This window comes from Heloderma suspectum, chromosome 5, assembly GCF_057233095.1.
Source record: "Heloderma suspectum isolate Gila_16-S chromosome 5, 16-S_ref, whole genome shotgun sequence".
Classification (NCBI taxonomy): domain Eukaryota; kingdom Metazoa; phylum Chordata; class Lepidosauria; order Squamata; family Helodermatidae; genus Heloderma; species Heloderma suspectum.
The window spans coordinates 227,155,277-227,298,079 of NC_139462.1; the positions used below are offsets into that span (position 1 = coordinate 227,155,277).

Consider the following 142,803-nt stretch of genomic DNA (forward strand, 5'->3'; position numbering starts at 1 on the left):
TCTACTAAATCTAGTCCCTTAAATCTATTCTTCACCTCCACTGCATATTCATTAGGAATATTCGTGAGCTCATATCTAACTGATCTGTGGGTCTTCCCTATTCTCTTTAGTCTGATTCTAAATTGTGCAATAAGAAGTTCGTGATCTGAACTACAATCAGCTCCAGGTCTTGTTTTTACTGACTGCATAGATGTCCACCACCTTTGGCTACAAAGGACGTAGTCAATCTGATTTCGGTGTCAACCGCCTGGTGAAGTCCATGTATACAGTCATCTCTTAGGTTGTTGGAAGAGAGTGTTTGTTATGCACAGTGAGTTGTCTTGACAAAATTCTATCAGCCTATGTCCTGCTTCATTTTGTTCTCCCAGACCATGCTTGCCTGTAATTCCAGGTGTTGTTTGACTACCCACCTTAGCATTCCAGTCTCCTGTAATTAAAATAACATCTTTTTTTGGCGTACTATCCAGTAGGTGCTGCAGATCCTCATAGAACTGATCTACTTCTGCTTCTTCAGCATCTGTGGTTGGGGTGTATATTTGGATCACTGTGATGTTAAATGGCTTACCCTGAATTCAAATTGAGATCATTCTGTCACGGCCCATTCCAGTCCATTTCAGTTCACTGACACCCAAAATGTCTATATTTAATCTTGACATCTCCCTAGTAACCACATCCAATTTGCCCTGGCTCATAGATCTTACATTCCAGGTTCCTATGGTGTGTTGATCATCGGATTTGTCGTTCACCACCAGCACCATCGGCTGCTAGCCATCCTTTCAGCTTTGAGCTAGCTGCGCCATCACATCTGGGGCTAGTTGAACTTATCCTCTGTTCCTCCCCAGTAGCATTTTGACCATCTTCTGACCTGGGAGTTCCATCTTCCGATGGTATACCGACATATCTCTGGTTTATTTATTATTTATTTATTCATTTCATTTCTATACCGCCCAATAGCCGAAGCTCTCTGGGTGGTTCACAAAAATTAAAACCAAACAACACACAGTAAAACAATTTAAAATATAAAAAAAAGGTAAAGGTAAAGGTGTCCCCAACCAGTCGTGTCCGACTCTAGGGTGCGGTGCTCATCCCCGTTTCTAAGCCGAAGAGCCAGCGCTGTCCGAAGACGCTTCCGTGGTCATGTGGCCGGCATGACTGAACACCCAGGTGCACGGAACGCTGGTACCTTTCCCGCCGAGGCGGTACCTATTTATCTACTTGCAATTTCTTGCTTTCGAACTGCTAGGTTGGCAGAAGCTGGGACTGAAGACGGGAGCTCACTCCTTCACGCAGTACTTGGGTCTCGAACTGCTGACCTGCCGACCTTCCAGTCTGCAGTTCAGCGTCTTAACCACTAGAACATTAAAACCACAATATAACAATACAACCACAATAAAACCTAGCAGCAGTGCAGGAGTTTAAAATACAGATTTAAAACAGCAAAGCTAAAAATTTAGAAAGCTAAAATGCTAAAATGCCTGGGAAAATAAAAAGGTCTTCACCTGGCACCAAAAGGAATACAATGTAGGTGCCAGGTGAACTTCACTAGGGAGCTCATTCCAGAGCCGGGGTGCCACAGCAGAAAAAGCCGTCCTCCTAGTAGCTACCCGCCTCACTTCCTTTGGCAGGGGCTCATGGAGAAGGGCCGCTGACGATGATCTTAAGGTCCGGGCAGGCACATATGGGAGGAGGCGATCCTTCAGGTAACCTGGCCGCAAGCCGTTAAGGGCTTTAAATGTTAACACCAGCACTTTGAATCGGGCCCGGAAACGGACTGGCAGCCAGTGCAGCTGGAAAAGTACTGGGGTAATATGAGCTCGCAGGCCAGTCCCTGCTAACAATCTTGCTGCCCTATTTTGGACCAGCTGAAGTTTCCGGACCGTTTTCAAAGGCAGCCCCACGTATAACGCATTGCAGTAATCCAGACGAGAAGTTATCAGAGCATGGATAACTGTAGCTAGGCTATCTCTGTCCAGATAAGGGCGTAGTTGGTATACCAGCCTAAGCTGATAAAAAGTGCTCCGTGCCACTGAGTTCACCTGTGCCTCAAGTGACAGTTCTCGATCCAAGAGCACCCCCAAACTACGAACCTGATCCTTTAGGGGGAGTGCAACCCCCTCCAGAACAGGTTGAATATCACCAAGCTGGGCAGACGAACCACCCACTAACAGTACCTCCGTCTTGTCTGGATTGAGTTTCAGTTTTATTGGCCCTCATCCAGTCCATTACCGTGCCCAGGCACTGATTCGGAACAGCCACTGCCTCACCTGGTTTTGATGAGAAAGAGAGGTAGAGCTGGGTGTCATCTGCATATTGATGGCACCTCAGCCCACACCTCCAGATAACGTCTCCCAGAGGTTTCATGTAGATGTTAAACAGCATGGGGGATAAAATAGAGCCCTGTGGAACTCCATGGCACAATTGCCATGGCACAGAGCAATAATCCTCCAGCACCACCTTCTGGAATCGGCCATCCAAGTAGGAGTGGAACCACTGTAGTGCAGTGCCTCCAACTCCTAACCCAGACAACCTATCCAGAAGGATACCATGGTCGATGGTATCGAAAGCCGCTGAGAGGTCCAGGAGAATCAACAGGGTCGCGCCCCCCTGTCCCTCTCCTGGCAGAGGTCATCCCACCTGGCGACCAAGGCAGTTTCCATTCCAAAACCAGGCCTGAAGCCCGATTGAAATGGATCTAGATAATCCAGACTACTGGTTGTACTGATCCATTTAGTTTTCATGGCAAGAATACTGGGGTGGGTTGCCGTTTCCTTCCCCAGCGATCGTATTTAGTCTGTTTAGTTTAGTATTCTTTAGTAATACTTAGTTTAGTATTCTTTACTACGCCCCCCAAAAAGAAGTCCATTCGTCTGGTTCGTTAGAGATTTGGTTTTGCATCATCTCACAGAATTGCAACCAACGGGCTGGGTCGTCCTCCAGAAGACCATGTAACAGTCTTGGACGGTACGGCTTCAATTTCAATTTACGCATTAAGCGTTGCAAGGACGTTCTAGGTATGGATAGCTGTTTAGACACACGTTGTGTGGACTTTTTCAGACTGTTCACAAATGTCAGAGCGACTCTCATCTCATTTTCCTCTGTCATAGACATTGTAGGACGTCCAGATTTCAGTGCATTAGCTACTGCACCTGTTGCTTCAAATTTATCTCTTAGATGATAAATTGTCAGACACGTTGGTGGAGGAGTGTCAGATGCTTCTTGCCATGCTGTGTGCACCCGCTCGGCATTTTCAGTCTTCCAGTACTGCTTTAGAATCCACTTTCTTTGTTCTTGACTCAAGTTCGCTGCCATCATTCACAATATCAGTTTAAAAAACAACAACTAAACAACTGTATACATACTTAAGGGCCTCACTCCCCTCACTCTCTACACTTAACTGATTTAACTGTCACTCCCTGTCACTCACTCTTCCCAACTGTCATTCTGACTCCATCCACACATCTTCTACTCACACATTCTCTCCCCCTCCCATCAACATTCTAAACAACTGTATACCTACTTTTGGGCCACCTGGTATATAGTGGTTTGAGTGGTGGTGACATGGCTTTTCTAGGCTTTCTTTACAACAGAAGCACTACCTTAAATGAAGGCATCTGGACCCCCAGCAACAATTAATACCTGCATCGCTTTGAAAAAAGACAAATAAGCAAGTAGCAGCAGTGCCTTTATACATGTCAAAAAAGAAACCCCAGACGATTCCATGGAAAACACATGACTTTCACCCCATATTGGTCAGCAACACACAACTGTAATCTGATGTCTGGATTTGACCCAATGTCAATCTATGAAATGAATTAGTTTAGTTTTCATTACCATTTCCCCAGGCGATTCATGTCCCTTTGAGCTTCCAAATATTCAAGAGCTGGCAAGGAAATGTTTAGTTAACTCCTCTTCACCTTTTCAAGATATTTAATAAACAGCTGCCTGGAAGCTTTTTGCTCTTATCTGCCTGCTTGTTTAACAGTAAAGAGCTTTGTTGTAATCAAAAGCAGCATACGGCTTCATAATCAAAGTACTTTCCAAATTAATCTCCTCTAAAACATCAGCAGTCCTGTTAGGAGGAAGTGTTTAAAAATACTTTTTCTTTGTACTCAGTTTAAAGAAATCTACTTTGAGGTATCCTCTTTGTTTGTAAGACAAATATTGCTTTATCAACACCCACATTTAAGAACATAAGAACATGAGAAGAAGTCCTGCTGGGTCAGACCAAGGGTCCATCTAGTCCAGCATTCTGTTCACTCAGCGGCCAACCAACTGTTGACCAGGAACCCACAAGCAGGATACAAGTACAACAGTACCCTCCCATCCATGTTCCCCAGCAACTGGTGTACATAGGCAGACGGCCTCTGATACAAGAAGTAGCATGTAGCTGTTAAGCTGTAAGCCATTGATAGCCTCCTCCAGGAATTTGTCCAATTCCCTTTTCAAGCCATCCAAATTGATGGCCATCACTACATCTTGTGGAAGTGAATTCTATAGTGTGAAATACATGTGCTGGTGAAGTACATCCATGGGGAGAGCAATCGTATGGCCACTAGACAGTGTCTAGATGGCCATAGGATTTTTTGGTTTCTGGGAACCGAGCTCAGAGCCAGAAACCGTGCTCCCTGCCCACTCCCCCACTGCCTTGTAGGTGGCGCGGTTCTTCCCCATCTCCGTACTTGTAAACACTGCGCAGAGTGAGTGAAAAGGGGGCATTCCTGGGGGGGGAGGACCCGCAAAGGACCTTCCAATTCTGTTTTTCCAGCCCTGAGCAATGGGAGAGCTTGATGAGCTGCCACCATCAAGCCCTCAGTGGTGGCCACTCTCATTCCCCCAGTGGCCACCAGAAGGGTTTCTGAGGAACCATCTTGCTCTGTGTGGATGGGAGAAGCAGCAGCAGATTAAGCTTGAACTCATAAACAGGAAGTGAAAGAAGCGGAACACCAGAAGAGAAGAAAGAGAAGAGTTGCACTCCCCCTGAAGGAGCAGGTCTGTAGCTTGGGGGTCCTCCTGGAACCATCTTTGTCACTTGAGGCTCAGGTGGCCTCAGCGGCACGGAGTGCCTTCTACCAACTCCGGTAGGTGGCCCAGCTATGCCCCTATCTGGACAGAGATAACCTGGCTTCAGTTGTCTATGCTCTGGTAACCTCCAAGTTAGATTACTGCAATGCACTCTACGTGGGGCTGCCTTTGAAGACAGTTCAGAAGCTGCAGCTTGTGCAAAATGCGGTGGCCAGATTGCTAACAGGGACCAGATGTTCTGGACATATAAGACTGACTCTGGCCCGCCTGCACTGGCTGCTTATATGCTTTCGAGCTCAATTCAAGGTGCTGGTTTTAACCTATAAAGCCCTATACGGCTTCGGACCGCAATACCTGACGGCACGTCTCTCCCGAAATGAACCTACCCATACACTATGTTCAGTATCTAAGGCCCTCCTCTGAGTGCCTCCTCCAAGGGAAGCTTGGAAGGCAGCAACAAGGGAGAGGGTAGCCTCCCATCTGTAGAACAAGCTCCCTGATGAGGTCCACCTGGCACCAACATTATTATCTTTTGAGTGACAGGTTAAGATCTCTCTATTTCCCCAGGTACTGGGCAGCACATGATGAGTTTTAATCAGTCCTGGATGTGTCTTTAGTTATGATTGATAGGTCAGTGTTGTTTTTAGTTATATGTTGTTTGCGTATATTGTCTGTGTGCTTTTATGTACTTTTTTGTAAATGGCTTTTAAACTGTTAAATATTGTATTTAATGTTTTAACTTCTGTAAACCACTCAAAGAGCTTCGGCTATGGGACGGTATAGAAATATAATAAATAAATAAAATGAAAAGGAATAGGCCAGCTCAGAAGGCAAATAGATGCAATGCAAACCCAAGTACAAGCAGATCCAGGATGTGTATCCCATCAATCTGGGCAACTGAATCGACCAACACCGTCCCATTGTTGTTTTCCCCTCCCTCCCAATCCCTTGTGTCTCATGTTCCCCTCTACTCAACACTGGTTAGGCCTCATCTTGAGTACTGTGTTCAGGTCCACACTTTAAGAAGGATGCAGACAAACTGGAGTGGAGAGGGTTCAGAGGAGGGCAACGAAGATGATCAGGGGCCTGGAAACAAAGCCCTATGAGGAGAGACTGAAAGAACTGGGCATGTTTAGCCATGAGAAGAGAAGACTGAGGGGGGATAGGATAGTGCTCCTCAAGTCCTTGAAAGGTTGCCACAGAGAGGAAGGCCAGGATCTCTTCTCAATTGCCCCAGAGTGCAGGACACGGAAGAATGAGCTCAAGTTACAGGAAGCCAGATTCGGGCTGAACAACAGGAAAAACGTCTTGACTGTTAGAGCAATACAACAATGGAACTGATTACCTGGGGAGGCGGTGGGCTCTCCCACACTGGAGACATTCAAGATGAGGCTGGACAGCCATCTGTCAGGGATGCTTTGACTTAGATTGCTGCATTGAGCAGGGGGTTGGACTCAATGGTCTTATAGGCCCCTTCCAATCCTACTATTATATGATTCTATGCCTTTTAGGTTGTAAGCCTGAGGGTAGGGACTGTTGAATTATTGATTTTTGTGAGCCACTCGGGAAGCCTGTTTGGCTGAAAGCAGGATAAAAAAGCTTTAAATAAATAAATCCATGGTTAAACAGTTACATCTAAGGCTCCATTCTGCTAAGTGCAGCCTGCACAACCACTGTAGTGCACACAAATGAACACTAGCAGCAAGAACACTGGCATACACATTTTATTTTAAATTATTTGGCTTTCCACATCCTCTGGTAACTGGTCGGACAGATTAAATTCTTACCAGGTCAGTAACATTTTTCCAGCCAGGTAGCAACCGTACACCTTTAACACACATGCACACCAGACACATATTGTTTAAAAATTCAGTTTCTGTTTTTGTACTGCTGTTGTTGATATCAGACACTTATTTTCCTAGCTGCTGTATAGAGAAAAATATGGCATTGGCCCTACTTTTATTCATTCTTTTAGACTATTTCTATGCCACCCCGCAGTCAAAACTCTCAGCAGCATGCAGTAAAATAAAAACAAAACCAGTAAATATATAAAACACTACAAAGATAAAACTGCAGAAGCAGCAATTAAACCAGACTCATAACACTCAGCAAAACGAATATAATCATGATCAAAAATAGTTTAGATTACATGTGGAAATGATTGGGCAAATAAAAAAGTCTTAAATTGGAGCTGAAATGGGTAAGGCATTCCACAGATGAGGTGCTGCGAACAAAAAGGCCCTGCCGAACTATAGATAGCGGGGGACACCAAGGAAGGCCTCCAAAGATGACAGGCAAGATTTGGACAGGGCTATGTGGCAAAAGATGGTTCTACAGATACCTGGGTCCCAAGCTGTTTGGGGCTTTATAGTTAATCACCATTACTTGGGGTTATGCCACAAAAAGACTCGCAAACAGGGCAGTCGTTTAAGAACTGGCAAGATGTGATCCATATAGCTGGTCTCTGGTTAGTAATTTAGCAGCTACATTTTCTACTAACTTAAGTATCTAGGAAGCTTCCAAGGCAGTCCTGTGTATACTTTAGGAATATATCAGGACTTCATGTAGAGATGGTACCCGACAGTTTATGGCTGCAGTCCTATGCATGCTTACTTGGGAATGTCACATTGATTTTCAGCCAGACTTCTAAATAAATATGTAATAGATAGGACTGGGCTGTAACAACTTCAAGGCATCAAGAGAGGCAGTCGCTGTATAACTTTCCCTTTATGCTCTACATCCATCTTGGGGGGTTGGATTTAGGGATGTCAGAGTAATCTGTAACGGATTCAAATGACTTCGAATTTCTATGAATCTGAGCTGCAGATACTGCAGTGGATGGCTTTTCCCAAGTCACACAGATTCCACGGACTGGAGGACCGGCTGCTTACTTTCCGGAATTTTGCACAAATTTAGTAGTAGAAACATAATTTAAAAAAAACAAAAAACAACCCTACCAAAAAAGCACATTTCCCCCCTCAGGCTAAAGTGAAAATGCACAGGAGGGGGGATTTACGCATTTTGGGGGGATTTCTGGATTTTCAAAAGTGTTGTTGTTGTTGTTCAGTCGTTCAGTCGTGTCCGACTCTTCGTGACCCCATGAACCATAGCACGCCAGGCCTTCCTGTCCTGTGCTCTCTCCCGGAGCGTGCTCAAGTTTATTTTCAAAAGTGCATATTTGTGCAAATGTACATTTGCACAAGTGCGCATGAACACACGTTTGGGAAATTGAGAAAAACCCAATTCCATCAACGAGCAGTTGTTATTTGTTTATTGAAAGAGTTAGAAGTGCCATGCTGGATCAGAGCAAGGTTCTATCTAGTCCAGCAGCATATAGGATTGCAGCTGAAGCCTCCATTTCCCATCTTTCCCGCCCCCCACTCTTCCCTTCAGGTCACTATTTATTTATTTAATTGCATTTCTATAAGGTAAAAAAAAGGTAAAGGTGTCCCCAACCAGTCGTGTCCGACTCTAGGGTGCGGTGCTCATCCCCGTTTCTAAGCCGAAGAGCCAGCGCTGTCCGAAGACGCTTCCGTGGGCATGTGGCCGGCATGACTGAACACCGAGGTGCACGGAACACTGTTACCTTTCCCGCCGAGGCGGTACCTATTTATCTACTTGCAATTTCTTGCTTTCGAACTGCTAGGTTGGCAGGAGGACATTTCTATACTCCCTCCCGCTAGCCGAAGCTCTCTAACTAACATTGCAATCCTATACCCACTTACATGGGAGTAAGTCTAATTAAACGTAAGGGGCCTTAGTAGACACTATAGGACTTATTACATTTATTTCCCATGCTTTTTCTCTCAAGGAATGCAAGGCTGCTCACATGGTCCTCCTCCTCTCCTTGTTCTCCTCACAACAGCCCTGTGAGGAAGGTTAGGCTGAGAGTCACGTGACGGGCCTGAAGTCATCCAGTGAGCTTCATGGCCAAGCAGGGACTAGAACCCTAGAACTCGCCAGAGTCCACGTCCAACACTCCAGCCACTATGCCACGCTGGCTCTGAGCATACGGGATTGGGGTCACACTGTAAAGTGTGTTAGGGTGCAACCCTATCCATGTTTAGTCAGGAAAAAAGGCCTAGAATTCCCAGCATTCCCCAGTCAGCCATATTGGCTGGGGAATTCTGGGAATTGTTGGACCTTTTTCTGCCTGAACGTGCATAGGATTGCGCCCTTGAGTTCGGTGTTGGAAGTCTTAAACCGTTCACTTTCACATCTGCTCATTCGCTTATTATGGACTATGCGTGTGTAACTGTGGGCGACTATGTGCACATTTATAAAGCCGCGCCCCTTCTCCTCCAGAAGTCTGAGCCAACTGCCACATCCACAGAAAGGAGGGGAGGGAAAATGGGAGACGCGCGGCGGAGGGAGCGATTTGTTCTCGCGATATTACACTCTGACGAGCGCCTTGGTTTTTCTCCTCACAACCGTGCGCGCGCCCGAACGCTCTAAGGGCGGGACTCTCTGAAGGCGGAGGCACGAGCTCCTCCCCCCACCCCCTTCCTTCTCCCTAAGCAGGTCCTTGAGGAAACCGTGAGCGGCATGAAGGGAGAAGGGCGTGGCTTGTCGACGTCACCGCTCCTGCTGGGAGGCGCCGCAGAACCGTGGAGGGAAAGGGACGCGGACGCGCCCGCGCGCATTCCTGGGAAAGGGGCGGGGCCGCGCGTGCGGCCGGCGGGCCAATGGGAACGGGGCGTGAGACAAGCCGCGCCCGGAGGAGCGCGCGCCGGGTGGGCGGAGGAGCGCGCGCCGGGTGGGCGGGGCCGCGCGCGCCACCGGCTTCCTCCCTCAGCCTAGTCCGTTAATGGCGCCCGGCCTCGGCGGCTCGCGCTCCTCAGGCGGCCGCTCGGGTTTCTCGCGGGCCGGGGGGTGATGCGGAAAAGGCGGTAGGGCTCGGGGAGCGGGACGCGAAGCGCAGGTGTCGCCGCCGCGACGGCCAGGTGAGGAACCCGCCCTGAGTGCGCGGTGACGGCGGGCACCTGCGCCTACCCCTCCGGCTTCCCTCACCCCCCTAGGGCCGGGCGGGGTCGGCCTGCCGTCGCGGCGCCTTTGGGTGCAGCTGTGAGGGGAAGGGGCGCTGTCCCTCGTTGAGGCGGAGGCTCCCCGGCGCCCGTGCTTTCGCGGCCGCCCTGTGCGGAGACGGACCGCTGCGGCCCTCTGGCCGGCCGCAGTTCTCCCAAGGGCTCGGGCGTCAAGCGCGGCTGGGGGAAACCCCCGCTGGGCGCGATCCTGCGCGAGTTCAGATGGAAAGAAGGCCTACAGCTCCCAGCATGCCCCGGCCAGCCGTGCCTTTTTTGTAGGCCCTTTCCCCGTCTCCTCTCGCGTAGGATCGCACCCTTATCCGTGCCGTGGTTGGGCCTCGGACCCTCTGCGTGCAAAGCTGTGGGGTTTCGCGGGCGGGGTTGAGCCGCGATTCCTTCCCCCTTTTTTCCCGGTTACAAAGGGGCGTGGGGAGAGAGAGAGACGGACCCTTCTTCCCCGGCTGCGCAGGCTTGCCTGGGATTTGAACTTTGCCTTTGTACCGGGGACGGTGGCATCCGTAGCGTAGACCGAGAGTTCTGTATTAGTTTGATTATACCTGTTTCCCATGCGGAAGGTGCTGTGTCTTGATTATATTTTGTCCTCGGAACAAACCCCGTTCTCCTTACGGGTGTGGAGTTAGGACTGAGAAGTCATGGCTTGCTACCGTGTAGAAAACAATTCAGCCCTTTTATGTAGTTGAAGGTACAGTGTTCACACCTTCCTGTTAGCAAATAACAGAAGTTATAAGAGTAGGATCTCCACCTCCCCTCCTAAAACCCTTGAGGGGGGTTGGGTGCATGATGTTCCTTCACAGTTGTGAAAAGATGCGGGCTGAATGAAACCCATTGTTCTCTACCCTGCAGTCCTATAGTGCTAGTGTTGTCAGGGTCTCCCTTTTTCCACTTCTTATAGAGATGGGGGTGGGCTTCATATCCCATACATCCAATGAGCAGGGGCTATATACCCCATGTTCAAGTTTAAAATGGCTACAATTTTAGTATATCTTGCCTCTGCGTACTTTCCCCCCAATCTTCTGGCAAGAGATCCGAAGTATAAATAGATGTTTAATTCCCGCCAGACTCATGGGAAATACACGCTACTAATTATCATTGGCTACTTTCTCTTGTGGGTGGAGGATTGTGTCCAGCCACTGCACTCTACTCTCTCTTTATGGTGGCAGTGATCCCTTAGTTAGACTGGCATCCAAGCCACAATAAGTTGCCTTCTGCTTCTCTGCAAATGCATTTAGTATTGAACAGCTGTATTGAATCCTGTGTTGAATCCTGAAGTGCTTCTCTTTTTCCCAGGGTGGTGAGGAGGAGAAGCGCTAGGGCTTCCTGCTGCCATGGGAGCACAGGATCGGCCACAGTGCTTCTTTGACATAGAAATCAATCGAGAATCAGGTAAGACATGGGGGCTTTATGAGACTGCTGTTGAAAAGGTGCTTGATTCACTGCTTGTATTAAATCAAGCTTTTAAGGACATGCAGCCAACATGTTCCCTTAGAATAGATGTTAAGTATATGGCTGCAATATTTGTTACTGTGGATTATCTCTTCTCTTTGATACAGCACTGTAAAGATGTGATCGTCTTTGTTAATGTTTATTTATTTACAATATTTGTATACTGTTGTTGTTGTTCAGTTGTGTCTGACTCTTCGTGACCCCATGGACCATAGCATGCCAGGCCTTCCTGTCCTCCACTCTCTTCTGGAGTATGCTCAAGTTCATATTCATTGCATCGGTGATTCATTCATCTCATCTTCTGCCGTCCCCTTCTCCTTTTGCTTTCAATCTTTCCCAGCATCAGGGTCTTTTCCAGGGAGTTTTCTCTTCACATTAGGTGGCCAAAATATTTGAGCTTCAGCTTCAGTATCTGTCCTTCCAATGAGCAGTCAGGGTTGATTTCCTTTAGGATTGACTGATTTGACCTCCCTGCAGTCCAGGGGACTCGTAAGAGTCTTCTCCAGCACCACAGTTCGAAAGCATCAATTCTTCGGCACTCAGCCTTCCTCATAGTCCAGCTCTCATAGCCATACATTACTACTGGGAAAACCATAGCTTTGATTATGCGGACCTTTGTCGGCAAGGTGATGTCTGTGCTTCTTACTATGCTGTCAAGGTTTGCCATAGCTTTCCATATCTAAAACATGTTTAGCCATGTATAAGTGATGTTCATGTTCAAAATTGCTGCACTGTGCATATGTGGTGTCTTATGGTGTTGTAGTATTAATAAATAAACTGAGAAGTCATGATGGTGTAGTGAAAGCTTGCCTGTCCTGCGGAGAGATGAGAAAGCTCTGTGCAAATGAGTAGAAAATAAATAAAAACATATTGCCAGGCAAGGAAGGATTTCATTTAAAATTGGCTGGATGGGTCAGCTTCTAACATGTATATGTTAGGAATTCTTATTTCCAGCACACTGTAATGGAGCGGGAGGCTGTAACTGGGAGTTCTATTGAATCCCCCTCACCTATCTGAATGTGACAGCATGAGCAAATAATGAAAATTGACATATGTAATTTGCATGAGGTGTACTAATCTCTAGAGTATGACCTGTTTTGCACTTAACGGCTGCAAATTGCATGCTCAGTCCCTGGGTTGTTGTCTGTGATGTCCCAACCCAGAACAGTGGGTTTGTTGGGGGAGGAACAATGCACACTTGTAATCCATGGTTTGGGGTTATAAGTGTGGGTTGTTCCTCCCTCAACAACTCACGATGGGTTCGGATGTCACAGATAACGACCTATGGTCAGAGTTTCCCTGGGTTGTTCACCTCAGCTGGACCCGCTGAGAGCCAGCATACTTGCTCCCATTTCATTTGCAACAGTCCGTGGTTTGACAAACTATGGATTGCTGTGATGCGTGATCCAGACCGTATTCTCAGGTCAAGAGCTTTTTGTTAAAACCTGTATGTTTCGCTTTTCTAAATAAACTTACAATGTTTTACTGTGATAATTTTAGTGAGTTACAAACTGTCTATAATTTTAAACTGACACAAGAGCCTGGATGGGCTGCTTTGGTGGGATAAAAGAATTAAAATAAGTCACAAAATGTGGGTATCACTGGGTTTCAGTATACTCATAGGGCCAACTCCAAACACTCCAATTTCAGTAAAGCCTACTTAGTGCCTTGCAGATTATCAGACTTGATTGTTATAAGCATCTCTAAGAGGGTGGTCAGATGATCACAGGGGGAAAAGAAGACATTGTGGCTTCTCCCCCCACTCTGTGCGTGCGCCCCTTGTTCACATAATTACCTGTGCTGCAGCACAGGTTGGCGTATCATGTGAACCTGGCACACAGCACAGTGGGGGGTGGCTTCGTACCCATTCTACAGCCCCTACTGCATGTCATGGGTTGTAGGGTGGGTATGAAGCTATCCCCGCTGTACTGTGTGCTGGTCCAGATGGCACACCAACCCACACTGCAGCATGGGCAATTATGTAAACAGCATGAGCTGGGGGAGAAGCCGCGATGGCTCTCTCCCCACCCCACCCCACCCCACCCCATGAACATGTCCAAACCTGGACACTAAGTCAGAAGTATTTGAGCTTTTTTGTATGTAAACAGCCCCTCTGCGGATTACAAACTGCCCCCTTGTCTGACTCAGACAATAAAGAAATCAGGGCAAGAGGGATCCTTTATTTATGTATTTAAATTTATAAACTCTTCATCCACAAGGGATTGCAGGGTAGTGTACATAACATTATAAAAACAAATAAAATATGGTAATAACAATGAAATTACAAGATGAGGGGTATGAAAACTATTCAGCAAACAGACAAACAAATCATCCCCCCCCCCCCCCACCAAACAATTTATAATGCCTGGGCAAACTGGAATGTTTCGATTTGGTGCTAAAAACAAAGCAAGGGAGGCACCAATTATATCTTCCTTTGTTGTTGTTCAGTCGTGTCCGACTCTTCGTGACCCCATGGACCATAGCACGCCAGGCCTTCCTGTCCTCCGCTCTCTCCTGGAGTGTGCTCAAGTCCATATTCATTGCATCGGTGATGCTATCTAGCCATCTTATCCTCTGCCGTCCCCTTCTCCTTTTGCCTTCAGTCTTTCCCAGCATCAGGGTCTTTTCCAGAGAGTTTTCTCTTCGCATTAGGTGGCCAAAATATTTGAGCTTCAGCTTCAGTATCTGTCCTTCCAATGAGCACTCAGGGTTGATTTCCTTTAGGATGGACTGATTGGACCTCCTTGCAGTCCAGGGGACTCGTAAGTCTTCTCCAGCACCACAGTTCGAAAGCATCAATTCTTCGGCGCTCAGCCTTCCTTATAGTCCAGCTCCCACAGCCATACATTACTACTGGGAAAACCATAGCTTTGATTATGCGGACCTTTGTTGGCAAGGTGATGTCTCTGCTTCTTACTCTGCTGTCTAGGTTTGCCATAGCTTTCCTCCCAAGGAGCAAGCATCTTTTAATTTCATGGCTACAGTCACCGTCTGCGGTGATCTTGGAGCCCAAGAAAGTAAAATCTGTCACTGGTTCCATTTCTTCCCCTTCTATATGCCAGGAAGTGATGGGGCCAGATGCCATGATCTTAGTTTTTTTTAATGTTGAGTTTCAAACCAGCTTTTGCACTCTCCTCTTTCACCCTCAACAAGAGGCTTTTGAGATCCAATTTGCTTTCTGCCATTAGGGTGGTATCGTCTGCATATCGGAGGTTGTTGATAATTCTCCCGGCAATCTTAATTCCGACCTGTGATTCATCCAACCCGGCGTTTCTCATGATGTACTCTGCATATAAGTTAAATAAGCAGGGTGACAATACGCAGCCTTGTCGTACTCCTTTCCCAATTTTGAACCACTCGGTTGTTCCATGTCTGGTTCTTACTGTTGCTTCTTGACCCTCGTACAGGTTTCTCAGGAGACAGGTAAGGTGGTCTGGTACTCCCATCACTTTAAGAATTTGCCACAGTTTGTTGTGATCCACACAATCAAAGGCTTTAGCGTAGTCAATGAAGCAGAAATAGATGTTTTTCTGGAATTCTCTTGCTTTCTCCATGATGCAGCGAACATTGGCGATTTGATCTCTAGTTCCTCTGCCTCTTCGAAACCCAGCTTGTACTTCCGGTAGTTCTCGGTTCGCATACTGCTGAAGCCTAGCTTGTAGGATTTTAAGCATCACCTTGCTGGCATGTGAAATGAGCGCAATTGTGCGGTAGTTTGAACACTCTTTGGCGTTGCCCTTCTTTGGAATTGGAATGTAAACTGACCTTTTCCAGTCTTGTGGCCACTGTTGAGTGTTCCAGATTTGTTGGCATATTGAATGTAGCACTTTAACAGCATCATCTTTTAGGATTTTAAATAGCTCGGCTGGAATACTGTCATCTCCGCTAGCTTTGTTGTTACTAATGCTTCCTAAGGCCCACTTGACTTCACTCTCGAGGATGTCCGGCTCAAGTTCAGTGACTGCACACTCCTGGCTATCAGGGACATTCACATCTTTCCTGTATAGTTCTTCTGTGTATTCTTGCCACCTCTTCTTAATCTCATCTGCTTCTGTTAGGTCCCTGCCTTCTTTGTCCTTTATCATGCCCGTCTTTGCGCAAAACATTCCCTTGAGATCTCCAGTTTTCTTGACGAGATCTCTAGTCTTTCCCATTCTGTTGTTTTCCTCGATTTCTTTGCATTGTTCATTTAAGAAGGCCTTCTTGTCTCTCCTTGCTATTCTCTGGAACTCTGCATTCAGTTGGGTATATCTTCCCCTTTCTCCCTTGCTTTTCGCTTCCCTTGTTTCCTCAGCTACTTGTAAAGCCCCATCCGACAGCCACTTGGCTTTCTTGCATTTCTTTTTCTTTGCGATGGATTTCGTTGCTGCCTCCTGAACAATGTTATGGACCTCCGTCCATAGTTCCTCAGGCACTCTGTCTATCAGGTCTAATCCCTGAAATCTATTCCTCACCTCCACTGTATATTCATGAGGGATATTATTTAGGGCATACCTGAATGGTTTAGTGGTTTTCCCTACGTTCTTCAATTTAAGCTGAAATTTTGCAACAAGAAGCTCATGATCTGAGTCACAGTCAGCTGTGATTATCAGACATAATCAATCTGATTTCGATATTGACCATCTGGTGATGTCCATGTGTAGAGTCATCTCTTGTGCTGTTGGAAAAGGGTGTTTGCTATGATCAGCGTGTTCTCTTGGCAAAACTCTATTAGCTTTTGTCCTGCTTCATTTTGTACAGCAAGGCCATGCCTGCCTGTTATCCCGGTGATTTCTTGACTTCCTACTTTAGCATTCCAATCCCCTATGATGAAGAGGACATCTTTTTTTGGTGTTAGTTCTAGAAGGTGTTGTAGGTCTTCATAGAACCGATCGACCTCAGCTTCTTCGGCATCAGTGGTTGGGGCATAGACTTGAATTACTGTGATGTTGAATGGTTTGCCTTGGATTCGTACTGAGATCATTCTGTCGTTTTTAAGATTGTACCCCAGTACTGCTTTTCCCACCCTTTTGTTGACTATGAGTGCTACTCCATTTCTTCTAAGGGATTCTTGCCCACAGTAATAGATATGATAGTCACCTGAATTAAATTCGCCCATGCCTGTCCATTTGAGTTCGCTGATTCCCAAGATATCGATGTTCAATCTTGCCATCTCATGTCTGACCACCTCCAGCTTACCTTGATTCATTGATCTGACATTCCAGGTTCCTAAACAATATTGTTCTTTACAGCATCGGATTTTCTTTTCACCACCAGACACATCCACAGCTGAGTGTCCTTTCAGCTTTGGCCCAGCCGCTTCACTCTTTCTGGCGCTCCTTGGAAATACCCTCTGCTCTTCCCCAGTAGTATATTGGACACCTTCCGACCTGAGGGGCTCATCTTCCGGCGTCATCTCTTTTAGCCTTGTGATACGTTCCATGGGGTTTTCTTGGCAAGAATACTGGAGTGGGTTGCCATTTCCTTCTCCAGTGGACCACATTTTGTCAGAACTCTCTGCCATGACCTGTCCGTCTTGGGTGGCCCTGCATGGCATAGCTTATGGCTTCACTGAGTTACGCAAGCCCCTTCGCCACAACAAGGCAGTGATCCATGAAGGGGATATCTGCCTTAGGAGAACGTATTCCCAAGTCAAGAGACCACCACAGAGAAGCCCCTCTTTCTTGTAAATGTGTAGTGTATTTCTTTTACTGATAGTACTAGCAAAAGATCTTAGGCAGGAGCTATCTATGCTTCTTTGGCATGATCTTCTTTGCACTTCAGTGTTTTTATAGGCCTATTCTAATGCTTTCAGGTATATAGTTCTTCACATTTGGTTGTTTAATGAAGAGCTTATAGAAAGATTTGCACTGTGCTTTGCATTTCAGTAGGTTATTAATAGTACAGGGTGTATTTGTTTTTTTGTAAGACTAATAAAGGAATCATCTTGGCTGAAGAGCAAAAAGCATTTAGAGGTGCAAAGAAAGCTTTAATGACATACACTTGGCAGGAAATCTTCTAGTTAGAAGCAAAAGGGGCAGATTAGATTGTCCCTATCCCCTCCCTCTGGAATTGCCTGCAATAGAAAAGAAATGGATTGTTTTTGCATGTGAAATAGTCTCAAATTAGAAGTGCTTTAGGAGTAGTCTGTCACTCAGAAGTAAGCCCCATTAAATTCAGTTGGACTTACTTCCAGGTAAGTGCACGTAGGATTGCCGCCTTAGTAACAGTACCTTGAATCACCTGTGTATCACTGTAAGAAAAATGTAAGCTGTGAAAGATTACAGCTGAAGTGTGTGTTCTCATACTTCTGGCAAGTGGCCATAATGGCAAAATTGTATTATAGCAAATTATAGCAAAATGCTGAGAATTGTGGCAGAGTGCTAAAGGATTTGGATTTTGGAATTGCTGAAGAAATAAAAAATAGGTGCTGATAAGGTTTTTCTGGGTAAACATTAAGTGCTTCACAGTCATTCTACAAATTACTGTTTTAAGTCTGCTCTCAAAGTATGGAACATACCCAGATTTAGATGTAACCTTTTTTATTTAAAAAGGAAAAGAATAACTGTTTCAAATAAGTGATAAAGGGCCTCTCTGAAATCAGTCATATGACATCATAGTACATGTAATTCTCTCCCAGCTACCTTGACATTTATTTTAATCTTCAAAAGATTTCTGCTTCTTCTTTCCCCCACTTTATTTTTATGTGCTTCTCTCTGTGTGTCTGGTAGGGATTTTTTTAGTATTATCATTACATTAAAGACAGTTGTGTGCAATTTTTGCTCTGTAGTGGAGCGAGGGCTTGGGGGCAATGGGGAGAAGAATATTACAGGTGGCATAGCCAGAAATGTTGAGCAGTTGGGAGTGTGAGCTTAGAGCTGTGAGGATGGGAGTGAATTGCTGCAGAGTATACAGGAGAAGAAAGTGGGAAGGCTTTCAAGCATTCAGTGGAAGATACTGAGAAAAAGGTTATTGCTGGGTGAATAAGGAAGAGGCCCACATATCTGGTGGTGGTGAGGTTGAGATAAGAGATGGGCAACATCTAGACCTAATTCTCTCCAAGTGGGGGGAAATACCTTCTCCTTGACATGCTAGTTTTACATGTGAAGTGATGTTTGTTTGTTTTTGGTATGGAAAGCCCAGTATGATGTGGCATAACTCAAAACAGATTTACCACCTCATCTGATAATACTAAGCCTGAGTTGCTATCAGTTGGCCTTTTTCCTTCAGCTGCATTACTTTCTGCTTCTGGAAGTCATTTCTTTGAGGGATTTGTACCTTGGTTTTTACATTTGAGGTAGATAAAAATCTAACTTGACTAGTACATACACCTTACAAAATGGGTTTCTTGCACTTTCTATCACTCACTGACAGTGTTCATAGGTAAATGATTCAAACTATAAATCTTCCTTAGTGTCACTTGTGAAATTTTTTTTTAACAATCCTCTCTTTGCTGCCAGGAATTTGCAGAACTGGGTACAGAAAAAAGCATAGAATGAGTGTTAGCTATTGGCTGCTGTTAAGTGCAGCAGCACTGATACTGCCCACCCTCACTAGTCTACCTAAAGTTCCATTGCAGGGTAGGACTCTGCCTCTCTCTTTTTAATGCCATGATGCTTATTGGCAGGGACAAGGTGTTTATGGGGGGTGGGCAGCAAAGAATGGTAAGGACAGATGCTGAGTCTCTTCTCCTGTATCTTAGCTTGGCTTCACTCAAAGAATGTAGTAGGCCAGGCATAAGAGACTTGCTGTTTTTTCACGTCTAACATTCACTTAAGTACTTGTGCATGCAAGTTTACAAGCTTCAGGTAATGTGCAAATGATTGCTTTGCTGTTAAGCACAGATATGCCAAGAGGTCTTGAACACAAGAATGTACATAGCCTAAAACAGCCTTCTCCAACCTGGTGCCCTCCAGATGTTTTGAACTACAACTCCCAGCATTCATGATGATTGGCTATGTTGGATAGGGCTGATGGCAGCTGAAGTCCAAAACATGCGGAGGGCACTAGATTGGGGGAAGGCTGACCTAGAAAATAACTGGAGTAAGTGCTTGCCTGGACTCCTTTTCTGTCCCCTGGAAGTCCTAAATGAGTCTTGCTTGTGCTAAGGTGTAGCACATTGTTACTTGTATTCTTGAATCAGTATGAAGCTATACAAAACTACAAAAACGTCAGATTTGTACATAACCTAGTCACCTGAGGAAAATGGCCACCAAGCATATCTGCACACTCTGGCTGTACTTTTTCCCCTCTTGCCAGAGAAGAGACAAAATGTGAGTCCATTAAGTCCTTTGTATTTGCAGCAGTGTGTGTGTATACAAGAGTGAGTGGAGAAAGGTGGGAAAATATTCAGATATGTTTCAAATTTTAAGACAATTACAATTAAACTTAAACAACAAAAAGTTTATCTCCAATAACATATGGAAGTACAATCATTAAGAAAATGTAACTGCTTTGGCCCAGTTATTATGAAATTGAAAAGTAACCATATTTTAATTCTTATTCCAGTTGGTCGTATCATATTTCAACTTTTCTCTGATGTGTGTCCAAGGACTTGCAAAAACTTTCTCTGCCTATGTACAGGTAATTTGTTTTGTCATAATTGAAAATAATGAATTATTTGCTTGTAATGTGTGGCCTTGTAACTCAGTCATCCACATATTTTAGCTGAACTTTGGAGGCACTCAGAAGCTGAGTACAAGATCAGAGACAAGCCCTTGACTGTAACTTCCATTGGGTGCCAGTAGTATGCTAATCAGAATAAAAAAATATGCCCACCATTGGCAGGTGTGTTTGGACTTCTGTCATAAATGCTTTTGAGTTCCGTAATGTTCACAGGCCTGCCTTCAAAAGTATAGAACTGTATCTGTAAGGTGGTAGAATGTAAAGCTCTCTTGGATGTATTACAACCTTTGATTTTCTATACGTATTGGTGTGGGGAAGCAGACTCCTATGCTTTTTTTTATCTTTGCACCTTTGTCAGGTTTAGGAATGTGCCACAGGTAGTTCTGTGTGGTATTGGGTATTGGCTGTGGAAGTAGGTGGTTTACTGTACTACTGTGCTAGAGCAGAATGTGTAAAAATAATTTGTAAACGTTATTTATGCAGAGTTACATTTGACACTGGGCTTTTTTGGATGTTGTGCTTTTCCCCAGGATCATCCCCAAAGAGAGATCAGGAGCAGGCTTGGACTCTTGTGCCCTCTTTCCCTGCTTACATCCTTAGCTGAAAATCAAAGCCGACAGCCAAATAGGAGCTCCTATAGTTATTTGAACATAAGCTGTCTCGAGTCCAGGCGATTAATTTCTATTTAAACTCTCCTAATCTCTTTCTGGGGACAGCGCTGCAGGGAGAGAACATTGCCAAGTGATAGCAAAATGCTGTTGTGATCAATGGTAAGAAAATCGGCCACTCCTCATCTGCAGCGTTAAAGCTTTTGGGAAAAGATGAAGGGAGAATGAGCAAATATTGGTGCATACGGTTAAAAAAATGACAGTATTCTGTTAGTTTGAGAACTAATTTGCAGTGTTGTAATGCCTCACCATGTATTTCCATTCAACTTGAAAGCAAGGTTACTGCTTTGGAATTTTGAAGCTGGAGGTTTACATCTGTTTCCTTCCTGCAGGTGAAAAAGGAGTTGGGAAAACAACTGGAAAAAAGCTCTGCTACAAAGGTTCAACTTTCCACCGTGTGGTTAAAAACTTCATGATTCAAGGTGGAGACTTCAGTGAAGGTAGAGTTTAAGAGAGATCAGATTTTTCTCCCACTAAACACGCAGGGGATTTGCACTGTAATTAAAAGATTTTTTTTAATTATCAGTTACTGGCATATTAAAAGCAAATATTAAGATATTAACGAATATTATGCTAATTCTTGCAGTTCTTAAAATTTAAATTTGTAGCCCAGCCACAGATTCAGGGTGATTAAGGGCTTTGTATAAAACAAAATGGTTCCTAAATTGCCCACATAGCTCTCCGATTGTATATGAGTAACCACTAAAAACTCTTAATTTTGATACATTGCCTTATCAAAGGCTTGAACCTACTCACTATCTGTACTTAATGTCCTCTCAAACATTATTTTTTTAAGAGAAGTTCTATGTAGTTTTGAAATGTGACCCAGTTACCCGTTTTTCTTCCATAATGAATGTTGTATTGGAAGGATGGCAACCATATAAATAGTTTTGGAAATTGTCTTGTAAATTAAACAAATTGGCATGCCCTACAAAGCATCCATGTGCATACAAGTTTTAGCCAGGGTTTCTTCACACGATAAAATTACTGCATGAAAGCTGCTTATGTGTAAGATTGTGCCTGAATTTGTTTGTTTTTATCATGTGTCACCATCCTACATATGTGTAAATTGCTGCACATACATCCAGTGAATGGCACACGCAGGATCATCACATGTAGCACTCTGTGAGAAGGGTCACACAGATGTGTAGGATTTTTGTTAAGTGCAGTCATCTTAAGTGGCACTTAAAAATGTTCAGGTTTTGGGTGTAAATGTCCACTGCTGCTCCGCTCATGTAATCTGCACCTTGGTTACTGTTGCTTTCTTCATCCCTGCTACAAAATGCCTACCTTTATCCTGCGCTGAAGGCTTACTTGGAATGTAAGTTGAGCGTCCACAACTGTTGAGAGTTTGCTTAGAATTCATCATGTAGGGAGCAATTGCAAGGTGTGAAGGAAAAAGTACTTTTGAAGAAGTGGGCATTTTATTTTTTCATTGTTCTGTTTCAGAATCGCATGTAAATTTTCTACTGACACAAACCTGTCATCTTCACAGATGCACTGTCTTCTTTTGATATGCCTCACTCCCCTATTTCCCCAGCCCCTTAGAGAACAGGAAGAAGAAAAGATGACAAATAGGCACTAAAAAGAGTGTATTCCTTGCACACTTACTAATAATAGCATCTTTATTATGTTGTAAGCTGTGTGAAAACTGAGCTATACCATGAGGCTGAATTATAAACAATGCAATTTCAATTTAAATAAACTTTTAGTTAAGCTGGACCTGGTTATGAAGTGCTTTGCAAAAATCAGGAGTTCAGAATGAGGACTGTGTCCTCTTAATCGTACCGTGCCCAGTGACTTATCTGTCACTAGTTACTGACCATGTGAACAATTTGAGTTTTGTTAAATACATCTACCAAGGTTTAATATATATGTTTTTTAATACTAGGTAATGGAAAAGGAGGTGAATCTATGTATGGAGGATATTTTAAAGGTAAGATCTAATAGTTCTTGATCTGTTGCTTCAGTTTTGAGAGTTTTGATTCCTGATGCATTTAATGAGAAGGGCTACTTAGATCACCTTTGCATGAAAGTAATGTTGCATGGATATTTATGTGCATGAGTTTTAAATATGTATATTGTAATATTAGTGTTAATGGACAAAATTTATTGCGGCTAATATAGTGGTTAAACATGACTTCAGCATGGAGGCTAGGCAACTTGATTCATGACAACTCCTATCTTCCTGCCTAAAACTGTCAACATATTCTTTTGTTTATAGAGAATGTGGTCTTTTGCAAAATGAAAAGGTAAGAGACAAAAGCGCAACACAAATTCGAACTGTTCCCCTGCACCCTTCCTAATAAATATATGGACCACTGATAATGAATTTGTGGCTGGGTAAATGTAGCTTGCAGAGAAGCCTAAAGGTAGTTTGAGAGGTTCTAAGGTGGTCTCTTTGGACAAGGAAATAATTAGGATTCCAAATATTTATTTCTGAAAAGTCTAAATCTTCCCTTCCCCCATCCCTGCCCTTCCAAGGTTTGTATGTGTATTGAATTCTCAAAATATTTTTCAGCATGTACTTTTCATAGAAGCAATACATTTATGTATGTTATTTAATATACTTGTGAATTAATTCTTTCAAGAGTTTCATATTTATCAGCCATTGCTTTTAGAACAGATATTGATAAGTTCTTGTTGCAGTATTGGTTGCAAGCCTGTACTGAAAGTGGTTGGACGGAGTATGTTTTGTATTCATTTTTTAAAAAAATTGGGTGCATGATAAAAAAAAGTTACGTTTTAAGGCACTTAGGTGTCAGCAGATATTGGCCTTTAATAGTAGTCTGTTGACAAATCCTTACTCTAAAGGTTTTTTGGTTCTTTTTCTCTAAGATTTTATGATGGGTAAGTACAAATATTCTGGTATTTGTAGCTTTGCTGTCAAACAGTTCAGCCATAATTGTCATGACTTCGTTTACACATGAAAACTATTTTCCTGACTAAAATTAGTTTTGCTCAATACTTCTATACTTATAATCAAACTAATATTTTACTTTAAATGTTTTAACCTATTCAGACTGAAGCCAAAAGGGGGACGTGTGGCTTTCTCCTTTGTTTATTGGTAGTTTTTGCAATCTGTGAAAAAAATTGGCACTATAGGCCTAAGCAGATTGGTCACTGTTCAAGTGGCTTTGAAGAGTATGTGAATGAAAGAAGTAGTGTCCAGTTGTTTTCCCTCTTCCTGAAATACAGTATTTGAAACAGGTTCTAAAGAAAAGGACCCCAGTCCTTCTTTATCTTTTCAGCATTTTAGCATGCTGGTGATTGGAGGTCTATGGATGTACTGGGGATACTATAGCCCAGGATTATTGTTCCTCTACTTTCAATTGAGTACTACGGGGGAGCCTTCATGTAAGTCCTAGAATGCAGAAGGCTTACTCTTCAGACACACATACCATATTTTTTTTCTCAACGGAAAAATAGCTTTTTCCTACTGGCACTCTATCTTGGAGAGTGTATTCTATGAGATACCACCTTGTTCTTGCCCTCCCTTTTTCATAGTTAGTAGGATAGGGCTGAACACAGGGAGGGGGTCATAGTTCAGTGGTAGTGCACATAATTTGCATATACAGGATCCCAGTATCTCCAGCTGGAGAAAGGGATTTTGAGTAGCAGGGCTGATAAATCATCTGCCTGAAATCTTGAGCTGCTGCTTATCAGAGCAGGCAGAACTAGGCTAGATGGACAAGTGATGTGACTTAGTGAAGCAGACCACCCCAACCTGGTGCCCTCCAGATGTTTTGGACTAAAATTCCCAGGATTCCTGACCATTAGCCATGATGGCTGGGACTGATGGAAGCTGAAGTCCAAAACATCTGGAAAGCACCAGATTGAGAGACGCTGTAGTGAAGGCAATCTCTTAACAAATCATTTATTACTTTTAAAAATATATATAAAGCTATTATAATGCTTAACATCAACACTGTCGAGTATTCTTTAACGGATGTTACTGATTTGTTGATTGTATAAAACCTGCCTCCACTCTGATTGTGTAGATTACTATTTAAGTTTTCAAGTTTCCCTAGTGAACAGCTGGATAATTCTTCGTTGTTAGTTATTGAGCTTTTTGAAGTACTTAAGTTCAGAGAAACTGACTAACCTGTCTTTTCTTTTCTTTTTTGAAACAGATGAAAACTTTATTCTGAAACATGACAGAGCATTCCTTTTGTCAATGGCAAATAGAGGGAAACATACCAATGGTTCCCAGTTCTTCATGTAAGTAGATGTAATTTGAGAGTTAAGTTTTCTTAAACGGAGAAGCGCTGTTCATGAGAAAGATGGTATTGCTAAAATCAACTGTGAAAGTGTTTGAGAGAAGAAGAAAACTACAAAGGTCTTTTTTACTCTTCTCACAAATTAGAGAAAAATCTTGGATTTTGTAGATATAACGCTTATTCTAAAATAACTGGCTTTGCTCTACATCTTCAGAATATATAATCAATATTTTGAAAAGAGCAAGTTATTCATTTTCATTTTAAAAATCTTACTTCTGAGACAAAAAATGTGTCCCAATTTGGCTTGTGACAATGGAAAAGCCCTTTTCAGAAGTTCTCCTCCATGAATTCAGTATGTGTCCCAGTAACAGTCCCATTGCCATGCCTGGTGGCTTTACCCATTTACCCATCATGCCTTTGGTGAAGTGTGTGTGTGCACATCTGGACACACATAGGCTCCTCTAAATGCGTGGGTGTCAAGGGTGGAGCAGGTGGGACCATTAGGGGTTGGGCCATACGTTTATTGAATGCAAGGAGGGAAAGTTCTGAAGAGGGCTAGAGTCAGTACAAAATATATGGACTTTATCCCAGTTCCCTGACCATCTTGACCAGAGTTAATTTACAAGCAACAGGTAAAATCTATTTTTAGAGTGAGTTTTTCTTTTGATAGGACTTGTTTGGGGTTTGTCATAAAGGTTTCCATATTGCAATATAGTGTACACATTCTAAAAGAGGTTTCTGCACATGTTTTGAATGTCTTGAACTAGTTTTGGACTAATATAGTGAATGGAAAAGTAGTGCACTTCAGGGTTTTTCATTACAAACCCTATTCCAGATTCTTAATTATACTATGAATACTGGATATTTGTTAGGCTGAAGTTGACAAATTGTCTTCTCAGTCATTCTTCTTGATTTTATTAGTGTGTGTTTCAATATGTCCCCTCTTTTCTATCTTTCAAATTTCTTCCATTATTAGCATTTACGAAAACACAAGCTTTATTCACTGTGAATGTGTGTTTGGGAGAAGAGGATCTGTGTTTTTTTGTTTGTATCTTTACACACTGGTGTGTTTTCATAAATTTTTAATAGAATTGCAGTCCAGATTATGCTCTTCAAAAAATTTTGGTAAACTTTGCCATCTTTCTTGATGGATAAGATGAATGGCGCTTCACATGAATGCCTTGTGAAAGAAGTTGCCCAGAAGGACTCAACTCTTTCTGTCTAAAGAGAGATCTCTGCCTTCATCTAATAAGGTTCAGATAAGAGGCATATTTAGGTTATTCCCTAAAGAATGTCCCAAAAATGGAAAGTAAATATAACCACAAGAGGAAAAATTGGGGCTCTGTTTTGCCTCATACTTCATTGTGAAAAGAGATGCATGTTTGTAGTCAATTCAAACAGTTTGACAGAAAGGTGGCTTCTCTTGGAACCTGAGACTGGAATAAATCATATGTTTGGTAGTGAACAAAAGCAGTTTGTTCACTGTCCTTCCTACCTTCTTCCTTGCTCACACGTTTCCATTTTTAAGCTTATCTGAACTAGAGTACATTGACCACTAAAGTACTGATGGGCTCTAAAGTTTCTTTCACATTACGTTGCATTATGTGGATCAGCATTTGATTAATAAGACTATTAGTAGTTTGTCTCTTATAAGCCTCCTTATATCAGAAAAAGCTAATGCCAAGGCGTTTACATAGATAGCTTAATGCTGTTTATATATAGGCTTATACTTCACCTTACTCCAAGAGCTCACTGGGAGGGGAATTTTTTTGTGGACACAGATCCAAACCTCAGATAGATAGATAGATAGATAGATCTCAGTGACTGTCATATTTCTAAAATTCTAAAAGGTTTTCATCCCACTGTGGTAGGAGCAGGTCCAAAACGAATAGTAAAAAAGTTCTACAGTAGATTTCAGTGTGACCAGGTTCTGCCTGATGGAACTGTTTAACTTGTAACTCAAAGGGTAGCAGATTGAGCATGTTTGGGGGCTGTATACTTACCATTTGTATTGGTACTGGAAGGAATTGAGTGGCATAGGTACCATAGGTTTACTGGCAAGGGATGCAGCTCTGTGCACAAAGGCTAGGATGCAGAGCAGCTGCCATATAACTCTTCGATCTCCTACTTCTTTTGGGAGTGCTGGCAGGCTGTTGATTTCAAAGGCAGGAGTTGAGTGCTTTGGAACTGAGCACACTGAAGCCCATGGGGAGCTGTGGAAAAGCAGGCACCGATATATGCAGATGAGGCCTTCTCAAGAAGCCAGTGGCCTGACAAAATCACACTGTATCTGAAGCAACATTGATACCCTGGCCATCAACAGAACATGGTGGATGAGAGTAGGGCTACGCTGAAGCTACATAGCTGCTTTGTGTTCCACGTGCACAGGATTGTGGCCAAAGTTTCTAGCCCCCATGGATGCAGGCGTTGGTTATAATTCAAAGGTGTATGAGCACAACATGCCACAGTTACCTTTATGTTTGCCTCTTGAGGAGCTGCCTAGAGTAAATGTCCAAACAGTATTTTAAGTCCCACCCCAATCTCTTTGTTGTGTGTTCTGATCTCAGCCCATTAATCTGCCCTTTAAACTCAGGAGTTTCTTAAAAAAAATACTCTCTAGCAGTGCTCTCTGGAAACACTCGGAAATAACACGTGTTTCATGTGTTGACACCGCTGATCCATGTGCCTAGAAATAATACCATGATGGCAAAAATGCTAAATAATCTGAAATAAGGATGCAAGAAAAACACCCACATATCGATATGGAAAAACAAATTCTGACTAAGGTTGGAAAACAGGAATTTTGTGCTATTACATGCCATATCCCCAATAAATATAATTTGAGGATATTAATTCTATAATCTGCAATATTCATACAAATCTGCAAATAAAGAAGTTAGCTATGGCCCACCAGCTCAGAGTACTTTTTCCATGATTGGGCCAATTTTTATTCGATGAGTAGTTGATTCTGTACGCTGACATCCATTTTGAATAGTAAGCTTGTGGTAAACATGCGATGAAATACTGCTTCAAAATTCTTTCCTTTTTACCAGGATTAATGTATAGAACACCTTAGGGATATTCAGTTCTAGTTTGCAAGGCAGAATACAAAGGAATGGCTGCATGTGATGAAATGCTAAACACTCATTTAGCATAAGGAGGACGAGCCTAGGCAAGCCTTGGCTTCACGCATTCCCCCATCCACTACCTCCTCCAGTGTGGCGATGTAGAGGAGATCAGAAACTTCCATTTTATATTAGCTGTAGGTTGCTGACTCTGAACCTTCTGTTAACCATGATTTGTGAAAACAAGCCAGCTCCATAAGCTATAGCTTGCAGTTGGTTTGTTTCCATTAACCATAGTTAAGATTAGCTGCACTTTGGGCCAGTTTTGACATAAAGATATTGGAAATGAGCAAGCATGCTGGTGCATGCTGCCTGATCACTTTCTGCCAGCAGGAACAGCTAAACTGCCAGGAAACTGCCATCCATTATTTGGTTGGCATTGTGTCTGAACCGAAATCTTTGGCTTGCTGCTTTCCTAACAAGCCAGTATCATAAGCCATGAATCAGGCCCTTAGGAGAGGAACAAACCAGAGATCCTGGATTTGATGTATTGCTAAACAAATCATGGGTGGAGGTTTCCTTATTCGTTTAGCTGCTCCATCTGGCAAAAGGAGCCAAGCCAAGTGGGAGCAACCAGAAAGGTGCGCTCACACGTGCTCGTTCCCAATAAGTTATGTCCAAACCATTCTCTTATTCTTATGTCCAAACCAGCCCTTTGTCTAGATTCAGTTGACACTGCAAGCTGCACATAATCTAAAATGGAAGCAAAAGCTTCCAAACTCCTTGTGGCCACGCTGGGAGAGTGTGGGGAGCACATGAAACTGAGGCTTGATTATGGCTCTTTCTTGCAATGCTAAATTATGGTTTAGCATTACATCCTAAACAACACAATATCTTTGCTCTATAATATGAAAGATCTATGTAGATGGATACAGGCTGACGCCTGTGTGCACGTACACACATCAGTCTTTACACTGATAACAGAATAGCTGTTTATACCATTTGAGAGAGACTGATGTCGAGATAGAACTTTAAAAGATCATGTCTGTTTTTGTTCTAAAAGACCAAAAAATGAACAAATGTTGGCTGAGGTTCAAAGGGTCACGTGGGGTCTTCTGTGTCTACAATTTTCAAAGTCCCTTACACACCCCTCAGGATCTACTCCTGAAGGCCAGCGGCCCTCCATAGTGGGGTTTGGCACAGGGGGAAGGGGCTGCAGTTGGAACAAAAAATCAGTAGCCTGTCCCCCACAAGTGGCCATTGGGCTGCTGGGTTTCTGGCCAATGTTTATGAAATATTTGGATGTGTTTTAATATCCTAGAGTGGGCAGCAATATTTGAGAACATGCCAGAAAGTACAGGTTTTAAGCATACTGGCCAGGATCCTCGGTGTCATGCAACCAGTTTTCTGTGCCAAGGGGAGGAGAACTCAGGGGAATCTGAAAAATAGTTCTGTGATATGGCTTGAAGGAGGGTTTACAGTTGAAGGGGAGGGGGGATTAGAAAATCCAGCTGGGTGCATGCAAGCCCTTGGGATGCCGAAATGAGACTTTGAGATGCCAGCCAGGTAGCATACAAAGCTGATGGTACTAGCAAAAGAAGGTAAATCATCTGATGTTGCTTGTACCATTAGGCAATGAATTTTGGGCTGTGTAATTATCTCCCCCACGCACGCGCACACAAATATTTAACAGCATACTAAGAATAGGTTTGTTTAAACATGTAACTGGCATGTAAGTAAACCTGCTGAAGTTTTGTTCCTGAACCATTGTAAATAACTGGAAAAGTTATTTCTCTGAAACATGAAAAAAAATCTGATTTCTATATGCCAAAGTTAAAGTAGGGAGACTTTGCCGGGGCAGGGTAGGGGGGTGTTGTTCCACTTTGCTTTTCTATTTCAAGCTATCCTTTGGAGAAACTTCTTCTAAGTGTGAAGGAATGGAAATCAGAAATGGAGCCGGTTCACACGATCAAACAGCCCATGCTGGCTTATTTAAGCCATGGTGGACTGCGGTGAGTGTGTGTGGCTATTTTCGATATTTAACACCTGGCCACGTCTTGTATTGTGTGAACCCAGGGACCTTGGGTTTTGCAATGGTTAAACAACCATGGTCTGCTGGGTTATGCAAGGGTTGATTAACCCTCGGTCCCCAGGTTCTCATGACACAAGCCGTGGCCAGGCATTGAATATTCAGAATTGCCACTGGCATGCACTGCAGGCCACCATGGCTTAAATAAGCAATGGTGATTGGTGGGCTGTTCTGTCATACAAACCAGGCCGTTGTGTATCTGGACCTTCTAGTGCTAGATATTTCAGATGTAGTCCTCCATTTCTTGTAGTGGTTGACTTCAAGGTGGAAAGTCTTCTAATGTGGCTCTTTTCACAACTTTCTATGCACATTATAGGTTAATACCATTAACCTACTTAAGTTGTAAATTGTTTCTTAGTCCCTGAATACAATCCAAAGTCTCTATATAGGCTTCAGTTAAACCTGAATAAGTCTGTTGAATTATCCCAGTGATCAAATGCAAATTAAACTGGCCAGTGTGTGTGTGTGATTTCACACAATACAAGTCGTACAGTAAATGGGAAGGTCAGGAATGCTTACTGATTAGCTTTGGTAAATGGAAAGACTAATAGCACAGCCAGTACTAAATCTTTACAGTGAAGTGCATTCTTGCACTGTCAAAAGTATTGAAACTGCAACATCAGTATAACTACATGGTTTATGACCTTGCATAAGTAGTTATATACTGGCACAAAGTTTTAGGATTGGACCATCAGTTACAGATTTTGTAGCCCAGCATGACCCAGTATGTTAAAATTACGGAGAGTAATACTGCCTGTTTTTGTACAACTAACTTCTGGGTTTGATCTAAATCTCTGGAAATAAAAGTTTACTGCCATTAATATTTTATGTACTATTTGATTTTTTCTGGGAGGGGAGTGAAAAGGACTTTAAAATGAGTGACTTCACAGTTTGTGAAAGTAAGGGCTTCTGTGTTTTTAACGTTATTAGAATATCATCCTTTCACTGGTCTGTCATAAGGAAGTATAATGGCATGATGTCCTGGACAGTACAGATCTACCCTTAGATGTCCAATCACCTAACTGAACTTGACAGATACATAATTTTTCAAGAGGATGTGTACAGTTGCATCCTCTTGAAAAATTATAGGAAAGACTAGCTACCTTGCTAGAGAGTTTTTAACAGAGTGTATTCTTTGTAGTGGCACTTCACTGCATAAGCAGGATATCTCTTTACTGGTATAACTGAACTTGCTGTAACTTTCCAAATATGAACATAAAGAAAATTTAGAGCCCTGTTTTTTTGAAGTGTCTTGGTTTTGCATACACTTTGAAAACTGCATTCACTTGAAAAATATTTTAAATTTGTATTAAATTTAGACTCAGTTTTGCTTGAAATTGTACTACAATTTATTTCTTGCCATTTTTGTGTAAAATTTACAGAAACAGTGTTACATCGTGCGCTCCAAAGGTAATGTCTCATTCCTCTAAGGCTGTGTTCTTTCTCTTCTCTTTCTTTCTGTCTTTCTTGTCCTTTTCTGATCATATGTGCATTAAATCTTGTGGTGTTAAAGTTCTTTTGGGGGTCAGCACCAGCTTTGAGAGAGATGGCTTGTCTTTATGAAATATTATTTTAAATCCATAAATACAGTATAGCTTCATTCTCTTAACTTGGAAAATGTAAGGTGCTATTTCATGATACAGTATTGAACATTATCAATCACTTGTAGAAGACTAGTTTCCTGGGAGAAGAGCTCTCTCAAGGGCTCTAGAAGCAGTATTTTGTAAACAACTCTTCTCTTCATTAGGAAAAAATTATACTTAACAACTATGAAAAAGTGAGGGATTGGTAGATCTCCAGCTTGTGTTCTTCCTGCAGTTGTGCAACACATTTCCTATGGAAGATATATTAGTTGTCTAGATACCTACCACCTTGTTTAACATTATTCAAACATAAAGTTTCATGTTTATTGGAGTATCTAAAACATGGGGGTGGGTGGGAGACACAGTTTAAAAAGAACTTGTTGCTTCAGCTGTTCAAAGGTACAATGTATTTTCTGAAAATGTTTTTAGATTTGTATGACTGAGTAATGAAAGTATACTGAAGTGTCTTAAGTATTAAAAGTGTAAGTGGAAAATACTATATTATGGAGAGATTTCCAAAGTGGGCAAGTTAATAGGCAGTCTTCCATTTGGAAGCTGATAGTAGTTGGAGTTGCTCTTGACTTGGTTTACTTTCTGGCAACTTTTTTTAGGAATCTTAAGGTTTTCTCTTCAGTACCTTCAGTTATCCAAAGTGTGCAGATTGCTTTACAGTAAATTCATTCAAACTCATTCATCCTCACAACATCCTGCTGGATTGGTCTCATTTCATAGATAAGGGCACTGAGGCTGAGGGGCATGCCAGAAGCCACCCTGTGTATCCATGGCAAAATTTGAACTTCAGGGTCCAAGTCCCAGTACTGCAACTTTGGAAACACTAGTGAAATACCCATTTTACTAAAGACCAGTTCACACATTATCTTAGTGGGAAGTTGGCTATATGTTGCCCATGTAGTCAGGCCCAACAGTAACCACAGCAGGATAGTTGTTTAACTGGCCCCAAGAGCCAGCTGCCAGCTAGGTAATGCTTGGTTACATGTTCTTTCCTTCATTTGTAAATATTATTTGGTGTGTGAAGCACATAAGCATGTTCTTAATTTTCACTGTACTGTGTGTGTATTTCAGTGAACATTAAGCATATACCTCAAGTGTGATGCTGCCTAGTCTTTCAAAACATGTAATGAGATGCAGCGTGTTTGCCTCCCAGTGTTAACTTTGTGCAGCACAAAATGTTCTGACCTAATTTCACTGGGGACATAATAAACAGGCTTCCACATTTTCACTCACTGTGTCAGGTGTGCCACTGGCAAGCCGATGAGCCCAGTGCTCTTCCCAACCTTGGCACTACAGAGGTGGCTGGGGAATGTCTTGGCAATTGCACAGAATCCCTGCCCGCTTTCCAGCTCCGAGGCTGGGAGTGGCTTGGCCAACACATTGCCAGGGTACTTCAGTCGCTGAGGTGATGCAGGGCCAAACCAGCAAGTCTTCCACCACCCTTCCTTATATTCTAGAGCGGGGGGCGGGGGGGTGGCTTCCTTGTCCACTGCTTGGCCACAGTGCCTGAAGCACCTTGGCCATGCTGTGGCCAGATGGGCAAGCTCCACACCTCCCTTTCCTGTTGAAAAATTAGGCAGGGGGCTTTTATGGCTGCCGCTTTTGGCTTGTCTACCAAGGCTGGCCAAAAACTGGAATCCCCAGCAATAAACCTGATGATTTATAGGAATCTTATTTACAGTAATATATGATTTACCTAGGAGAACAGGGCATACGTTAAGTAGGAACAGGAGGAAGACTCATAATCGCAATGATAAACTTTGCAGCAATTCTTGTTCTTTTGCTACAGAAGTACTCTCTGTGTGGTATGAGGAAGACACATGGGTTATACTTGGGTTGTAATTTTTTTCTTAAAATCTGTGGTTCCATTCTCCTCTAGAGTTCTATCATTACACTACATTATTGACAGATAGCTGCCTATATAGCTGTTGGGTTATATGACTGAAAAGAGCTCAGTAGTGATTGGTATCATCTTTGGATGAATAAAATTTCAGATGTAGTAGTTACCTCTTGTTGCCATGAATTTAAAGAGAGAACCTCATTAGACAGACATTTGGAGGAATAATTTGGAATTTTCCAACTGAAGTGCATACTTTTTTAAGCTTAGAGTACAATTAATTGACTGGATTTTCATGCAGGTCCTGTTGTGATTTCAGCACAGCCTTTTTACAAATTAGTTTGGAAGTGGTTTTGATATTTCTAAAGTACCCTCACATGCATGCATGCGCGCATGCACACACACTCTGGTATTTGCAAGAAGTTCCAGTTCTTCCAGAGGGTGAATTCAATTTTTTAAAAAACTCAGCCTTTAAATAGGTTCTGAAAGATAAACCAAAACTTCAGAGGTTTAAGTGTAGGCTGTACATATTGCCATTGTGTTGCAGAATAGAGTCAAATAATGCAAAGGAATGACTATGGCTGCAATTCTATGCACACATTAAGAAAGCCCCATTGAATTTGATGGGACTTCTGAGTAGACATGTATAAGATTGCATTGTAAGCATATATTATGTTTGATGGTCCAGATGTTTTAACTGCTACTTTTCTATAGCAGTGGCTATAGACCAGTCTCTGATGAAATGGTTTGGAGTTGATTTGCAGACATAGAAGAATTGTGCAGGTCCAGTTGGTTTGCAGAAAATGATTTTTTGCCTTTTTGTGTCCTAATAGATTTGACTATTAAGAGTTGTGTAGTGTACAGTAGTAATCATAGACTAGTAGGGTTGGAAGGGGCCTACAAGGCCATCGAGTCCAACCCCCAATATTAGCAGCACCCAGTTTATTGTGACACTTAAGTGTTATTGCCAAGAACCAGATTGCATTTCTGCATAGTGGACCAGTGCAAATCTCCTTGCAATAGCTGAAATGTGCACATCCACAATGTTCCAGTTCTGGCCCCCGTGATGCTAAGATCTATTTATGTGCGCTGCATTCATTTCCTCTGAATCAGAGGAAGAACTGAAATGTGGCATTACATTGTAATGTTCACTACTAAAAATATGATATAGTCCCTGCATTAGTATGAATCTAAGGTTTGTATACAAATTTAACTTTTCTGTTTTTTTCTTCCCTTTTTTGTTATATGTGCCATTCTGCCTTTTATCTCCTCATCTGAACACCTGATTTCCCCCCCCCAAAAAAATCATCTCATGTATGTTGGTGTTAAACAGAACTACAAAACCTGCTCCCCATCTTGATGGGTAAGACAAGTTTTTGTTTATATTCTTTCACACTAGAAAGATTCCAGGAGAGAGAATCTCTCCTGGGCATGCCTTCTTAAGAGCAGATGTGGCTGAGAATTTGAACTTAAACTTTGGAGACCTAGGTTCAAATCCTTGCTAGGCCATGACTCTCCATGTGACCTGTGACCTGTCACACTCCTTAAATTATGTCACAGGGTGATTATAAGGATGGGGGCAGGGGGGTTGAAAGAGTAGGATGACTGTGTATGCTGCCCTGAGATCCCAGTAGGATGGACACAATAAGCAAATAGTAAAGAAAGTGAATGCAAGAGTCATTTTTGTCCCATTAATTTTAGAGTACTACGTGTAAGAGATTCCCAATGCTTTTTGCCTGTGGTGAGTGTAGTAGGCCTACTTTTTAACAGTGAAAGTAGATGCCCTTAAACTGAAACATCTTAAATATCAAGCTTTTTTCAGAATTTCTGAAACAAACTACATCTGTAAACCAAAGAAACATAACTTCCTTTCAAAAGGCCCTTATTTCTTTTTCACTCTTATAATCACAGGTGTGTATAATTAAAATTATATAATGTGCAACTCCATATGCATCTTAGGTAAAATGTAGTCTGATATTCTCAGGAAGCTTTAACCCTGCATTTATACAAAAGTGTGAAAATATTCTTAATCCAACCTTTAAAAAAAAGAGTTGATTTTTTTCTGTGTAAGAATTACATTTTTTGCAAGACGTCACTCCAAGCAGCTCCTGCTTCTATATAAACCAGTGTACTGTTTGCATCTTATATTTCTGCAGCGTACATGTTGTCTTTGGACTGGTTATTTCTGGTTTTGAAGTAATAGAACAAATAGAAAATCTGAAAACTGATACTGCCAGTAGGCCTTATGCAGATGTGCGAGTTATTGACTGTGGGGTGCTTGTTACAAAATCGGCAAAGGATGGTAAGCTATTACATTCTTGCTTGAGCTGGATGAGAAAAGCTCATAATTTGTGCTAGTTCTAGAAATTGTGTAGGATTTAATTTGAATTAGAATTCTGGAAACCGCTTTTTCATGCACTTTGAATATGCTTCCATTTTGTAGCATACTAAGTTTGGCCACATTCTGTCACTATATTTGAGGGAACGTGTTCTCATGCCAAATATATAACAAAAATTTGTTGCAGAATAGTTGTCTGTAATAATTGTAGGATGACCTAGAAATACCAAACATCTATTGCCTTATTACATTATTTTGAAATGCTTAAATTACAAGAGGGATCAATGGATTACTGTCCATTTCCTAAGTTTTGATTCCTGTAAAAATAGTCCATTTTGCATTTTCATGACAGAACTGTCTACATAGAATTCATTTGGTCTATAAAGATAATGCATCTGTTGGTACCATACTCTTCATTATGTTGCTTCAAGATAGAATGGTTCATTAGTTTTACTCGTTATAAAGGCGTGATCCATCCCCATGTGGGTGCAGCTTTATTGGAGCTCTTTTCCTTCCCCCTCTTCCTCCCCAGCCTCAAAATGCACCACAGCACACCAGCCATTATTACCATCAGAGTAACTTGTCAGCCAGGGTCCTCGGGAGAAGAGCGAGGCTGGGTACAATGCGGGCTCATGCTGCCTTCCCATTGGAAGCAGTGGTTAGAGCAGTGTGTGTGTGCCTGGCTGAGGGCCGCCCATGGACAGCTTGGGAAGGAAGAGGACTTCATTGAGTCATTTTAAATGCTATCCTGTGGGCACTGTTGCACCAACAGCTGCGGTTAGACTGTGCCCCCTGTCATATATATTACACACACATGCCCTCAACAGTTGGCACTTGGAACCTTATGTAAAAATCATAAAAGTTGTATGATATCCGTTTTGATGCCATCTTTAAGAAAGCAAAATGAAAGGCTAAAGAAAAAGAGAAACTAACTTTGGGAATCAAGCACGGATCTTCAAGAAGCCCTTAGAGGAAAGAAGCCTTCAGGACTATTAAAAAGTGACAGAATAATTAAGATAGATACCTGGCAGGAGCAGCAATGACAGTGAGATGCTGATACAACAAAATCCCAGTTAGTTGCTGACAGGCCTGGTTCGCATATAACATTAACCCATGGTATGGGTTGTTGAATTCTGAGTTGTCATGTGAATGTGGCCGTATTAACAAATGGTTAACCACGAACAACCCAGCAAGAGAACCTCTGGTATTTGTTGTTGGCTTGTGAATTTGAGGTTTTTTAAACCGTAAGTTATCATTGCATGCAAATGCAGAACTGTAAGTTGTTCCTGGGTTGTTCACCAGGCTACAGAGGTGGTGGGCAAGAGCGGTCAAAAATGCAGCTGCTGTACAATACCGCACAGCAAAGGCATTTGGGATACAGGGAGGGAGCGAGTAAAGGGGGAGGGAAGCAAAACTACCTAGGGACTGAGAAAACAAACCATGGTTTGTTCAGTCATCTGTAAGACAAGCCTGAATGGGGCAGCAATCCATGGGCTAAATAAAACATGGTTTAGCATTATGTGTGAACCAGGCCAAAGAACCAACAGGGTGAGTTTCTATAAATGGCTTTGGTTGTTTTCCTAGGGCAAATAGCAATTATTTAGTGTCAGATTTAATGGCTATGGTTATTTAATGCCAAATTATTCATTTAGGTATTTACATCTGCCCAATGTTGTAGACAGATCCAGTAGTAGCTTAGTCAGTAATTCAAAGTAAGTTGCCACACTATCTGAAATATTAACAAAAATGTGCGTAATAGTCTATTTAAAATTATTTTTAGGCCACCTTTATGGGTAGATACCTCTCGAACCTTCTATAATCATGATCTCAGGCAATTCATTATATTTGTGATTGTATCCATGCTGAATGCCAGTCTGTTTACTTTCTAGAGGTAATAATAAAAATGTATAACTTTATTCCTAAGTTTTGGAGAAGAAGAGAAAAGTGTCTACTCACTCAGACGTTTCAGATACCTCCACCAGCAGCTCATCTACTTCATCAGAATCCTCCTCTGACAGTGAATCTGAAAATGAGAGAAGTAGAAAAAGGAAACGCAAGAGGAGAACTAAAGCTAAACAATCAAGGAAACGAAGAAGGGAAGAAAGAAAAAAAGAGGAGCCCAAGAATAAACGGACATCAGGCCAGAGAAGGTATCTAATGAATTATCATAAAAAGGGATGAGGAAGCCTTTTTGATTGCTGTTGGATTGAGGAACAAGCTTTTTTAAAGTGCCAAGCCAATTAAGCTAAAGCTCATCACAGCGAAAGAGCCCTATTGAATCAGTGGAATCTCCAAGCGTGCATGCTGAGGATTGTAGAAATGACAAATAGGCCTCCATGTTGCTTTCAGAACACTTGTAATTCTGCTCTCCTTTCCTTTGAAAAATTGATGTGACATATATTTACACACCAAGGAATAGAAGCTGATAGCCTGCAGACCAGCTTTAATCATATGAATATTTGTAGAATTGAATTGTGTTGACTTTTGGAAGTTTAGGGTGCAATTCTATCGGGATAGGTGGCTGCCTCCAAACTTAGAGGCGACCGCCTATCCAATGCAGGGCAGGAGAAGCGTGGAGGGGATTGTCCTTCAGCCCCCCTGCATTTGCGGCTAGAAAGCCGATTTCAGCTGTCTAGCCGCAGGAAGGCAGAGAGGGGAAAGCGGTTGCCGGACAACACATAGGATGTGTCGTACTGGCATTTCCGCCTTCCCCACCTAAGAACACCCCATTTTCACTGCTCTGTGCTCCTCTTCTGAGCATGGGGCCGTTCTGAGCTGCCTGCGAGGCAGCACAGGAGGGGAGGGAGGTCAGTTCTCAGGGAACTGACCTCAGAGCGTGGGCTCCGAGGTCGGTTCCCAGAAACCAACGTATCCAGTGGCCATCTAGCCACTGACTAGCAGCCATAGGATTGCTCCCTTAGGAAGTGAAAGTTTATTTATCAAAGTCGGGGGATTGATTTATCAATAGGTTATTAAATTTGGGAGGAAAACCTTGTGATGCTAAGAAGGCTTAATCTAGAAATTTGTCAAACTACTGAATTTTCACTGTGTAGATGTTTTCACTTGGGTTTTCAAAGTGCAAAGTAGTTCTGCTAGGGTGCCCTAAAAATTTCTCTTTTTCCTTCCAGCCACTCCGACAGAAGTGAAGCAAATGAAAAATCAGTGGATTTGAATGTGAAAAGGGACAAACCTGTTGTCCGTCCTGAAGAAATTCCTCCAGTGCCTGAAAACAGATTTTTGCTTAGAAGAGATGCACCGGTTGTAAAAACAGAACCTGAGCCGTATGCAGCAAACTTTTCTTCTCTCTTTTTATGTGTATTCCTCCTTTGTGGGAATAGTTCTTTACAGTGATCCTTGAGCCAATTGTTTATTTCCAACCATGGGGTCAGTTGTGGATCCTCATGACTTGCAATACCTAAATAGCAAGGACATAATTTACACATTTATATTTCTCATGGTTGCCTACTGATACTATCCTATGGGTGAAAAATTGTATTTTACATTTAGGAGCTGATGTTATCTGGTAATGGAAGAAAGTTGCATCTAGCCAGGTATCTTGTCTCCAACAATGGCATGTACCAAATGCCTTTTTAAAAAATGAGCAAGGCAGTCATGAAGTACTGTATTCTGTTCTTAGGTAGGTTTAGATACATTTTCAACATAAACTATAGTCATGGTAACTTCTGCTACGACCAAGAATGTTTTGAGTCATTTTAGGGCCCCATTTATTCCCCACATACCTTGTGACACATATGCAGTGAACAGGAAAGAAACCCTGCACACTCTTTTTAGTTCTGTGGTTTCAGGAATAGAGATTTAAAAATTTCCAGAAATTTTGAAGCCATGAGGAAAAAAACAGGTTTTTCCCTAAGGGGGGTTTTGGGGAAAAAAACAAATGTTGGGGAAAAATGAAAAAAAAAGCAATATTTACTTTTTTAAGCACTTTATACAGATCTAAAGTCACTATGTTGCTTTAGGACAGCCTTCCGCAACTTGGTGCCCTTTAGCTACTTTGGACTTCAGCTCCCATCAGCCTCAGGAACCATGGCTAATGGTCAGAAATACTGGGCATTGTAGTCCAAAACATCTGGCGGGCACCAGGTTGAGGAAGACGACTTTAGGAACATAAAGCAGCCTTTATGTTCCTAAAGTTTGATTAAGTATAATTTGATTATTGTCTGAATAAAATATATTTTCAAATTTAATATACCAAACATGATAATTTTAAGAGCAACCCAAGTTATACATAACATATTTTAGGTTCCTATTTTATGTCTGACCAGAGGGAACTTCAGCAAATAGTCCCTGAAACATCTGAATCATCCCAGAAGCAAGAAGAACTGGAGGCAGAGGAAGACTGATGTACAGCATCTGTTCTTGTTTGTAAGGAGGCTTAGGGAAATTCCTAAACCTGTTCCTATTTGTGGGGTGGAACTTAGGGAAGTCTGATCTGAAGGAAGAGCTATCAAGATTTTATTTAGCTGGGAAGGACTCAGCTTAGGAATGGTAAGCAACCATATTTAATTGAAGAACCTTTAAGCAATCTTAGGCTAATATTTGAAAGGTGACAGTGTATTCACTTTTGTAACTAATTTCCATTAACATCTTATTTTTTGTTCATTTTGTAAGGTGGTCTCTACTGGTAGTGTCAATCCCATGCCTGCGCCATAGGAACCAGGCTACTGAGTTTCCTTTAGGTAGAAAGGGTTTCTTCAGCAGTTAAAAGGTTTTATAGTTGAGGCAGCATTCCCTAGTGGTGTGATTTAATTGAGAACTTTATTAAACTGTAGCAGTGAGTTCTATAAACCCAAGCCTCAAATTTTTTTTATTTTTAAGGTGGGATCACCTACGTGCTGGTGACAGTGGCAGGGTAACCTACAGTGTTTTTTTTCACATGTGGGTTTTAGAGTAGAACTACATTAATTGACTGCTAAGGCATCTAACCAAAACAAGCTCAGAAACACAGGACTCTATAGAACAAAACCAAAACTGTAAAGAATGCACATTTTCTTCTGTATTAGGATACCATGACTACTCATATGTTGGGAAACAGCATGACATGGAGCATCCCTAAAAGTCTATTGGTAAAATATCAATTTGATCAGTAATTTTAATAAGGAATGGAAGAAATAACAATGCTGTGAATCTTACAGAGAGGATTTTTTTAAAGCATTTTCCTCCATGGCTTCATTATTTCCAGACACTTTAGATCTCTGTCTTTCTATAAAAGTCTTATTACATAGTTTTTAGAAATCATGGTGGGGGGGATAAAGGCTAGTTAACAATATATGAATACTTTGTTTTAAATTCTAAAAAAAAATCTTAATCTAAAGCTGTTCAATTTTTCGGAAAAAAATAAAACTGGTCTTTGGGAGAAAAAATGGGGCGGGGGGGCAGTTTTCCCCTCAAAATTTTCCGTGTTTTTTTCTGGGCCTTCACATCTCTAGTCAGGATAGTTTCATATCTGTTGTAGTTACTCTGATCCTTAGGGCATGTGAAGTGAACACACAACCCCTCCCAAATTCATCTCTTGGTGCTTAACTTAATTTGGGGCAAATTCTAACGAGGCACAAGTTTTGTTCCACCGAAAGTATGATACAGGGATGATACCTTCAAAGCCTTTTCGAATTTTAGTTATAGTTCTCCATATATATTGTTACTGACATCAAAAGATCATAGAAAACTGATAGGGGCGGGGGAGCCCTTGAGTTCATGGCACTTTTATCTAGAGGCAGCTGACCAGGGTATCACTCCAGTTCACAGGAAGTGATATTGTACATACTAGAAATTTCTACCTTCTCCCTCAGGGAATGCCACCCACCATAATGTTAACAACCATCCTTAAGGAGAAGCTTGTTTCCTATTCAGCACCTTTTTGGAGTTATTTCAGAAAGAACCTGGAATTTACTCAGTTCCCTTAAAGAGGCTTCTTCCTTTGGGGCATATCAGCCAAACCTTTGATGTCCTGTTCATGGGGTCCATCTTAGAGGGCAGATGGAGGAAGGAGTCTACAGTGTGCAATACCACACCCCACCCAGGAGCTTTACAGCTTTTTTTATCTTGGGTGAAAGTTCTGTAACTCATGGAAGGGGAACTTGAAAGTTCTAAAGTGTGGTGTGTGCTATCCCATACACCCCCCACTTGGATAACAGCAGAGATGTGGGGGAGGTGGGTGCCTGTGTTTATCATTTGCTTAGTCTAGTCATACTTAACATTTTGACTGCAAGAAACAGATTCATATTTTTACAGCACTGTTTTCCTTTTACCTGCATCATTCTTAATATTTAAGGAAGCCTCTTGATGTAGCACCAGTTTTGACAGACCAGAAGCCCTCAGTATCTAAATCTGGAAGAAAAATCAGAGGGAGAGGCACAATAGTATGTTTTTTATATATATTTTTCCTTCAAAATTTGAAAATGAAATGAGGATTTTATTTTAACCAACACTGAAATGCTGTGTTTTGCTTGCTTGGCCTGTCTATCAAAAGAATCACAATTTACTGGGATTCCTGCTTCTCCTTAGACATTTGGTGGGGGGAGGGGGGGCAGTCTTTTTTTAATCATGAGAATATCAGATGTGCTTGTGATAGGTTTGAGGTAGTTTGTGCATACTCACAGGAAAGAAGATGCACCCGGCCTATTCCTGTCAGCTTATTAGATAGGTAGAAAGAGTGCAGATGAAATTAATGGGAACTAGAAATTGGTGACACTGGAAAGGAGCTGTATATGTTAAACGTTTTTGGTCTTTTATGATAGATCTGCACCTACAAAACACAACATAAGCAGATGTACACAATTCTTGGCATGAGCACTAGCAATGTAAAGAAAGAGAATTGACACCTTCACTTAATACCACAAGCAGGCTTTTCAGGTGCACACTTATCAGGCCTGGGTTTTGAGAGAAAAAGCAAAATAAAGATTTTATATGTCTAGATCATGCTTTCTGGGCTAAATAGGCTTCTCTTAATGGAGACAGGGATGTGGAGTAGGGTTGTTTATAAAATGGCTGACTTAAAGAGGCAGAGAAAGAATGAAAAACAGACAGCAAATGAAAAATATATTTAAGTGTATGGCATTATTTACTTGCAGCTAAAAACGTTTGTGTGGCAAAGAATAGACACACAAAGTGATTTTATAAGAACAATGTGGATATAAATTTGAACAGCCTGCGAGGCAGCGTGTCAGTTCGAAATTGATGCAGGGACTTACCTTTTGGTGGGTTATATGTTCTCCTGAGTTATGCGAGGTTATGTGCTTGGGTTACCTCTTCCTTCAGAGTAGTTCTTCTGGATTGCAAAATTTGTGGCTCTGAAAGTAATTTCCCAGTTTAGGTGTAATATATGTCCAGCATGCAGTTGCCCCTGAATTCTTTAAAATCATAGGTGAGGTTTCTTAGGTGGTGTGCATGCACTCGTGTTATGGATTTTGTGTAATATTATACTGTTGTTTTTTCCAGCGATACCATACACCACCTCATTCTCGCTCATGTTCAGAATCTGATAATGATGGAAGCAGTGAAACTCCCCCACACTGGAAAGAAGAAATGCAGCGATTAAGAGTCTACAGGCCACCCAGTGGAGAAAAATGGAGTAAAGGGGACAAGTAAGACTTTGTTGAGAATAAACAAAGGAATAAATTACACCTGAACTGCAAAATGGCAAATAGGTTGGATATGAGCGTGCAAGAAAAAATAAAGGTGGTGGTAACTGCAGATCATATAAGGAAGGCATGGGCAGACTTCAGGCCTGCAGGATTTACTTCAGTTTTTACTAGCACCCAGAGCTCCATCAACCAGAGCCTGGTGCAAAAGCCATATACACTTAAAATAGACACTTTATAGAATGCAAGTAAGTAAGATTCCATGGAACTAATTTTGGAGAAAAACGCAATGGACATTTCAGAAGCAACATTTCCGTTCCATTTTAGAATGGTTTTTAACCTGTGCAAGTACTACTTTACAGTCAAGGTTGATAAAAAGCAATTTAAAAAAAAAATTATTTGAAATCAGATTTTGAAATTTTCTTAAAATAGTTAAAAAAAAAAAAAAGTATCTACGTCAAAGATATAATCACGAATACTAATTATACAGCTTCTAATTATATTATATGAATATGTTAACAGCAATTTTTGGAGATGAGAGATAACCTGATCATTCCTCTTCTGCACTGCAGGTGGTGTACAGAAGTGCATGCTTGCTCTCGCTCTCTCAAGGCCTTGCCCCTCTCTAAGTGCAAAGCTAGAGGAGGTCAATGAACAGAGTATTTGGGGAGATGGAATAGATCTGAACAAGGAGGAGAAGTCTGGATATAAATGCAAGGGATAGGTGAGGGGAATAGAAAGTGAAACCAAAAGTGAACAGAACATTTTCATGCAGTCCTGACTCCTGAGGAAACATCTGCTGCATGTATCCCCCTCTGCGTACCTACCTTCTAATGAAACCTACATCTCTGAATATGTGTTCAGATTATATTAAACAATAATGTACTTCTACTAAAAAAGATGACTAAATAGAATCTTCCTCACTAGTGATTTAAACTGATTTAAATCATTCTCCTGCAGAAAAGCGATTTAAACTATGATTTAAATCAGTTTGGTTTAAATCAAATCATCCCTGTTTACAATGCAGTCCTCAAAATGCTTTAATGCACAGGGAGTTTCTGCATGAAAATTTAACAAAACAATTTATAAACATATCACACTGTGTTCCATGGAGCATGCCAAGACCAGCTCAACAAGATGAAACTTCATACAAAGCATCCCAATAGGCTTTCTCTATCCACACAGCCCCAATCTCCCACTTGTACCATTCTAAAATTAAAGCATCTTACCAAGTGCAACAAAACACATCTAAGCCTCAGTTGCCACAGATGCCATTTATCGGGGGTGGGCAGAATCTAGATCTGGATCTGCTGTTAGATCTCTGGGTGATCTCTGGTAGATCTGCAAGGGTTTCTGAATTTAACAATAGCAGCTGCAAAGTGAACCCCCTTTAAATGAATACTGCTGAAATGAAGAAAGCTTGAGGTCAGCAGTGGATTTTGGGGTAGAACAACTGAGTTCCATTCAAATTCTCATACTCAAAACGAATTCCTGGGCTCAGAATACTTTAATTCCCCTCCCCAGCTGTTGTCATCCATGATGAACAGCCAACAGATCCTTTTAACTTACTTTCTCTAACGGTTAGAGTTTTGCAGCTGTGGGATAGCTTTCAAAATTATTTCTGTGGGTGCGTGTTCACGCAGAAACTATTTTATCTATATGGTGGTCCATATAAGATGCCCTGAGGATAACTTCCTGAATATTGAGATCAAATCGTTGGATCATCTTTGAGCAATTTATTTGGCTAACCCATTCAAAAGGTTTCGGCTGTGTGTAACAATTGTCCATCCTGTGGACACATAATGCTGTATGGAATCTGGCTCCAAGACCCTTTGAGGCACATGAATTTTCTGTATAGCCTCTGTTTATCCACTCAGATGTAGATCTGTCATTTAGATTCTCTGTATCTGAGGCAGAGAAATGAGTCTAATTACATGTGACATTTGCTTTTTAGGAAAATACCTGTGCAAACCCAGTACTTCAAAGCATCTTCCAGATAATTCAGCTGTTAATCAGTTCTTCAGGGCCCTGCTGCATGGCTCCTGAAACCCACATTCCCTCTCTGGAGAGCTATTAAAATAAAGCAAGAAAACGTAAAGGGGTGCCCAGTCATTTTATTTGTTTGTTTCTTAGGTTGAGTGAACCAGGAAGGTGGGATGAAAGAAGTCTGTCCCAGAGGTCAAGGTCTTGGTCGCATAATGGCTATTCAGATCTAAGTAGTGCAAAATATGTTGGCCACCACAAAAAACACCGGAAAGAAAAAAGGGCAAAGCACAAAAAGAAGACCAAAAAGCAAAAACACATCAAGAAGCACAAGCAAATTAAAAAAAGGAGATTATCATCCTCAACAGAGATAGAATCTCCTCGTTCTTCAACTAGAAGGACAAAGTCACCTTCCAATCACGATAGGGTGTCTCGCTCTTCCTCACTGACTTCTAGGGATGACTCTTCTAGACGGGGCTGGTCTAAATCTGAGAGAGATAAGCAGAGCTCATTATCTCTATCAAGCAGAGACTCTCGGTCATATTACAGGTCCAGGTCTAGATCCAGATCTTATTCCAGAAGAAGTTCTAGATCAAGGATTGCTTATAAGTCTTCTCGCTCTAGGAGCCGATCAAGATCTAGCTCCACCTCCAAGCATCTGAAGATGGTATCCAGTTCACCCAAAAATGTCACATCTCATTTAAATGAGCACAAACCGGTTAAGGTAGAACCTGTAAGAACAGCATTACCTCAGAACGATCAAGTTGTGATACAGCCTGTTGTTGCTGAAAGCATTCCAGTTATACCCCTCAGTGACAGTCCACCACCTTCTAGATGGAAACCTGGGCAAAAGCCATGGAAGCCATCCTATGAGCGAATTCAGGAAATGAAAGCAAAGACCACTCACTTAATACCTACTCAGACTACTTACAGTTTAGTAAGTGTCAAAAATGACCCTGGCTCATCCTCTTCATACCATAAGCGACGAAAGAGTTCTGATAGTGACCAGAGCGGTTATTCTAAAAATCAGAGTGACAGAAGTTCAGGCAGTTGGCGAAGGTCTAGGAGCAGGACATCTAGAAGTAGATCCTATTCAAAGTCTTACTCAAGATCAAGAAGTCCATCCAGTTCAAGATCTCGATCTCGATCAACAGTCAGATCCCGTTCAGCAAATAAATTCCCCACTGACCGGTCATGCTACAGCGGGTCATCATCTTATTTTTCTCTAAGTGAGGATGACCAACAGAAAAGCAAAATGAAATCTGAATCCAGAGAGAGAAATTTACAGTTGTCAAAGAAAAGACAAAGTAGTTCTGAAAGTACACTTCCGTATGTGAAAGATGTGACTTCTCAGAAGCGCAGAGAGAGTGCAAGTAGATCCTCTTTGGACTTCTCCACAGATAGTGAGCAGCTGGCTAAACCACAGCCAGTCCAAGAACAAGGGCAGTCACTGCCAGAAAAAGGTAATCGGAAACAAAATAAAAGCAGTTCAGCTTGTGATGGGTATGAAGAGAAGCCTAGGTCTGAGTGGAGTAGGGACCGTTCCAAAAAAAAAGCTTTGAAGGAGAAATCTGAGTCTCCAAGGACTGGTCGGAAAGCAAGGAAAGTGCAAGCTGGGAGCAAGTGTGGCTCTGAATCAAATTCAGAAAAGGGTAGAGACAGAAACAGTAAAGATTCAAGGTTGTCTTCTAGTAAGGAAGAAGGTGAAGCCACATCGGACTCAGACACGGATCTCAGCCTTGCCAAATGTAAGACAAAATTAGATTCCTCCTCAGGTGTACTAAAGGCAAACAAACAGTCATCCCTTTCTGAGACAGAGAGCTCCCATTCCAATTCAGGTGCTAAGGGAAAATCAAGAAAGCAAAAGCATGGTTCCAAAAAGAACCTCAAAAAAGCACATTCCAAAAAAGCTAAAGAAAAATCCAAGGGTAAAAAAGAGAAGAAGCATAAGGCTCAAAAAACAAAGGAAACATTTCTTTGGCAGCCTCCACTGGAGTTTGGTGAGGAAGAGGAAGAGGAAGAAGGCACTGCTGTAAAGCCAGGAGCCAATGATGAGAAGGGCAAGCAAGTCACCACTGATGTTAAACGTAAAAATCAGGATCCTGAAAATAAAATGGTCAAAGACCAAACAAGGGATGATGAAAAGCTCCATGAAGACAATATGCTATCAGATGAAACTGTAAGTCATGAATCACCTGCTAACCAACTTAGTAAAGGTAATGGGGAGCAGACTACTTCTGCCCGTGCTTTAAATGTAGATGGAAATGTGGAGGTTTCGGAAAGTGCTGATTCTGCCAAGGTGAATAATGGAAGTGAGGTGGATGTTACCCAGATGGCTGATATGGAGATCTGTACTCCAGATCACAATTCACCTGTAAAGGTAGGTGTAGAACTTTCTCCATTAAGTCTGAAGGTGAACTTCCAGGACATTAAAGTTAGTAAAAACACAGATGTTCGAAGTAACTCTGAAGGAGAGACTGTAAAACAAGGAATCAATACTAGAGAATTGACTGGTATCAAAGAAGGCAGCAGAGAAAGAGACAAACAAAGACCTAAACCGACCACAACAGTAGCTGCTGTGGAAAGTGTGCTGAAAACTGAAACAGCAGAAAATGCCCAGAGTAGCATAATGGATAATAAATGGAAACCATTACAGGGTGTAGGAAATTTACAGATTGCAGCTGCAGCCGCTGCTAGCAGTTCCTTAGAAGCTAAAAATGTGGCCTCATCGGAATCAAAACCACAAGGTTTAAGGATCGAAATTAAAAGTAAAAACAAAATTAGACCAGGCTCTCTGTTTGATGAAGTAAGAAAGACGGCCCGGCTTAATCGAAGACCAAGGAACTGTGAGAGCTCTAGTGAGGAGGATTCTCCCACACGAGAGAACAGCCAGTCCAGGAGCCGCAGCCGGTCACGGAGCAAATCAGATCCTAAATCCAGGCACAGAACAAGATCCCTTTCCTATAGTCACTCAAGAAGTCGGTCAAGAAGCTCCACTTCTTCATACAGGTGGGTAAAATTTGCTTGTTTTACAAATAGGCAGTGCTTTTTCAGAAAAGCATTGCGCTGGCCATGTTCCTCGTGTTCCATGTTCCTCGTGTTTATTATGATTTATATTCTGACTTTCAGGATATAAATCCTTCCAAGTCAGCTTACAAATAACACGCAGATACATTAATAAAATACCATAAACAATATTAAAACAGAGCAGTTCATCCTTCCCAAAGGGCACTTGGTGGTAATAGCCCTGTGGTGAGAAGGGGGGGCACTTCAGCTGGAGCAGGCTCAGAGGTGGCCCCTGCCTGTTTACTGCAATCCTCAGAGGGCAATTGTTGGGGGGAGAATATGCATGAGGTGGTCATCTTTGCCTGTCTTCCTTGCTCCCTCTCCTTTGATTTTCTCTTAATGCTAGCTAGCCACTTTGTCGCTAGTTGGCTCTAAAAATCTTAAAACAACACCTGTGAATGTTCCTTAATTAGCATCACTTTTCAACACATGTACTTTAAATTTATAGGTCACGGAGCTACACACGAAGCCGGAGCAGAGGATGGTACAGCAGAGGCCGCTCAAGAAGTCGAAGTAGTTCCTACCATAGTGGCAGGAGTCATAGGTAAGTACCCATTGAAGAGTGGATAGTACTGGAGATAAGGGTGGGAAATTCACTGCAAATTGTGAGAGTTATAGTTGAAATCTGCTCCAAGCCTAGGTTGGCTCTGGGAAGCTCTGAAGATTTAATGACCATTTGCTATCTAAAGACATTTGTCACTTCAGGGAATAATTGTAACTCTCTAAAGCCAAATAAATAAAATACTAGGAATTTCTTTTTTGCAGATTAAAAAAGAGCACTTACGCAGCATAACTGTAGGGATGATTGTGTCATTCTTTTCTTGTTTACTAGTCGCACCTATAGTAGAAGTCGGTCCAGAAGCAGTTCGTATGATCACCGTAGTCGATCAAGGTACGCTAAGGATACCATTTTTTAAAAGCGAGTGTAGTTTATATAATGTATTTGTAGTATCAACATTTAAGTAATACACTGATGATGTTTTTGTGGCTGTGGTTTTTGTGGTTTCCAGGCAATCTGGAATTTAACAGATTTCTTTGATAGTGCTTTGTTCAGACATACTGGCACATGCCACTTGATTGCTCCCAGTTGGCTCCTCCTGCTGGTGGGAGGGAATAAACAAGCCAGAAGTTATGTGACTGTGGTTTAGTGTGAAATCCGAACTGAGCTGAGACATTGGCTGAAGGAGCTTTCAGCTCACAGAGGGTTGAGTAGGGTAATCTGGCCTTCCAACTCCAAACAGTTCCCCACTCCTGATTTAGGGAAATAAAATTCATTGTTAAAGCAAATAATCAGTTACATTTTTTCTCCCATAAAAGCAGGTCCTATACCTATGACAGTTACTACAGCAGGAGTCGCAGTCGAAGTAGAAGCAAAAGGAGCGACAGTTACCACAGATCTCGCAGTTATGACAGACGGTCCAGGTATGCGAGTTTCATTAGCTGGACTGTTATTTGGGACCTCAGCCTTCTCCGGCCTGGTGCCCTTCAGATGTTTGGAATTCGTATCAGATCCGGCAAGCATTTCCAGCGGTCAGGGATGGTAGGAGTTGCAGTCCAAAACATCTGGAGGGCACCAGAAGACTGCTCTAGACACATGCAAATGATCTTTGTCACCTTTTTCTGTTCATAGTACTTGTGTGTCACTGACATCTTCACTTTTTAATGATCATTATATTGTTGCCAAAATTCCACAAAAATAGGGGAGTGATAGATATTTCTAAGCTTCTTTTTGATCCAAAGCGGCTTACAAACAAAATCCAAAAGAATGATAAAACATCATAAATCAATGTACAATGAAACATTCAGGGTTCAGTGTAACAAGTGGCAGAGCAAAAGTAAAATGCCAGGGCAACACAATAATTCCAGACCAGAAACCTGACAACATAAAATGGTGTTTATAGACCAATGAAAAACCTGCGGTGTTAGGACCATATTAAGAGGGAGGGGGTTGCACCCCCTGGGCACCAGCACTGGAACAGCCACATGGTTGAGGGTAGCATAACGTGAAGGAAGGCCGCTGTTGACACCCTCAATAGGTGAGGTGATTCTTAAGATACTTTTGTCCCAGATCATTTAGGGTTTTAAAGGTAATAACCAGCCCTTCAAATTTTGCCTGAAAATGGAGCAGGAGCCAGTGTAGATTTATTAACGATGGGAATACGTACTCCACGTAATGAGCATGGTTCATAGTCTGATGTTTCCGAACACTTTTCAAAGGCAGGCCCACGTAAAGGGCGTTATTGTCATCCGGTCTGGATCCAGTGGCCAGATGTGCCTTCTCCAGAAAAGAGTGAGCTGACACACCAGCTGGAACTGTGCGAAGGCACACTTGCCTACAGCCACCACCGAGTATCCAGGAGCACCCTCAGTCTATGAACCTGATCCTTCAGAGGAAGTGTGGTCTCATCAAAAACAGGCCAGACACCTAATCGTATATTGTCTCTCCTACTGACTGAAGAGCAGGGTAAAAATACTGTAAATAAATAAATCTATCTACCTGGATTCAGTTTGTTAACCCACATCCAACCCGTCACCAATTTTAGGTACTGATTCAGAACTTCCACTGCCTCCCTGGACTCTGATGGAGAAGAGGTAGAAAAATGAGAGACTGGATATTAAATTTGATTTCCATTGGTCAGTGGGGACTTGCAACAGCAAAATAGGTGTACATTTGATCACATATCTACTGAAAAGCACTGCTTGAGAAATGTCACAAATGTCTGCTCATTCTGTTAAAATGAGAGGCGAAGTCTGAGAACACATGATCACTGCTATGTATTCCCAATAGTAATTTGGATTTCATTTCAGTTTCACTTACTATATTTCTAAACCACCCCACAGCAGAAGCTCTCTGGACAGTTCACAAAAATTTAAATTTAAAAATTAAAAATGGGTATATTTTTTCTGATAACAACCTTCGTAGGTGTTGGATCTCTTTATGGTTCACACCATATTCTTTGCAAAGGTCTAATTGTCGGGTGCGTGCATTAAAAGAAATCATTTTAAATTTGTTACTCCCTATTCTGTCAGGCCTATTTATCTGTTTTGATTTTATCATGAACCCTTTTAAGGCACATGGATCCATCTATTTTAAAGTAGCTGTTTGCTGCCTAGTAAGTTGTGTCACAGGCTCAAATTGCAAAGACCTAAGCAAGTGGGAAATAATCCTGAACTAGTCCTCTGCACTAGATTCTGTTGATCTTTAATATTCAGTTCTTGGAGTAGCAATATTTTCAACCCAACCCCCCCCCCCAAAAAAAAACAGAACCAGAAGATATATCACATTGAAAGGTTTTTTCTTAGCTGTGATGCTCCGTTTGAAATTAGGATTGTTGCAAAAGACTGTACTTGAAGTGGAAATGTGACAACTGAGCACTGTCCATCTTTATGCGTGTCTTGGCTTTTCTTGTAGGTCATACGGTTCCGACAGTGAAAGTGACCGCAGTTATTCTAACAATCGAAGCCCCAGTGAAAGCAGCAGATACAGCTGAAAGCATACTCTTGAAGATATCGCTTGTATTTAACAAGATATTTTTTTTTACATCAGTACTGTGTGTGTGAAACTTTTTTTCTCCGTGCTCCAAGAAAAACTACAGGATGCCTAGTGCGGTGATGCCTTACTTACAACTTTGAGCACAACTTTTTCTTATGCTCTACAATGAGAACCATCTTCTGTTTCCTGGAGTTAGATTTCAAACCATGAGATTGTCTTTATGTTGATTTGGATTTGCAGGTATCTTTATGTCTTGAGAGAGGACTGCTGTATCAGAACAATCTCTTAGATAACAGATGGCTTCTAGCCTGTTCTCAACAAATATGCTGGCAACCATGAAACTGTGAAGAAGAAGAAGAAGTATACTATTAAAAGTCTACCTTCTGTGTAGTTACTTAAAAAGCTTACCTTAAACATAGATCGGTTCAATGGTATCTTGTACATACATGGTATAAGCCTATACACATAACCAGCTGGATAAAGAGACTTAAAGCAGGCCTTCTGTCTAGGCTGTTGCTGATCTATTTTACATGGTACTTTGCCACTGCAGAGGCCATGCAAGGTGAGTTTTTCATACAATACAATATATTATACTTAGAGCTACAGGCCTAGCACCTCAACCTTTCTTGAACATGTTAAAACATGTATAATAAACGTGTATGTCAAGACTAAAAAAAAATATTAAACTGTTCCATTTCAATTCTGTGTCCGTGCTAAGGATGCAGGAATAATGTCCTTGTTGCCTCCTGTATTTCTAAAAGCAGATCTAAAAAAACCATTTGACATGTTTAATCTATGCCTGCTCACCTTCAACATTGGTCATAATTTCACTGGGGACCTTCTACCCCACCACACTGCAATGACTGAGACTTGTATGGAGAGGTTGCTGTTGGATTTTCCCACTGTCTTCTGGCTTTGGATTCTGTCATGTACTGATGTGCTAATATTGTTAAGATTTTATATTGTAGCTATAAAACAAAGGAAGACATAGGAGTTCATTTTCAGTACCAAAAAGAGTCTTAACAATGACAGAAAACTGTATTGGTTTACAAAAATGCATTTTCAATTCCAGAGTACTGAATTTTGTTCTAGTGCTTTGATTCAGCAGATAAAAATGCATTTGTAAATCAAAATTTCAGTGTATACACATTTTTCGTATTGAATAATGCCTTTTAGTTACAGCAGAAACAGTCCTCTGATAACTGGATATGATCGCAGAGGGGAAATGCTGACTGTATCTGTAGTGGTGATACTGAATTTGTTAACTTTCTATAACTTTTGAGTTGCTGTACATTTCGTAAATGTTAAAAAATAGGTATGTTTTGTCAAGAGACAAAAGCTGTACATTTTAAAATGCATTTTCCTTTGCAATTAAAAAAATACGAATCACTTAAGTATGAGTGTTGCCTTCACTACATGTTCATTAAATGCATGACATCCTCCATTGCCTCAACAACAAATCTGGGGTGGTCGAACAAGCCTTTCAAGGCTGCATGGCAGACTCTTAGAGATGGCCACCTCAGGCACTTGGGGAGCAATCCTGTGGCCACAGACAGCAGCTAGATGGCCGTAGATATGGTGTTTTCCAGGAACTGACCGCGGAGCCTGCGCTCCGAGGTCGGTCCTCGGAAAACTGACCTCCCCCCGCTTCTGTGCTACCTTGGAGGCAGCATGGAACAGCCCCAGCCCCTGCGCTTGCAAGAGGAGTGCGGAGCAGCCGGAAAGGGGCGTGGCTGGGGGCGTTCCGAGGCGGGGAGAGCGTAGCTGCCTGTACGACACATCCTATGTGTCGTACAGCAGCCTCCTTCCCTGCTCTGTGCTCCCGTGGCTAGACAGCCGCAGTCAGCTGTCTAGCCAAAGAAGCAGGGCAGGAGGAGCGCAGAAGGAATGATCCCCTCCGTGCTTCTCCTGCCCTGCTTTGGATAGGTGGTCGCCTATCTCAATAGGATTGCTCCGTAAGTCCACCTTTTGTGCTTGCCATAAAAGATGGGGTAGGAATATATTAAATTCTGATTGTCTGCTGGACCTCTACATCCAACAGCAATTCTGCAAAAGCAAGCCATTTTATTATTTTGTAAGCTGCGCATATGTTTAATTGCCTTCAGTTCTTAGGTTTAGTCCAGTGCATATTACATTTATTCACATTCAACTCGCTAAAAAGGATTGTATCCAATATTAATTCCAGTTAGCCTCTGCAAACGTTGAGTAAGCATTGAATACTGTGGGATTCCTCCCTCTAGTAAACTTGAACACATCTATCTATGAGTTGGACCTGGACTTGGTCATACTTAAGAGTTGGCTCACTGAAATCAATGGGATCTAAGTATGACTAGGCCTAGCTCAAACTCCATATATGCAAGACTGTAATTGCAACGGAAACTAGAGCAGAAAGGTGGATGGAGTTGTAATATCAGCTAGCAGGTATGTTGGTGAATTTTCAGACAGCAACAATTCACAACAGCATATGTACGCTTCATAAAGGTGCTCACTTAGAGCTAGAAATGTGCTACGTATGGTACTACAATGCAGTGTGCTTTTGAGTTCTGCTTTCTGAACATTTACTGTTTAGTAGTAGGTGCTGAGATTTTTTAAAAACTTTTGTTTATGCATCCCTAGGCATGTGGCTATTGCTCTGAAAGTAGTTCTTGTTTAAGCGCTATGGATCCTTTTGAGCCCCTTCATGGATCACTGCCTTGTTGTGGCGAAGGGGCTTGCGTAACTCAGTGAAGCCATAAGCTATGCCGTGCAGGGCCACCCAAGACGGACAGGTCATGGCAGAGAGTTCTGACAAAATGTGGTCCACTGGAGAAGGAAATGGCAACCCACTCCAGTATTCTTGCGAAGAAAACCCCATGGAACATATCACAAGGCTAAAAGAGATGACGCCGGAAGATGAGCCCCTCAGGTCGGGAGGTGTCCAATATGCTACTGGGGAAGAGCAGAGGGTATTTCCAAGTAGCGCCAGAAAGAGTGAAGCGGCTGGGCCAAACCTGAAAGGACACTCAGCTGTGGATGTGTCTGGTGGTGAAAAGAAAATCCGATGCTGTAAAGAACAATATTGTTTAGGAACCTGGAATGTCAGATCAATGAATCAAGGTAAGCTGGAGGTGGTCAAACATGAGATGGCAAGATTGAACATCGACATCTTGGGAATCAGCGAACTCAAATGGACAGGCATGGGCGAATTTAATTCAGGTGACCATCATATCTACTATTGTGGGCAAGAATCCCTTAGAAGAAATGGAGTAGCACTCATAGTCAACAAAAGGGTGGGAAAAGCAGTACTGGGGTACAATCTTAAAAATGATAGAATGATCTCAGTACGAATCCAAGGCAAACCATTCAACATCACAGTAATTCAAGTCTATGCCCCAACCACTGAGGCCGAAGAAGCTGAGGTTGATCGGTTCTATGAAGACCTACAACACCTTCTAGAACTAACACCAAAAAAAGATGTCCTCTTCATCATAGGGGATTGGAATGCTAAAGTAGGAAGTCAAGAAATCACCGGGATAACAGGCAGGCATGGCCTTGGTGTACAAAATGAAGCAGGACAAAAGCTAATAGAGTTTTGCCAAGAGAACACGCTGATCATAGCAAACACTCTTTTCCAACAGCACAAGAGGCGACTGTACACATGGACGTCACCAGATGGTCAATATCGAAATCAGATTGATTATGTCCTTTGCAGCCAAAGATGGAGAAGCTCCATACAGTCAGTAAAAACAAGACCTGGAGCTGACTGTGGCTCATATCATGAGCTGCTTCTTGCAAAATTTCGGCTTAAATTGAAGAACGTCGGGAAAACCACTAAACCGTTCAGGTATGACCTAAATCATATCCCTGATGAATATACAGTGGAGGTGAGGAATAGATTTCAGGGATTAGACCTGATAGAGTGCCTGAGGAACTATGGACGGAGGTCCGTAACATTGTTCAGGAGGCAGCAACGAAATCCATCGCAAAGAAAAAGAAATGCAAGAAAGCAAAGTGGCTGTCTGATGAGGCTTTACAAGTAGCTCACGAAAGAAGGGAAGCGAAAAGCAAGGGAGAAAGGGGAAGATATACCCAACTGAATGCAGAGTTCCAGAGAATAGCAAGGAGAGACAAGAAGGCCTTCTTAAATGAACAATGCAAAGAAATCGAGGAAAACAGAATGGGAAAGACTAGAGATCTCTTCAAGAAAATTGGAGATCTCAAGGGAACGTTTTGTGCAAAGACGGGCATGATGAAGGACAAAGAAGGCAGGGACCTAACAGAAGCAGATGAGATTAAGAAGAGGTGGCAAGAATACACAGAAGAACTATACAGGAAAGCTCTGAATGTCCCTGATAGCCATGATAGTGCGGTCACTGAACTTGAGCCGGACATCCTCGAGAGTGAAGTCAAGTGGGCCTTAGGAAGCATTAGTAACAACAAAGCTAGCGGAGATGACAGTATTCCAGCCGAGCTATTTAAAATCCTAAAAGATGATACTGTTAAAGTGCTGCATTCAATATGCCAACAAATCTGGAACACTCAACAGTGGCCACAAGACTGGAAAAGGTCAGTTTACATTCCAGTTCCAAAGAAGGGCAACGCCAAAGAGTGTTCAAACTACAGCACAATTGCGCTCATTTCACATGCCAGCAAGGTGATGCTCAAAATCCTACAAGCTAGGCTTCAGCAGTATGCGAACCGAGAACTACCGGGAGTACAAGCTGGGTTTAGAAGAGGCAGAAGAACTAGAGATCAAATCGCCAACATTCGCTGCATCATGGAGAAAGCAAGAGAATTCCAGAAAAACGTCTATTTTTGCTTCATTGACTACGCTAAAGCCTTTGATTGTGTGGATCACAACAAACTCTGGCAAATTCTTAAAGTGATGGGAGTACCAGACCACCTTACCTGTCTCCTGAGAAACCTGTACGAGGGTCAAGAAGCAACAGTAAGAACCAGACATGGAACAACCGAGTGGTTCAAAATTGGGAAAGGAGTACGACAAGGCTGCATATTGTCACCCTGCTTATTTAACTTATATGCAGAGTACATCATGAGAAATGCCGGGTTGGATGAATCACAGGTCGGAATTAAGATTGCCGGGAGAATTATCAACAACCTCCGATATGCAGACGATACCACCCTAATGGCAGAAAGCGAAGAGGATCTCAAGAGCCTCTTGTTGAGGGTGAAAGAGGAGAGTGCAAAAGCTGGTTTGAAACTCAACATTAAAAAAACTAAGATCATGGTATCTGGCCCCATCACTTCCTGGCATATAGAAGGGGAAGAAATGGAAGCAGTGACAGATTTTACTTTCTTGGGCTCCAAGATCACCGCAGACGGTGACTGTAGCCATGAAATTAAAAGACGCTTGCTCCTTGGGAGGAAAGCTATGACCAACCTAGACAGCATAGTAAGAAGCAGAGACATCACCTTGCCGACAAAGGTCCGTCTAATCAAAGCTATGGTTTTCCCAGTAGTAATGTATGGCTGTGAGAGCTGGACTATAAGGAAGGCTGAGCGCCGAAGAATTGATGCTTTCGAACTGTGGTGCTGGAGAAGACTCTTACGAGTCCCCTGGACTGCAAGGAGGTCAAATCAGTCCATCCTAAAGGAAATCAACCCTGAGTGCTCATTGGAAGGACAGATAATGAAGCTGAAGCTCCAATATTTTGGCCACCTAATGCGAAGAGAAAACTCCCTGGAAAAGACCCTGATGCTGGGAAAGACTGAAGGCAAAAGGAGAAGGGGACGGCAGAGGATGAGATGGCTAGATAGCATCACGGATGCAATGAATATGAACTTGAGCACACTCCGGGAGAGAGCGCAGGACAGGAAGGCCTGGCGTGCTATGGTCCATGGGGTCACGAAGAGTCGGACACGACTGAACAACAACAACAACAACAACCCTTTTGAGAGAGACCATTCCAGCAAGGGCAGTCAGTCATTTTTATTTCACATTAATAAAATGGAAATTGCTTACTTTCACTAGTAGATTTCCAGTGACCCAAATAGATTTCGGCAAAGCTGGTCTGTTTGCACAAGGTCTCTTAACATCACAGTGATCCTTTTTAGTGCTGTGGTGGGGATCCCAAGGGCCGTATTCATGTGGTAGACTTTGCACCACTGCTTCTAGAAGCAGAGACTTGTGCGACCCAGAAGGTAGAAGCAGCCACCTTAGCAGCCTGGGGGAGAATGGTGGGAAGGAAAATGGGGGGAACTCCAGCATGTGTTTTCCGGAAGCAAGTCTTAAGCATGCTTATTTGTAAATGCAGGAGAAAAGAGAATCGCAATCCACTTAAACTGCCCTAAACAAAACCACGACAGAAATAAGAATATACCATTTGAGCGGGATGCCACAAATTAAATTGCTCTAACAAAGAGGGGCCCCCCAAATTGGCTAAAAGCAGTTGGTGCTGACTATATTTTGTTTCTAATGGCCTTCAATCTCATTTTAGACCTACATAAGGCATGGTTGCAAGCTCTATATGCAAGGTTCTTGCAACTACCAGCTAGAGTTGAGTTTTTTGGCCTTATGACGAGAGCTTGCCCAGTGCTTTCCTCCAGTCAAAGACCGCTTTTTTGGAGTAGCTAGCCCTTCACCTTCCTGTACAGCTCAAGGCTAGAGCAACTGTATGCAGAAGGCCTCGGGTTCAGTTTTTAGTAGCTCCAGTTAAAAGGGTAGCAGGGCTGGAAATGACCCTCTGCATGTGACCTTGGGAAGCTGCTGTCAGACAGTTTGCAATACTGGCAGGATCAGGTCTGGGGAATGTGTGGCAGTCCAGCAACATCTAGACAGCCACACATTCCATTCCCTGGGCTACATCAGCCTTCCCAACCAGGTCCCTTCCAGAGGTGTTGGACTCAAATTCCCATTATTCCTAGCCAGGTCATGCTGGTGGGGATGAAAGGAGCTATGAACCAACACATGGAGGGCACCAGGTTGGGGAAGGCTTGGCCTAGATAAATGCTATTGATGGTATAAAATGTGAAGCTGCTTAATCTCAACTGCAATTTGACCTCCCCTAAAAAAATATTTTTTCAGTCTAAGCAAAACCTGTTGGATCTGATCACCAGCGGCATAAAATTGGAATAGTGGAACGTGCGTTCTCCATAAGGCATGTTCCTCAACCTCCAAGGTTTGTTCTTGAAACTGCTCCCAAATCTGTGGAAAGCGTCCACCCACAAATGAAATAAAGTGTGAATTGAAGAAGCCCTGATGTTGCTGAATGACAAGCGGCACCGTGTAGTGTCTTATCTGCCTGCATTTGTTTGTTGAGGTTTGGAGCCTTTCTACTGTTCCCAAGGCAGGCCGTAACTGAGCTGCAAATACTTAACCACTCTTGGAAAGAGAATACATGTTATTTGGAGAGGCAAAGTGGTGTAGTGGTTTGAGTACCTGGCCTAAGACCAGGGAGACCTGGGTTCAAATCCCTGCTCAGCCAGAAAGCTTGCTGGGCAACCTTGGGCCCATCACTATCTCTCAGCCTAACCTACTTCAGGGATGTTTTGCATGCAAAAGGTCCCCAAGTTAAATTACCTGGCCTCTGCAGGTAGGATTGGGACTCCTATCTGCAAACACTGACCTCTGCCAGTGTAGAACATACTGAGCTAGATAAACCAGTGCTCTGGCTGAGGCAGCTTCCTATATTCCTGTTCAGGAAAATCGTTCGCAGAGTGTTCTACAAGCTTAATTCGCCCACAGCTATGACTGGACGGTGTCAGGTCAAGGGGGAAACCATCTTTCTTACCTTAAATGTGTATACTTTCATTTAAAAATATGCACAGTGTTCTTGCATAAACATGTTTTGGGGATCAATAACCAACACTAAACTGGTCAGAGAACAGAGTGATCCTGTTTCCACACATCAGAGGCAGTAATTTTCAAGCACACTGTGTGTTCCTCCAGTGGGCCTTGAGAAAGGCACATCTCCTGTGAGACCAAAGTACCTTCCTCGCCCACAGAGAAGGGTGCTGCTCTGATCTCACCACCTTCCAAGCATCTGTGTCTTGGAGTGGCTAATTGTGCTGGGTCTCTTACATTGGTCAGGCCATTCAGTCAGCCCCAGTGCGGATAAGACAGTCAAATTATTTGTCCCTGGAGGCGCATACACAGGGAGAGGCTCTTCCAAGGCCAGCTCATCCTTACTATCAGGCACAATCTTCAGAGTAAACCCCTTGCCCCAGGTGTCAAGAGGTTTTGCACACACAGATATAAGCATGTTGACACAGATTGTGGAAATGGGTGAAGGGGAGAGATCTAAAACCTATGTTGTTTTTAGGAGAACGCTCCAGGTCAGGGATGCCACAACTCCCATGGTCCCTCACCATTGAGGGACCTCATCAGCCCTATGCTGCCTAGGGCTGATGAGACGTGTAGGCCAAAATGTCTGGAGGAGGAGAAGTTGACTACCCCTGCCCTAGGCTGTGGACCTGGGGTGCTTCCAGCTCTACAGCTCCTAGCGCTACCAGTCAAAAAAGACGTGGTGTGGCTATTCTGTCCCTCCTTAACGGATTATTTTTTCTGGTAAGCAAAAGATGGGAGAAGTCCGGGGGGGGGGACAACGGAAGTTTTCAAATGGAGGGCAGCCTCGTCTGGACCTCCCATAACGTTCTGTGAGCGAGGCAAGGCAATTGTGCAATAAAAGCCTTGTCTGGAAGAGCTCCTGGAACTTTCCACTTCAGCAATTGGTTGGTACTTTTCTGAACAAGCCAAAAGCAACCGAGAGTAGTAAGTATGCAGCTGCTTTTGTTGAAGGCAGGATGATCATTTTGTTTGCCTGGAGAAAGGAGCGGGGGGGGGGGCTTTTATGTGCTTATTTTATTGTGCAAGGAGTGCTCAACTGTGTGTGCGCGTGGGGGGAATTTCCCCCTCTCCACCCCCTTGTGTGTCTGCTGTTGGGAAATGGAATTTCCCCAGCATTCCACCTGCAGTATGTTCTCCTTAGAAGGCTGCAGCCAAAAAATTAGCTGATCGGTTCAAATCAGTTCAACCCCCACTGCCCACCTTTCACAGTAGCATGACACTCCTAGGATGTAATGTGTCTCCTCCATTTACCTTTTCCTCTGGTTGTTGTTTTTCAACACCCTGCTCACACCATCCCCTTCCCTCAGCCCCCTCTATCTGTGGACTCCTTGCACCTCAGCTTCCCACCTGTATGGGGTTTCATCTCAGCCAAACTGATAACTTCACCTTACCTCACCAAGACTGAATTGTGTACATTCTGTTTGTGTTCCCTGAGCGGCTGGGGTGAACATTCTCTTCCACACCACCCGTTCTGCCAATCAGTGTCAAAGGCTTCATTGCCGCAACCAAGTACCATGCAACACAGAATGATGATGCCCAACAACTCTCAATGCACTGAGCACAAAACATATGAACAAGATCCCTGCTGGATCAGAGCAAGGGTCCATCTAGTCCAGCATTCTGTTCACACAGTGGCTAACCGGCTGTTGACAGGAGACCCACAAGCAGGACATGAGTGCAACAGCACCCTCCCGCCCATGTTCCCCAGCAACTGGCGTACATAGGCATACTGCCTCTGATCCTGGAGGAAATATTGGGTGTGACTTTAGTGCAGGCTACAGCCTGCTTGGAAGAAACTAGTCTCTCTGGATGACTCTGTGGGAGTAATTGGAGGGGGCCTCAATCCCTTCCTAGCAAGACTCATGACATCAATGGTATTTGTCAGGATCTGGAGACCTCTGGGTGGGCCTACCAAAACCTCAAGGCACCCAGAGGGTGTTCCAAGACCCGTGGGATCCTGTCACACATCCAGTAAGGCAAACTTCCTCAACCTGACACCCTCCTTATGTATTAGACCACAACTCCCAGAATCCCCCAGCCATGCTGGCTGGGGAATTCTGGGAATTGTAGTCCAAGACATCTGGGGGGCATCAAGTTGAAGAAGGCTACAGTAAGGTAATCTAGAAAGTCAGGGACATATTCTGTGTCATCCATGCTCTGATAACTTCTCGTCTGGATTACTACAATGCGTTATACGTGGGGCTGCCTTTGAAAACAGTCTGGAAACTTCAGCTAGTCCAAAATAGGACAGCAAGATTGTTAACAGGGACTAGCCAATGAGCTCATATTACACCGGTACTTTTCCAGCTGCACGGGCTGCCAGTCCATTTCCAGTCCAGATTCAAAGTGCTGGTGTTAACATTCAAAGCCCTTAACGGCTTGGGGCCAGGTTATCTGAAGGAGCGCCTCCTCCCATATGTGCCTGCCCGGACCTTAAGATCATAGAATCATAAGGTTGGAAGGGGCCTACAAGACCATAGACTCCAACATCCTGCTCACTGCAGGAAGCCTGATTCCCAGGCAGTTTCCTATCCAAGTACTAACCAGGGCTGACCCTGCTTAGCTTCCGAGATCAGATGAGATCATCATCCTCAGCAGTCCTTCTCTGTGAGCCTCTGCCAAAGGAAGTGAGGCAGGTGGCTACTAGGAGGAAGGCCTTTTCTGCTGTGGCACCCCGGCTGTGGAATGAGCTCCCTAGTGAGGTTCACCTGGCACCTACACTGTATTCCTTCCAGTGCCAGGTGAAGACCTTTTTATTTTCCCAGGCATTTTAGCTTCCTAGTCTTTTAGCCCTGCTGTTTTAAATCTGTATTTTAAATCTCTGCATTGCTGCTAGGTTTTATTCTGGTTATATTGTTATATTGTGGTTTTAATGGTTTAATATTTTATATTGTTTTATTGTGTGCTTTTTGGTTTTAATTTTTGTGAACTGCCCAGAGAGCTTCGGCTATTGGGCGGTATAGAAATGAAAACATTAAATAAATACATGGAAGGAAGGAAGGAAGGAAGGAAGGAAGGAAGGAAGGAAGGAAATTACTGAAATATTTTTCTGAATCAGAAAAGCCTAGTTTCCCCACTAAGGCACTAGAATAGAAATCTCAGTATTCTCAGCTCACAATACATTTTCCTCACAGGCACTTTTTGCATTTTGTTTCTAACGCCCACAGAAGTTTTGACAGGAGCGGGTCATGACATGTGTTTGCTTGCTTGCCTGCCAAGTATTCAATATGGGGGGGGGGGGGGGATAGGCATGTTTTTGTTTATCTGTTTCATTATTTTTATTTGAGACAACCATCCGAAAAGCCGACAGTGCTTTACAGCGCCTGACCAAGGTTAAAAACCATACGGGTAGAGTTTTGTGGGGCGAAAGGGGGGAAATGGGCGGCCGAATAAATACCAGACTTGTTGCGTAGAGTGGCTTTGTGGAGGGTAATGGACATCTGGAGTAGGTTACCACACAAGACAGCTGAAGCCGAATTGAGATGAGTACCAGATGCAATGCCGTCCGATTGTGGATGGGATAGGAGTGGAAGAGCTGGGAACATAGGAATGGAAAAGGAAGACATGCCAATGAAAGTCACGCTCCCGCTGCCTTGCTGCCTGCGCATATGTGAGTAGACGCTCACACAGTGGTGCAGCTGGGCCCCCCAACAGCCTGGCAGGCCCCCAAATAACCAGCCAGAACATGGCAGGGCGGCAGAAGCAAAGTCCATTTTATTCCTGTAGTCACAGTGATGGTATGATTCAAGTGAATTTAAAATGCGAAACTGTACACGCTCCGGGTATTATTATTTTGAAAATCAGGGCTGGTAAACCGTTTTGTTGTTGTCCTAATGTATCAGGATTGGAGAAGCAGTTGCTGTAATGTGTGGAATGGTGGTTGAGGCAGAGAAATGTTATTTATTGATTTTATTTGATATGCACCCTGCCTTTCTACCAAAAAATGGCACTCAAGGCTATGTTCACTGCGTGCTTCACAACTGAAGCAATACAATGTCATCTAAAATGAGGATGGGCAGGGGATGGGGTCATAAGATTATTAAATCCAGCGCACTACTGCGCGCACACACATCCACTTAATTTCAGATAAGAGGTTTTCACCTTCTATTATTATTATCCCCCATTTGCACCCACATGGCAATTAAAGTCAGCAGGTTGCCAGATCACGACCAAGAACCAGATATTCAACAGTGTACTGAAAGACTGCACCCTTCTCCGCTGGTTCTTCCGTCACTCTCCTCTGGGACAGAGGCAGGAGGCGTGATGACGGCACCATCCCCCATTGCATCATTGCCCCCAAAGTCAGCTTCTTCAGGCTCCTTGCAAGTTGGCATCCGCTGGGAAGGCCCCGCTCAAGGCCCCATCATCTCTATGCAAACTCAAGGCCCCATCATCTTAAGATGCAAAGTCCATTTTACACCTTTAGTCATGACGTTACTATGATTTAAGTGAATTTAAAACACAAAACTGCACATGCTCAGAGTTTGGGGCTTTGTTTTGTTTTTTAATCAGGGATGGCAAACAGTTTTGTTGTTGTTCTAACACATCAGGTGTGTTGAAGCTATTTTAAAGCCTGGAACCGTGGTTGGAGGTAGCGAGTGGGGAAGAGACATGTTAATTATGTGCTTCATAATAACAATTATGTGGTCATCTAAAAAGATGCTGTCCCTGCTGATGACTGCCTGGCATCATCTTTTGGCCCCAGGTTAAACTAGTCCTCTATTCCCAGGCATTTCATGGCACATGTGGGGCATTTATGACACTTATTTCTATCAGGTCCAGTCTCTTATTGTAAATGTTTTAGCTGTTTAAAGTATTTTAAATTTTGTACATTAAAGATTTTATATTAGGTTTTTATTACCTTGTATTATGAAGTATATTTTTGGTGAACTGCCCAGAGAGCTTTGGCTATTGGGTGGTATAGAAATTTATTTATTGCCATAATTTATATACCACTCCACATGTAGACAGATTCTGGCGTGGTGAACAATAAAGGATAAATAGAATAAAACACTATATTAAAATTTGTTTTTAAAACAGAATACCAATAAAAACCATGGCTGGTCAATCAAGGAATACTTCTTGAAATGAAGATGTTTTCAGGAGGCACCAAAAATGACACAATGTTGGTGCCTGCCTGACCTCCGGAGCAGGGAGTTGCATAGCAAGGGGTCACCATACCGAAGGTCTGTTCTGGGTGGACTCTAATTGGGCCACAGGTCCACACAGAACCACCAGAAGCATGCCATCTGATGACCTCAGTGACCCGACAGGTTGATAAGGCTGAAATGAAATAAGTAAAGGACAGGTTGATAAGGCTGAAATGAAATAAGTAAATAAACAGTAAGCGGGGAGGGGAGGTATTTCTAAAATTACCTAGGGTGCAATCCTATGTACCTTTAGGCAGAAATAAATCCCACAACAGCATCCCCCAGCCAGCCAGACGTTATTTCCAGGGTCTAAAATTACCTAGGACACAATCCGACGCATGCTAAGGCAGAAATAAGTCCTACAACTTCCGGGATCCTCCACCCAGCGTGGCACCCCTAAGTGCACCGCCGTACAGGGCGGGAGGAAACCATGGCGTCGATTCAGGCCTGCAGGCGCAGAATCAAACGTAGCGACGCCTCCTAGCTCAGCGGTCGCCGGCTGGCGCGCGCTCCCCGGACGCTCCTTCCCTGAAGGAGGGCGACTTCCAGACCAGGTGCAAGATATATGCCCCCCCCGGCCCCCGCCCCCGGCGAACGTGGCCGGGGGGGGCTGCTGCCTTGCAAAGCAGACGCGCAGAGGGCGCCCGGGAGGCGCTGTGCCTCTGCGGAGGCCGGCGCGCAGGCGCGGCGGAGGAGATGGCTCCCATCAGCTGGGCGCGCTGGCCGCCTCGCCGGCGGTTCCGCCCTCTTCCTCCGGGGCGCTCATGGCGACTGGGGAGGGGGGCGAAGTGAAGCAGCCGGAGAGGCGGGGGGCGGCCGAGGGGCGGCGGCAGCAGCGCCGGCGGTAGCAGCGCCGGAGCGAGCGAGCTGCGCAGGGCGCGCGGCCGCCGAGCCGAAGGAGCCGCTGCAGAGGGCGAGGAAGCAGCGGCGGCGGCGGCGGCAGCAGCAGCAGCAGCAGCAGCGGCGGGGGGGGGGGTCCAGCAGTTCCAGATTAAGAAGGAGAAAAATCGCCCACCTCCTAACATTTTCATGGAGATCACAACCCCCCTGCAAGGAGAGCAGCACCGGGGCTCGTTTGACCGGAGACCTTGGCATCAAAATGGTAGAGCTTCACATACTTGGTGTTTCGCCCGCCCCGTCCTTTTTCTTTCCGACTCCCCGCCCCCCCCCCCACTCCACTCCACTCCACTCCACTCCACTCCCTCGGCCTTCCCTTTTCTTAAAATTGCCACCACCGATTGCCCTTCTGCGCAAAGGCGCAGGAAACTTCCCTCGATCGTCGCGACGATCCCACGTCTGTCTTGTGCGCACATTGCAAAAGCCAGATGTGTCTGTCTAGGGGGAAAGGGGAGGGGAGGGCAAGGCAGATTAGAAGGGGCAGGGTTCTCATACATTCATATGCATAATAATTTATTATTATTGTTGTTGTTGTTAATAGAAATAATAATAACAACAGCGATTGGCTTTCTCCTTTTGGGCGGGGGGGGGGGAGTTGAGAGATCTGGGATGCCAGATCCTCCAACAGCAGCCTTGTTGCATGCAAAGAGTTAAAATTCCTTCATAGCTTGGAAGATACCGATGCAATGGATTAGCTCACCAGATGAAATTATTACAAGTTGGCTGGGCTTGTTGTCTTTTTATCCACCGGGAGGCCTTGGGGCTTATTTTCCTTTCTTGTCCACCTGAATGACAGTTGTATCTAAATGCATTTAGGATTGTCTAGTCAATTTTGATTTAAAATAGGGTGGCGTTGGTTGGTTGCAGGGAGTGGGGGTGGAAGCCCTACCTGGAGGCCTTGAACAGAACAGGGTCGGTATTAGATCTGTGATAGTGTCTTCTTTATTTCCCCCCCATTATTTATCCTTCTTGGAGCAAGGAAGTCTGCTGAAGTTTGCATTGGGGGTTTTTGTGTGTGGGGGGGACCTCCTCCCCCTTTTCTCCTCTTGCAGAAATGAATAAGGTGAGTGTGTGTGTGTTTGAAAGGTGAGACACCTTGCAATGCAGATGTGAGAACCTGAAAGAGAGGCCTGGGCTTCTGCAGACAAAAGGCTCAAGGGCAGAAACAAGATCAGTAATGTATAGTGGCAGTGAAACCTGCAACACTTTCAGATGCTTTGGGAGGAATGGGTTAGTCGACCAAGAGACGCTGTGTCCCACTTTGCCTTCACATGAGCTCTAGACCCACCTTCAATCTGCAGATGTTCAACGGTATTCCCCCCACCCCACAAGGAAGGGTCTTGTGAAGGGGGTGAGGCAGGAGTTGGATCTAAAAGTCTATTAGCTGTCCTAAATAGAGCAAAAAGGATGTCCAACCAGGAAAGAGATCTTGGGGTTGCGGTGGACAGCTCAATGAAGATGTCAACCCAGTGTGTGGCTGCTGTAAAAAACAAACGAACTCCATGTTAGGCATAATTAGAAAAGGAATTGAGAATAAAACTGCCAATATCAGACTGCCCCTATACAAATCTATGGTGTGACCACACTTGGAATACTGTGTACAGTTCTAGTCACCACACCTAAAGAAAGATATTGTAGAGCTGGAAAAAGTGCAGAAAAGGGCAACTGAAATGATCAAGGGGCTGGAGCATCTCCCCTAAGAGGGAAGGTTACAACAGCTGGGATTGTTCAGCTTGGAAAAAAGGAGGGAAAGGGGGGACATGATAGAGGTGTACAAAATTAGGCATGGTGTGGAGAATGTGGATAGGGTGACATTTTTCTCCCTTTCTCACAATACTGGAACCCAAAGGGGTTCTCCCATGAAGCTGATTGTTGGGAGATTCAGGACAGATCAAAGGAAGGACTTCTTCACACAGCGCATAGTCAAACTATGGAACTCTCTACCACAAGATGTAGTGATGGCCACCAATTGGGATGGCTTTAAAAGGGGTTGGACAAATCCCTGGAGGAAAATGCTATCAATGGCTACTAGTCTTGATGGCTGTATGCTACCTCCAGTACCAGAGGCCGTGAGCCTATGTACACCAGTTGCTGGGGAACATGGGTGGGAGGGTGCTGTTGTGCTCATGTCCTGCTTGTGGGTTCCTGGTCAACAGCTGGTTGGCCCCTGTGCGAACAGAATGCTGACTACATGGACCCTTGGTCTGATCCAGCAGGGCTCTCCTTATGTTCTTATGTACTGCATCCCCACCCCCACTTCTTTCCTACCCTATCTTGTGATGGACGGGGGTGGCTGTTGGGATGCTAGATCATCCGTCTTCTTAGGAATGTTCTCCAAGATGACATATTCCTAAAGCAAAGTAGTGGAGGTTCACTTTGAGAGCCAACTCAGCTCCAGATGTGTTTATTCGTACAGGCATTTGGCATACAGGCAAGTGTCCTATCAGTTTTTGTGAAGGTTTTATTGTATTTTATTATGTATTTGTAATTTTAGAGTTATAATTTTAATAGTATTTGTGTGCTGTTGTATATGGCTATATGGTATATGGGTGTATGTGTATGGTATATGGGTATATACTGTTGTATATGCGTTCTTAGCCGCTTTGGGGTCCTTGTGAGGGAGGGTGGGATGTAAATCCAATCGATCAATAAATATGGCTATATGCTACCTCCAGTATCAGAGGCACCATGCCTATGTGCATCCATTGCTGGGGAACATGGGTGAGAGGGTGCTGTTGCCCTCATGTTTTGCCTGTGGGGTTCACAGGCAACTGGTTGGCCACTGTGGGAACAGAATGCTGGACTAGATGGACCCTTGGCCTGATCCAGCAGGGCTCTGCTTATGTTCTTATGTTCAGTTTGGAAGGAATGGATGGCAGCGGGAGATTGCTTTTGGGGAGGGTGTGTGTGTAAGTTCTACATCTGGTTGGCAGGTGCAAATATATGGGGTGGGGGGAACATGTATCCTGAAACTTGAAGATCTGAAGTCTGTGCACAGTCTGGCCTGGATCGTAGGGCTTTTCCTTGTGTGCATGCTTGTTCGATCCATGGCTGCAGCAGCATCTGACTTGCATGTGTGAATGGACCCGCACAGCACAGACAGGATCGTTCTCTTGCCTGGCGTCACTCCAAGCACCATGGAGGGGTTTCATGTATTTAGCCGTGAGTTGTCACGCGTTAAGAAGGCTAGAGATGTACGTGTGCTTGTGAATCAGCATGCAGGGTTGGATGGGGAACGAGTGGCCCTCCAGATGTTGCTGGACTCCGGCTTCCATCAGCCCCAGACAGCATGGCCCAGGATGATGAGAGTTGAACAACATCTGGGGGGGCACAGGTTTCCTCACCCCTGCCATAGAATGAGAGATCTGGAAGAGAGCAGGAAGTCTGTCGCTGATGGAGCTATTGATGGCTGCTACATAAAACTCCGTGTTCAGAGGTGCTGTATGTCACAATAGTAGGCGCAGGGGAAGGTAGGAATTTGCCTTACACTGAGTCAGACCATGGGTCCATCTAGCCCAGTGTTGTCGACACTGGCTGACAGCAATGTCTCTCCAAGCCTTCAGGCAGGAGTTTCTCCAGCCCTACCTGGAGACGTCGGGGGTTGAACCTGGGACATTTTGCATGTGAAGCAAGTGCTCTGCCACCGAGGCATGGTCCCTCTCTGGCAGCAATCTCAAAGGCATTTGGCTAGTCACTGCTGGAAACAGAATGCTGGGCTGGATGGACTTCACTCTGATCTCGGTATATCAGTCCCTCCTTTGTCCCACAGTTGGGGACACAAACCAGACCCAATGGCTGGCAAATGCCATCACGGAGTCTTCCCCAACCTGGCACCGCTGGCCATGCTGGCTGGGAATTATGGGAGTTGCAGTCCAATGCTTCCGGAGGGCACCAGGTTGGGGAAGGCCGCCCCACTGAACTGAAAGGGAGATGCAGAAGAGCATAGCAGTGGCAACCAACTAACCATCCATCCACTTTGGAGCCTCTGGGCCCCTGCCTGACTTCAAGGGTTGTTATTTACCGTTATGTAAAGGTGATCCGGGTCAGGAGCTCCCACGCTTTTTAACTGCTATGTGATCAAATCCAGGAGGCAAAAGTTTTCCAGGCCTGGAGATTTAGTAATGGCAGGATGGGGGAAATCCATCACCTGTTAAATTTCGGCCTATTGTGCAGCAGCGAACAGAAGTCCTTCCAGAGAAACAGACATAGCAGCCCTGACCTAATGTGGAAGACGTACCTTGAGCTGTGGGGCCAGGGGGTAGATGGCTGAGTAGGAAGAGGGGTCTCAGGGTGCTCCTGGGGTTGCCTGGGAGAAAGAGCGTGGGCTTCCGGAGACACACCTGGCCCCGTCAGAGGAAAGCCATTCAAGCACTCCTGTGGGTTTCTCCATGCGAGTCTTATTCCTTGGCATCCAGGCAAATAGCTTGTGATCCCCGCCTGAGTGGATCGCAGCTGAGCTTGCCAGTTAAGCCAGGGGTGTTGAACTTGCTTCAGCCTGAGGGCCGAATCCAGTTTCAGAGAAGCTCTCGGGGGCCGCATTCCAGTGGTGGACAGGGCCACAGGCAAAAGGGTCAGGGCTAAAATACCAGCATGTTTTAGTTTAAAGTTCTTACTGCCCAGTAACTCAGCCTTAGGAGAGGCATTTCAGTCTTTTAGAAAGGGTGGGGGGGAGCACATGCAGAAATCGGGAAACCAAAAAGCTATCAGCAGTCGGGGGAAATAGGGTGGGGCCAGGGGAAGGGGGCATGGCCATCTGAGGAACTCCCAAAGGCTGGATTTGGCCCCCAGAAGGGCTGGATTTGGCTTGCGGGCCTGAGGTTTAACACCCTGGAGTTAAGCAGCGCCCATGGTCCCGTTAGAAGATGGCAAAGAGAATGGAGTCCAGGCACCCACATTGGCAGGTGAAACAGCAAGGCCCAAATGTCAATAACACAGAAAACAAAAAAGTATCAAGTGAAAGTAACTGTCCAAACAACATGATTGCTTAGATTAGAAGGATTTGGGGGTTATAGTGGACAATAACTTGGACACAATTAAGCTGTGATTATACAGCAAAAAAGGCTAAAGCTGCAGTCAGCTGTGTTCACATGAGAAGAGCATCATCTAAATGTGGAGGGTACTAAAGCCTTTTGAAGCACTTTCTTCATTTCTGGGTACCAGGGTCTAAGAGGGATGCTGTTGAATTCTCAAAGGATTCTGGGACAAGAACAAAGATGGTAACGGGCCTAGAAAATTAAGCCTACAAGCAAAGTTGGAAGGAACAGGGCAGCCTCTCTCAACCCTATGCCCTCCAGGTGATTTGGACTTCAGCTCCCAGCAGCCCCAGCCAACGGGACCAATTGTCAGCAATGCTGGAAACCCCTGTAGGGCTCCCAGTTGGGGAAGGCCAGGGCACGGCATGTTTAGCCCAAAGAAGATTTGGTTGGGGGAACAATTGCCAATCTTATTTGCTAAGAATAGGGAAAAGCAGCAAAACGATCAATACATTTCTTTTCCACTAACACTTAACTTTATTCTGTTGATGAGCAGATTTTTAGGGAGAAAAGGACATCTCCTTCCCTGTGGGTGGATGCTGGGCAGACATTTGCTCAGGATGCAAAAGGTAGTGAAATAGATGATTCAGACGATTTGTTCTGGTTAGATAAAAGTACTGGTGGAGGCAAGATGCCATGTGGTGAATTGTTGCAACTTTGCAAGTAATTTTGGTGATTACTGTTAGGCCCCAAGTTCTCAAACTGGGAAGGGGCCAGAGTTCCGGGTTAGAAGGATAACATGTGCTTTGTATACGGAAGGCCCCAAATCCAGTCCTTGGCATCTCTCATTTATGTAGCCCAAACAAAGAAGGTTTAAGGCCCTAAATGGCCTGGGACCAGGAGGCCTTGGAGAACTTCTTCTGCCCTGTGTTCTTTCTCCAAAATGCCTTGACCTTCAGAGACTAGGCTGGTGGCTACAAGGGAAGGCCTTTTTTGATGGTAGCCCCTCTGTCTTCCAGAACTTCTTATCTCAGGAGGCCCATCTAAAGATTGGAAGGCCTGGAAAAATAAACCTAGGAAAAATGTAGGGAACATAAATTTGGGGAAACATTTCCCCCCCAAGGATTTTGGTGAAAATGGTTCCCCCCCCCCAAGGTCTTGACATCTCTAGGCCCATCAGGCTTGTTCAGGGCACAGGAAGAGGTTCACTCCATGGTAAGAGACCTCAAGCAGGAGCCACTTCACTTCATTCCCATCCTTCAAGGCAGTAGCTTTGGGAAGGCTCCATGAACTCCTCCTTGTCCCACCTTCTCCCTCCTCCTTAGCCCCATGCAGCCTGCCTACTTGGGCAGCTGAGTATGAGGCCGTTCACATACATGAGTGCACAGGTGGGCAAAACTTAGCGCTCCATGTGTTTGGGACTTCAACTCCCAGAAGCCCCCTGCCAGTATGGCCAGTGGTCAGGAATGCTGGGAGCTGAAGGCCACAACTTCTGGAGATCTACTTTCTACCCATCCCTGCTCTAGTACAGAGATGAGGGACTTGTAGGCCAAAACATCTGGGTGGCTACAACTCCAACAATCCCTTACCACTGGCTATGCTGGCTGGGGCTGATGGGAATTGTCAGCCTAAACATCTGGAGGGCCACAAGTTCTCCACCCTTGTTCTAGTGGCACCTGTCTTTCCACATGACCTTATCTTGACGATTGTCAGGGCTGGGCTGTGGCATCAGTCTGAGGTGAGCCAGGAACCATGAGACAAGTCAGTAGCCAGGACCAAAGAGGACGTCAGAACCACAGGGCAGACCAAGAGGCAGCGACAAGAAGAGAGCCAGAAATCAGGATGCAAGAATACAGCAGAGCTCAGGAAGGCCTTGTTGCTCAAGCAAGGCTTGACTGGAACAGGAAGTCCTTTTATACCCCTCCCTGCCCTGGAGGATCCAGTGGTCAGCTTGGCTGGGCGGAGTCAGTCTCTGGCCTGAAAGGTACTTCCCTGAGAACCTGCCACTTGCAGCTCAGTGGTTTGCCACATGGGGCAGTTGTCCACAGATCCTTCCAGGTATATACCTAAAGGCATGACATGTGGATGCAGCTTGTGTTTGCATCATACAGGTATGGTCAATCAGGGAGCCTGGACTGATTGACGCTCCCTGTGTACACCCAATGGCAAACGTGGGTTTTCTGTCATGTGTGAAGCAGCAGAGTATGCTTTTTTCATACTATGCTTTAGGCCTCGCTGGCAGGTATTATTGGGCTGCAGTTGCTCCCTGCATTGTAAGACCTGCATTGAGCAAGGCGTTGGATAACAGGACCACCAAGCTCCTTTCCAGCTCTATAATGCTATGATTCCTTTGGACAGGTGCAGAAGTTGCTTCTGTGATTGTAGTAGCAGAATAACTTAATGTGCATATGAGCAACATTTGGGTTTGAATGTTAGGTAGACTTTCTGGTCTAATCGTCCCTGCTTCAGGGAGCATCAGTGCCCCCGCCCCACCCCAAAGTGAGTGTTACCAACACTGCCCTGGTTATGTTTGGTTACATCTATGGAAGGCAACTCAAAATCTAAGCTTCAGTGTTTGTTTGTTTTTAAAGAATGTCATACTTTTGTAATGTGGTCTTTTTATTTTCTGGTTTTATCAGACTGTTCTTTTAGGGCCTGCGTCTTGGCTAGAAATTAGGGCTAAGTTGACGCGGGGAAGGCTTCTCCCTATGGGTGATTTTTGGGGCACATTGGCATCAAAAAGTTCATAAAAGTATTCACCCTTTTGGAGTGAGAGTAGTGCAGGAAACATGCCTGCACTCTAAATTGGTTTTGTTTGCCTCCAGTGACGTTCTCGCCCATCACACATAGCATCATGATGCCTGCCTGTTCAGTAAGTGATCCCTGATAGGCTAGGAGTGCTGTTCTTAAGAAGAAGATGACTCCACTTAAAAAACAAAATGTCACTAAAGCAACAGCCCATCAAAAAAAGAACAGGTAGCAAATGAGGGGTTTGGGTGAACTTCCCCTCCTCCAATCTTCAGTTCTGAAAGAATTGTGAAATGGCTAAACACTGACACAACCCACCAGAAATGCCAACAAACAATATTTGACGAGTGGCAAACAATTGTTTTCCCCACTACAGAGGCCAGCCATGAGCAACAGTGCATTTATATTTACTCCCACATTAATGTTAAGCACAAATGTATTTCTTTTCTGTACTGCTTGCACAGCAGAGCATTTAACCATGGTTGCTCCTCTTCTCTGTATCCCCTAGCTGAAGAAAACGTTGTCATACTTGGCAATTGCATAGTACTTCCACATGTTCAGAGTGTTGTGCATGGATTACCTAGTGATCCTTACCACAGCCCTGTAAAGCAGGTCAGTATGATCTCCGTATTGCAGATGTGGGGATTTGGCTGAAACGTAGCTCTTCCTTAGCTGCCATGTTATACCAGCCCTCAAAAAATGAAGTGTGTGTCCCATAATCCCTTGCAGAGGAATGTGGCTGATGCTGCTCTTTGAAGAGGGCATGCAGTCCAATTTTTTCAGCTCAGGAAGTGACCTTAGCCTATGTTTGGGGTGGGTGTTGCACTTCAACACCACCACTGATCACGGGGCAACTGAGGAAAGGGCACCTGCCGCTGAGCAATGCCTTTGAAGGGCCCTGTTTTGTGCTATGCAGTTGCTTTGGCAGCAGCGCATGCTCACACCAAATCCTCTAACAGAGGCACAAATGGATAGCTGCAACCTGTGCCGAATTCACACTAGCCAGCCGGAATTCTTGGAGGCTTGATCAGAGGTTTTCACCTGCTTAGCCTCTTGCAGAATGGAAGAATATCCAAAGCAAAAACCCAAACTGTGGCGGAGCCATTTTTATGTTTTGCCGCCTGCATTGATGCATGAGCTGTCACCATGCGCAAATGAGCGTGTTATGAAGGGATGTTGGTAGCTGCCTGTGAATGTGCTGTCACATGGAGATCAGCCAAGATGCCCGGTTCCATTTTGCAGCGTGCATTTGGGAAGAGTATGTGCGAGCCTCTTTCCCGTCCCACCACTTTGCAGCCATCAAAACACATATGGGACTAGCGCTTTCCTTGGCGGGCACACTGAAGCGTAGGATATTGGATTCTAGGCCCTAGAATATAGTGCATACCCAGACACTCTCCAGGCCAATAAGGGAGAATTCCATTCACAAAGGGAAGCTGCTCCTCTTAGACTGAGGAGCACTTGGACCAGAGGACCTTCCCCCCAAAACCTGAGAGGAACTCTGCACATTTATTTACTCGTACTTATTTATCACATATATATCTCCCACTTTTTCCTCCAAGGAGCCCAAGCACATGATTCTCTTCGTCCTCCATGTTATCCTCACAACAACCCTGTGAGGTAGCTTAGGCTGAGAGCTGCGGACTGGCCTGAAGTCACCCCCTGAGCTTCATGGCTGAGTGTGGATTTGAACCTGGGTCTCCCCAGTCTAACACTGTAACCACTATGCCACACTGGCTCTCAGTGCTTGGGGCACGTGCCCTAATCCAGGGGTGGGCAGAAGGTAGATCTCCAGCTGTCTTGGACTTCAACTCCCCGAAGCTCCCGCAAGCATGGCCAATGGTCAGGGGTGCTAGGAGCTGAAGTCCAAAATACCTGGAGATCTACTACCTGCCCACCCCCGACACAGCGTATGGAGTGCCTGGATTTTTCATAAGAAAAGGTAAGCATCCTGTGTGCACTCCTCTGAGCCCCCGCTACCCCCTCCCACACCAAAGGCCATGTGCATAGGCTTTTGTCACCTGCCACTCAAGATGAGTTTACACAAACAGTTGATGAGGTAGTTAGCCTGTTACTGGAGTATACCACTTCAGGTTACAAATGGGGGATCGTATTGTTGAGTGATTCTACTGGGCCAGGAATCCCTGCATGCAGAAAACTAGCATGCCAAGGGAAAGGTTAAGCTAGCCTGCCTCTCCCTAATATCATAGAATAGTAGAGTAGGAAGAGGCCTAAAAAACCATCAAGTCCAGCCCCCTGCTCAATGCAGGAATCTAAGTCAAAGTATCCCTCACAGATGGCTGTCCAGCTTTATCTTGAATGACTCCAGTGTGGGAGAGCCCACTACCTCCCTAGTTTTGCTAGCTTATGCTAGTTTTATGCTAGCATAAACTAGAAATAGGCTAGTTTTCTATGTGCAGGATTTTTTTTTTTTTTTTTTTGATATGGAGGAGCGTTCAGTCGCATGAGCCAGCCACCCACTCACAATCTGACCTGATGGTTCAGAAGCGAGTTTATCTGCCGTTCGCATGAACTAGGCCTCAAGCTGTGGCATCCTGGAAGCTGAGCGCATACCTGTGTCTGGGTCCCCAACTGCCGACGGTGAAGTAGTAGCTACTCCCTTGTTCCAGAGTAACGGGCGCTTTGGAAAGCTTCTTTTTCAGATTAAAAAAAGGGTTGGCAGTGCCTCTCTATGCTGGCCCCTTTTGCAACTGTGCCTTCCAACTTCCAGGGCCAGCCTGCATTCCAAGCATAACGCTGGCTCTTGTATCCAGCCGGTGGGAGTTTTGGGGTTTGCCAGGAATATAAGGCCGTGAGGGTAACATACTTTTCAGGGCAGGCTGTGGGATTAACGGCACTTGCAGAATGTAGGCCTTGGACTGCCGTTTTGCCGTGCGTGTGAACGGCAGCGAGCAAAGTCCTGTTATGTAAAGGGGGGAGTCGTGACATCTGTAGACTCTCTAGGAAGGCTGCTCTGAATGGGAACACTAATCCATGGATCCAATGATGATGCCAGCTCCCTCTCTGCTCCCCCCCTCGCCTTTCTCTCCTGCCTTTTTAATAAAACTGTGCCATTATGTGATTGTCAGAGACGTGGCGTTGTGCCCTTAATAACGCAGCTAGTAATTTGAGCACTTTTTGGAAAATGGCAGTCAAGTGCCAGGGTTCTGGGGGAAGGAAGCGCAATCATCTTTTTGCTTGAATTAGCACAGCATTGCGCTTGGGGCAGGCGAGATTTTTCGGTGTCAGTGGTGGGCCGCAGGCAGCCAAGGCAGCGCCAAAGGGGCCAACGTGGCTAGGGAGTTGCGAGGGGCAGCGGGGCAGCTAGACGTGCGAGCTGAAGCCCAAGGCCCCAGATGTGCCCCCCAGTGAGTGGCAGCCAGTGGGCCGGGGGCAAGCCAGTGCAGTGGCAGCACCTGGGTCAGCGGGAGCAAGGGGTATCCTTGCTTTCTTATTTAAAAACAAAGACATACAGCCAGCTGGGCATGTCCATGGTTACAGATGCTCACGAGATAGCTTGCTAGAGTTTAAAATGTGAATCCACACAGGAACAGAGTACAGTTGTGTAATGAGAAATTTGGAAGTGCAGGCATTGTCATAGTCACCATAGCCATGCCCCCAAGGAGGGTCCAAAAATGCAGGCAGCTGGGTTGATCTGTGTGTGTGTGTGTGTGTTATATTTCTCTTGTATGTCTTTTGTTAAGTGAATGGGTTTTAATTGCCCATCCAAGACCAAGCCACCCAAAAATAGGTTAGAACATAAGAAGAGCCCTGCTGGATCAGACCAAGGGTCCATCTAGCCCAGCATTCTGTTCACACAGTAGCCGACCATCTGTCGACTGGGAACCCACAAGCAGGGCATGAGCACAACAGCATCCTCCCACCCATGTTCCCCAGCAGCTGGTATACATAGGCTCACTGCCTCTGGTACTGGAGGTAGTATATGGCCATCAGGACTAGTAGCCATTGATAGTCTTTTCCTCCAGGAATTTGTCCGACCCCCTTTTAAAGCCATCCAAATCACTACATCTGTGGTAGCGAATTCCATAGTTTATGCAGTGGGTGAGGTCCTTCCTTTGATCTCTCCTGAATCTGCCACCCATCAGCTTCATGGGATGACCCCTTTGGGTTCTAGTATTTTGAGAGAGGGAGAAAAATGTCTCCCTATCCACATTCTCCACACCTATCGACATTCTCCCCACCATGCATAATTTTGTAGACCTCTATCCTGTCTCCCCTTACCCTCCTATTTTCCAAGCTAAGCAATCCCAGCCGTTGTAACCTTCCCTCGTAGAGGAGATGCTTCAGACCCGTGATCATTTCAGTTGCCCTTTTCTGCACTTTTTCCAGCAACAGGGAGCAATATATTGTTGCTGGGAAAATTCATTCCCCCACCCACCCTCAACTGTGATGAAGATTGCAGCTACGCTCAGAGAGAACAGGGAAGTCTGAGGGAAGGGGGTGGCAGGTGATGTCAGCATCCCTGCTAATAAGAAAAATGCCGTCTCTGCGAGCCCCGGCTGCACTACACCACCGATGGAGCATTCGTTTTTTTATCAGGGTTGCCAAACAGTTTTGTTGTTCTTCTAACATATCAGGAATGTAGAAGCAGTGGTAAAGCATGGAATCCGGGTGTGGAGAGAAGAGAAATGCTCGCTGGCTGCTTCACAACTGAAGTAATACACTTGGCCATGTAAAGGGACTGGCTGGGGGTGAGGGGGATAAAACCATTAAGTCCAGGGTCTAAATTTACCTAGCTGCACCACTGCCAAAGACTGTTGGTTCGAGAAACGATGCAGAAAGGGGTGGCCCAAATTGGACTTGTTTGCTGGCTGGGCTTGAAGCAGTAGTATCTTTCTGAAGAGAGCAAGAGACAGGAAACCGGGCAGGAGAAAAGGCAGGCCTAAAGTAGACTGGTTCTGAGGCCTGGCTGGAAGCATTTATAGCCTGGCCAGGTCTGGGACGATCAATGGGCTTTCTGTGGGTGGAGCTCTGCTGGAACCTGGAAAAGAATCGTCTTTATTGTCTCCCTTTGCCTCCCACCCCACAGGTTTGAGTGGCTTACTGCAAAGGGCAGGGCTAGCTCCAGGTTTTGGAGGGCCTTTGGGCAGGACATCCTCAATGGGCCCTCTCCCTCAGTGACCCTATCTTCTCACCACCATTGTCACCAGCTGCACATTTTTAAGGAATCTGTCGTGGTGTGGTTTCTTGAAATCTGGCTTGTTGTTGTGTCTGAACCCATCACCGCAAGCAAACCATGCTTTGCCAGCCAGCTGTGAACCACAAATAGAAGCCATGGTTTGTTGTTGGCTTACAAACCATGTTTAAACCATGGCTTGTCATGATGTCTGAACCCAGAACTGTGGCTTATTCCTGGCTTGTTTGTGCTGCTGTCTGCCTTGAAAGAGTGGCACCTGACAAGAGCAGCCTGAAACAGAAACTGCTATGAAGGCTGGCAAAATGGGCAGGAGAGAAACAATCAGAAATAGGGAAAACAAGCTGTGGTTGGTGGACTCATCCACAAGACAGTTCATGGCTAAAGCAACAAACTCTGGTGAATATAAACCATGGCTTAGTGTTACATGTGTATGCAACTGAGTTGCACATGTAGTATTCCCTTGTTTTCTCTATCTTCTTTATATATCGAATCGGTTGAGGCAAACTACTGAGGCCTGGTCTAAGAGAACTGTTGGTAAAAAAAAAAGCTGGCTTTTTTCACAATTCATTTTATCTACGTATTACATTTATATCCAGCCTTTCTTCCCAAAGAGGTCAAGCTGGTGTACATTGTCAATCGCCTTCCCTGTTTGTGTATCCTCACAACAACCCTGTGAGGCAGGTCATCCTGAGAGGTAGTGACTGGCCTGAGTTTTCCCAGTAAGTTTCATGGCTGAGTGAGCCATAGGTCGCCCCAGTCTACTTCGATGCTCTAACCACTACAGTACACTCTATCACAAGGGAAATATACTTTGCATAAGTCAAAGGTGTAACATTTGGACCAATTTTTAAAAATAAGCTGAGGAAAGGCACTCTGCCCATAGTGACAGAGCATTGGACACCTAAAGTTGGCGACTCGAGATGTAAGCTCTTGGTAGCTCGAATCATTTACCTCACACACAAAAAGTGGGCATTTTGGCAAGCCAAGCAACATGGCCACTGAGCTGATAAGATATTGCTTTGTTTGAAGGGTTCAGGCCTGTTATACCGTAGATCTGCGTAGGGGAAATACAGTAAAACCTCTTTGTCTGTGAACTCAATGTGTCAAAACATTAGACGTTCTTCAAATGTTTTTGCATGAAATGCGTCGCTGCGATTTCTCCGCACGGCTGTAAAGGATGAGCGCACTGTCACTCTTTGGTTTGGATGTCTACAAGGGAAAGCAAAAGGGTGTTTTGTTCTTTTTCCTGTTGGTTATAGATATATCTCCTTCTACTTCTAGACTGTGTTTAAAGTGCAATTCGCCCAATATAGAGGGGGGAACAACTGGACTTAAAAGCGAGAGCTATTCTTCTGTCGTGAAGGACTTGAATCAGGAAGAGCAGGGCTCAAATTCTCATTCAGCCGTTGAGCTTGCATGTCCATCTTGGGCCAGTCACTATGGGTCTGTTCAGATATTACACCTGCCTGGTTTGGCATTACAGGAATGAGGCCGTGAGAAGCTGCAGGCTTGCATAAATAAAAGGCCAAAGGAACTCTTAGTTCTGTAATATGGAAAGTTATGTACATTGCATGTTCCCAAAATTTCTTCATATAGATTGGTTAGTGGGAAATGCAAGGAAAATGGAATGAATGCACTCTGTATACGCCAGACCAAAGATCTAGTGCCTGAATTGGCTTTTTTCCTCCTCTCTCCCAATTCCCTTTCCTTTTGTGTTGTGTCTTCTAAAGTGTCTCTTAAATTGCAGGCAGGGATTGTCTTATTTCTTATCTTAGAAAGCTGCTTTCAGAGCCTTCTTGGCTGAAGGGCAGGATTAGGCCAATAACAACAACAATAATAACAACATTGCTTCACTGAAGTACTAGTTCCCCTCTACTCAGCACTGGTTAGGCCTCATCTGTAGTACTGTATCCAGTTCTGGGCACCACACTTTAAGAAGGGGGCAGACAAACTCGAGACGGTTCAGAGAAGGGCAGTGAAGATGATCAGGGGACTGGAAACAAAGCCCTATGAGGAGAGACTGAAAGAACTGGGCATGTTTAGCCTTGAGAAGAGGAGACTGAGGGGAGATAGGATAGCGCTCTTCAAGTACTTTAAAGGTTGTCACAGAGAGGAAGGCCAGGATCTCGTCTCGATCATCCCAGAGTGCAGGACATGGAAGAATGGGCACAAGTTACAGGAAGCCAGATTCCGGCTGAACATCAGGAAAAAATTCCTGACCGTTAGAGCAATACGACAATGGAACCAATGACCTAGGGAGGTGGTGGGCTGTCCCACACTGGAGGTGTTCAAGACGAGGCTGGACAGCCATCTGTCGGGGATGCTTTGACTTGGATTCCTGTATTGAGCAGCGGGTTGGACTCCCTTCCACCCTACTAGTCTATCATTCTATGATCCCCTTACATGATGCAGGAACAAGGATTCCTGACCCTTGTTCGGAGCCAATCATATGTTGCCAGTTGTCCAAACAGGCCAGCTATGTTTTGCACTTGCCTCGAAACCAGTATTGGAAGTCGTGCATGGGAGGGGAGGGGGAAGAGTCAGTGCACAAGCCCAAGGTTTCTTGTGACTCATCTTTGTAACGCCAAACCATGGTTTGGTATCATGTCTGAATAGGCCTTCTCTCTCAGGAACAAACCAGAAATCATGTGAAATGCATCTCTGCATTTAATGTGCAGGTTTAAAAAAAAAAAAGCAAATAGCATCAACTTGGGAGGGGCTGATAATTATTGAGACCACAGCAGGGGGTCTGTGTGTGATTTAATCTGAAGAAAACTCCTATGAAATGAATAGTAGGTTCATTTCATGTTGCATCTAGTTTAGCCCTCAGCCTAAGGTGTGAGGCTTCAAAATGGAGAGATGCTCCATGTTGTCTCCCAAGCTCTTTGGAAGGGATGGATACAAATGGATGGATAGAACTATTGCAGGCAGGGGTGGGGAATGTGTGGATATTGGTGGATTACAACTTCCATCAGCTCAAGCCACCATAGTGAGTGGTGAAGGATGATAGGCCTTGCAATCCAGTAGGAGAGCCACATGGTCCACATCCCTAAACTAAAGGATCCAATAAGGTACATCAGCTAAGAAGTGAAATTTAGGAAATGGGTCCAAAGCCTCCTTAAGAACATATGAAGAGCCCTGCAGGATCAGGCCAAGGTCCATCTAGTCCAGCTTTCTGTTCACACAGTGAACAATGAGCTACCCACAGGAAACCCACAGGCAGGACATGAGTGCCACAGCACCCTCACACGCATGTTCCCCAACAACTGTTGTACATAGGCATACCGCCTCTCATTCTCTCTCTCTCTCTCTGTGTGTGTGTGTTATATTTGTCTTGTAGGGGTTTTGTTAAGTGACTGGGTTTTCATTGCCCATCCAAGACCAAGCCACCCTAAAATACTTTAGAACATAGAACATAAGAAGAGCCATGCTGGATGAGACCAGGGGTCCATCTAGTCCAGCATTCTGTTCACACAGTGGCCAACCAGCTGTCGACTGGGAACCCACAAGCAGGGCATGAGCGCAACAGCACCCCCACCACCACCCATGTTCCCCAGCAACTGGTGTACATAGGCTCACTGCCTCTGCTACTGGAGGGAGCACATAGCCATCAGGACTAGTAGCCATTGACAGCCATATCCTCCAGGAATTTGTCCAGTCCCCTTTTAAAGCCATCCCAATTGGTGGCTATCACTACATCTTGTGGTAGAGAGTTCCATAGTTTAACTATGTGCTGTGTGAAGAAGTCCTTCCTTTTGTCTGTCCTGAATCTGCCACCAATCAGCTTCATGGGATGACTCCAGGTTCTAGTATTATGAGAGAGGGAGAAAAGTGTCTCCCTATCCACATTCTCCACACCATGCATAATTTTGTAGTCCAATATCATGTCTCCCTTTACCCTCCTTTTTCCCAGGCTCAACAATCTCAGATGTTGTAACCTACCCTCATAGGGGAATTGCTCCAGCCCCTTGATCATTTTAGTTGTCCTTGTTCAGCTGCGGATGCTCTTAGTAATCATGGGGAAGTCCGCCTCTCTCTCTTTCTCTCAGCCTAACTTCAGATCATTGGGTGTATGGTAGCTATAGAAGTGCGGCATGGCTGTGGGATGCTGTGTGACACTGACAGTGCATGCATGCAGTAAGAAGCCTTTTAGATATTGTTTCTTCCTCATGGAGCACTGACGCACAGAATACTTTCTTTGTGACACTAATGAGGGTCGGAGACTTTTTGAACTCACCCTTTCAGGCCTGCCTTCACAGCCTTAAGGACTAGAAGCATGCCCCTTTTAAGACGAAAGTTGAGATCCCCCATGAGGCTGAATTATGTGCACAGTATGGAATCCCACACGTATGTGGTGCTTCCGCAGAATCATAGGAAGCTGTCTTTTCTGTCCGGCTCTCTTCTGTCTGGCTTCATCTGTTCCCTAGTAGTCTTCTCTTTTGCTGACTAATGTCTCATTTCATATCATGCTCTTACCCTGTTGCTGGTTTGGGGCCCAGGATTAGATACGTTGGGAGCACAGGGCTGCAGCCCAAAATGGCAACCATGTGTCCAGGTCCTCTCCTCCGTGATATGGGAAATCGTGGGAAACCATGTTGTGCTCTCATGTCTTGGCCCTACCTGTCCCTGCTCTGTATCTTTTGGCTTCCACCGGAGAAGGATGGCAGGACGAAATAACATGTGTCAATGGAATGGAAGTGCGCGACTACGTGTTATGTAGCGGAGGAGGGGAAACTTGACATGGGGCGGCTGTTTTGGGTGGCTACCTCGTGTTCCTCATCACACCTAGTTCTGGGCACCACACTAAGAAGGATGCAGACAAGCTGGAGAGGGTTCAGAGGAGGGCAATGAAGATGATCAGGGGACTGGAAACAAAGCCCTATGAGGGGACACTGAAAGAACTGGGCATGTTTAGCCTTGAGAAGAGAAGACTGAGGGGAGATAGGACGGCGCTCTTCAAGCACTTGAAAAGTTGCCACAGAGAGGAAGGCCAGGATCTCTTCTTGATCATCCCAGAGTGCAGGACATGGAACAATGGGCTCAAGTTACAGGAAGCCAGACTGCGGCTGAACATCAGGAAAAAATTCCTGACTCTTAGAGCAATACAACAATGGAACCAATGACCCAGGGAGGCGGTGGGCTCTCCCGCACTGGAGGCATTCAAGACGAGGCTGGACAGCCACCTGTCAGGGATGCTCTGACCTGGATTCCTGCACTGAGCAGGGGGTTGGACTCGATGGCCTTGTAGGCCTCTTCCAACCCTACTATTCTATGATTCTATGATCCCTCGGCCTGTTTTTCTTTCCTTTTTGCTCTACCCTTTCCCATAGTTTTAAAAACCGTGTTCTTTTTCCCTTTCCACATGATGAACACAGTCCTCTTGTAAAATCCTGTCAAGTTATTAAGAACAGGGAACGGGCCAGCCAGCCTGCCTCAGAATTCTCTTCTCGCTGACCTTCACTCGGCCTCAGCAGAGGAGCTGGACTGTAGCCGACCCGGGATAAGCAGCGCTGCTCTGTCTCGTAGCCCCCTCGCAGGCCTCCAAGCCTTGGTGGAAGGCCAAGAGGAGCATTCTCGCTCTGAGCCCGGGATGCCTTACTTACTTTAGAGCCTGCTTTCTGCAGAGCTGGCGGGGGGCAGGGGTGGGGAATGGATCTTTCTGGGCCCTTGGAGGGCTACGGGCCTTTAGCCCATTTCAGGGGCCACAAGTTGCCCTATCTCCTCCATCTGTAATATGAGGGGAATACTGGCCTCGTGTTTGGGCTTTCCTCTGAAGCGATCCTTTGGCTCAGTCCCTGACTTTCTGCCATTGCACGAAGCTGCTGGTTCTGATGAGCATTGGCACCCCAGTGTCTAGCTACCGCTAACGGGGAATTATAGAGTCAGAGGCCAACGCATCTGGAGTGCCCCAGGTTGGGGAAGACTCCTGCACATAATGTGCCCATACGCGCAAAGGTGTGAGAGAAAAGCGACAACTGTGTCTGGGGAACCGGCTTTCATCAGGTGTAGTAGCAGAGCCGAACAGGTCAGCAGTGGAAGTTTAGCGGGCCAGCTGGAAAGGCCTGCGATGCCCTGCTGTAATCCCAGGAATCCATTTTCACACCCAAAAGGACAAGGAATCTGCATGGGCGGGGGCTACGTATTTTGAGACTGCGTTGGTAATCGAGCGCAGAATTCCGCTTTGTGAGAATCTCAACCTTAAGAAGATGAAAATACTAGATTCTAGTCCTCAAGACTATAATGCATGTGGGCACAGCCTGGAGAAATCTTAGAAAGTGTGTGGGGGGGGTGGGGGCAAAGAAAGATTTCCACGGATGGGAGGGGTGAGATTTCAGTGCTCTTCATAGCTTTGCGTCCCTCTCTGTGTCTGGTGGAAGCATGCAAATCAGTAAATCTTAAGCAGACTGGCTTAATTTGTGTCATGTGTACAGATTGGATGTCGGCTTTTCTTGCTGTTGAATTTAGGTTACCTTGTCATCGAGTCCTGATTTAGTTATTTATTGAAATGCAGGTATAAATCTGCTGTGCATAACTGGGAAATGGTGCTGTAGCTTTGTTCTGTGTGAGCAAGTTGCAAAATCTCATTTAGGGGGATGTTGCAAATATTCATGGTTTTAATTATTTGGCTCAAAACCTGTTTTTGGTGGGGCAGTAAGTGAATGAAGCATCAAATTTCCAAACAGTTATCAAGATCTGCTCTCCAGCTCCAGAAGAGTGTGACTTGTTGCGCATTAAGCCCATTTTTACAAAATGAGGAAAGGTGTACAATAGCCTAGTCTGTCTTGGTACAATAGCTAAGTCTGTGCTGTTGACTGGGGAACCTGGATGGCTTTAAAGAGGATTAGGCAAATTCATGGAGGATAAGACTATCCATGGCTACTAGTCCTGATGATTATATGCTGCCTCCAGTATCAGAGGCAGTATGCCTATGTGTACCAGTTGCTGGGGAACACGAGTAGAAGGGTGCCATTGCACATACATCCTACTTGTGGGTTCCCACAGGCAGCGAGTTGGCTCCTGTATGAACAGAGTGCTGGACTAGGTGGACCTTGGTCTGATCCAGCATGGCTGTTCTTAAGTTCTTAATTATCGCTTCTCTCTCCACATCCACCATCATCTTCCCTCCCCATCCCCCTGCCTTTTTGGTGGGTGGGGTGCTTTGACATCCTCGACGTGCTTAGCAATTGCATTAATGGCTCTTTCAAAAAATAGATTGCAGGTCTGTAGGCCCAGTGTGGATTGAGACCCTGGTGTAGGTTTAGGAGAACTTAAACCCTTTGCCCACCCCCCTGCTGTGTCCCAATCTGGATCAGGGACCCACACTACAATTTACATTTTAGAAGCTGTTCGTTCATGCCATTGCTAATGCTGTGAATGGCAAAAAATCTAGGTAAGGTTGTGGGGCGTGGGGGGGGGACTTCCTTCTTTACTGTTGATTCATTAAATGAAATAAAGAAATTCAAACCATTATGGGGCAGGGGGAGGCATAACAAGGCAAAGTATGTGTGGATATATATCTCTGTGCATGAAATAAAATTGATGGAGTTTGTTTATTTTTATGCTGCTGTTCAGTAAAATCCCCAGGATGGCTTACAAGAGAAATGAGAATCATAATAACAATAAATTTTAAACCAACAATAATCAAAGAGATAAAGTTCAACGGCTAAAAAACAACCGTGCAATTCAGTTGAATTGAACAGACGGAACTGGAGCCTGCATCCGGCTTTTGCTAGATCAGGGGTGCAGAAGGAGAGGCACTGTGACTTTCTAGAATAGGGGAAAAACTGCACAAAAAGCAGGAAACCGCCAAACAATAGGTGGTTGAGGGCGGGGGGAAGGGGGCATGACCATCTGGGGAACATCGGGGGGCCAGATTTGGCCCCCAAACCTGACATTTCCCACCCTCGCTATAGACAAAGTCAGCACAACCTGTAGCAAGTGAGAATTACACACTTAAAAAAAGATATTGGAGAGCTGGAAAAAGTGCAGAGGAGGACAACTAAAATGATCAAGGGGATGGAGCAGCTCTGCTGTGAGGGAAGGTTAGAACAGGTGAGATTGTTTAGCTTGGAAAAAAATGTGCGTAAGGGAGACATGAGAGAGGTGTACAAAATTATGCATGGTGTGGAGAATGTGGATAGGGAGATATTTTTCTCCTTCTCTCAATACTAGAACCCAAAGGGGTCATCCCATGAAGCTGTTTGGCAGGAGTTTCAGGACAGAAAAATGAAGGACTTCACACAGCGCAGAGTTAAACTATGGAACTCGCTGCCACAGGATGTGGTGATGGCCCCCAATTTGGATGGCTTCAAAGGGGGGGTTGGACAAATTCCTGGAGGAGAAGGCTATCAATGGCTACTAGTCTTGATAGCTATGTGCTGCCTCCAGTACAGTGAGCCTAAGTACACCAGTTGCTGGGGAACATGGGCAGGAGGGTGCTGATGCACTCATGTCTTGCTTGTGGGTTCCTGGTTGACAGCTGGTCGGCCACTGTGTGAACAGAGTGCTGGGCTGAATGGAACTTTGGTCTGATCCAGCAGGGCTCTTCTTACGTTCTTACTGCTATTAGAAAATAACAATACAGTACATTACATTAATACCTTAAAAATAGGAAAATACACATGCTGTAGCCAAAAATCACTTATATAAGCTGCACATATATACTGCATTCCTTCCGCATCTCTTTGTGTGTGTGTTTGTGTTGCATCTTTTATGGCCAAACTAGCTTTGAATTCTCAGAACCAGTCCACCGTTGGGATTCGGGGTATATGTACAGTTTATACCAGTACCTTCTGGCTACAGCATGTTTTATATTTTGAAAGTATCATTGTGATACATATTGTACTGTTATTTTATCTGTGTGGTTTGGAACCCTGATTTCACAGTGTTCCTAATCACAGTGGGGGCCTGTGTGCATATAGCAGGCTTCCCCTTTACAGACATCCCCCTCCCCAATAAGCAGAAGATGGGGAAGCCCCGATAGTGGGGGGGGACCCTTTGGGAGGCATGGCCAACAGGTGTGGCCCCATTCTCCTCCTTGCAATTACAGTCGCACAAGGGGATCCCCACTGAAAAGGGCTATGGTCTTTGTGCAATTAATTGTCAGTGCAGCTAAAACTCAATGCTAGTCTCCATCATGGGGAAACCATGTGCAACAATGGTAGGATCGGAACAAGCCCGAGAACAATAATGTCACATTACACCAGTACTTTTCCAGCTGCACTGGCTGCCGGTCCATGTCTGGGCCCAATTCAAAGTGCTGGTATTAACATTCAAAGCCCTAAACAGCTTGGGGCCAGGTTATCTGAAGGATCGCATTCTCCCATATGTGCCTGCCTGGACCCTAAGATCATCCTCAGGAGTCCTTCTCCGGGAGCCCCTGCCAAAGGAAGTGAGGCGGGTTGCTACCAGGAAGAGGGCCTTTTCTGCTGTGGCAGCCTGGCTATGGAATGAGCTCCCTAGAGAGGCTCGCCTGGCACCTGCGTTTTACTCCTTTCAGCACCAAGTGAAGACCTTTTTATTTTCCCAGCGTTTTAGCACTCTAGTCTTGTAGCCCTGCTGTTTTAAATCTGCATTTTAAATCTCTGCATTGCTGCTAGGTTTTATCCTGGTTGTCCTTTTATATTGTAGTATTAAGCTTTCATATTGTATATTGTTTTACGCTGTGCTTTGTGGTTTTAATTTTTGTGAACCACCCAGGGGACTTAGGCTATTGGGTGGGTGGTATAGAAATGAAATAAATACAAAAATAAACAATTCCAGAAAACCCAACCTTTGTGTGCATCACACATCTGCTTTTTTTTGGAGCAGCGTCCCGAAGATGAGATGGAAATATCCATTGGAACCCTCTGGGGGAGAGTTTTGCACCTCTCTTTCATAGCATGGTCCTCCTTGATAAGAAACTATCCTTACATTTATTTAGAGGAACAGCTGAATTTGAAAATGTGGGCGGGAGTGGGGCGGGGGGGACAGCTTCCTAGAGTGGAGAGCAGTTTGGCTTCTGAGCTTGCAACTGCTATATCAGTTAGTGGAGTTTGCACTTCTGTCACTCTGGGCAGCTGCTCAGCTGTGACAATGGCCTTCTCTGGGAATTGGGGGGGGGGGAATCTCAAGGACTGGCGTGACCTTGAATGCTTCTGAGAACAGCACAAGGCGGCACCACCAGGACTCGGCTAGAGCTGGGCTTCCCACTGCTGTGACAAGTTTCATCATGGGTTGTTCTGCAGCCATGGCTCACGGGCCTCCCCGAGGGATGCAAGGAAGGGCTTTGATCAGCTAGGATTAACTTGACTTTCGTGGTGGTGGGGAAACACATGCTAAAATGATGCGTGCGAGACGATGCAGAGCGGGAACTGGCTTATTATTCTGTCTCGGCACTTCTGGTTCAGAGCCATTTATATAGCTTAGACCAGCCTCCCTACAACCGGTTACCCTCTGGATGTGTTGGACGACAACTTCCATCAAACCTGGCCATGCTGTTTTCACTCCCTGCTGCTGATTTTACTGTGTGTTGTTTTATTTTGTGTTGTGATTCTATTTTATTTTTAATTTACCTGTACCCTGGCTGCCCAGAGAACTCTGGAGTTGGATGACCTAAAGGTCTTTAAAGTAAATAAATCTAGCACAGATCAAAGGTCTTGAACAGAAATCTAGAACTGAGCAAAGAGCAAAACATGCTGTTGTGCTCATGCCCTGCTTGTGGGTTTCCCACAGGGAGCTGGTTGGCCACTGTATGAACAGAATGCTGGACTAGATGGACCCTTGGACTGATCCAGCAGGGATCAAATCACTGTCTCCCCCCCCTCCCACTGTGATCCCAGAGAGCCAGTGTGGCAAGGGTGTTGGACTGGGAGCTGGGAGATCCGGGTTCTAGTCCCCACTCGGCCATGGAAGCTCACTGGGTGACCTTGGGCCAGTCACGCACACTCAGCCCAACCTACCTCACAGGGTTGTTGTTGTTGTGAGGATAAAATGGAGAGGAGGAGGATAATGTAAGCCACCTTGGGTTCCTTGCAAGAGGAATAAAGGCGGGATATAAATGCAATAATAAATAATAAAGCATGTAAAGCGTAAATCTAGTTCCCTGACACTAGACAGTGTTGTTAAAGACCCCCAGCGTCTTGTGCCAACACAGCTCAGCGACCAAACATCAACTGCAGAATCAAGTCAGAGGGGAGAGAGATTGAGGAAGGGGGGGAGGAATGAACAGGGCTTGGTGGATGCAAAGAGCCAGGAGAGAGAGACAGAGCTCAGATCAGGGTTGGATTATGCAATGACTTTTGAGGGCAGCTGCTGCCAAGAAAAGGATGCCAAAACCCACCCGCTCTGATTTGGTTGTTATTTTGCTCTTCCTCTTTGAGGAGGAAGCCTCGGAGTGCAGTTTAGGGCTTATCTCCGTAATTAAGGTTCAGGCGTTATCATTCCAGCAGTGGTATTGTAGGACTGTTCTCCTGAGACGATCGCCAGGAAGAAAGCCGGGTTGAGTTTTGGAGAGGAGCCGCCTTGGCTACTGCCAGGGCCACACAGCAGCATTACTCATGGTGGCACTCTAAAAACATGGGATGTGGCCCTGGGTGCAGAATTTAATAACGCAAAAAGTCATGGCTCTTTTGTTCTCTTTTTTAAACAAGTTTCTAGCCCTTATGACGGTGAAGACAAATAAGCTTACAAAGTGCAGCGGGCCATAGCTGATGAAATCCACAACATGCGAGGCTCCAGCAGGTTTCTGGAGCCAGGGCTTGGGTCTTCAGCACCCATCCCAATTACTAGACTAAGCAGCATAGATTATGTACAATAAACAAACTGGGCCTATTTTGCTTAATTGTTTGCATGGTTTTTACCAGCCTTGGAGTCTGCGTTATCTTGATGTAGAGTTGTGTCGGCATTTTTTCCCCTTACAGCCCAGTGTATTTAGATGCCTCCTGTGTCAGCATGTGTCCCTCCAGTCCCACACCTCTTATTACCTGTGTCATCTGTGCCTAGCCTCCTAGGGCCGCAAGCTACTCTTCTGCCTGTGAGGGGTTTGGACCGTTGGGGTTTTCCACTGGCCTTTTCAGAGGAAGCTGTCAGGCTTTGCAGCCTGATTCAGGATGATTTCAAACCCAGTCCAGTCATGGGAAGCTCAGGGGCTGGGAGCTCAGCTCTTCCTAGCTGCCCATCTCATTGCAGGCTGTAGGAGGGTGATGCTCTCTATCAGCCACCGCTGTAAAATTCAGCCTTGAGTAAGGCCTCTGATTTGCAGCCTGGGATTGTGAGATCCAAATAGGAGGAAGATGGCACAGGGGATGGGTTTTCGGGGGTGTCTCCCAGGTTAAGGTGTCAACTAAAGAGAGCAGAACAGCAGTGCCCTCTTAGATGTAGTGCTCGCATATGGGCCAGTTTGTCCTGTCAGGATAGATCATCAGAAGATGAGCCGTAGCCCCCCTACCCTGTATTTAAACTAGTGCAAAGACCCCAAAAAAGCCTTTGCTGGGAACAATGTTTTAATTGCCTGAAATTCTTTCTGGCCTGGACTTTTCGTGAACTCTTCTCTATCTTGAATCCTGTACCATTGAGATCCTGGCTTGGAATGTATTGCTGGACTTAAACGCTCACTCTGACTGCGTGGATTCTAGCCTTGGAACTTTCTCTTGAACAAAGCAATGTGCCGATAGCCTCTGCCTAGGCTGTCTGATTCATTGGCGTCTGTATGTGCTGTGTGCTTTGCCACGAGCTCTGAGAAGCTGGTCTGTGTAACCTCCTCAGCCACAATAAAGAGTTTTGCTGTTATTTGTGTCCTGTGTTGGGTTGCCAGAAGGTGTCAGGAAATTGGGCCTGACAGTAGCTAACTTGTACCACCAGGGGTCAGACTATTTGTCCAGCTGGCCCAGTAATGTCTTCTCTGACTGGCAGCAGATCTCTTGTGTCTCTGGCAGAGAAATGGCTTTTCTATCACCTGCTAAGGATGGGAGAACCAGGGATGTTCAGGCTTTACAAAATTTTCTGAACTTCACTTTGAAGCTCAGTTTGGCTTGCTCTTGTCTTTGTTTGTGACTTGGTTTTCAGTTCATTTGAACAGGGAAAGTGCACATTTCTGTGCACATTTTTTTAAAGTGCACACTTCCCCCGCATTGACCTAAGTGTGAAAATGTGTATTTTTTGAAAAATGTGCATTTTGGTGTACATTTTTTAAAAAATGCATTTTTCTAACATGATTGCGAGCTTGGGAATGTGCAAACATTTTTTGAAAAAAATCTGCTCCTTCTTGTGGTTGGGTTGCGAATGGGTCGTGTTCGGATGATTTGTGAACTGAAACAAAATACTTGTACATCTCTACTGCCTGGTCTTTTTTAATGGGCAGATGCCAGGGACTGAACCTGGGATCCTTCTGCCTGCAAAGTAGGTGTTGGACTACTGAGCTAAGATCCCTCCTCAGAGGCAGAAATCTCCACCACCGCCTTCTGACCTGGAGTCTGAAGTGCTACCATTTTGCCGCAAAGGCAACGTCACATGCTTCCTCTTGCCCTTGTTCCATTGCACCACTCCCCATTTCAGCAATCCTTCCGTTAGCCTGCTGCCACCTTTGAACCCTGCTACCTTCTTTCCTGTGATACGTTCCATGGGGGTTTCTTGGCAAGAATACTGGAGTGGGTTGCCATTTCCTTCTCCAGTGGACCACATTTTGTCAGAACTCTCCACCATGACCTGTCTGTCTTGGGTGGCCCTGCACGGCATGTCTTATGGCTATGAATATGAATATACAGTGGAGGTGAGGAATAGATTTAAGGGATTAGACCTGATAGACTGAGTGCCTGAGGAACTATGGATGGAGGTCCGTAACATAGTTCAGGAGGCAGCAATTCAATCCATCCCAAAGAAAAAGAAATGCAAGAAAACCAAGTGGCTGTCTGATGAGGCTTTACAAGTAGCTGAGGAAAGAAGGGAAGCGCAAAGCAAGGGAGAAAGGGGAAGATATACCCAACTGAATGCAGAGTTCCAGAGAATAGCAAGGAGAGACAAGAAGGCCTTCTTAAATGAACAATGCAAAGAAATCGAGGAAAACAATAGAATGGGAAAGACTAGAGATCTCTTCAAGAAAATCAGAGATATCAAGGGAACGTTTTGTGCAAAGACAGGCATGATAAAGGACAAAGAAGGCAGGGACCTAACAGAAGCAGATGAGATTAAGAAGAGGTGGAAAGAATACACAGAAGAACTATACAGGAAAGATCTGAATGTCCCTGATAGCCATGATAGTGCGGTCACTGAACTTGAGCCGGACATCCTCGAGAGTGAAGTCAAGTGGGCCTTAAGAAGCATTACTAACAACAAAGCTAGCGGAGATGACAGTATTCCAGCTGAGCTATTTAAGATCCTAAAAGATGATGCTGTTAAAGTGCTGCACTCAATATGCCAACAAATTTGGACTCAACAGTGGCCACAAGACTGGAAAAGGTCAGTTTACATTCCAGTTCCAAAGAAGGGCAACGCCAAAGAGTGTTCAAACTACTGCACAATTGCACTCATTTCACATGCCAGCAAGGTGATGCTCAAAATCCTACAAGCTAGGCTTCAGCAGTATGTGAACCGAGAACTACCGGAAGTACAAGCTGGGTTTCGAAGAGGCAGAGGAACTAGAGATCAAATCGCCAACATTCACTGGATCATGGAGAAAGCAAGAGAATTCCAGAAAAGCGTGTTTCTGCTTCATTGACTACACTAAAGCCTTTGATTGTGTGGATCACAACAAACGGTGGCAAAGTCTTAAAGAGATGGGAGTACCAGACCACCTTACCTGTCTCCTGAGAAACCTGTACGAGGGTCAAGAAGCAACAGTAAGAACCGGACACGGAACAACCGATTGGTTCAAAATTGGGAAAGGAGTACGACAAGGCTGTATATTGTCGCCCTGCTTATTTAACTTACATGCAGAGTACATCATGAGAAACGCCGGGTTGGATGAATCAGAGGTCGGAATTAAGATTGCCGGGAGATTTATCAACAACCTCAGACAAGCAGACGATACCACCCTTATGGCAGAAAGCGAAGAGGATCTAAAGAGCCTCTTGTTGAGGGTGAAAGTGGAGAGTGCAAAAGCTGGTTTGAAGCTCAACATTAAAAAAACTAAGATCATGGCACCTGGCCCCATCACTTCCTGGCATATAGAAGGGGAAGAAATGGAAGCAGTGACAGATTTTACTTTCTTGGGCTCCAAGATCACTGCAGATGGTGACTGTAGCCATGAAATTAAAAGACACTTGCTCCTTGGGAGGAAAGCTATGGCAAACCTAGACAGCACAGTAAGAAGCAGAGACATCACCTTGCTGACAAAGATTCGTATAATCAAACCTATGGTTTTCCCAGGAGCAACATATGGCTGTGAGAGCTGGACTATAAGGAAGGCTGAGTGCCAAAGAATCGATGCTTTCAAACTGTGGTGCTGGAGAAGACTCTTACGAGTCCCCTGGACTGCAAGGAGGTCAAATCAGTCCATCCTAAAGGAAATCAACCTTGACTGCTCATTGGAAGGACAGATACTGAAGCTGAAGCTCAAATATTTTGGCCACCTAATGCGAAGAGAAAACTCCCTGGAAAAGACCCTGATGCTGGGAAAGATTGAAGGCAAAAGGAGAAGGGGACGGCAGAGGATGAGATGGCTAGATAGCATCACCGATGCAATGAATATGAACTTGATCACACTCCAGGAGAGAGCGGAGGACATGAAGGCCTGGCGTGCTATGGTCCATGGGGTCATGAAGAGCTGGACACGACTTAATGACTGAACAACAACAACAACAACCTTCTTTCCTAGGCTTTGATTCATCTACCCCTTTTCCCTTCAGCCTCCTACCTGCTCTGCCTCTCTCTAGGACAGGAGCAATTAATCCAGCCAGGGGGCCTCTGTCTCCTCCCACTTCCTCTGTGACATCAGAGCAGGTCAGCCAGTAGCAACCAGTGGCTTTACTACCACCACAAAACCCTTTAGCAAATTTCAGTATCGCTCTCAGCGACACTTCACCTGCATCAGCCGCTTTCACTTCACCTGCCGGCACTTTAAAGCCCCCAAAGAGCTTCCTTCTTTTTGAGACAATTCCCGGCTCTTCATCAAAGAACTTTTTCATCTCTCGCTGTAGTGAGGACTGGCTGCTGTTCTTTCCAGTTTCTACTCAAGAGCTTCTTCACTTGTGACTCCAAAGTTTTGGAGGTGATACTTTGCCCCTGGCAATTAAAGCAGCAGCAGCAGCAGCTTAACTCAACCTAATGAGTTCTCCTAACAGAGCAAATTAGTCCGTTTTTTAATGGGTTGTAATTACCTTGCAGAAGGTGTGCAAGCATCTTTTGAGTGATAGCTCCCGGAAGTCCTGTGTGAAGGTCAGTGGCTGTGTGCATGTGTGTGGTTCCTTCATTCCTTGCCTTCCCTCTGAGACATTTTGGGGCTGTTCAAAGTAAACCATCTCTGCTCTGCAGTCCCAAATGTTCTGCATTAACGTACACCTGCACACGCCTGTTTGTTGAAGTCGCCATGTGCTCCGGACTGTAGACGCGGTAGTGTTCATAGTGCCATTACTGTGAGGTGTGCACTGTTCCTGCGATGTAGACGGGATATTCATTTATGTATTATTTATTCAAAATATTTCCACCCCTCTCTTCAGCGCAAAAGGTGCCCAGGGCAGCTTACATACACTCAATAAAACAAGACAGTGCCTGCCCACAGGCTTACAAGCTATAAGAAATGGCACAGAAGGAAAAAAGAATGGGGAGGGAAGAGGAAAAAAGCAGGTACCCCTTAAGTTAAGTAGTAGTTCTTAGAACGGAGGAGCCTGATAGAGCTGGTCTTTCAGCTCCATCTGCTGCAGCCTGATGGAAGAGCTGCTGACCCAGGCAGTGCCCATATTAACTGTGCTGTGTGAGTGCGGTTGCTGGATGCCCCAAGGGTCGGGCTCTGAGGTGTGTGTGGAGCCAGTAAGGATTAGAGCCATGCACAAACAGCCTCTCAATATCCTCCAGCCTCTTTGTGGGCAGAGAAATTGGGGGCATAATTTCACTGAATTTCTCCCAGGGATGGAGAAATTCTCCAGCGGTTTCTCATAGAGAGGGCTCATTATGGGCAGGGGTTGTAGCACTGCACAGCGTCTGTCCTTTTTCCTCAGGGTTTGGGGTTCATTGCCCTGCTTCTGCAGGTGGCAACAGCATCAACTGTGGTGAGGCTTCCCCTCTTCTGAGGCAGAGTTTTGGATTTCTTTTGGTGGCATTTTTGAGCTTCCCGAATCCCTGCGAGGTGGCCGAGGGTGCCGTGTGTGTTTTCTCTCTCTATTCCACATCTCCCCATTGCTCTGCAGCTTCCCAGGCCACCTGCACGTCCTGAATGGAAAAAGCCCCATGGGAGGAATCGCCTCATGACGCCTTCCTCATGATGGCTTTAACTGAAGTGCAGGAAGCCGAGGAGGCTATTTATTTATTTATTTATTTATTTATTTATATTGCATTTATATCCCGCCTTTTTTCCTCTTGCAAGGAACCCAAGGCAGCTTACGTTATCCTCCTCCTCTCCGTTTTAGGCTCACAACAACAACCCTGTGAGGTAGGTTGGGCCCAAAGTTACCCAGTGAGCTTCCATGGCCAAGTGGGGACTAGAAGCTGGATCTCCCAGCTCCCAGTCCAACACTCTCACCACTACACCACACTGGCTACAGGCTGCCACAGAGATTACTGTACAATGACAGACAGGGCACTCACTTGCGCTCCTCAGCCACCTCACAAGGTAAGCTCAAGAACTCCGAACCCAACCCTTGGGAATTTCTCCGAAATTTCTCCTCCTTTGAATTTCTTTTCGAAAGCAATTTCTTTTCTATCAAATTGAATGAGAATGGTAAAAAAAAAAAGTGGGAGAAATTTTCAGCACAGTACTAGGTAGGGTGAAGCAGAGCCTAGTAGCATCTGGTGGGGTTAGATAATGGCACCTGGCCAAAAGTTCCATCTAGCTTAGCACCCTGTTTCTGACAGTGGACAGCCAGGTTCCTCTCGGAAGCTCACAAACAGGGCAGGAAGGGCTGTCTGTCCCGTATCACCTGCTCCCAGCAACTGCCCCTGCACCTGGAGATTCCAGTCAAATTTTAGGCTGCTGATGTACTCCATAAGCTTAGCACAGCTATTAATTAAAAGATGGCTTGCTGTTATGTGTAAAATGCCATGAAACAAACTGTATTAAAAACTAAGTTGTCTCAGTCATTATTATAACACACGGGGATACAATATGTAGAACAGAAGGAAATGTTCAGATTGGTGAAAATGGGGGGTGTCTTAGCAGAATTTGGGCACAATCCTATGCATGTTTAGAGAGAGAAAAGCATGGCTGGCTGGGGCATGCTGGGAGTTGTAGGACGTTTTGCTCTCTAAACATGCATAGGATTGCGCTCTAATTTTGTTAAGATACTGTCTCTTAATAGAGGTTTTATACTACATTTTATAGACAGTTTTTAAAGTATTGTGTGATGTTGACTACTCCCCCCGCCACCCGCATAAGACTGTGTCTCATAATTCCATGGACAAGATTTTTGTTGCTGTTACTTTACCCCTGTGTAACATTTTCTCTTTCTTCCTAGAGTGACCCACAAATATATATGAGAGAGAGGGCAGATGGAGGCCACTGAGTCCAAGTTTGCAGTCACTGCTAGCAGTCTGGGAACTGCTTAATTGCAGCAAGATCCTTTGCCACCCGGCAAGCAAATCCAGCAGCTACTTGGCTGGAGCTAGTATTGCCCTGGGTTCAGCTGCTTACCAGGTGACAGAGGACCTTGCCAAGAGGACATGACTCCGACACTGCTTGCAGTAAGTGTGAACTGGGCCGGAGAGGTTTATGTATTCAATTGGAGTTTTAGCATGCCCTCCCCACCCAGTCCCAAGGACTTAGTGTGGATAACAGTATGCTTATTATTATACACCCAGGGTATATAACCTCAGGCCTGAGAGCCAGGGCCAGGGCCAGCACCCTGGGGCCCCCAGATGGCCACGCCCACCGTCCTGTCCCTGGCCACCAGTCGTTTCCCAGCTTTTTTGCAGTTTTTCCCCCCATCCTAAAAGGTTGGATTTTGTTGTGTCATTTATTTATTTAAAACATTTCTATCCCACCCTATATCATTAAGATCTCAGGGCAGTGTACAGATAAAATTGATTTAAACAGTATAAAACAATAAATAATGTAAATAGCTAAAAACATATTAAGCATTAAATAAGCTAATAGCAATTAAAATCTAAAACAATAAAACAGTGTTCAACTTTTTTGGTAAAAAGCCATGTTTTTACTTGGCACTGAAATGAAACCAATGTCTGTGCCAATTGGGCCTCTGAGGGGAGAGCATTCCACAACCGAGGTGCCACAGCAGAGAAGGCCCTTCTCCCCAGAGAGCGAGAAATGCCTCTCCTACGGCATAATTACTGGCAGTAAGTGCTTTAAGCTAAAATATGCAGGTATTTTTGGCCCTTCCCATTTTGCCTTGGCCCCGCGCACCATAAGAATATGGGCCCTCTCTGAAATGGAATTTGGGCCTCAGGCTGAAAGAGGTTCAACTCCCCTTTTCTATCCAATCCCTCGCCATCCTTGGCCACCATTTTGAATTAAAAGCATCTTGCGTTGCTTCCAGAAGACGTGCACCGGGCTATGGTGAATCTCCACAATGAAGATGAAGGGCAGCCACTCCTATGCATGCCCCTGTGGTCCTGATTTGGTGCATCAATGGAATACTAAAGTGTGTTCCCGGTTGATAAGAACATAGCCATGCTGCATCAGGCCAAGGGTCCATCCAGTCCATCGCTCTGTCCACACAGTGACCAGCCAGCTGTCAACCAGGAACCCACAAGCACGACACAAGTGCAGGAGCACCCTCCCACCCATGTTCCCCAGCAACTGGTGTACCTGGGCATACTGCCTCTGAAGGTGGAGGTAGCACATAGCCACCAGGACTAATAGGAATTTATCCAACCCCCTTTCAAAGCCATCCAAATTGGTGGCCATCACCCCTTTTGAAAGCCATCTGAAAGCTCACGGTGGGAGGAAGTTTTCTCTTAAGTCCGCCGAGCTCCCGCCATCCAAACGGGAAGAAGGAGGGTTGAGTTTTCAGACAGCAGTTCTTAATCTCTCTTCTTTTCCTTTCTTTCCTTCTGACAGCTGATAGTTGAAAAGACAACTGACTACCCTACCGCTGAGTACTCTCTGGTGGAGGATGTAGCCCTCCACTTCACGCGTTTGATGGACAGACTGAACGAGCAGCGCCTGTTTCAACCAGACCTGTGCGACGTTGACATTGTCTTGGTGCAGCAGAAGAGCGTCTTCCCGGCCCACAAGGGGGTCCTTGCGGCCTACAGCCAGTTCTTCCACTCCCTGTTCACCCAGAACAAGCAGCTCCAACGGGTGGAGCTCTCCCTGGAGGCCCTGACCTCACGAGGCCTCCAGCAGATCCTGAATTTCATCTATACCTCTAAGCTCCTGGTCAATGCGTGCAGCGTGCAGGACGTCCTGAATGCAGCAGCCGTCTTGCAGATGAGTAACATCGCGTCCTCCTGCCAAGAGCTCATCAACACCAGATCCCTCAGCTTGGTCATGGCGAGCAATATGGCGCTGCCTCCAGACAACTGTGGCAAAAGCGTCCCGTCGCAGTATTACTGTGACATCAAGCAAGAGATGGATCCCCTGCACCCCAAGATCTACGCCCGGGAAGGGAACGATCCGTATTCTGTGCGAGTGGAGGATGGTGTGGCCTGTGGAGGCAACCAGAACCTTCCCGCTATTGCCGGCAAGAAGTATTACAAGGAGGAGAAAGATAGTGGCCCGCCCGCCTGCAAAGTGGAGGGTGAAGAGGCAGAGGTGGATCTGGGCGACCAAAGCTCTTACAACCACGGTGAGCAGATCATTGTGGAGGTCAACCTCAACAACCAGACCCTCAACGTCTCCAAGGGGACGGAGGGGAAACCTTCCGGGGCCAACCCAGCAGCCTCTATTGCCACAGTGATCGGGAGGCCTGAAGGAGAAGGGCACACTGCTGAGGAGGGCCGAGAGGCGGAAAATGGGGCAAGGGAGGAGGAAGACGATGATGCTGAAGTGGGGGAGGAGGAGGAGGAGGAGGAGGAAGAAGAGCACACGGAAGAGGAGGACGTCGAAGAGACCACTGAGGAGGAGGAGGACGACGAGGAGGACGATGGGGAAGAGGTGGTGGCTGAGATTAAAAGGGAGAAGGTGGGGCTGCCCCGTAGGCCGAGCCAGTCGCCCAAGGCCACCAAGTCTTCCATGTCCACCAGGTCGCAGGAGACGGCCACGGTTGCGGTGGCGATGGAGGAGGAGGCGGGGGATGGGGAGGAGGAAGCCGAGGAGGAAGGGGAGGACCCAAGAGGCAGGAAGAGGAAGAAGGAGCAGGACAGCCTCGGCCAAAAGGTCAAGCTGGAGGAGAAGCAGCACTACCCCTGCAAGAAGTGCCCCCGGGTTTTCAACAACCGCTGGTACCTGGAGAAGCACATGAACGTCACCCACAGCCGCATGCAGATCTGCGACAAATGTGGCAAGAGGTTCCTGCTGGAGAGCGAGCTGCTGCTGCACCACCAAACGGACTGTGAGAAGAACATCCAGGTGAGGCCTCCCCGCAAGGGCTGGGGAGTTTGTTGCCCACAGTGGAGGCTGGTGGCTCAAAAGGCAAGCTCCATGTTAGGCATAATTAGAAAAGGAACTGAGAGCGAAACTGCCAACATCAGAGCGCCCCTTTACAAATCCATGGTGCGGCCACACCTGGAATGCTGTGTGCAGCTCTGGTCACCACGCCTAAAAAAAGACATTGTAGAACTGGAGAAAGGGCAGAAAAGGGCAACTACAATGATCAAGGGGCTGGAGCATCTCCCCTATGAGAGAAGGGTACAACAGCTGGTATTGCTTAGCTTGGAAAAAAGGAGGGTAAGGGGAGGCATGATGGAGGTGTACAAAATTATTCATCGTGTGGAGAATGTGGATAGGGAGACCTTTTTCTCCCTCTGTCAAAATACTGGAACCCAAAGGGGTCATCCCATGAAGCTGATTGGTGGGAGATTCAGGACAGATGAAAGGAAGGACTTCTTCACACAGCGCAGAGTTAAACTATGGAACTCGCTGCTGCAGGATGTAGTGATGGCCACCAATTGGGATGGCTTTAAAAGGGGGTTGGACAAATTCCTGGAGGAAAAGGCTATCCATGACAACTAGTCTTGATGGCCATGTGCTACCTCCAGTACCAGAGGCAGTGAGCCTGTGTGCACCAGTTGCTGAGGAACATGGGTGGGAGGGTGCTGTTGCTCATGCCCTGCTTGTGGGTTCCCGGTCAACAGCTGGTTGGCTACTGTGTGAACAGAGTGCTGGACTGGATGGACCCTTGCTCTGATCCAGCAGGGCTCTTCTTACGTTCTTATGTCAGTGGGGCAGTGAATCCACTCCGGGTTTTGGTCAGAACTCTTAAGGAGCAATCCAAGGTGCGGAAGCACCTTGGATAGCTCCTCTAGAGTTCTGACCGAAACCTGGAGCGGATTTACTGCCCCACTGACAACAGAGCCACCAGCCTCCACTGAAGGTCCCAACATGTTTCGGACCACATGCAGGTCCCTCTTCAGGGAGATTTAGTATAATGCAGTCAGTGTTGTTTGCTCGCCATGCGCCAGTCTCCGATGCTGTGTGGGCTCTGAATCCCCCTCCCCCCAGTGTCATTCCCTGTAAGATCCCCAAACCCTGCGGGGGCAAAGGGCAGGGGAGAGGGTTTTTCTTTTTGCAAAATGGGATTGCCAGGATAAGGCTCTCTGACTTGCTCTCCCTGTGAACCCCAAGTAGCAAATTCTGGGTGACCTCCACATTGCATGGGAGGGATGTGTTCCCACAACAGCATCACTATACCCCCAGAATAGGGGTGTGGGGCCTCAGGCTTGGTGGGCAAATCCAGCCCTCTGTGGGCCCAAATCCAGCCCTCCAGGGTTCCCCAGAAGGCCACACCCCTTCCCCCCGTCCCCACCCACTTCTTCCCAACCACCAATGTTCTGGTGTTTTCCCGCCTTTTGGCAAGCCGTTTCTCCATTCAAAATGGTCGAAATGCTTGTACTGAGGCTGAGTCCCTGGCAGTAAGAACTTAAAGCTAAAATAGGCTGGTGTTTTTGTCCCCGCCCACCCCCCGGAATGCGGCCCCCAATTGCGTCTCAGAAATGGAATCAGAAAAAGGTTCTGCAGCCGTGCTCCTGGAGGCACAGCACAGATCCGAGTACATCCCCCATGGTTTTGCCGCTTCGTACTTTTTAACCGGATGCAACTCCAGGAGAGTTGCCGTCGTGTTAGGCTGCCTCGTTGCTCCTTGCTTGACTCTCCTTCCTTCGCCGGGGCCTGCAGCCCTGGTCCCTTGCAAAGGAGGCTGGAGAACATACCGGGGCTGTGATGTCACTCCTGGCACAAACGGCTTCATTTCTGGGTTGGGCCAGGAGTGACCCGGACAAGAGCCCTGGAGGCCGCCCGCAGGCGAGCACCGCTGCATGCTGAGCTGCCACTAATCCCCATGCTGGTTGGCTGTTTGAAAGATCACCCAAATGGGCTTGAATTGTTGGGGGGCATGGGGGCATGTGTAGGACTCAAAAATGCAGTTGTGTGGCTCAGATCTCTGTGACACGGGGCCTCTTGATGGCCTGATCTGAATGTTAAGTGTTTTCTGGGAAGGGCAATTTTTTCTGGCTGACGGCTTGTGCTGAAGGTTTTATAGGTACAGCTGCAATGCCAGTTAGTGGCAAAAAATGGAATTACACATGAGCGGGCTGGGGACGCAACTGGAAGAGGCTGGTTGGAGTCTTGAGTCTGTGGATCCGCTCCTGGAATTAGCAGCAAGAAAAATACAACGTAGCCTTGAGTGTTCTGAAGAACATAAGCGCTCGTTCCCCATCCAACCCTGCATGCCGATTCACAAGCACACATTCATCTCTAGCCTTCTTAACGCATGACAACTCGCTGCTAAATATATGAAACCCTCCGTGGTGCTCGGAGTGACGCCAGGCAAGAGAACGATCCTGTCTGCGCTGCGTGGGTCCATTCACACATGCAAGTCAGATGCTGCTGCAGCCATGGATCGAACAAGCATGCACACAAGGAAAAGCCCTGTGATCCAGGCCAGAGGGTGCACAGACATAAGATCTTCGAGTTTCAGGTTACACATCCCCCCCAAAAAAAACACATTTGCACCTGCCAACCAGATGTAGAACTTACACACACACCCTCCCCAAATCCAGTCTCCCCTGCCACCAATTCCTTCCAATCTGAACATAAGCAAAGCCCTGCTGGATCAACCAAGGGTCCATCTAGTCCAGCATTCTGTTCCCACAGTGGCCAAACAGTTGCAAGTGAAGCCCACAGGCAGGACATGAGTGCAACAGCATCCTCCCGTGCATATTCCCCAGCAGCGGATGTACAGAGGCATGCTGCCTCTGATACTGGAAGTAGCATATAGCCATATTTATTGATTGATTCAATTGGATTTATATCCCACCCTCCCTTGCAAGGACCCCAAGGCGGCTAAGAACCCATATACAACAGTACAGCATACAAATGCTATTAAAATCATAACTCTAAAATTACAAATACATAATAAAATACAATAAAGGCATCACGAAAACTGATAAAATACTTGCCTGTATGCCAAATGCCTTTACAAATAAATACATCCGGAGCTGAGTTGGCTCCCAATGTGAACCTCCACTACTTTGCTTTATGAATATGTCATCTTGGAGAAAATTCTTAAGACTGATGATCTAGCATCCCAGCAGCCATGGGATTTTTCTTATCTCCCCTCCAAATCTCCCCTTTCAAATCTCCCCACCCATCACAAGGTAGGGTAGGAAAGAAATGAGGGTGGGGGTGGGGGTAGGGATGCAGTACATAAGTACCTAAGAAGAGCCCTGCTGGATCAACCAAGGGTCCATCTAGTCCAGCATTGTGTTTACACAGTGGCCAACCGGCTGCCTCAAAGGAAAACCCACAAGTAGGACATGAGTGCAATAGCACCCTACAGCTCGTATTTCCCAGGGACGGATACATAGGTAGGGATGTTGGAGAAATCTGCAAGAGAACCAAATGAGTTTGGATTTTCATGAATTCGACCTGCGTATTCTGCAGCGGACTGGCTTTTCCCCTGGCAGGCGGATTCTGGAAACTGGTGGCCCAATTTTTTAACTTCCCTGAATTTTATGCACATTTCATCATAGAAAAATACACAAAATGAAAAAAACCTGGCCACAAAAGCACATTTCCCTCATAGGCTAAGGCGTGAAAATGCGTGGGGGGAATTTGCTCATTTGCACATGTGAAATTGCATATATGTGGAAATTCGAATTTGCTGAAATTTGGAAACAAAAAAAAAGTCTGATTCTGTCAATGGACAGACAACAGAACAAAAGGCGCCTGACAGTCTGTGAAACACAGACGGAACGGATTTTAGACAATCCCTATACATAGGCATACTGCCTTTGATCCTGGAGGTAATATATAACCATCATGACTTGAGGCCATTGACAGCCTCCTCCTCCATGAATTTGTACAATTCCCTTGTGAAACCATCCCAGCTGGTGGCCATCACTACATCTAGTAGTACCAGATTCCATACTTTAACTACGCGCTGGTAGAGAAGCCCATCCTTTCGTCTGTCCTGAATCTCCCAAGACAAATTTATGTAACTTTTCCATGTGTGGGGGTAAGTGACTGGAGTCTGGCTAGGAGTGTTGGTGGGCACTTAAAAGATTGGGGCCCAGGCCCCTAGGCCAGAAATCTGCATGAAATTTGCATATGTTGATTTCTATCTATATATGCATATCTAGAGATAATTACTAGGGTTTATTTAAATTTCACAGGAGGCAAAGCCGGACAGTTAATTTCTCATCCAAACAATCTCAAAATCAAATATTCAATTGATTTGCAGCCTTCCCCTAAATCATTACAAACTACTGGGAAAAAGTTGTTTTCCTAAGTTTAATTGCCACGCAGGGAGAGATTTTTGGGAGCAGTGGGGGTGTTGCAGCTGTTGGGGAAGAGAGAATTAACCCTTCCCTCCCCAGCTGCCATCTCCCTTTAAAATTTCCCCCTGTATGGCAGTTAAGCAGAGAGAAAAATCCTTCCATTGGCATCAATGGACACAATGACTAGGTTCACACAAGACGGTAACCCACACTCAGTGGTTGAGTGTGGGTTGTTGTTGAACCATGGATTGTTTGTTGAACCGTGGGTTAGCGTGTTGTCTGAACCCAGGACATTTTATACTGGGTGGCTCGTTAACCATGCAATGTGGCTTGTATTTCTCGATCAAGCCACCTTGAGAACCCATGGTTTGTTGTTGGGTTGTTCAGGGTGGTTAACAAGCCACACTGCGTGGTTAACAAGCCACCCGTGGAAAATGTCCTGGGTTCAGGCAACACGCACACCCACAGTTCAACAAACAACCCACAGTTCAACAACAGCCCACACTCAACCACTGTGGGTTGGTGAGGTCCTCAAAAATAGATTCAGTGTTGGGGGGCTCATAAGCCCTAGCCTAGTAACGCCCCTGCATCTGGCCAACAAGCAAGAATCCAGTTGGAAAATTATCAGGTGGGGCCAGAAGCCTTTTTGGGTTGGCCAAACCATCAGACCTGGTCTGTATTGGGGGCTGGCATGCTTCCTTGGCTGGCCAGCCAGAAGATGATGTTAGCAGCCAATGGGGTAGCTCTGTAGTGGGTCAAACAAAGGAAGCTGGGAGATAAGGCTGGACAAAGTGGAGATCTTATTCCTTCATTCCTTCATTTATTTATTTATTTATTTATTACACTATTACACTTCCTTCCTGCCATTCCTTCAAGGAGCTCTTGCCCTCCCTCTGTTTTAGGGTTGCAACAACTTTGCAAGGTAAATTATCCTAAGAGGTGGTGTTCGGCCCCAAGTAATTCAGTGAGCTTCAGGGCTATACAGGAAATTGAATTCGGGGCTCGCCCCTGGTCCCAATCCAACACTCTGTTGCACTGCAGTGGCCCTATGCCATGACTTGTGGTCAGCAGACAGGGCTCCTTAAACTTGTGCCAAAAAATTGTGGGAGCAGCAAGTCTGCAACCTGGATAAATCCCACAAATTTGGCTAGATGTGTTATTTTGCATAACCTATTATTCTGCTAATTGTAGGGAGAAGCAAAGGGACGTTACAGGGTGCCAGACTGGGTAGTTTTTAAACTGTCAAGAAGATGGGACAAGTTTAAAATCGAATTTTCAATTTTCTAATTCATACATTGTCTGAGAATGTATACTTATTAATTGGTTGCTGTTACCAATGCAGCTGATCAGTTTACAGCAGCCTTCCCCAACCTGGTGCCCTCTAGCGTTGGACCTCAACTCCCAGCGTGCTGGAGGGCAGCAGGTTGGGGAAGGCTGATTTACAGCTAAATAGGGCCTGCATGCTACAGAAAGGAGAAAAAGCCGCAGTTTCTGGCTAGACGGCTCACCTGCCTTTTCATGCAAAAGTTTATTTTGGTTTGGTGGAACAGTTGTGAAATTGAGCTTTTTTTTGTTTGGCACTTTCTCTCAGCATGTAAGGACACAAAGCTATATTATTTCCTTGAAGGCTAAGTGCCCAGAACATCACAAAAGCAAGGCCTAGTAGCTGCTTGGCAGAACACTAGTGTTGTTGTTGAATTTTTAATTTCTTTCTATTTTATGTTGAGCCACCGTGAGGACATTTTTTTTAATAGGGCAGTCTATACATCATGGATACGGAATCTCCGGACTGTGGGCCTAATCCTGGCCCAAGAAGGTTCTCCATCCGGCCCACAGAGTCTCCTTGGATTCCTCCGTGGGGTGGGGCGTGGCCTCCAAGTCCTGCCCCCTAGAGAAATCTCTGCAGTTATCTCCAATCTGAGATAGGAGATAACAGGTTGGAGACAAAAGCAGGGATGGACTTGCATGGCGTATGGGGATGCCACACCACTGTGCAAAGCTAGAGACTCAGCCAGTGCTGTTCCCAGCACAAGCCGAGTCCCTTTCTCCATGCTGAGAGGCACTGAACTCCCTACCTCTCATAGGAACATAAGAAGAGCCCTGCTGGATCAGAGCAAGGATCCATCTGGTCCAACATTCCGTTCACACAATGGCCAACCAGTTGTCAAACAGGAACCCACAAGCAGGACATGAGTGCAACAGCACCCTTACACCCATGGCCCCCAGCAACTGGCATACATAGGCATACTGCCTTTGATACTGGAGCTAACATATAGCCATCAGGACTAGTAGCCATTGATAGCCTTCTCCTAGCTTTTAACAACTCTCCTTTTCTCTAAGCATAGAGAACAGCAAAATGGGTAGGTGTGGTGATGACACCAGTGGGCGTGGCCAAGGCCACTGACATCATCTGGCCTGTGGAGTGCCTGGTGGGGAGCATGCTGGCTGGGTAATGCTGGGAGTTGTAGGACCTTTATCTGTTTAAACATGCATAGGATTGTGCCCTTAGCCACCTTTCTTTCTTGAGTTTGAACTAGCAAGAGAAATTGACTTTGGAGTGGGGTGGAGGGATAATTCATGATTTTGCCGTGAATGAAGCCAGAATAATAAAGATATGAAGGGAATTGGTCTATTAAATTTTTTTGCAGCTGTGTTGGTACATTAGAACAAACAAACAAAAATCAGAACATCAACAGGATAATACGTTTATTAGGACCAAGCAAAATGTTACAAAATAGTCCGCAAGTTTTGTTGGACTCTTCCTCAGGCTGCATGTTATGTTAAACCAGAGGTGGGCAACATGTGAGCCACAGGTCCACACCACCTCCCACTGTGCCACCAAATTTTACATGAAAAAAAAAATGGTATTCAGAGCAGTATGGAGTGCCAAAAGGGTCAAATTTAGCTTTTTTGCAAGCTAAATTTGACCCTTTTATGGTGCTACGGGCACCATTTAAAAAAATATTAACTTTGGGGGCACCTGGCCGGGGGTGGGGGGAACGGTCCCTAGCTCTCCTGTAGCTGGCCACCTGTGTGTTCAAGAAAACAGAAGGAGGTGAGCATCCAGAGTAGATCACCAAGAAGAGAAACGGGTTCTCAGGATGCAAAAATAAATTCATTGTAAGAAGCCTATCGTGTAATTAAATTAATTAAAGTATTACTAAGATAGAAATTGCCACTACCTGCAGTAGTGTCTCTGTAATTTATGCTGTCCAGTATAAATGCCCTAAGCTTCATGTGGGAAAACAGACCCTTAAGAAGACAGATAGGGAAGCACTTGAGTAACATTAAGAACAACAGACCAGGTGCCCCACTTGTAAGCCATTTTGCAGAACAGCATTCTCCCACAGATCTAAAATTATGGGCGCTGGATAAGCTTGACAATAAGGAGGAAAAATAACTGTTGAGGAGAGAAGCTGAGTGGATTCCGAGACTGAACACTCTCCATGTGGTTTAAATGAAGACCTTGAATTTTTACCACTCTTATGAACCATGGGTGATTTACACACACTCCCTAGCTACAACAGTTCAGTTTAGTTTTAGAACATGGCTAGATTACATTAACATGGAAACACCTGATAGAACTAGAAAAAAATGGACCAAAAAGTATAAGATAGGATTCGAGTAATGTCTTTGCCAGTCAGCAGTCGATTGACACTAGGGATGCTGGAGAAATTCGAGGTGGATTAAAATGAGCTCAGATTTCTAAGAATCCGATCTGCGGAATCCGCTGCGGAGTGACCCGCTCAGGCCTTGCAGAGTCTGTGGACTTTCGGATGATTTTTTTTACTTTCCTGAAATTTACGCATATAAATCTGTAGAAAAATATGTAAATTTCTGCTGAGGAAACGTTGAATGGAATGGGGGACGATACACTAAATGTTATGTACTGAGATAAATTATGTAAATACTTACGTAAATAGTTACGTAAATATTTACGTAATTAGTTCCGTATTTTTCCTCATGACAACAAAAAAATTATTCGCATCTGTCTGTGGGCGGATGACGGAACAAAAGGGACCCGACAATCTGCGAAACACAGGCGGAGGGGATTTTACACAGTCCGTACATCCCTAATTGACACAGGAGACAATCTTTTGCTGAAAAAATTCTGCAGGCTTTTTTCTCTAGTATGAACCTATATGCTATATGTGCATTAGCCCTTGTGGCAATTTGTATCTTAGTAATGTTTTAATTATGTTAAATTGTGTTAATTGTGTTGTCCTATTCATAAATTTTATTACCATAAATGTTACAGCCCTCTGAAGAAGGCCTAAAAATAAGAAAAAGGCTGAAACGCATTGGGCTTCCTACATTACATTTATTTTTGCATCCTGAGAACGCATTTCTTTTCTTTGTGATCACCTTTGTGTTCAACAAAAACAGCAAAAAGGCAGTGTGTGGGGGGGGCATGTTTGAGCATTATAGAAAAGCTGCAGCGTGTGCTGTGTGTAACTTCAGCAATGTGGAAAAGGTCATTTCAGAATCAAGACAGACACTTCTTTTTCACGACTCACGAGGTCACATGTATGGGCCAGGATCGTGGTACGGGAACCGGGAGGGGCCCCCCCGCATTACACGTTTCTCGTGACCTTTGGGCCCTGGTTCCTTGCAGTGTGTAACTTGTGGGAAAGCCTTTAAGAAGCTCTGGTCCCTCCATGAGCACAACAAAATCGTTCATGGCTACGCAGAGAAGAAGTTCTCCTGTGAGATCTGCGAGAAGAAGTTCTACACCATGGCGCACGTGCGGAAACACATGGTTGGTGAGTGGGGCGAGGGCACAGGTGGATGATGTAAGGGCCGGTTTGCATTGTGTGCGGGGGCCCACTAGGAGGTTTTTGCGTCAGCACTACCTGTGGCCATAGGCCATCGAAACCCTTGTGTCTTTCAGGCACAGGTCAAGGTGCTGGGTTTTGCCCTAAGCCAGGGGCAAGCACCCTTTTTCAGCCCGTAGGCACATTTGGCCATTTCAGAACCTGTCCTGGGCACCACCACGAAATGTCTGTCCTCAATCTTCATTTCCAAAGAACGCCCCTGAGCCTCACTGCATAGCCTAAAGCATTCATGGGAAATGAAGACAGTAGTGGCTGGAGGCCCTCACTTAGCTTTGTACCAGTCCCAGGTGCCAGCAAATAAACGTATTAATTTTTTAAAAACCATGGGAGGGTAGGCTACCTTGGTGGGCAACTAGTCCAGGGGCACCCTGCCCTCAGCCCTTAAAGGCTTGGGCCCACCACTTCCCTGCCTTCTGTCACACCACAGTCTTTAAGAACAAACGAGAGCTTCCTCTTAACTATTTTCTTGAGGACTACATCCTTGTGAAAGAGGTTTTTGTGAAGGTCGCCCCCTCAACAGTGGAACTTCCTTCCTTGGAGAGTTGTGAAAACCTGGATCCTGGATGCATTTCAGAAGGCCTGTCAACCTCCTTTCTTTGAATCAGCTTTGGGTAGCCAGGGTTAAAACAGTGGGATTCTTGTGTGTTTGTTCTTGATCCAACTTCCTCTGCAGACATTTTCTTTTGTTGCTCCCCTATTCTCTCAAACTCCCCTATCTGTTGTTGTTACGTGTCGGCAGCTTGTAATCACCAGCATCAGTTCATCCAGTCTGGATTATGAACATCTGGTTTAGAGAGATCCAGACCTTTGTTGCTGTAGCAATTTAGAAGCTTACTCCTGATCTTCCCCCTGAATTCCTTTTGAGCTGAGCAACATGATCAGAATTGCATGGGGCCGCCCTTGCTGGACTGTACCATTTTGGATTGCAAGGCGGGAGGGGAAATCCCACGCTTCACTTGCTCGCCCGTTCCTGTTGTTTTAAAAGAAACTCCCCAAACTGGGAGAACTAGTGTGTCAGGGAGAAAAGTTCTAGCACAGTCTTCTCCCTGATTTGCTAGTCTTCTATGTGCACATGTGAGGGAAGCATTCAGATTTATGGTCTCCCGCAAGCGCAATCAGAAATGGTGTGTTCTAGCAAGAGCCGCACCGCATGATTCTCCTGATCGTATGGTTTAGTTTGCTCTTTAGCGAACAGCTTGACATGAATAACCATGATTCCTCTCCTTGCTTTTCTAGCTCATACCAAGGACATGCCCTTCACCTGCGAAACTTGTGGGAAGTCATTCAAACGAAGCATGTCATTGAAGGTGCATTCCCTCCAGCACTCGGGGGAGAAACCATTTAAATGCGAGGTAAGAATAAGTATCCATTTCTAAGGGCCAAACCTCACATGAAACCATTCAGGCAATTAGCAATTGCACTAATGGCTTAAAAAAAATAATAATTGCAGGGCCCCGATCCAAAATGATCAGAGTGGGGAGATGGGGTTAACCCTTTACTCCCCTCTGCAGTCCTGATCTGGATTGGGGGGCCCACACCAGCAATTTATGTCTAAAATCTACATCTGATCACATATGCCTTGGCTCTCTCATTCATTCATTCATTCATTCATTCATTCATTCATAACATTTCTATCCTGTCCTATATCATTAAGATCTCAAGGCAGCATACAGATAAAATTTAACAAGCAGCGTTGTTATTTATTTGTTTATTTGAAGTATTTTTTAGCACACTCCTTGGCCACAAAGGCCCCTGGAGCGGTTTTCAAACAATCCATGAAACGTGACAGTCCCCGCCCACAGGCTTGCAATCTCAAAAGACACAGCACAGAAAGAAAAAGGGGTGGGAAGAGGGGAAAAAATTAAGTCTTTCAAGCAGGACTGGTGGAATGGATCCGCTTTGCTGACTTACCTCCCTCAGTTCAGCCTGCTGAAATGGCTGGTGATGGTGACATAATAACCACGATTCTTCTCCTTGTTTTCCATTTAAAAAGCCATTTGCACAATTGCTACCTGCATGAAAGGCATCTGATCTCAATTGGGCGTGAGCTCCTTCTGGTTTCCAGTCTCCTACTGAATGCTATCGTGCGAAGCTGACCAAAGGCTCTCTATTCCTGTCTGTTCATTCCACAACTGCGTGGATTTGTTGCCAGTAGCTGTTCAGTTTTGACACACTTCAGACACCATTTCCCATCTTTCCCCCTGCCTCCCCTTTCATTAGCGGCTCTGTAACCCGTCAGCATTCAGACTTGTTTTTTTTGGCAGGTACGAGCAAGGGCACCATTCCATTTTTCAACTCAAAGGTCTGAAGTTCACCCTGGCTTGTCTTTTTTTTTTTTTTTATGCTTTCAGAAAATCATGTACAACTGTCTTCAGAGGTGGCTTTCAGGAAATAGTTTCAGCTCCTCCAAGAAGCCTTTACCTTGAAACATATCTGTCTGCAACCTGCATTGTTTCTTGTGCCACTTTCGAGGTTTCCCTTTAGTCCATTCAGCCTTTTCGGTGCATCACCACATCTGTTGATACTGAATTCCTTGAGTTAATTGTAGCTTGTGTGAAGACGTATTTGCTTGTTGAGGTCCTATACCTCCTGCTGATCTTTCTTCTCTCTTTCAGTCTCTTTCTCTGTTCTGGTTGGCTGGAGATAATGGGAGTTGTAGTCCTCTAGGGCCCAAGTTGAGGGAAGGCTGGTGTGAATGTTTGAGGCCTACTGAGGCAAGGTAAAAAGGTCAGGCCTAGAGGCCTGGGTTTTTTCGTTGGGAGGGGTATCCCTGAGAGGAGTAGTTTCATTTCCCTGGCTAGGTTTCATCTTCCTGAGTTAAGTTTTGTATCTTCAGGTTTGAAACAGTACTTTTGGTTTTGGGGAAGAAGGGGATATGAAGGGAGAGAGAACCAGTGAGAGGGAAAGGAAGACCAGAGAGAAGGCCAGAGCAGGAAGTGAGAGCAGGAAGAAGCAGCCTGGAGAAGTCTTAAGTGCAGCTAGGGTAGAGGAAGTTGAGTTTCTTCAACTTTTATTTCTCTTAATGCCTTTTGTATCACCCAGCTCTATTCTGTAAATACTTTTTTGTTGTAATGTGATTGTTTTAATTTACCAGTAAACTGCTGTGTTAAACCCCAGGTGTCTGGAGTGTCGGTTACCCCACGTCTACAGCCTAAACACTGCATTATTGGGAAGGGGAAGTTTAAAAGGAAGGTGGGACTCTTAAGGAGGCAAAAGATCCTTAAGGAGTTGCTCAGGTAGTCCAGCTCATCAGGGGAACCCAGGCAGCTGGTCTATACCAGGGGTGAGCAGAAGGTAGATCTCCAGATGTTTTGGACTCCAAGTCCTCTAAGCCCCTGCCGCCGTAGCCACTGGTCAGGAATGCTTGGAGCTGAAGTCCCAAACACCTGGAGATCTACCTTCTGCCCACTCCGGTCTACACAGACGGGTTGAGGCAGTCCAGGGTCTTTCCCAGCCGGGGATCGGGGACATTCTGGGATGTTCTGCATGCAGAGCTGGGGCTCCACCACTGAGCTCCCCTGAGCAGATGAGCAAATGAAGCCTGCTTGTACCAAGACAGGCCATTGAGTCATCTAGCTCAGTGTTCTCTACACCAGCAACCTCCAACATGGTCCCCTCCAGACTTGTTGGACTACAGTTCCCAGTATCCCTGGCCAGTATGGCCAGCGGTTGCAGTGGCTGGAGAGTATGGGTGTTGTCATTCCACCTGTCTGCGGAAGATTGCGGAAGACTGGTTTACAGTGAACCGGTGGCCGCTCTCAGGGGTTTGGCCCCACTGGGAGATGCTGGGGGTTGAACCCGAGACGTTCTGCATGCCTGGCAGGTGCTCTACCACTGAGCTATGGCCTTTGCTCTCTCTCTCTCTCTCTCTCTCTCTCATCTGGTTCACTTGGAGAAAAGGTGAGTAAGGGGGGACATGATAGAGGTGTACAAAATTATGGATGGTGGGGAGAAAGTGGATAGGGAGATATTTTTCTCCCTCTGTCATAATACTAAAACCCAGTGGGGTCATCCCATGAAGCTGAATGGTGAGAGATTCAGAAAAAAGGGAGGACTTCTTCACACAGCGCAGAATTAAACTGTGGGATTCTCTACCACAAGATGTGGTGATGGCCACCAATTTGGATGGCTTTAAAAGGGGGTTGGACAAATTCCTGGAGGAGAAGGCTATCAATGGCTACTAGTCCTGATGACCACATGTGACCTCCAGTATCAGAGGCAGTATGCCCAGGTACACCAGTTGCTGGGGAACATGGGTGGGAGGGTGCTGTTGCACTCGTGTCCTGCCTGTGGGCTTCACACAGTGGCCAATCAGTTGCCTGTGAACAGAATGCTGGACTAGATGGACCCTTGGTCTGATCCAGCAAGGCTCTTCTTACATTCTTATGTTCACCCTAGGGGAATTTCCCCACAGGGTATTTCGTCACGGGGTCTCCATTTCGGATATTTGAGCTGCGGCAGGGGCACACCGTAGCTTGTCGTAACATACAAACCCAGCGGGGGTGAGTTGATAAAGAGGTTGACATGCCACCCAGAACCCATGGGCTGTTTTAGGGTTGCAGGTGGCTTTTCAAGTACTCCAGCAACCCGCCCTCGCCAGGTCTGCACGTGACAACAAGCTATGGTGCCCCACCACTGCCGCTTGAATATTCAAAATGGCTGCCGCCACCACAGCGAGGAGCTCCGCGGGGAAATTCTCCCGTGGTGGGTTCTTGTTAAGTGTGAACCCACGCGTCCTCTTTCGAGAAACAGTCACAAAGAAAATAGTGGCGCTACAACCTTGCGGTTGTGCCGTGATGCCTCAGCCGAAGGCCAGCGTTGCAGCCTGGGTTGATGGACCGCCAGTCTGAGCTCCAGAGCAGTTGTATCTGGCTCCTGGTGGCCCTGCCACGTTTTAAAGCAAGGCGTGGTAGAAAGTTTGCCCCACATTTCACCCAAAAAGGAAAGGAGAAGTGTGGTGCGCGCTCCTTCTGGCTCCCTTTAGAAACCAGGCAAGACTGCGTGTTGTAGTGGTCCTGGTGTTGGACTAGGCAGCCTGGGTTCAAAATTGAACTCAGGCACAAAGCTCAGTTGGCTGACCTTGGGCCGGCCGCTCTCTCAGCCTAACCTACCTCGCAGGATTGTTGTGAGGATACAACACAGTGGTGGGGAAACAACCGTGTATGCTGCGGAGGAAAGGCAGGAACTAAATACAGCGTTAGATGTATGTTTGCTGTAATCCAGCAAGGTGCGTCTCGCTCCCCCTCCCTCCCCCCAATCTCTCCCCCATGCACGCTCCTTTCCTCTCTTCTTTCCTTTTTATTTCTGCAACGTCATCCCCTCTTTTCCCAGAACTGCAACGAGCGGTTCCAGTACAAGTACCAGCTGCGCTCCCACATGAGCATCCACATCGGACACAAACAGTTCATGTGCCAGTGGTGCGGAAAGGACTTCAACATGAAGCAGTACTTTGATGAGCACATGAAAACGCATACAGGTACGAGCCCCTCCCATCCGCATCCTGGGTTGACTCGCTTTCCTGCTTTCCCACGGTTGCCATCGGGCCCTTTTGCTGGAACACTGCAGTTTGTTCACAGAGGCTGTGCACTGGGGTTCGGCTCATTCTATCAGTCCCAGGTTTAGAGGGATCTCGGCATCCCAGGATTCGCCTCTTATGAAAGGATGCAAAGTCTAAACAAAAAGTGAAAGTAGCCACGTGGGCCAAAAGAAAAAATCCAAAGTCCATATCTCCATAATACCTTCGTTAGGCCAGCTCAAAGGATTGAGATCTGCTGGAGATGCCCTGCTCAGTTCCCCACCTCCCCTGAATAAGATGAAGAGGGTGGGGGAATGAGGTAGACATTCTCAGGTGGTGACCCCCGTGTGTGGAACTCCCTCCAAAGAGAGGTGTGATTACCCACTCTCATTATTTTTAAATGTAAGTTAAATATCTTTTTATTTACAAAAATATTTGGCTCCTGTCTTGATGCTTTTGGTGTTTTAGGCTGGATGATTATTGTTGTATTTTAACTTGTTGTATTGTGATAGTATTTATTGTTGTTGTTGTTATTTCTTGGCCTTTTTCCTCTTGCAAGGAACTCAAGTTGGCTTGCATGGTCCCCCTCCTCTCCATTTCAACCTCCTCTCCATTTCAGCAACCATCTCACAACAACCCTGTGAGGTAGGTTGGGCAAAGTCAGTGACTGGCCCAAAGTCACCCAGTGAGCTTCATGGCCAAGTGGGAACTAGAACCCAGTTCGAGTCCCAGTCGAACACTCTAACCACTACACCACACTGGCTAGTAGGATTTCATTGCCATTTTACTGATTTTTGTTTTATTAATATTGTAAGCTGCTTTTGGAGGAAGGGGTGGGGGATAAGATTTTAAAATAAATAAATAAGTAAACAAACAGTAACAGTATTATGGTGATATGGATTTGGGTTTTTTTTCTTGTAGAAGTCTTTAACAGGCAGCAGAATGAAGTGGTAGAGTCCTGAGGTCATAGAATGGACTGTACCACTTCACTCAGCAGGTGGGGGGAATCACACTGTGGCATGTTTCCCTAACCCTCCCAAGTAGAAAATTGGCACAGCTGGTAGTGATGGTAAGGAGCCTGCGGCTCGCCCCCCAAAATCACTCGGGGGCCCTTTGCGTATTCTCTTCAAACTCTCAAAAACCGTCAAACGTTATTTGCTGTTTGAGTGTTTGAAAAGAACACTTAAAGGACCCTCGTCATTCCACTCCCTGCTACCTTGACCTTCTCCCCCAAGGGGAAAAAATACACCCTCAGTTTGGGGAAGGGGTTCAAGAGACCTGGCAGCAGAGGGCTCCATTAAGGACAGGAGAGTCCCAGTGGCGCCTTCCTCGTCCTGGGAAAGCAGCGGGAGACACTGCCGGTGTGGTGAAGCTGGCTGTGTTTTGTTTTGTTTCTCCCTGGGGATCTTGGGGGAGGTGGTGGTTCGGACTTTATGAGCCCTAGAGGCAAAAGACGCTTCCAGCGTCGCTCGCTCAGTTCTTGGAAAAGAGGACGGAGCCCACCAGCCCTCTCCCGACTGAGAGGGCCCTCTGCTGTTGGCGACCTCAAACCCCCTTCCCCGTGGTGAGTTTTTTTTTCCCCCTCCGGAAAAGCAAGCTCCACTGGAGAATTAATGTAGTTATTTAATTAAAGGCGCAATCCTATGCATGTTTGGACAGAAAAAAGGCTTACAACTCCCAGCATGCCCCAGCCAGCATGGCTGGCTGGGGCATGCTGGCAGTTGTAGGCCTTTTCTCTGTCTAAACCTGCGTAGGATTGTGCCCAAAACTACTTATATAGTGCTTGATATCTTAAGATTTCTAAGCGATTTAGGGCACAATCCTACGCAGGTTTAGACAGAAAAGAGTCCTACCACTCCCAGCATTCCCCAGCCAGCATAGCTGGCTGGGGAATGCTGGGAGTGGTAGGACTCTTTTCCGTCTAAACCTGCATAGGATTGCGCCCTATAAAAGCCAATATAAAAACCATGTAAGATAATAAATACGTTAAAAACATTAGAAAAACAGTAACACAGAGCAGCGCAATTGCACTTCAAGGAAAGCCTGAGTAAACTGGTGCGTCTTCAAGCGGGGCAGGGCGGGGGAGTGTTTGACTGGCATTCGATACACAGACGGTTATATCTTTAGAACAGCCTTCCCCGAGTTGGTGCCCTCCAGATGTGTGGGTCTGGGGGATGCTGGGAGTTGTAGTCAGAAACGTTTGCTGGGCATCAGCTTGGGGAAGACTGCCCAAGAATCAAACAAGTTGGCTTTCAGGCTGCACAGCTGCTTTCTTCAGGATCGAGAGAAATCTGTTCACCGGAGGCAAAGGTACACCGATTTCTCACAGAACCAGCGGTTCTTGCATTCCTGGGTTGCGATCGAGCTGGTTCTCGTGGAGCTGAAGTCAAGTGCCAGCCATGCTCATCTTCAGCTCCCGACGGCTTTTGTCGTACCAAACAAAATACAGCAAGCTCAAGTTAAGTCTGTGACGGGACATCAGTGCTGCGCTGTCTGTGACAGGGCGCGTATCTGTTTGGATGCGGTTGGGCCGCTGACTGGAGAATGTCACCAGCGTACAAATTGCATTTGCACACAGCCTTATACAGGTTGCAGGCTTCAGCTTCACATGGCGCAATGTTGCGATATATACAGAAACATAGATGTGTTTAATGCAGAGTCAGCACAGCTGTGGAAAGAATCCCTGGCCTTCCTTTCTTCCCCCTCCCCAGGTGAAAAGCCGTACATCTGCGAGATCTGCGGGAAAAGCTTCACCAGCCGGCCCAACATGAAGCGCCATCGCCGGACGCACACGGGGGAGAAGCCCTACCCGTGCGACGTGTGCGGCCAGCGCTTCCGGTTCTCCAACATGCTCAAGGCCCACAAGGAGAGGTGCTTCCGGGTCAGCAACCCCGTGGCTTCGGACAGCAACAGCGAGGCGAACTCCCTCGGCCTCTCCGCTCCCCAGAGCGCCCACTCACCTCACTTGACGGCCGGGGTTCCACTCCACTCAACGACACCACATTCCCATGTGCTGCCTTTGCCGCTCATGCATGCGCACGCGCCGAGCCTCCCCCCTCCTCCCCTCTTACCACCACCCCCTCCTCTCTTCTCCGGCAGTAGAGTGAACTTGAACAACTAGGCCCTGTGGTGCGTGCGCATAAAACTGGCCTGTCATTCAGCAAGCACCCATCAGGCGTCTCCGTCGTGAACATCACTGATGGTTGGGGGAAGACCTTGCATTGGGTGTTCTTTGTTTTAGTTTAGTTTATTTTCTAACAGGCTTAATCCATTGTCTTCAGCTTGAATGGCTTGATATTCTCAGCCCTGAGCGGGAGCATCAAGCGCCTGCAAGCCGTCTTTGCTGCTCCAGCTGCATAGGATCTGAAGGCAACATTCTGCCATGTTCGTACATGTAAGGATGTGCACCAAGTGCTGCTGCTGTTTGTGTGATTCCGGCGATCCAGGGAAGGGCCGAGACCATTCGGATGACTTCTGTCCCCCTAATCTGTCCTGCCAGGTGTGTGTGGGGGAGTGGAAGGCGTGTGTGTTTCCTTTGGAGTTTGTGGCCATGAAGCTTGGCCAAAAGGCTTGGCAGAGGGGCCGTTGTGGCTTCATATTTTCCTCTTGAGAGAAGCGGGGAGTCACAAAAACTTCTCCCTGCAGAGCGGAGAGGAAACAGAAAGTTGTGGGGCAGTGATGCCGTGATGGCGGGTGGGGGGTGGCGGCTGGATGTTTGAGTGTGTCTCCCGCGTGTCCTCTCAAAACCGGCCTCTTCTTTGCTTCCTCTCTCCATCACTCGTTATTAGACAAATTCATGACGGATAAGGCTATCCAAGGTTACTAGTCAGGATGGCCATATATTCCCTCCACTATCGGAGGCAGTATGCTGGGGAATGAGAACAGGAGAACGCTGTCACTCTCGTGTTCTGCTTCTAGATTTCCCATGGGCGACCAGATAGGCAATGTGGTGTCCATAGGCACCAATGCATCCCCAGACACCCTTCTTGGTTCCCACCAAGATGGCCTACCCCTGCCACTTACTTTTTTAAAATTAACACATTTTACGTAGGAATAGTGGAGGCTGGTGGCTCCGATGTCAGCGGGGCGGTGAATCTGCTCCGGGTTTCAGTCAGAACTCTAAAGGAGCTCTCCAAGGTGCTTCCGCACCTTGGAGAGCTCCTTTAGAGTTCTGACTGAAACCCGAAGCGGATTCACCGCCCTGTTGACGTCGGAGATTCCACTGATAGGAACCTACGAAGCCGCTTTAGACTGAGTGAGACCATTGGTCTATCTAATCCAGCATTGCCGACACTGACTGGCAGCGGCTCTCCAGGAACTTCAGGCAGGAGTTTTTCCAGCCCTACTTGGAGATGCTGTGGATCGAACCTGGAGCCTTCTGCATGCAACTCAGGGGCTCTACCAGTTTTTTTCCCAATATACCAGCAGCTGTTTCTGTTGGTGCTGAACTGGGCTCAGAGGAGTTGTTTAGTGCAGAAAGGACTTCACCATGAAGCAGTACTTTGACAAGCACATGAAAACGCATATAGGTATGAGCTCCTCCCACCCGCATCCCGGGTTGACTCTCTTTCCTGCTTTCCCATGGTTGCCATTGGGCCCTTTTGCTGGAACACTGCGGTTTGTTCACAGAGGTCGTTTGGGCAGGTCATTTGGGCAGGTTCCTTGTCCTTCGCCACGCTTCCCAGGGCAGCCATTTTGTGGTGGTGCCCAGGACAGGTCCTCAAATTGCACGGCTCTCGTTGCATTCCTATTATCACTGGTCACTCAGCGTGACTTGCGGTTCCTCAGCCTCTGTTTCTCACATGGCCTCTTTCTTCCTGCACGCTAGTAGAAACGTGTTAGCCTTTTTTGACGGCCTATGAAACCACACCAGGATAGGAGAGGCTTTTGTCTTGGTTTCCCTCTCTGTCCATGGAACTCGTCTTCGTCCATCTGCGTGGGTTTTAGGAGATGCAGGCTTTAAGGAAAAGTCCTGGAGTATCTGATTCAGTATTGGGAAGTGGTTTAGACTAGAGAGAAACCGACAGGGGGACACATCCACTTGCACAAAGAATGCCAACATTTGGTCTACATCCTTCTTGAATTCCAGTGAAGAGATGCTGTCCTTCAGTGGTCTAATGCACTAAAGCAAACACCTCTAGACACATACCTTGCCTAGGTTCTCCTCTGTTGGATGCTTTTGATCTGGCTTGGGGAAAGATATCCCGCCTTTTAATTTTTTTAAAAAAATGTTAAGAATCTATTATTTTAACCTTTTTTGCACTTTATTAATCCATCATAATAACTTTTCCTCAATACTTATAAGTTATTCCAGACTCTGTTGCAGGCTAATGAAACGTCTGTGCGCAATCGGTTCCCCAGCGCGCCGCTGTTGAGCGAGCTCCATTCATTGCAAAGACACGTGCCCGTTCAGACCCGACGGAGATGGGCAGAGCTTGAACAACAGCAGCGCATGGGTAGATTTGCCCTGTCGGCATACAGGAACTATGTGCGCAAGCGGGTCCATGCACATGGACATCGTAGGAGCTTCATTGGACATCTGCTTGGGGGGATGGGGGGGTGTTCCTCTTCCCTGCCTCCACCCCGAAACCTGGCACATCCTCTTCATCTGGGATGTGTCCAGACCCCTTTGCCTCTCTATGTATGTTTTGTTGTGTTTCTCTGAACTCAAGCAGGGCTGGTCCCTGGAACAACAGCCATAACACGCGAATGGACAAGGACAAGGCGCGACTCGAAAGTTGTGGCTCAAAAAGAAAGGTCGAGACAGTGCAATAATTGCGAAGCGGTAGGGTGTTGGGACAAACAGCACAGGATCGAACTCTTTGGGAAAGAACCATTGAACGTTTTAAGCCTTTGGCTTGCTGGCACGCAGGCTGCCCAGGGTGACCCTCCATGACAGACCGCTCCAAGACACTATAGAGTGGGAGTCGACACTAAGAAGAGGGAAATGCGTTTCCTGCCCCGAAACGTCGGTAGCACATATCGGCTCGGAAGAAGGACAAACGAACATGCAAATCACTTCACATGCCTCAAGCTAATTTTCCGAACGCCTGGTATCTGGCCGCGTATTACTTTTCCAGCATTCATTCTCCATTGCCCAAGTATGCCAAGAAGGGGGATGGGGGTGAGGAAACGTGTATCGGTGGCTCTCTTTTAGCGTGAAAAGAAATATTTACAATGAAGCACTTTATTCTGTATAGTTCTCGAGGGATTGGGACAGGGGCGGGAGGGAAGGACCGAGTTCTGAGACCTTTTTTTGTTTTAAAGAAGCATCTTAAGAAATGTTCTAGAAAATATATTGCGATTTTTCGTTTTAACAGTCATGCGTATAATCTGCATATGTTTTTATTTCTAGCCTGCCGGGGGAGCAGTACTCCAGCCTAAATGATCATGGCCGCCTTGGTATTTCTCCAGGGGCTAGGAGGTATTGGCACCCACACGTGCTGTTGTATTTCCTACCACTAGGGGGTGCCTCTTTTTGCCACGTAACATTAGTGCAGGAACGGGGAACTGATTTGGGGGAGGGGGGATTGACCCCACCCACCCACCCACCTGGATGACATCAGGGGTGTGGCCACACCCACTGATGTCATCAAGCCCCAGCTACGCCGTGTCCTCCCCAACAGGTGACTAGTGTGTGTAGGGCAGGGGAGAAACGGCATTTGCTGGAGAGCATCAGTGTCTGAGACTGTGCTTAACCCTTCCCCGACTCGCTTATTCTCCCCTCACAGCAACTCTGTTGTAGTTCCCCCCACCCAATTTTCCTCTCCAGCTGGGATCCAAGAAGGAAATAAGACCAACCGGGGACCTGCTAGGAGGGAAGGCTGGGGGAAATCTGTGTGTTGAGGGGCAGCGGGATATCAGTAGGCGGGGGTTTAAACATCCCTTCCCCCCGCTTCCCCGATTCTCTCCTTGAAATCACCCCATCCCGCATGTTACCATTAACCTGCAAACGTTTTTGCTGGGGTGATGCATAGTACTGTTCCGGAAGCTTCCGGAAAGAGTTGCACCCAATTGGCAGAGAGGCAGGGCTGTAGCCACCAGGAAGGGGGGGGGCACGAGTGCTTGGGCTCTTCGGAGATATTCTGGACCCCTTTCATATATCTCCCCTTCCCCACCTCTGTCCACGACCCAGTTGCTCAGTAAAAGGTTAACCCATCTCAGAAGTGGTGATGCTTTGCTTTAAATAATAATAATAATAATAATAATAATTTGGTTTAAATAACTTCAAACCCATTAAACTACTTGATTTCTCTTGCATTTGCATTGATTTGTGATGACCCACTTAGGGTAGTCTTACGGCCCTCCTATCACAAAAGTAATGGCTGTGCTCTTCCTGAATGGTATATTGCTTCCCCTCTCCAATGAAGGAATTTGTGTGTGTATACACACACACACACACACACACACACACCCTTTTGCACTAGTAATACTATTCCACAAGAGTAGTGCTGGTTGCCCCAGCTTTGAAAAGGTATCTAGTGTGAGCCACTGGCCTTTCAATCTTGCCATCTCTGTAGCTACCTGTAGGAAATTAGATAAGCAGCTGTCTGCCATTTTGGAACCAAATTTCCTGGGAGCTGGGATACCGTAGCAGCTAAGAGCCAGAAGGATGAAACAGGAAGTTCCCAGTTCGAATCTCACCTTTGCCATGAAATTGCTCGTTTGTCCTTGGGCAAGCCATGCTCTTTCGTCTTCAGCCACGCACCCCTCTCCCCGCTGTGTGCAATATGGAGATAATAATGCTGACCTACCATACAGGGTTGTTTGTAAGGATTACAATCAGCTGGAGTGCTTTGAACAGCCAAAGGTGCTGTATCAATGCGATGTGTTTTGTTGAATTTGAATCAACCCTCTTGGCTCTCTCGCAATACATTTCATGGCAGGCCACAGTGGTTGTCGACAGTGTGTGACATCAACATTGGTGTGCGTGTGTTGGATTTCCTTAAAAGCAAATGATGCTGTTGTAGAGTGACTGTTATCAAAGAATGTTGAAAGAAGATGGTGAAAGAAGAATGGAGAAACAAGGGGGCAAACATAAAAAAAGGATTCCCTAAATAGAGAAGTATAAATATATTCAGCTAGAGGTATAGGCACTGGCTGTAAACGAAGATGGTATTTATGAACCAATGCAACTGTAATTGGAAAGATTCTACATGAATACATTTATGTTTTGCTTTTAAACATGCAAGTGCTTTTTCCTTTTGCACAACAGAGGAAGGGCTGCATCAGTTAATATTTTCACATGCATGACCTTTTCCAGGGATTTTTTTCCTTTAGGAACACATTTGTGGTGGCTCTTACCTTTTTCTTTTCAGAGGGAGATTCTCAAAAAATGTTTTGGTTCCCATAAGGTAGGAGTGGGGAACCTGATGATGTCAGGGCATGAACCCCTCCCTCCAAAAGCCCTGCGCCCTGTCATCATAGGGGTCCCTTTCTCCATGCAAAGAGGCACAGAGCCCTCGTTCCTGCCTCTCTCTGCCTGGAGAAAGGACAGTCCCTCTCAGCTCTTAACAGTGGGGCTTCCATTCCATTCCCAACACTAGAGAAAGGCAGCCTTTCCCTAGCATTGGGAGAGGGGGCAGAGCCTGGGAGGAAACCCCCACGGGCCAGATGGGGAACCTCCGCCGGCCAGATTAGCCTGTGGCTCAGAGGTTTCCCATCCCTGCTATAAGGTTTCCTGAAATGCTGTTAACTTTTCTTGGGGGAGTCATAAATTTGCCAGAGGTGACAGCTTGAGAGCATTTCATCGGACGGGTATCTGTCAAAGATACGATGGTTGCAGGTTATTTACAGGCAAGGGGTTTGGACCATATTCTCCATCTTCATTCCTTTCATAGCTGTGGTCCTACATCACGAGATGGGAGGCATTAGGAATAGCCGAAGGAAACCTGAGGCAAGAGCAACCCAACCCAGGTGGGCGGGCTGCCTTTCATCAGTATAGCTTCTTGGTCGGGCCAAAACAGTTTATTTTTGTGTTCTGTAATGTAAATGCATTGTTAAAAATGTGGCATATGGGAGGTTGGATGCCAGTCTTGTCCAGGGTTGGGTGTATGTGCCATGATTCTGTAGGAGTGCAGATGTGGTGATGGCCACCAATTTGCATGGCTTTAAAAGGGGGTTGGACAAATTCCTGGAGGAAAAGGCTATCGATGGCTACTAGCCCTGATGGCCATGTGCTACCTCCAGTACCAGAGGCAGTGAGCCTATGTACACCAGTTGCTGGGGAACATGGGTGGGAGGGTGTTGTTGCACTCATATCCGCCTGTGGGTCTCCCGTCAATAGCTGGTTGGCCACTGTGTGAAGAGAATGCTGGGCTAGGTGGACCCTTGGTCTGATCCAGCAGCACTCTTCTGGTGCTTTTATGTTCTTAAGTGTTCTTAATTTCAAAAGAATCTTGGCTTTCACCTTTTTAAATGTATGTATGAAGGATCAAGTTAGGGGCATATGAAGCTGCCTTATATGAGGTCAGCCTGTTTATCCATCGGCTGGGCAGCCTAGGGCCGCATGCAGCCCGCTGCCTAATTCCAAAAGCCCCCTGCCAGCGATCAGATCAGACGTCTGTTCCTCCCCCAGCAGCCTACTGGGTGTGGAGGAAGAGAGGGGGAGAGAAGATGATGTCAGAGAGAGAGAGAGAGGTGGCCCATCCACAAGGTACAGCCCTCGATAAGAGCTCCTGGTCTGCTCCCAATTGGCAGCAGGACTCCAGGCTCCCAGGCAAAGGTCTTTCCCATCTCCTGTTGTATGTGACCCTTTAACTGGAGAGGCCAAGGATTGAACCTGGGACCGCTGGTCTGCAAAGGCGCTGCTCTGCCTCTGCGCTACAGTCCCTCCAGTGGAGGCTGGTGGCTCCGATGTCAGTGGGGCTGTGGATCTGCTCTGGGTCTCAGTCAGAATCACACAGAACTCTAAAGAAGCTATCCAAGGTGCTGAACCCAATCCCCAAAATAGGTTCAGGCCCTTTAGAGTTCTGACTGAAACCCCGAGCGGATTCATCGCCCCACTGACATCAGAACCACCAGCCTCCACTGGGTCCCTCCCCTAAGTTTCTTCCCCTTGTGGAGACAGGCTTGGAAAGGTGTCAGTGGGGCCTGCTGAAGTCTCAGAATCCAGAGACCTGGCTGAATAAGATGGACGGGGGGGGGGGGGGCTCTCCTGAGCGCGCCTATGTGATGTGTTTCCAAAAGCATGGTCTGTCTCGTTCCCCTTTCAGAGCATGCCTCAGTATTTCACGTGTGAATCTGCCTTGGGGTGGGAGGGCTTCTGTCACGTCCTTTCGCACAGAAGAGCATGAGAGGAAGCTGGTGTATTCCCCTCACACACACACACACATACACACAACCCCCTGATTTAGGGAGGCTTGCTATAAAATAATTTTGAGCACTTAAGGAAAGCTGCGCGTAACACCTTTGTATTACTATTATACCAAAAGGATGAGATCATTTTCTTGTGTGTGCGTGTGTGTCTGTGTCCGGAGGGGGCGGGGGGGGAGTGTCAACAACCTGCTTCATATCCACTATCTCAGCAATCCTGATGCCAGCCCTGTGAGGTAGGTCTTGTATTGTCCTACTTTAAAGATGGAGGGGGTGCAGCCATAGGGTGAGAGCAACTTCGCACAACCTGGCACCCTCCAGATGTGTTGGACTACAATACCCATTGAGGGATGATGGGAGTTGTAGTCCAACACATCTGGGGGGTGCCTGGTTGGTGGGGTGGAAGGCGAGATGAACAGCAGCTGATGTGAAATTGTGAAATAGGGAACCGACTGGTTCATAACTTGCTTCTTTCACGGCTATGCTACACCAGTCAATGAAAGCATGAAATGTCCTCAACCGTTTTGGGTCAGGGGGCAGATTTGACATTTTGAGGGGGTGTTGTGGGCACTCTCGCGAAATGGCTGCCATGGGGGCGAGGCTTGCCCATTCTTAAAATGGCTGCCGTGGTGGACATGGCCGGTCACAGATGCTCATTTCCCAGAAAGCCAGTTGGTGAGACTAAAAGAAAAGTAACTTGCCCAAGAACCTAATTACGAGGCAGAGGTGAGATCTGAGCTCCAAAACACAATACCACTCTTTTGAGCCCAAATAAAGAAGGTGCTGGAGGGCAGCACTTTGTTTTCTAGTGTGCCAGCCTCCCAGCTTAAAAATAATCAGTTTTTAAAGATCTTAAGAAATTAAATAAAAATCTGGAGGGGTATGGTGGGTGCCAAGAGTTGGAGACACCATAAGCCTGTGGGCACCATGGTGTAGACCCCATAAAATAACAACAACAACAATAACAACAACCCAAAATTCCTATGAAAAGATTATTTGACGTTTCTTAGAGCTGTTTTGCTTGCTCCGGGAAAAGTTATTTCCACGGAGCGGGGGGTGGGGAGCAGAGATGGGTTAACCCCATCTCTCCTGCACTGTTACATAAAAGGCATGTACAAATATGTGCAAAACATGTTCCAAAGCTGCGGACATGTGCAACTCCCCAATGAGCCTTCCACCAGGACCCCTCTTTCTGACACATGTAAAGTGGTCCAATATCTTACCTGCCTGTTAAACATCTTTGGGGTGTAATTATAAAAGGCTCCTTGGTAAGAACTCCTTTTTCTTTAAAGAGAATTTGAAATAATCTCATAGCATTAAGGATCTCTTATCTATGTGAACCAGGAACATCCCTAACGCTTAAAAAATATTATTATTGTTATTATTATGGCCCTGATTCTTCCAGTTAATATGAAACACTTTGAAGGGGGGGTGGGAGGACACACTTGCTTAACAGTCACCCAAATCTGTTTTGTTAAGGATTTTTTAAAGGAATCGGAGAACTGTTTCAAGTCATACGCCTAAATAAAATTGAACTTTCTTGCTCGGAGTGTACATTGTGTCTTGTCTTTTCCAGAAGAACTTCTGAATCTAGTCATGAGCCCGGGCACCTCTTGCTCTTAGAGGATCAGAAAAGTCAGGAAGGGAATGACCAGATCTGAACTGAGGGCAGGTGCAGGGAACTTCCGGCCCACAGATATGGCCCACGGGGAGTTTCCCATCTGGCCCACCATCTTCTTTCCAAGTCGTGCCCTTCTCCCAGCAGGGAAAAGCTCTTCTATTGGTTGCTGCGGAATGCTGAAAAAGGCTCCTTTTCTCAGGGATGAGAAGCTCAGATCAACTAGGATTGACTAGATCACAGGATTTGATTTGAAGTTTCAGCAGGAAAGGAGTGAAATCTTTGGAAGAGAGGACAGACCCAAGAGGGCACTTGGTTTTCTGCTTGGCTTGAGAACGCTTTCTATTTGTTCCGCTGTGCCTCAGCCACCAGGCAGAGCCAAGCTCTGTCCCCTGACCTGATCCAATTCCCATCCCCTGCTATAGGACACTGGCCCTTCCCAACCAAATTCTACCCCTGGCCTATAAGGCCCCGCCCCTTATGTCCTAGGCTCCACCTTCTGAATATCAGAGCTGTGGGACATCTGACAACCCTATTTGAGCCCTTGGTGGAATTCTAATCTGCCCACCCATGGGTGGTCAAGCTAAAACTTGGTTGCCATATGTAGCCTAAGCAGTATAGGGTGGTTGGGTCATTGCATACCTGAACCAAGAACAGCCTTTGTGCCTGCCTCTGATAGAGCCATACCCATAGTCCTAACAGCCTCTCCTGTTGTGCTGCTGAGAGTTGTGCTCCTAGAGTTGCTCTACTCTAGTTGTGCTATTGGAACCCAGTGGGGTCATCCCATTAAGCTGATTGGTGGGGGATTCGGGACAGAAAAAAGGGAGGACTTTGTCACACAGCACGTAGTTAAACTGTGGAATTCACTTTCACCAGATGTAGCGATGGCCACTACTTTGGATGGCTTTAAAGGGGGATTGGACAAATTCATGGAGGAGAAGGCTATCAATGGCTGCTAGTCCTGATGGATACATGGTGCCTTCAGTATCAGAGACAGGATACCTATGCAAACCAGTAGCTGGGGAACATCGTTGGGAGGGTAGCACTCTCGTCCTGCTTGAGGGTTTTCCACAAGAAGCTGGTTGGCCTCTGTGTGAACAGAACGCTGGACTAGATGGATCCTTGGTCTCATCCAGCATGGTTCTTCATACGTTCTTATGTTCTAAGCTCAGGTTACATGTGAAGCTATGCTAAGTTTCACAGACCTACGTGGGTGCTACGGAGTGCACAAGTGTGGGCCTAGCTCATAATGAATTTGACTGGTAGCCCGCTTGCCAAAAGTATCGGCCATCACCATTTATTTTTTGTAGTTTTCCTTTCACGAATGCCAGCTCATCCATATATGGGGGGGGGGTTGGGGGCATGTGTGTGTTGTGTAATCAGATGGAACCGCAAAATGTAGCCTTTTTCTGTTTTATCTGACAAAAAAAATTGGCAGTGCTTTGTCAAATCTTTCAACGCGGATATACAAAAGAAAGTGGAGAGAGGAAGAGTGCTCAGTTGCAGGAAGACAAAGAGACACCTCGACACAATCACATCTTGGTTAGTCGCAGAACGTTGAGCCTCACCGGCAGAAAAGTAGCACCTGATGCGTACTGGATCTCTCGGAGGACCCCTTCCCATTTCTTCCCTTCCTCGTCATACCTGGAAAAGTACAAAAAATAACTGGATGAGTTCTGAGTGGACTTCCAGTTGCCACATCCATTGATGTGAAATCTTGAGATCTTAGTGCAGCCTTGCCCAACCTGGTGTCCTCCAGATGTGTTGGGCTACCACTTCTTGAGAGCACCAAGTTGGAGAAAGCTGTCTTAGTACACTGGGATGTTCCTTTTACTAATTTCCTTCATCGGAATGAATGAATGAATGAATCCTTTATCTACGGTGAACTGACCACCAGCAAAAGATACAAAAATACATAACAATAAAATCTGTTGTTCTAAATTAACATTCAAAAATGTAGCAACTTGTGTGGTGATTAATCTTGTTGGATCCTTTGAGTAAGATACACATAAGAGATTCTAAAGACGGATCTGGAAAAGATTGAGTACTTGGAAGTATCAGGGCATCTTTGACCCCCTGATAGTAACAGCAATTGAACAAAACATGTATAACAGATTCCACTTCAGTATTGTTACAAGGGCAACATCGCTCATTTACCAGTGTTTTGGAATATCTTCCATCTAAGAGTTTAGAGAGGGTAAAACATTAAGCTGAGCCAAAGGGAATGCTTTCCTGTATTAAGGAATTCATAGCCAGTGTAAATAAGCCATTCCATCTTTGGAGAAGGAGCCCGGCATTTCCTTCATCCTTTATGCAGCTTTTGGTTTTATAAAATCCATACATCCCTAACACTCCGCATGCCTTACCTCCAGACGTCGTTGAGCTCCGTCGGAACCAGTTCTCCCGACTCCGTCTCTACGGTGGCAAAGCCTCCAATCAGGTAGAGGGTGCCGCCCAGGCTGACGAGGCTGACAGAGCTGCGCTCCTGGGGGAATTCGGTGAAGGCTTCCCATCTAGCAAGGCACAGAAGACCAGCGGTGTTAGAAAACAGAACTCTCCATGGACCATGTCCCAGGGCAGACATCTCTCAGTACACTGAGGAGCGCACGATATGGTCAGAACGGAATGCATTCTGTGATGGCACACATGCACGGACCAAAATGTGGCGATGGACACAGAACTCCTGATGCCGCTCTGTGTGATGCCGTGCTCTGGTCTTGCCTCCCCCCAGTTGGCTTCTGCTGGGGGCAGGGAATTATGTGTGCCTCTCTGGATTGGATGGGACTGAATAATGCAATCCAGTCTAGTCCTGATGCACAAAGACAGCAGAGTCACCTGCCCAAAGAGATGGCTGCCTGTCGTGTGTCTATGCAGGGCTGGCCTCTTTGCAGTCAGGAGGCACATGCCGATCAGTAACTCACAAAGAGAGGTGAAGGGGAGCCTCTTCTAGGGCATGTCTGTGTCATAATTCTGATCCTTATTTCATAAATAACCTTTTTTGAAGGTGTAAAAAATTTAATTCGAGGGAGGGGGGAACATATGGCTACATGATCAATGGCTTGGGAAGCACTGGTCAGTATCATCCTAGATATCGTCAGGAGGCAATGGACCATAGCTTAGAGAAAGAACTCATCCTTTACATGTAGACCTTCAATCCCAGGCCATGGATGCTGCCTGCCATGATTCCAAGCATGGAGAGAAATAACAGTATCTTCTAACACCATGCAAACTGGTACACAGCTTAGCAAGAGTTGCTGGGAATAAGGGAAGAAATAGAACGGAGACATGTGGCCCAAGATCCTAATATGGTGTAGTGTGCGGATGGGAAACCTCTGGACCGTGGGCCTAACTGGGCCTGCGGGAGGCCCCATCTGGCCCATTAGTGTCCCTGCCTTATCTCTGATCACTGGCCAGGGATAAGACAGTTTCCCTGTTCCCCTTCCCGTGCTGCATTACAGCATTTAATAAGCCTCTTTTGATGCCAGTGGGAGCTTCTTTAAAGTCTAAGAGATGTTAAAAAAAAATAAAAATCTCTTGGGCTTAGAGATATTTTAAAATATATTCAGCAGTATATAAATATATTAAATAAATAAATAAATTGCAGTGGGGGTCATTTTTGGCGGGGTGGCTGCTCGGGTGGGGGGAAGGCTAAGAGACAGTCTCCTCCAGATATGTTATCATTACGTAATAATAACTGCAACTCCCATCGTTCTCAGCCAGCATGGCCATTGCAGTCCAAAACTTCTGGAGGACACCAGGGTGGGGAAGGCTGTATTAGGGTGACGGACCAGGACTGGGGAGACCAGGTCCAAACTCTCACTTGGCCAGGAAGCACTCCGGTTGACCTCGGCCCAGTCACTCTTTCAGCCTCGCCTACCTCACAGGGTTGTTGTGTGAGGATCAATGGGGGCAGAGAGGAAGAAGAGCCGTGTGTGTGCCGCCCTGAGCTACTTGGAGGATGTGGGGAAACAGCTTAAATCAGCAGGAGGAGGGGGTCTTCCTAGGTGCCCCTCCATGCAATGGGCCGACGCCCCTCCATGCAATGTGCTTTCAGGCCACCCACGTACTTATTGGCTGCAATGTCATAAACTTCCACCGAGTTGGCCAAGCCGGAGTCGGTCACTCCTGCCGCCACGTAAATTTTGCCGTGGTGTATGGTTGCCCCGAAGAGCGAGCGGGCCGATTTCAGAGGCGCCAGTTCTTTCCACTCAAACTTCTTTGGGTTGTAGACAATCAGGTTGTTCAGGCACTTTCTGCAGGAGGAAGGAGATTGGGATCATTCTGTCGCTGATGTGCTAAGATCTGTGCCTGGACCACCCACACCCCAACCACCTAGCTTCCCTCTAGGCCAGGGGTGGGCAACATGTGGTCCTCCAGATGCTTAGTCTACAACTCCCATGATCCCTCATCCTTGGCTATGTTGACTAGGGCTGATGGGAGTTGTGGCCTACCAGAGGTTTCGGCCTACAAGTTGCCCACCCCTGCTCTTGGCAAATTAAAATTGCGTTTTTCCCCTACCGCCCTGCGTCTTATCACTTGCTGAGCTGCTGCACAGCATTTACTCCAGAGCAGACCAAGATACGATTTTCTGATTGCCAGATTTAGAAGGTGTATGCTATCTTCCCACTAGGCCAAGGGCGTTGAACCTTTTTCAGCCCCAGGGCTGCATTCAATTTCAGAGAAGCTCTCAGAAGCCTCATCCCTGTGGTGGGTGGAGCCAAAGGCAAAAGGGGTGGGGCCAAAGGCAAAAGGGGTGGGGCCAAAGGCAAAGGGGGTGGGGCCAAAATACCAGCATATTGTAGCTTAAAGCTCTTACCGCCAAACTAAGCATTTCAAACTTTTACAGTGGGGAAAAACTGCACAAAAGCCAGGAAACCAGTAAATAATGCATGGCTGGGGGAGAGTGGTTAGGGCCAGGCAAAGGGGCGTGGCCATCCAGGGAAACTTGGAGGGCCAGATTTGGCCCCTGGGCCTGATGTTCCCACCCCTGTTCTAGGCAAATTAACATGCTGCTTTTTCCCGGCTGCCTTATGTCTCATGCTGAACTACTGTGTGTAGCATTTGCTCAAGAATAAACCATGCGACTACTTAATGACTGCCAGTTTTAGAATGCAGTATATATCGTTCTCTTCTGTTACATCTCCTGTGGAGAATGACATTAAAAATTAGGAGATTAGTCTTCATCACGCACGCACCCATTTCTTCTCACTTACTTATTCTTTCCTTTGCCTCCTATGACATATATGAGATCGTTGTGGGATACTGCACTATGTCCATAGACTGCATAAGGGAGGGAATCCGCTTCACCCCATTTAAAGGACCTGACAGAGAAAAAGATATTGTAGAGCTGGAAAAAGTACAGAAAAGGGCAACTTGATCAAGGGGCTGGAGCATCTCCCCTATGAGTGAAGGTTACAGTGGGTGGGATTGTTTAGCTTGGGAAAAAGAAGCGTAAGGGGAGACATAATAGACGTGTACAAAATGATGCCTGGTGTGGAGAATGTGGACAGGGAGACATTTTTCTCCCTCTCTCAAAATACTAGAACCTAAAGAGGTCATCCTATGAAGCCGATTGGTGGGAGATTCAGGACAGAGAACAGGAAGCCCGTCTTCACCAGCGCAGAGTCAAACTATGGAATGCGCTACCACAGGATGCAGTGATGGCCACCAGTTTGGATGGCTTTAAAAGGGGGATGGACAAATTCCTGGAGGAAAAAGCTATCAATGGCTACTAGTCCCAATGGCTATGTGCTACCCCCAGTACCAAAGGCAGTGAGCCCATGTACACCAGTTGCTGGGGAACACGGGCGGGAGGGTGCTGTTGCGTCATGCCCTGCTTGTGGGTTCCTGGTTGACAGCTGGTTGGCTACTGTGTGAACAGAGTGCTGGACTGGATGGACCCTTGGTCTGATCCAGCAGGGCTCTTCTTATGTTCTTATGGTTTCAACAGATCCGATTTGCATGCAGCACCCCATCTGGGGGGGGGGGGCAGGCTCCAGCAAGCCTACAGCTTATTCTGCATCCCTTCATCTCCCCCCACCCCAAGGTTTTCATGTTTCCTTTCCTTCTACGGTATTTACAGCATCATGACAGGCAAAAATTCAACAGATAGAGTTTGAAACCAGAGCCACTTAGGGCCAAATTACACCTTACATTAATCACACTTTTTAAGAAAAGTGCAGACTTAACACTGGCACTTTTATTTTGAAGGAAAAGCAGCCCCCCTCCCCCCTCACAACCGTCCAACACCACGCTCCTGATCTGGATTGGGCCCCCACACTGGTTTCCCATCAAATCATCCCCTGGCAGCTGCTATTTGCCCTCAAAGATGCTGTTAGCAGTTTGACCCCGGATCGGGGCACCAAGGCCGCTTTTCCTTCAAAATAAAAGTGGCAGCATTAAGCTGCTTTTTTTTCTCTTCAAAGCATGATTAATGGGGTGGATCCAGATGTAGTCATACTTCGGGTAGACCCATTAAACTCAATGGGGCTTAAGCTAGTCATGACTGTGTTAAGTTCCATTGATTTCAATGGGTTGACTCTACATTACATTATTACATTTATATCGCGCCTTTTTTCCTCTTGAGAGAAACCTAAGGCAGCTCACGTGGTCCTCCTCCTCTCCACTTCATCCTGACAACAACCCTGTGAGGTAGGGTGGGCTTAGAGTCAGTGACTGGTTCAAAGTCACCAGCAAGCTTCATGGCCAAATGGGGCCTAGAACCCAGATCTCCCGAGTCCCAGTCAAACACTCTGACCACTACACTACACTGCAGCTATTTTATTAATTATTACTGTTAAGTTGTATTAAGTTACTGCAAACTGCCCTGGTTTTTTCTTTGTTTCTTCAGTTAAAAGGTGGTGTAGACATGTTTAAAGTAAATGAGTATTGCCCAGTAACAAGGATGACCATCAAAGGATGACCTTGAAGTCATTCTTCAGATTTGGACAGGCAAAAGCAATGCTGAATAACAGCCTTCTCCACAGCTGGCACCCTTCAGATGTGTTGGACTACTGCTACCATCATCCCCTAGCCAGCATGGCCATTGGGCATGCTAGCTGGGGATAATGGGACTGCAGTCCAAAACATCTGGATGGCTCCTTTAAACGTTAATTAGCCCTAGTTGGAACATGCCATAGCAATCTTTACTGGCCAACACAAGATGCATTTTTAGGCCCGTAGGAACCCTTCGGTCTGAAATCCCCAATCAGTCAGCTCAGCTGGAGGGCCTTTTGCACTTACAGCCGATCGTAACACATGACTGAGTCCAAGGTCTCCTCCCCTTCCTTCAGCTCTTTCCCACCGATCACGAAGATGGAATTTTCTGCCTCGCCAAGTCCAAACAGGCAGCGTGGGGATGGGAGCGGAGGCATCCCAAGCCAGTCTGAATCCAGGTGATCATACTATGGAGAAGCAGAAGACACAACCCAGGCCATGCAGGCAGGTCAAGAAAGAAGTCTGAACAACGCAATCCTAGACCTGATTGCTTAGAAGTCAGCCCCACTGTGTTTGGTGCGGCTTACCTCCTTTGATGGCAGCCTAACTCCAGTTCATCCATGTCCAATGTGGTGCCCTCCAGATCCATTTGACTAGAACACCCATCAGCCCTGGCCACCATGTCAGGGGTGATGGGAACTGGAGTCCAAAGCATCTGGAGGGCACCATGTTGGGGAAGGCTGCTCTACTTATTACTGGACAGTGGTACAAAGAAGACCTGTCATGGATCATCAGAGCAAAGCTCCATCTAGTCAGCCTCTGGTTTACTCTCCTGCTGTTGCACCCTAGCAAGGTGTATTCAGGGGCATACTGCTCCTGAAAACATCAGTTTTGCACAGCCATCATGACTAATAGCTGCAAAGAGACCAGTCCTCTGTGAGCACAGATGGTCAATGGAGCAAGCATTCAGGACAGACAAAAGGAAGGGCTTCTTCACACAGCACATAGTGAAACTATGGAATTCAGTACCAGAAGACACAGTGATGGCCACCAACTTTGATGGCTTTAAAAAGGGGTTGGACAAATTCCTAGAGAACGCTATCAATGGCTACTAGTCGTGATGGCTATGTGCTACCTTAAGTATCAGAGGCAATATACCTATGTGCACCAGTTGCTGGGGAACATAGGCTGGAGGGTGCTGTTGCACTCATGTCCTGGTTGTGGGTTTCCCGTGGGCAGCTGGTTGGCCACTGTGTGAACAGAGTCCTGGACTGGATGGACCCTTGATCTGATCCAGCATGGTGCTTCTTATATTCTCGTTCTACAGCGGTTGTGGAACCATCATTGGTGGTTTCGAAAAGAGTGGATGGGGGGCATCTGTTGGGGAAGAAGCCCCTCTATAAGCACAGCACATTTCTGACATGAAAAAGCCTCTTGTGAAGTACCATAGGGGTTCTCCCTCTCCAGGGTGTGCCCTTAAAAGCAGAACACATGACAAAGTCATCAAACCTGGTGAGCAGAAGGGAAGGCAGAACTTACTGGAACTTAAAGATCCTTAGTGTGTCATATGGTTGCAGCCAAGGTTAGTCCTATGTAGAGTAGACCCATTGAAATGAATGGGGTTGAAGCTAGACTAACATTGACCATCACCCTATGTTTGCCAAACCATTTTCAGAATGGACATGAAAGACGAAGAAGTAGCATGTTAAAGGGCCACTTTGTGCATTAGCACGGAGAAGCTTTCCCTAACCTGGTGAACTCCAGATGTGTCAAAATGCAACTGCCATTACCCCAGTCAGCATGCCGCCTGGGAATGATGGGAGTTGCAGCCCTACATATCTGGAGGGCACCTGGTTGGGGAAGGCTGGCATAGTGGCTAAGAGTCAGCTGGGCAGCTGGGCAAGGGGCTGTGGCTCAGTTGGCAGAGCCCCTGCTTTGCATGCAGAAGTTCGATCCCCGGCATCTCCAGGTAGGGCAGGAAAAGCTCTTGCCTGGAAGCCTGGAGAGTGGAGAGCCACTGCTGCCAGTCAGCGTCGACAGTCCTGGGCTAGATGGACCCATGGTCTGACCCAGTGTAAGGCAGCTTGTGATGTTCGTAAGCTCCATTCAAAATAATCTCAGCTCACCTGGAAATTCACTGGATGGCCACCAAGGCCATCCCTCCCTCAGACAATACAGGCTTACCTTACCAGACGCGTGTTGCAAGTGTTACTGAAATGTGCTTTGGACATTCTCCAGCAGGAGCGTCAAACCTCTTTCAGGCCAAGGGCCTAATTCAATTTCAGAGCATTGCTCAGAGGCTGCATTCCAGTGGTGGGTGAGGCCAAGGCAAAGAGGGCGAGGCCAAAACACCATTGTATTTTAACTTAAGGCTTCCTGCCAGTAACTAAAGCTTAGGAGGGGCATTTCAACCTTTGAAAATGGGAGAACAACCACAAAAGCCAGGAAACTACTGGATGATCAGCAGCTGGAGGAAAGGGGCTGGGGCCAGGGGAGGGAGGTGTGGCTTTCTGGGGAACTCCTGCGGGCCAGATTTAGCCTGCGGGCAGGAGGACCTGCACCCTTGTTCTAAAGTGCGATTATTCATGTTTTAAGTGTTATTTCCAGACCAATGCTGTGGCCCCTAGACATTGTCTGAGAGGCCATAGAATAGTGAGGATTTCCCCCTCCAAGGTCAGAGACAGCACTCTGACATCAGAAGGGGGAATCAGAGCTCTGACCCACACACCCCGGGCTTTGCTCCCTTGCAGGCCGTGAGGAAAGAAGGGGGAAGGGGGGCATCCCAGTGGGTAGGGAGGGGAGGAGACTGGAGAGGCCAGGATAGAAGCTATTCTGAGCCTCTTCTAGCCTCCTTCCCTTCCCTTCTGAAGTGCCAATGACAGATGGGCAAGAAAGCAAAATGCAATGATTGGAGAACGGGGAGGTGAAGATCGTCTCCACCACTCCTCCCAGCCTGCTGGCTTCAGCAGGATACCCCTTGAGCCACATCACTGGCTGCAACCAGACATCGGAATGGCCAGCTTGATGGACTCGTTGGTCTGACCTAGCATAGCAATCCTCCAAGTGTTTTCATTTTTGTTCCTTGTTGAAGGGCGCAATCCTTTGGGTCCATCAAGCTGACCATTCTGATGTCTGGTGGCAGCCAGTGAGATGCCTCAAGGGTTATCATGTGATGCTGGTGTAAAAAAGAAAGAAATGGCTGGTTATGAGCTTCCCAGAAACATAGACTCGTAGAGGTGGAAGGGACATTGGAGATCATTTAGCCCAGCCTTCCCCAACTTGGTGCCCTCCAGATGTTCTGGACTACAATTCCTCCCATCCCTCACCATTGGCTGTGTTGGCTGGGGCTGATGGGAGTTGTAGTCCAAAACATCTGGAGGGCACCAGGTTGGAAAAGGCTGATCTACTCCAAACCCCTCCTTGATGTAGGATGCAACAACAGGATCCTAGATAGATGAGTGCCCAGCCTCTGCTTACATACCTCCAGTGAAGGAGAGCCAACTACAGTTGGTAGCCATGATAATCAGGATGCTAGGCAAGGTGGGCCCCTTGGTCAGATCCAGTAGGGCTCCTCATACATTCGTATCTCAACCAGGCCTACCTAATTTGTATTCCTTAATCTCTTGAGAACAAGAAAGGCAGATAACCCTGAATACCAAATGCTGAGGAAAAATGTCAAGAGGACAGCCATCCCCTTCATTCCCTGCATGTCAGCTTCCAGAGGCCTTGGCTGGCCCCTACTGGAAACAGGATGTTGGGCTGCTAGGGCCTAACCACAAGGCAGACTTTCTGCCTGATCCAGCGACGCAGTTGTTACTATTTTAAAAAACAATAATAGTCTCTCCAAGCTGTAGATAGCATGCAGTATAACTGTTCAAGACTTGTCACCACTCCATATGATACACACACTTGACACAGGGAGTCAAATCACTTTGAACTAGGACTGAGGTAAATCTGGACCTAAACCACACCGGCGTAAAACTCGGTTGACTCCCCTCTCCAAACAGAGCCTGGTACGGCTCTTGGCCTAGGAGTAATACATTGTATATCATTTCCAATCCAAGGGCAAAAAGACGCTCAATACCTGCAAGAAATAGGAGTTCATGGGATCCTCCTTATTGTCCTCATTGTAGTAAAGGCCACCTGCTATGAAGATCTGATTCTCGCGGGTGACTAGGCTGACATGATTCTTTGGGATCTGAGCAGAAAGGGAGGCAAAGTAGCACTCGTTGGCACCCGGGTCATAGGCCACCGCCCCTGAGTCACTGATCATGAAAATGAGGTCGTGAAGGAACATCCCAAAGCGCATTGTATCATTTAAGATCCCCGGGAGGATATCTTCCTCTTCTTTCTCACCCTCTTCTTCCTCTACCCCTCCATTTATCACACTGTCCCCGGATTTCTTCCCCTTTTTCTTCCCTGCTGTCTTTTTCACCACTGTGAATTTCCCCTCGTGGGCATCTTTCACCATCTGGATCTTCTTGAGGAGCTCTGGGCTGGACTTGATTACAGCGTGCTTCTCCACGTGGTCCCTGAAGTAACCCTTGTCCATGAGGCGGAAACGAATGCTCTCAAAGACCACCGGAAGGGCCTTTGCCCGGCTCTCACAGTCCTTGGCTGTGGCCCATTTCATCACTGCCTCAAAGACGGACTCTTCCTTTTCAATGTTTAGGGAGTCACTGGAGATGATGGCAATGAGCTCATCAGGAGAGAGCTGGCAGAACTCCTCGTCTCGAGAGATTAGGGCAAAGCGGTCGCAAATGAAATCCCTGGCAGCTACTGCCAAGCGGGCGCAGTCCAACATCAACCCCAGTCTGAAAATGGCCAGACAGTTGCTGAGGCAAAGCCTCTTCTGAAGGAAGGACACGCAGACCGTGAAAATGGAAGGGATCTGGAACATGTTGGCCACGGAGAAGATGTCCTGGACGTTCTGCTCGGTGATCTCCAGCTCTGAGGTGTAGATGTAATGGAGGATCTTACCCATGACTTCCGGATCGACATCCTCTAAGCTGATCTCCTTTTTACCGCTCTCTTCCATGTCTGAAAGGAACATAGCCCTGAAATAGGGGCTGCAGGCTGCGAGGACCAGGCGGTGACATGGGAACTCCTTCCCTTTCACCTTCAAGACGCAGTCGAGGAACTTGTTGTGGTCCAACATGTCCTTGAGCCCATCCTGGAGGAGAGTTTGCTGGTAGAGGCGCAACTCTTCAGCCTGTTCTAACGTCAAAGCCATGCCTGAAGCTGCTTTCTCTTCTTCGGTCGGGTCTTCCAGCCCTTTTAAACCAGTCAATGTCGGAGACCCCTTTTGCTTCCTGACAAAGCGCTGAGAATATGAGCCTCTTGCTGCCTGCGCAGTTGTCTGTGTGGCTCAGCTTCCACAGCAAGAGGGGTCTTTATATATAGCTGCAGCCTTACGAAGCTTAGGAAATCCATTTGGGAGCATGTGTAAGCCGATCACCTTTTAAAATGACAAACTGGCCCGCCAGGGAGGGAAGGCTGCTGTGGACTGGGGGATTGGAAATGACACAGGGGGTCTGAGTAACAGCTGTAAGTGTAATTCTAGATCCATGGCAGAAGCTTTTATGATTCACTACCAGGAGATCTTTTCCTGAAGGACTTCCACCAGAATGGCTCGTGACTGGCTGCCTTAGTAACGGTGTGTGAGAAACAGATTATGCTTTGGAGTGAATCAAACTGATAAAGCCCTTGAAATCAACCTCAGGAGCCATGTGGACTATTTTGACCGCCCACCCCACCCCCTGGCAACACACACACACACACACACACACACACACAGATGCCACATCCTTGCTCTCCTCTTCTAAATCCGGAGCAAAGCTGAACACGCTAAAAATATACTGCAAAGTCAGAGTTGGATCAACAGCAAAGACATGCATCTGACAGTTGTTGTAATGGGAGGAAATCTGTCCAAATCACAGATGCTACTGAGCCTCACTTTCCCCAAAGATAGTTTACCTGATTCGATATATTCATACACATATGGTTTTGCGATCCCCACTTGTTCAAGTGCTGCGATGTTCTAGGGAGGGCAGTTAATAGGATCAGCTGCCTTGTGAGGAGCAGGTTTGTTAGAGTCAGGGAACCTTCTGTAATCCACCTTCCATCGACAAATGTACCAATTGAGCAGATGGGAAACAACCAGTCCCAGTCACTAAGCAACATCAATACAACAAGCACCACAGTATTCCAAGAGCTGCTTCTGCCAAGCCTTGGTACCTGCTAGTAATCGTTTCCAGTGAGCGTCAAACTCAGACTGCAACAGCTGGGAATGATAGGGGTTGTAGTCCAACACATCTGGAGGGCACCAGGTGGAGGAAGGCTGAATTAGAACATCATTAACAGCCAAGCCAAGAAAGACAGGCAGGCCCACACAATAATAGCCTCTGTCACTTTTTCTCAAGGGTTCAAGATGGGTATAAGTTACTGAGATCCCCACTGAGCTATGAAGCTCACTGGATGACCCTGGAGCAGTCACTGACTCTCAACCTAACCTACCTCGCAGGGTTGATGTGGAGATCATGGGGAGAACCATGTACAACAGGGGTCCTCAACACAGTACTCGTTGCCCCCGTAAAAATATATATTTTTAAGAAACACCTTGGAAAATGTTAGGGTAGTCTTCTTTCTCTACCTTTCTCTCCTCTAGCCTTGCTCTTTCTCTTCCCTCTACCTTTTTGTCTTGCTTTTTCTCCCTCCCAGCCCCTAGCCTCGCTATTCCCCTCACCTCTTTGGCTCTCTGTTTCTCCCCCTTCTAGCCTCTAGCCTTGCTCTTTCTCACCCCATCTTACTGTTTCTCCCCACTCCCACCCTCTGGTCTTGCTCTTTCTCTCCCCTCTCCCCCTCTGCCTTGCTATTTCCCCCCTCCCCCCCAGGCCCTAGCCTCACTGTTTCTGTCCTCCCTACCACCTCTTTAGCTAATTTTTGACTAGCCAGGACCCCACGGCAGCCATTATATGACTAGCCACATTCTGTGTAGGATTTTGTGGTGGTGCACATGCAGTTTCTCAACTTCCCAAATGTGCCCACGGGTCCAAAAAGGTTGGGGACCCCTGATGTACATACTGTCTTGAACTCCTTGGAGGAAAGGCAGGATATGAACCAAACAAACAAACAAACAAATAACCCAAATCCTTAAGAATTAAAAATCACACACACACACACACACACACACGAAGAAGCAAGCTAAATATTAAAATTCCGAACAGTATAATTCTGCTAATATTGACATGGGATATAGTTCATTTTTCATGCTGATAATTAAGGCAAAACCGTTTTTTCTAGCTGTTTACATGGTCTTTGAAAATCATTTCAATCCAGCCTCCTTCAACTTGGCAATCTCCAGATGTGTTGGACTACAAACTTCATCATCCCCATCCAGAAACTCCCATCATGCTGGCTGGGTATAACAGGAGTTTTAGTCCAACACATCGGGAGGCTGTCAGGTTGTGGAAAGCCAGTGAAAGGGTTGATGAGAATATGCTGATGTAGCACCTGCTGTTTAGAAATGAGGATTCAAGATTCGTTAGGAGGAATTGTCAAAAGATGGTTATTTTCAAAAGGACGCACGCACACACACTGCCTGGCTTTTGGAAGGTGAACAAATTTTGCAAGGCAAGCAAAATTGTGCATTTTTTTTCTTCTCAAATTATGCAGTCATATTGTGATTGCAGAAGCCAGGTTTTAATGCTGTGGAGTTGGGTTTTGTTGACACGGGGAACACAGAGCACTGATATTATACCCAAAGCATAGTGTTGGGTGAGTATCAGCTACAATTCATAATCCAGTCTGGACTTGGCATGTCTTTTGCAGCAAAGAAAGGGTTAGGAAAGCTTTCCAGCGTAGTGCATTCTCCTGGCAATGAGCCCATGTTCTTAATCCTCCCTGCTTCTGTGGATTATATTTTCCCATCCGTATTAATTTGCCCCTTACCAGGGGGACTTAACATTTGACTGTCTCTTTAATCTTCCAAAAGGCCTGGTCATCCTGTGAGCTGCTACAAATGTGTGGGACTCATGCGCATCTGCTGCATCAAGCCCACTTGACTTGTGGCACTGTGCTGGCATTCTGAACTGGCCCAAGATGGCCGATGGAGCAGCCTTGGTGAGCCTCAGGCCTGTGTACTCCCTACTCTCCTCCCCTACTCTGGCACAGCCACAGGGAGGAAATTGGAATCCTTTGCTTCCAGTTTCAATTAACCACAGTTTAATCTTGCATCTGAACGCTAAACTGTGGATAATCTTAGCAAAGGTTTATTGAAACAACCCAGTTTAATAAACCACAGTTTGAAGTTGGCTTGTTTCAGTCAACCATAGTTAAGACTAACCACAGTTTGTCCAGGTTTGGACATAAAGCTAAGCTTTTTATACTCAAAAACAGGGGGGAAGCTTCTGACTGCGTGGCAATGTCAGAGGAGTGGCGAGAAGGGAAGAGTGTGTGAGCCTCAGGCTAGCCTGGGTTTGATCCTGCAGCCCAAGGGCCAACTTGGCTCTGGACAAGCCCGTCAAGGAGCACATGGCAGCAGCGGGCCGTGCTACAAACCCAAATGGGCAGAGCCATCACCACAGCGGGCATGCAGTTCCTGACATGCTTGTTTCATTCACTGAGGTTTACTCACATAGCATCATAGAATCACAGAACGATAGAATAGTAGGGTTGGAAGGGGCCTGTAAGACCATTGAGTCCAACCCCCTGCTCAGTGCAGGAGTCCTAGGGCACATCTAGACGTGCCTTTTACTCTGGGGCCGGTGCGAGTGGAGGTCCTTTTGATTAGATGACGCAGTCGCCCCCTCACAGTCTTCCGAGCTTTCTGCCCAGAAAATGCGGA

General features: G+C 45.9%; 3 protein-coding genes and 1 long non-coding RNA gene across 7 annotated transcripts; 2 read left to right on the forward strand and 2 right to left on the reverse strand.

The window, feature by feature from the left end:
* The first annotated feature begins 9,776 nt into the window (after nt 1–9,776).
* Nucleotides 9,777–53,465, forward strand: NKTR (natural killer cell triggering receptor). 3 transcript variants are annotated; one of them, XM_084859454.1, is made up of 18 exons: nt 9,777–9,965; nt 11,355–11,450; nt 19,998–20,072; nt 21,115–21,222; nt 22,674–22,718; nt 23,007–23,034; nt 24,916–25,003; nt 34,922–34,951; nt 35,745–35,890; nt 37,851–38,076; nt 39,055–39,207; nt 42,216–42,303; nt 43,382–43,527; nt 45,658–48,516; nt 49,022–49,117; nt 49,406–49,465; nt 49,891–49,995; nt 51,986–53,463. In XM_084859454.1, the coding sequence occupies exons 7-18, from the start codon at nt 24,960–24,962 to the stop codon at nt 52,062–52,064; spliced, it is 4,032 nt and encodes a 1,343-aa protein (XP_084715580.1). In that variant the 5' UTR covers nt 9,777–9,965; nt 11,355–11,450; nt 19,998–20,072; nt 21,115–21,222; nt 22,674–22,718; nt 23,007–23,034; nt 24,916–24,959; the 3' UTR covers nt 52,065–53,463. The 3 variants fall into 3 exon arrangements, with proteins under 3 accessions (XP_084715580.1, XP_084715579.1, XP_084715578.1); XM_084859453.1 differs by lacking the exon at nt 23,007–23,034 and having other exon boundaries at nt 49,894–49,995; nt 51,986–53,465; XM_084859452.1 differs by lacking the exon at nt 23,007–23,034.
* LOC146345236 (uncharacterized) lies at nt 50,213–66,184 on the reverse strand. Its single transcript, XR_014792477.1, has 3 exons — nt 66,018–66,184; nt 52,874–53,034; nt 50,213–52,407 (listed from the first exon to the last, which is right to left on the reverse strand). It is a non-coding gene; the product is annotated as an uncharacterized LOC146345236 (long non-coding RNA).
* Nucleotides 65,655–121,405, forward strand: ZBTB47 (zinc finger and BTB domain containing 47). Of its 2 annotated transcripts, none has more exons than XM_084859455.1 (6): nt 65,655–66,104; nt 98,922–100,373; nt 109,356–109,503; nt 110,812–110,927; nt 114,907–115,051; nt 117,802–121,405. In XM_084859455.1, exons 1-6 carry the CDS (start codon nt 66,102–66,104, stop codon nt 118,209–118,211), a joined length of 2,274 nt encoding a protein of 757 aa, XP_084715581.1. In that variant the 5' UTR covers nt 65,655–66,101; the 3' UTR covers nt 118,212–121,405. The 2 variants fall into 2 exon arrangements, with proteins under 2 accessions (XP_084715581.1, XP_084715582.1); XM_084859456.1 differs by having other exon boundaries at nt 65,949–66,139; nt 117,802–120,304.
* A 7,015-nt stretch (nt 121,406–128,420) lies between these two features.
* On the reverse strand, nt 128,421–139,191 carry KLHL40 (kelch like family member 40). Its single transcript, XM_084855105.1, has 6 exons — nt 138,043–139,191; nt 134,265–134,425; nt 132,236–132,343; nt 131,090–131,275; nt 129,389–129,535; nt 128,421–128,666 (listed from the first exon to the last, which is right to left on the reverse strand). The coding sequence occupies exons 1-6, from the start codon at nt 139,189–139,191 to the stop codon at nt 128,555–128,557; spliced, it is 1,863 nt and encodes a 620-aa protein (XP_084711231.1). The 3' UTR covers nt 128,421–128,554.
* Nucleotides 139,192–142,803: the final 3,612 nt, after the last annotated feature.

Excerpts from the sequence above, each read along its gene's own strand:
- KLHL40 (XM_084855105.1), bottom strand. The coding sequence starts at position 139,191 with ATGGCTTTGACGTTAGAACAGGCTGAAGAGTTGCGCCTCTACCAGCAA. Across the intron at positions 132,344-134,264 it reads GTCATGTGTTACGATCGGCT|GTCCTTTAAATGGGGTGAAG; the intron begins GTAAGTGCAAAA and ends TTTCTCTGTCAG. Across the intron at positions 128,667-129,388 it reads GAGCTCAACGACGTCTGGAG|GTATGACGAGGAAGGGAAGA; the intron begins GTAAGGCATGCG and ends GTACTTTTCCAG.
- NKTR (XM_084859452.1), top strand. The coding sequence starts at position 11,393 with ATGGGAGCACAGGATCGGCCACAGTGCTTCTTTGACATAGAAATCAAT. Across the intron at positions 34,952-35,744 it reads CCTGCTCCCCATCTTGATGG|CGTACATGTTGTCTTTGGAC; the intron begins GTAAGACAAGTT and ends ATATTTCTGCAG. Across the intron at positions 39,208-42,215 it reads GTAAAAACAGAACCTGAGCC|GAAGCCTCTTGATGTAGCAC; the intron begins GTATGCAGCAAA and ends TTAATATTTAAG.
- ZBTB47 (XM_084859456.1), top strand. The coding sequence starts at position 66,032 with ATGGAGATCACAACCCCCCTGCAAGGAGAGCAGCACCGGGGCTCGTTT. Across the intron at positions 66,140-98,921 it reads CTTGGTGTTTCGCCCGCCCC|CTGATAGTTGAAAAGACAAC; the intron begins GTCCTTTTTCTT and ends TCCTTCTGACAG. Across the intron at positions 109,504-110,811 it reads CGTGCGGAAACACATGGTTG|CTCATACCAAGGACATGCCC; the intron begins GTGAGTGGGGCG and ends TTGCTTTTCTAG.